The sequence below is a fragment of the Ictalurus furcatus genome, chromosome 9 (genome assembly GCF_023375685.1).
Source record: "Ictalurus furcatus strain D&B chromosome 9, Billie_1.0, whole genome shotgun sequence".
NCBI classification, from domain to species: Eukaryota; Metazoa; Chordata; class Actinopteri; order Siluriformes; family Ictaluridae; genus Ictalurus; species Ictalurus furcatus.
In genome coordinates this window covers 63,928-208,106 of record NC_071263.1, presented here as the reverse complement: position 1 = coordinate 208,106, position 144,179 = coordinate 63,928, and the positions used below count along the sequence as shown (strand labels likewise).

Genomic DNA, 144,179 nt, shown 5'->3' with positions numbered 1-144,179 from the left:
GTGACTCGTTCAGGTGCCACCCCTCTACCATGACGACCACCGCCCTCATTTCCGCCTGCCGGAATGGTTCTAGCCACTCGACTAGACCCAAAGCTACCACCAGCCCTCCGTTCTCCACTCCCTTCCCCTGCTAGGGTTTTTCAACTGCACAGCTGCCTCTGTGTGTCTGCGTTCTGCGCCGTCAATACATCGGGAAGTCCATAAATGGCAACCAATACTATGACTTTACCTTAGAGAAAACTTCACCATATCAACAGTTAGACATTTTTCTTTGGTCTAGAACAACACAATTTTTAATCCATTCATTATTAGTCTTAGATTACGTGGAGTTTTCATACGACATACACTCATACAACACATGTGGAGTGTTCATACGACAACATATAGCTGGTACTATAGGAAGAATAATGAGCACATTAACATAAACCTGTGATTTGAAAATGAAAATTTAAATCAACACCATCTGAATCAGTCAGATTCAAGAAGTCAGCTGTGCTGAGGTACGAGCAGGCTTATCGGGTAAAGTGCTGCTCCAGTAAAATCAGCTTGTCTCCCCAAACCATGACTGAGAGAATGTGAAGGTGAAGTGCTTTAAAAGTGCTCAGAAACTGCTTAAGAACTCTGCTTATCCATGAACCTTAAAAGGTGTTTAATCAGAACAAACATTTGTAATGCAAGAAGTTCAGCTGTATGACGCATTTAGTTTCTGAAGTGTTACAGGAACATGTAAGGGCATGGAGTTTGGAATAAATTATAAAACTTTTGGAAAAGAGCAATCAAAATCAGTCCTCCTTTCACTCACCAAGCATACGGACCACTTTGGTATTTGCAAACAAAAAGAGATGCACGCACACCCTGGTTGCAAAAAGACCCATGTAGCCACAACCTGATGAAGAATCTATCAGTTTTATTTAGGAATCGGACTGACATTCGCTAAAATGTTATCCACTTATCATTACCGCTAAACCCGCTACACTAACACTTTTAAATGGCGTAACTCCAGAAGATCCTTACGGCTTGGTGCCTTGTCAGTGGCTCAGTGATGCTAAGCGGTAACCTAGTCTGCAATGGCTGGATATTTTATGCACATCTCATAGAAACTCTGAGTGTTTATCCAAGAGAGAACCTGATGGCATACTAGTCTCTTCATGCTTACAACTTGTGTTATTTGCGGCCACGTTCAAGACGTACTGCTGTACGCTTACAACATCGTAAATAAAGTTGAACAAAGTTTGCTAGCTAAACAGGTCCATTACAGGCAACCCTCCGTAAGAACCTGACCTAACTATCTAGCCTTAGATAGCTAGTTTCTTGATGTAGATTTTAGGTGAACTACGTAGGCGATATAAATTAAAGTAATGTAAATTGGGCGTGTTAGATATTGTCCTCAGAGAACTGTCACAGATGTAGAAAAAAATCTACTAGACAAGAAAGCTTTCAAGGCTTTCGTATGATTTATCTTTACGAGAACTTGGGAACACTAACCCTGCCCATCACCTTAATCATAACTATTTCTTCAAACAAGCTGTCGTGCAAATCCTTACAAGTCTGCATTCATGTCAGCAAGCTTGGAAAAATGTCAAACTATATCTCATTAAGACATTGAACTGACTATTCTTGCCAGATTCCTTGTCATTCACAGATCCACCATGTTTTTTTCCCCATTAAAGGGTCTGAGTTACAGGCAGCTGTCATGCTTTTGCAGTGAACCAAGACCATATGAGTGACCAGGATTGCTTTAGCTCTGGGTTCTTTTCTGAGCTCTGAGGAATACCTTTTTCACACATAGTAGAAACCCTTGTTCACGATTACTGCAACAAATGAAAGAGGACCTTATGAGGGCTGGAGACCAGTGGTATATAATGAGAGAACATTTGTGTTATGGTAAAATATCCGACAGTGGTGTGGTGTGACGCAGCCCTGTGCGCAGTGGAGTTACTGTTACCACTCTGAAGTTAATTATTTTTCTATAACAGCATGTCACAGAGTGTTCTATCACTCTTATACCATAGCAATATGATATTATTAATTATTATATTAATAATTAACGGTATTGCTTATCTCACGGACCTGTTTCCGGCACACACATTACGATTTTATGACATTGATTTAATACGAACATTACCCTTTTGAAGTTCTTGCTTTACGGTCAGTCTATAGACAGCTTCACCTCAGACAGCACCAGCACATGATAAAGTAGATATGTACCGAGTAGCGGCCGTACACCTGGGCTTTTCTGTGATTACTGTGAGTACAGGTGAGTCACGCAGCACCATCAGCCTATTGTTGTAATTGTTTCGCTGTGAAACGCTCAGAAATTAGATCATCAATTATCCACACGGGCTGCTGTGTATTGTTTTGTTTGTGATACAAACAAATCCACTGACAGATTTTCAGCCTGTTAGAAAGTCCATTAGGAGGCTGAAAAGTGAAAGTTCACCGCTTTCAACTCATTTTTTTCTGGCCATTTAGTCAGAGGCAGAGAACGCTCTAATGGAACTACGGTGCCTCTAGTGTTCCTGCTATCGCTTAGTTATTGTAAAAGCCCTTCACTTTGTTTTATTGCCGTTCTGTGCTGTGATTCTCCTCCTGCTCTATAAATTAGGCTCCAGTTTATCTCTGGAGCAAAACTCGCCCCTGTTGTTTCTCCCAAACAGCTGGTGCAGAAAGAGTAGGGCTTATGACCTTGTATGCAAATTTCTAGCAAATTCAGGGGCTGTATCCAGAGTTGCTGATTTGGGAGTTGGTCCAAAAAAGTCCAAAAGTTACGTCTGTACTTATGCAGGGGAAGTTTTCCGAGTGCGCCACTGATATTACGCGAATTGTACTTCGTGTCTCAGTAGCGTACATTAGTTCTCAGCCTTCTTGACCTCCTCGACCTTTCGGCATCCTTCCAAACATTCAAACACAAGACTTTCCAGTCCACCCTCGTGAGTCATGGGATTCATGGCACAGCATGGCCATGCTTTGCTTCTTACTAGACAGATGGTCATATCAGGTGACATGGAGGGATCAACTTCATCTCCACTGGTGTCCCAAGGTTTAGTGGTGGTTCCTCTTCTGTTCCCCCTCTATATCCTCACTCTCTCATGTGAGGTCATATCCTTACATGAGTTTTCATACCTGTACTATGTCAGTCAACTGATCCTCTCCTCCCTCAGACACTCATGGAGCTCAGCATGTTTGGCAGACATCTCATCAGTGATGGCAGCTCACCAGCTGAAACTAAGTCCCATATATTTCCATATAAATATACATACATACAGAGAGAGAGAGAGAGATGCATCTCTATGTGAAGATCTTGTGATCTGACTTGGCAACATTCAGATCACACCATGTGAAAGTGCATGCAGCCGTGGGGTAGTTCTGGACAACCATTCCTGTCTCACATCACTAACCTCACTCAGACTCTGGTTTCTCCTTTACAACATTGGAAGGACCCGGCCATTTCTATCCACAGGGGCCACTCAGGTGCTTGTTCTGTCCCTTGTCATCTTGAAATTGGACTACTGTAACTTGCTCCTGGCAGGTCTACACTTTCATGTTAAAAGACCCCTGCAACTGATCCACAATGCAGCTGCGACGCTGTTTTCAACCTCCCCAAGTTCTCCAACGTCATTCCATTGCTTCAACATCAAGTCCACTGGCTTCCTGTAGCCAACTGCATCAAATTTAATAAACGGATGCTTACATACAAAGTCAATAATAGGCCTGTGCCCACCTACCTACATACCTACACCTCTGTACAGATATGTACACCTACATATATCACATGTCACTCTGGAGGTGTGACTGGACTCACCATCGCCTCAAGCTTCAAAGAGGAAAGACATCAAGACTCTTCTCTGTCTGAACAGCTGAATCACTGGTGGCCTTCATATGAGGACTAAACACCTACAGTGTCCTCCACTAATATTGGCACCCTTGGTAAATTTGAGCCAAGAAGGCTGTGAAAAACTGTCTTTATTGTTTAACCTTTTGATCTTTTGTTTAAAAAAAAAAATAGAAAAATACTCTGCTCTCATGATTTTCAAACAATTGCAAACAAAACAGGTTTAACAAAAAAAAAACTCTGTTAAATATAGGTGTGCAGCAATTATTTAGTCAGTACTTTGTGCTAGCTCCCTTTGCCAAGATAACAGCTCTGAGTCTTCTCCTATAAGGCCTGATGAGGTTGGAGAATACATGGCGAGGGAGCTGAGACCCTATATTAGTCCAATATTAGTCCAATATTAGTCCAGTATCAGAGGAGGGCACTGTACCTCTTCACTGTACCGCTTCATTTTGTGTGTTTACTTTCATGTTGTTCTAAACTCCTCCAATAAGCTTTTAATTGATGGTATTAATAGTCCCTGACCTAGTAAACTACCATAAGGATATGCTTTGATAGAGACTACAAAGCATTTCTGCAAGTCGCTCTAGATAAAGTCATCTGATAAATGCAGTAAATGTAAATGTCTAGAACACCGCACTTAAACAAAAGTATGCAAATACGATGTATCGTTACGAGGAGACCATTTAAACATGAAAAACAAGAAAGGTGAGATTCTGGAATATTGCTGCCTGAACAGTCCTGATTGTATTCACATTAATTACTGCATATTTGGTTTAACTGAACAATATGCCCTCCACCCCTATTATTCAGAAGTAGTTGAACCAGCACATCCTATATTTTCATATTTTGCACTTAATGAAGCCACAAGATACTAAATCAAGGTCAAGAAATCGTAATGAGCAGGATGTAGGCTATTTTATCACACTTTTAATTCTCTATGTGTTTTTGGTTATACGATGTGCCCTCCTGGTTAGAAAAAATCATTCATAACTTTCATAATTTAAAAAAATGCAAATCTATAGACGCTGTCTCCTCCGATGTCTGCTACGTAATAATAATAATAATAATAATAATAATAATAATAATAATACTTTTCCTGTTAGGCCAGAGAGAAGTCTGCTATCTTTAAGGATGTACCAATTTTTTTTATTTAATACTAAATTCCTGTCCCATCTGAGACCCTGTTCTTATGCATATACACAAATACAAAAAATCTGTCAATGTGATGCTTTAAATATTAGACACACACACACACACACACACACACACACACACACACAGCATATCCTGCGTCTAAGCTTCTGAACACAAGCTTCCCTAAGCTCAACTACACACATGGGCTGATGTGGGAGAGTGTGTATAATTAATTAGATCATTTTTGAGATCATCAGTGTAGTGACTGCATGATACACACACACACACACACACACACACACACACACATACACAGAGCCATGGCACATTAACAAGTCAAAAACACAACCGAACACGAGAAAATACAACAACAAAACAAAAACCGTGAGAGCAAATTCAGGAAAAACGTCAACACGAACTCAAAATAGACTCAAGACTGCACTTTTTCAGCCTTCTAGGAAATGATTTAATGTGAAGTTACTTGTTATTATAGTGATGAGTAATTCTTTCTCCTGAATAACCTGGCTTCCTTCAGGCGCTATTTCTGTGTTCACACATTTATATTAATGCTGTGCATAGGCATATTTTAGACATAACTAAAATAACATCATACAGTGGGGTCCAAACGGCTGAGAGCACTAGTGAATGCTTCCGTTTGGCTCAATTTTCTTTTTCAATTTTCACACTATGTTCTTTTTTTTTTTATTACAAATGATATCATCAGCAACTACATGAAGGAGAAGGAGGATCTCAAAAATATTTACATGAATTTCTGTAGGTACTGCATGAACCTGACATGGAGCAGATTTCTCCAACAGCATATGTTGCCATAGTAACTAGGCGGGGCTTACTGATAGCTTTATTTGTGGAACCTGAAATTGATGGATATTAGTTGAGCTTGTTGAAATAAACCTGGTCTGGTGAGTTAGCTTGCTTTGTGGAATAACTCTCAATCTCCTTTTGTGTTTTTATTTACTGTTGTGTTTAAGATTTGCTGTTGTGCGTTTGATTTTACTGTTTGCACTTATCGTCCACGAGACACACACACACACACACACACACACACACACACGGCCGGCCACCAGTAGTAATAACACTATTAACACATGCTGTTCGTGTTTTTTCCTTCTACTGTTCATTATAATGAACATCCTTAAACATTAAACATACACTAACGGAATATATCACAGCATTTGGGACTCTTTGACAGAAATGGATCCCAAATGCATGGCTTACACACCATCACCATCTTAGAATTGTGTTTGTGTCCATCGGTTCCACTCTGCAGAACGTATGCTAATAAAATTTAAATAGCCTCACTAGCATAACATGCCGTCGGCGCGTGGGTCCCAGTCAGGGCAAGCAACCTATTTATCTTCAGCTCGGTCTATTAGATCTTTCCTCTCTAAAGAACGATTTCTCTCCATCCTCAGATTCACTTATATTCTCTAATCTCCTCAGTCATTACGGGCTTTATGACTGCACATTAAACTCCCTCCACCTAAACTAGAGTCAACTTTCTGGCCTAAAAACCACAGAGCTGTACTGAACAGATCAATGGGAGTGCCACGTTAAACTGACATGCTCTCATATCTATTACGGACTGATCATCTGTCTTCATCAGCAGGAAGTTCAGCACACACACACACACACACACACACACACACTGGTGTAACTCAGTCAGGTTTCGGTCCACAGATTTTCTATGGGATTTGGGTCAGAGCTTTGTGATGGACACTCCAATACTTTCACTTTGTTGTCTTTGAGCCATTTTGTTATAACTCTGAGGTATGTGTAGGATGACTGTCCTTCCAGAATACTGAGTTTTTGACCTTTAGAAAGTTTAAACTTTCTGGCTGATGTCTTGAGATGTTCCATTGGTATTTCTAGATAATCCTCTTTCGTCATGATGCCATCTATCTTCTGAAGTGCACCAATCCTTTTTTTCCCCTGAAAAACTCCCCCACAATACGATGCTGCCACACCCATGCTTCTAAGCAAGGGCCCTTTTATAGCCACGGGTGCACTCCTAATCAACTCCTAATTATGACAATTGGCCAATTTGGGGTTTAAAGAGACCCTTAACTTGGTGTATGTTCACCAAACGTTTCACCCACTGGAATTCTGACAGGGGGAACGGTGTCTTAGTGGTTAGCGCTGTTGCCTCGCACCTCTGGGGTTGAGGGTTTGAATCCTGCCTCCACCCTGTGTGTGCGCGCGGAATTTGCATGTTCTCCCCGTGCTTCAGAGGTTTCCTCCAGGTACTCTGGTTTCCTCCCCCAGTCCAAAGACATGTATTGTAGACTGATTGGCATTTCCAAATTGTCTGTAGTGTGTGAACGTGTGTGTAATTGTGCCCTGCGATCGATTGGCACCCTGATCAGTCCCCTGCCGTGTGCACCAAGTTCCCTGGGTTAGGCTCCAGACTCCCCCTGACCCTGTGTAGGGTAAGCGGTATGGAAAACGGATGGAGTGAATTAAAGCCGAAATAAATCTCTAGTCTCTAGTCGTTTGTTTTAAAATGACCTCTGACGTGAACAAGGTCGGCTAGATGTCCTAACTGACTTGCCAAAAGAAAAGTATAGTGACATGAAATGTGTGGAGTTACCTAAAAGTAAAATTATGGATTTATCAGTAAATTGCAGACACTACACATAACTTAAGACTAATAATAAATTTTGCAAGGGAAAATATGTTATTTGATAAACAACAACAACAACAACAGTGATGTATAATCACTGTGGAGCTTTCTGTTGTTGACGATGTGTATTTAATATTTACGGAAGGAGGATTATGGAGAAATTACTTTCTCAGTAACACAACAAGCTGCATTTTTTATATCTTCTTAACTGCAGTGAGAGAAAAATGGGAGGCTGGTGAAGGAATGACAAACATACCACAGAATTAAATATAACCGATAGACGGTTAAAAATGTATAAATTCAAAATGTCGAATCTTTATGGCTGTGGTATATGAGAAATAAAACACTTTATGTGCTGTTATTGGAAAACAATCAAATAATCAACAAGCACCGCCACACTTTAATTTCCATAACTATTACAGTATTATTTACCTGACCTCCAAAAATAAACACACCTCTATTAGAGCTCACAATAGATGTCTATCAATGTACACTATTCAGTACCCTAGTTTTTTCCCCTTGCAAGTATAAATCACTGCTGAGAGAACATTTTTGAGGAATGAGGAAATGTTTCTAGGAGGTCGCAGGGGGATTATTTGAGTTTTGGCGTGTTTTCATCCTAATGAAGACCTGGCAACCCTGACACATGAACACACTTACAATAAGAAATGTGATTTGAAATAGTTCATTTGTGTCTTATAACAGTCATGTAACAGGAAGTGACTTGTTATAATATAATATAATATAATATAATATAATATAATATAATATAACATAATATAATACTGTTACTTTTAAGTATATCGCCACTGGACAATGTTACACTTACTGGACTTTAAAAGCACTGTATGCATGTGTGTTTGTTTGTTTGTTTGTTTGTTTTGTTTTTGTTTGTCTTTGTTTTTAAAGCAGAAAACACGAAGGTCACAACTAAATAACTTTACATCGCTACATTAAAGACTTTTTTTTTTTTTTTGCCGTATTTTAGTCTGTAATATAACGCGCGTGGTTTTTAAGGTCTGTGTTTGGTCTGATTTTAGTGAGTCTGATATTAGTGAGATCTGATTTTAGTGAGATCTGATATTAGTGAGGTCTGATTTTAGTGAGATCTGATATTAGTGAGATCTGACATTAGTGAGGTCTGATTTTAGTGAGGTCTGATATTAGTGAGCTAATCAGCAGCTAGCATGGAGAGGAACTTACCACATAGTTCTTCATAGTTGACTTCACAGTAAATCCTTCCGTCTTCACCTTTATTTTAGTTCCATCAAAACCTCTCATGTTTGTTCGCGATTGCAGAGCAAAACCCGCTATAATGAAACTTATATCAGTGTCTGGGCAATAAATGCTCTTCTCTAAACACCGCGGAAGCTCCTGTCTGGGTTGCTAAGGACACACTGCCGTTGCTATGCAACAGTCACAAACGTTCGATATTCGCGGAAATGCGGAAATTAAGGGACCGTCTCTAAAGTTACATACCACATCGTTAAACACGTTTCCAACTTCAATAGCATTTGAAGGGAATGACTTACAGTCATATAACCCTCTGTAAAGTGTTCGAATAGGTGTCGGGTATGATGCACACCTTTTAGATTTTGATATTTAACCCCACGGTGCATGAACCAAAAAAACCTTCACGAATGCATAAAGGGGGTCAAAATGACCCGAACTGGATCGAATGGTTTTCTTAAAAAAATAGATGTCCTATTAATGAAATAATTAGAAGAACTGATGATACACGAATGTTTTAATATTTCAAACATTTTTATTTGTTTTCTTTTAATTTATTTATGTACATGTTTTACATATGATTCAATAGTTTATTGTATTAAATATCAAAATCTAAAAGGTGTGCATCATACCTGACACCTATTCGAACACTTTACAGTCGGGTTTGTGACTGTACATCTTTCCCTTCAAATGCTATTGAGCTTTAAATTATGGTATATTTTGTGTATGAGCCCATTCTGTAATGAAATTCATATAAAATTTACATATGATTTAATAGCTTATTTTGTTAAATATCAGAAACCTAAAAGGTGTGTGTCATACCTGACACCTAGATGAACATTTTAGAGTTGGTTATATGACTGTAAGTCATTCCCTTCAAATACTATTGAAGTTTAACTATGTCGTATGTAACTTTAGAGACGGTCCCTTACTTTCCCTTATCTGTGAATATGAAACGTCCAATGTCAAACCAACTTTCTTCCAGTCAGTCACAATAACTCTACAGCAGCTAAATCCGAACCGGAAGTCGATAATAATTCAATTCATTTAAATTCTGTCAAGAGATTTAAAGGGCTGTTGAAATTCTTGTGCCCGATTGTGTTGATGAATTTTCTATAATGATATTATATTGAAGTTACATTAGTTAGCATTCCTTTCTTACTGGTGTTTTGAGTCCATTTGTCGTCTTTTGCATTTTTCTTTGTGCATTTTTTGCATATTTATTTTAAAAGTCCAGAGTCTGTGGCCCCGAATCGCACCACGCACAGCAAGAACCAGGTCTGTCTCTGACAGTAATTCTGCAGTAAACCACACATTTGTATGAAAACATTTGAATTCATTCATGTTTTTGCTGTAGTAACTACTTACACAGGGACTTGTGTATGGTAGACAGTCCACATAAATGGATAAAAACTGTGTAAGTTTTCCGTGAGGAGGTTTATTTCGCATTTTTGGAAGCAGTCCCCAGTGTTGGTGCTTTGTAACAGACACAAATAAAGCTGTTCCATTAAGTTTTTTGACACGGGAAAGCCTTCAGCTGCATTTTTATTTATTTTTGCGTTATTAATTTCAATAGATGGGTAACAGAGACACTGCTGAGGGAACAACTGTTTAGAGTCGTCACAGTGAAAGTGATAACAGGGACAATTTCATGGAAGGAATTGCTGTTATTGGGAAATATCACATTTTCACTAGGCTACCTGTGCGTAATGTTTAGCAGACAGTTGGCATTTTACAATGGGTTGGATGCTATGAGCAGTGTCCCTTACGCCCCACATTGAAATGAAACGTGTGCCTCTGGGTGCAACTACTGAGCTCATATTGAAAGTAGGTATACAGTTATTGGCTTTCATCTGCCTTCAGTGAAAAGTGACCGCTGACCTGATATGTGAATTGATCATTAACAGTGATGCTGATAAACTGATAAACCTGTACAAGCAACACACACACTCCTTCATCAGTGTAATTGCTGTGCTGAAAATGATTGATGTACCATTCCCATATTGAGTTGGTGTTGATGTGTTTCCTAATGAACTGTTTATTGTTGTTTTTGTTTTTGTTGTTGCATTTTCTGGTTTTTGGTTTTGAATTTTTAATTCTTGCGTTTCCAGATGTGCTGTTGTGATTTAGGTTCTTTTGTCACATTTCCTGGTTTGGTCTTCTGTTGCGTGTTCTGGTTCCTGTTGTCTTGTTTTGTTTTGCTGTTTTTGTTGTTGCTCTTGTTGTTGTATTTTAGGCCTGTAAATGTGTTTTGGGCTTATAGGCCACTATACAGTGTGCTTGCAGATTGTGCATACAGTAGCAACAGATGGGCTACTGTCACTTCATTAGGGTGTAATTCTTGTTATTTTTATGTCATATTTGTTTAATTTCTTTTGCAGAATAATCAGGTCATTGCTCTTTTCAGCGTTGTTTGCTGGGTGAGTTTGCCAACATTATGTACTTAATCCAAGTTGGCATCCCTGGCAGGCCTAGCGTTTGTCTGCTAAGCCTGGTGAGAATACCATGGCACGTTATCATTCCAGTTTAACAGTGTGGTGATTGTAGCCTGCAGCATCCCCTCACCTCAAATACCTCTCTCTCTTTTCTCCTTCTCTTTCTGTCTCCTTCTCTCTCTCTCTCTCTCCCTCTCTCTCTCTCTCTCTGTCTCTTTCTCTCTCTCTGTCTGTCTCTCTCTCTCTCTCTCTCTCTATGTCTCTGTCTGGCTTTAGGCCACGGTTATCAATCTTCAGAACTTAAGCAATTTCTCTAAAGCCCCTTGTTTTTTTATGGCTCCAGAGAGTGTACGTCCAGTGGGTTAGGTGGATGTAAAAAGGAGAAGCCACATGAACAAAGAAATGAAAAAACAAACCAAAAAAAATGCTGCTGCTCCCTATTATTGTGACAAAACCATTTACAAGAACAAACCAACACGATCACAAGGTGGCTGTATGGGTAGCCTTGCTATTTTTAATAACTCTTATCCTATTCTCTGTGCACAGCATGGATCTCATTTATATCATCTGTATAATAATAAAGCTGCTTTCCAGAGTGTTCCTCCAGTAGCTTTATGATCATCATCCTCTTCTTCATCATCATTTTGATCTCAGGCCTGGACCTCATGTTTCTCGTCTTGTCAATCTTCCCTGAGAGTTCACACACACACACACACACACACACACACACACACACACACACACCGAGGAAGAAATTAGATGGCGATTAATGGAGTACAATGTGTTTGGACATCATCAGCACACACACACACACACACAAACACACACACACACAAACACACACAGACACACACACACATATACACACCTATAGCCAGACAGAAAGCCAGAGCAGGATGTGGACATACACAGTGGGAGTTAGAGCACACGCCTCCATGTGTCTGCCAATTACCAGGCCCCAAATGGCCCATTAGGATGGAGTGTGAGCGTGGCCCTGCTGGTGTGACATGCTGCACTGCTTCAGACACACACACACACACACACATACATACACACACACACACACACACACACACACACACACACACACACACACACACAGTCCTGCCGTCACACTGAATGCAGAATGGCTGGGGTTTTGAAGAGAAGGTGACAGCTCATTGCAACAACATTAAGGTAAGGCCACTGTTTATAGTCATTGCTGAGCTCATGTTAGTGAAAACAACATGGAGAAACTTTTAACCAATCACATTTTTGGTCTCTGATGCTTTCTGAGCTCCGCCTCTCAAGACCTTGAGAATTGTAAGTGAAACACACACACACACACACACATATATAGATATATAAAATTGTAAAAACAAAATAAAAATAAATAAAAATAAAAAAATAAAAATAAAAAAATAAAAATTTTGCAGAAAAAAACTTTTGGCCAAACTGCTTGCAAGAATTAGGCCCCCGGTTTTTCTAGAGAGCCGCACATTTTATTTGGGTGGTGGACCCTACTGAATAGTTCAGCAACACTAACACAAGCAACACTAACACAAGCAGTGTCTGTGGTGCAGATATGAGTGTCACTGCTGGTCCACCACCATAAATATCCAGCCCACAACTAGAGGGAAAAAGAATGATTAACACAAATTGTGCATAGAAAAAGATGAGCTCTCTCACTGTACACCTAGAAAGTGAAGCAACCACGTAGGTGGGTAGGATAAAGTAATAATACACCTATGTATGGACCAGGGAAATGTCATGAAATGACATGAATTCTAGGACTGTGCCCAATTTTGTGTGTGTGTGTGTGTATATATATATATTTATATATATATATATATATATATATATATATATATATATATATATAAGTAAATAAAGCTGCATTAATAACTGTTACATCATAGCATGGCTGGTTTCTGGTTGAGTAACTTTCTAAAGAGACGTCTATTGAAGTCTTATTTGTAACAATCGGTATTAAGTTTTCCACCATTTGAAAGGTGACTTTTGTGCTTTCTGTTTTATCTGAAAACCCGAGTCTTATAAACTTCAAGAGAGAGAAACTAGAGAGGCTTTTGTAGACGTTTCACAACATTAGGTACAGCTACAATATGTAATATAAAAAGACAAAATGTACAATGTGACATTATTTAATTAATATATTTTAAAAATGTAATTATTGGAAGGTTGCTATTAGATGAGAGAAATATAATGTTTTGTTTTTTTACAATGTGCTGTTATAGGAAAATAGAAAAATAATTCACTTTGGGGTGTTGACAGTAGTATCACACCACCTCATCATTGATTCTTTTCCTAAAACCGTATGCTAAGTGTTTTGTTTCTTTCATACAGAATTGTGTGATCAACAAACATGCTAAAGACTTGGAAATAATACATTAAAATTACATGATGAAACATTTAGTCCTTTTCCCTCTCACTGCAGTAACCCTTCTCTCTGATCACACTCTAATTACTGTGTTTATTTAAAGGGCAGAGACTAACAACATTGCACACTTCCAGCCCAGTCAACTGTGCAGTCTCAGGAGATCATCCAGATGGACCCAAAACAGCACAGAAGAGTTCCAGAAAGTAATTAGTAACCATGAAATCCAAACACTTTTAGACACCTTTCTGAAAAGTGCATACACTCACAGTAGGCAGGAAGGAATATAGACAGAAAATAAAAACAAATCAAACACATAGTCAGTTGACCCAGACTGAAAAAGGCTTTGGTCACTATTAAATCCAAAACGTGGTCCAAATAATGTACACATAGCCCTCCTTTGCTGTGAAACACTGAGGCGATATTCATTAAATGTAGACCCAAAAATTTAGCTATCATTTGCTATCCAGTGATGATTCGAGTGGATGGCTACCAATATTTTTGTACTGATGACACAACCCCTTACTTTTCATCAAAAAAGGGAAATTTACCTGACTTGGTCAGGTGCAGGTCTCTCTTTTACATCAGTAGGTTCCAGACAGAGACATTTCGAGACCGGGAGTGCACTCAGGGGCTTGTTCAGTCCTTTCTCAGCTCAGGATTGGACTACTGCAACTTGAGTGTCTTCCCTTGAGTACATCTGCAGACCTTGTTTTCTGCCTAAAGTTCTTCGATATCACCCCACTGCTGCATTCCCTCCACTGGTCAACCTCACCCCTAGCAGGGGCATGGGTGCTCAGGCATTTGTCAAACTCTTGGTGTACTATGTTTGCTCCAAATTCCAAGTCCGACTTGACCCACCAGTCCTCAAGACTTAAGAAAGGCATGCGTCAAGGCTCTTCGCTGTCCTCGCACCCCAGTGTTGGAATGAACTACCCCTGGCTGTCTGAACACCTGAGTCACTTTAAACAAAGCCTAATGACTCATCTTTCACCAGTTAGGCATAGCAATGTAACTTTATTTTGACAGGACGACCCCTTTTTTCAGAAATATTGTCAACTTCTGTGGCCCATCCAGAGAGACTGTACAGTGCAGCTGTATTGCACAATACAAGGTACCGTGGCACAGGGTGAAACACTGACATTCCACTGATGACCTCCTGGTATTGGTTGGCAGCTATCTGATTCATATCCTAGCCTGTAGCTCTACATGCACACACAGTACTAAATGAACTTTATCAATAATATATTAGAAGCTTTGAATCATTGACTAATTTCTGAACAAGCCAGACCTCTTGCAGTGGCTGGTCTGGTTTCATTTGGCCAGATGTGCTGCTATAAAACTCCTTAATTGAACCTCAGTGTGGTTGAGCTATAAATATCTTCTATCACAAGCTGTAGGTGAATAACCAGTCTAGTTATAGCAAGTAAATAACCTAAATGTACTGTTCATTTGCCTTCAATAAATGCAGTGTCTGAGAGATTTAGAGCACGTATAAACTAGATTAGCTTTCTCTAACATTTTAATAGAAGAATTCTTAGTAGGGTAAGTTCTAACAAATGAAAATAAAGTGAGATTTTACACACGTACAGCTGTAAATCAACTTGCTGCATTTTCTCTCTGCAGATAGTAAGGACACTCAAAAACAATGAGTATTGTCACTCAACTCAAGGATGCAGGGCAGGTTTAGCTAGGTTAAGCTGAAGTTCAGTGGACTGGATGTTGTAATATTGCTGCTGTGCTTAGCTCGATTGCTGGGTGGGCGGTCTCAAACGCATAGACAAGGTGTAACCTCTAATGACTGTCTGCTATGCAAATTTCAACTCCACCCACATCTTTTTTACTGAATATAGTAAGTCAAACAAGCAATTCACTTCGAACATCTTATGCAAATTCTTGTTATAGGATGATATTAATCCATGGTGGATGAGGCAATTGACACATATGGATAGAACAGCTAGAACAGACAGTCATGCATCATTTGCATCACTTTAAACACAGAGTACAGCATAGTGAACTTCATCTTTATCATTTGACAGATTTAGAATGTTTTGGCGTTTTATTGACAGTATTGAGATCTTCTTCTGTCTTGCAGTGTACTGTACTAATCAATTTTTAGTGTCAAAGATACTGATACTGATACTTTGATACTTTTGAAATTTGTAAGCAAACTAGATTTCTTAACTGCTTTATGCTGCTTTATCCCTATTCCACTTGTCCTTGCAAAAATGCTCCAGATCTGTCAAATTGTGAGAACATCCCCTGTGTACACCCCTCTTCAAATCATTCTGTAGGTTTTCAACAAGATTTAGATCTAACTGGGCCTTTCCAAAACATTGATCTTTTTCTTCATCTTCAGCTGTCTAACAGAGGCCTGCAGGTTTTATGTCAAAATAGATAGCCTCCTAGCATGATGCTGCCACCACCATGTTTCACCATGGGTACGGTGTTCTTTGAGTAATAAGCTGTTTTGTTTTTGCTCCAAACATTTTAGAAATATGCCCAAAAAGTTCTACCTTGGTGTCATCAGACCATAACACATTTTGGCATATGATTTGGGGTCAGGCTTGGATTTTTATTTATTTATTTATTTATTTATTTTTTGTTGGGGGGGGGGGGTTCGTGAGAAAGGGCTTCCATCTAGCCACCCTACCCCATAGCCTAGACGTGAAGAATAAGAGATATTGTTGTCACATACAAGGAGAACCCGTTCTTGATAGATATTCCTGCACCTCTTCTATTGTTGCCATAGGTTTCATAGCATCCTTCCAGATAAGTTTTCCTCTTGCCCTTTCACCAAAGTTGAGGGACGTCCTGTTCTTTGTAATGTCACCGCGGTGCCCCATTTTCTCCTGTTGGTAATGGTGGTCTTCACGGTGCTCCATGGTACATGTCTTGGAAATTCTTTTGTACTCCTTTCCTGATCGATACCTTTCGACAATACATGTTTTGTAAGCTCTTTGCAGACCATGGATTCAGCAGTCGGATGAAACCAAGAAGATCCTACAGAAACAGCTGATTAATTGATGACGTGTGTATAACAATTACCATGGAACTTGAGTTTGAATGTGATTGGTTAATTCTGAGCGCACTCACATGCCCCATTATAAAAGAGTGAGCACACTTGCACAACCAGGTTATTGTAAGGTTTTCCTTTTTTCTCCTAAAACATTTCTATTTGTTGTGTTTCTATATGTCACATTAAAGGTAGAAAAAGATCTGACATGGTTTATCTTGGTTTAATTAATTTTTTTTTTACATCTCAAAAAAACTTCTATTTTTACAAGGGTGTGTAGACTTTTTATATCCACTGTATGTGACCATTGTCCTGCAGTTATCTCTCTATACAGTCCATGTGTAATTAGCGTAGCATCTTTCAAAGTATACCCATTTCCAGAACAGTACCAGATGGCTTTTATTATAATCACCACACCTTCTTGCTCCCTCGTCTAGATGAGAGACTTGATGAACATCATATCACAAACCCCACGGATTGAAGCTTCTCTGTGAGAGATGGCACAAAATATATATGTATATATATATATATATATATATATATATATATATATATATATATATATATATATATTGCAACCTTTATTCATTTTCCTTTCATTCAGTCTCTTAGCTCTCATTGTGCTTTCTTTCTGATTTCTCGCTTGATTGATGCGCCGATGTCTGAGCTACCCAGGCATGTAGGGAAAAAGTCTGTCTGGTGTTCCGATGCTTGTCAGAAACAAACTGTCATCCTGCATGCTTTAGAGAAGTCACCCTTGTGTCTGCTCCCTGCTTCAATAATACTCCAGACACCACATGGCTGGAAAGATAATCTAATCTCTGGGTCATTCCGTGTGTGACTGGGTGAAAATGGCAGCCATGGCTTATTCCTCTGAGAGCTCACTTCTGTTATTGGGTATGGAAAGATTTGCATCTTTCAAACAACAGGTGGTAATTGATTGATGTTGAAATTTTCAGTGCATTAGTGTATAAATATAGCTTGAGTGGAGGATGTATAAGTAAAGAACGGCAGCATGTGGTAATTACAAGTGGCTGCATGTGTGCATGTGACCTGCTGAGGAAGTACTATAAATTTCCATAGTAATCTGTGATATATATATATATATATATATATATATATATATATACATAAAATGGTTAACTACTTAAGCCTGGATTACATCTTTTTAAAGTGCTTGTTGCTAGGGTTGTCAGTAGGATGTGAAGGCAGCCTTAAGGTTTAGCTCAGAGCAACATATGGAACATACGGAATTATCCTACTCTAGGATCATTTTATTTCCAAAATTGACTATTAAATAGCGAAAATTAAACTTTTATCTCAAATCAACCCTTCATTTAGATTCATCATTTCATTATGAACAACATTTTATCTAAACTCAGCACATTGTTTCAACATTCGCAGCAGCATTTCCTGCATCCTAAAAGAGATTGAGTGCAAAAAGTAATACGACTGAAGGGTAGGTATTACATTTGCATAAGATTTCACTATTTGAATTCAAAATAAAACCATTATTTTAGCTATATTCTATTAAAACATGTCTCAGTATCACACCGCAAGTGGCGGTGAAAAACAGTATTTTAAGATAATTTGGCGATGTACTTCACTCATAATTACTTATGCTGTATTTAGTATGTCTCAAGTTTCAGATCTGAGCTCTTCAATTTATCAGCTTGCACACGCGATTACAGCAGCACTCTTAGTAAATTTCTTTTGTGTGAATTGATTTGAGTTTAGCATGACTCATTTCAGCACCGGCCATAGAAGTGACTCAGAAATGTTCAATATGTAATAGAGCAATAAGAATTGCTTCAGTGACACAAACACTTGAACATGTGTTATTTATTATTATTATTATTATTATTATTATTATTATTTATGGTGATGCAGTTTACCTTTACATCCTGTATGCTGTGCTCTGAATGTCTCTGACATGCAGGTCATAAGTGCTTCATTAAACAGAGTGTTATATTTGTACAGGCAGTGTTCAGGTGTTTGTGTGTATGTATGTATTTTGGTGTGTAAGTGTGTATGTATGTTGGTGTATTTATCCCTTGTCTCAGCGTGCTCGGTCATGTCTGGGTTTTCCTCTGGGCCTATCTGCTGTCCATCCCCTATTATTAACTCGTATCTGGAACTCATCTCTGCAGGCCACACACACACCCACACACACACCCACACACACACACATACACACACACACACACACACACACACCTGCTCCTCCATCTAGCTGAGCAAGAAACACATTGCACTGTCCCCGTCTGCACCAAGGCTGGTTGTTCTAAGGGATTGAGGGATTAAAATGAATTTGCTAATTAATTTTTACGATGTTTGTTAACAGAAGAGCTGGCCATTTGGTTTCAGCTCCTGATGCAGAGAGGGCAGATGTTGTAGGAATCAGGCTTAATCGTTAATTAGTGCGGCTAGCAGACTGCAGGCGCTCAATCATCTGCTTCTAAATGCCAACATCGACATACTGCGTGCATGTAAGGCTGGCTTGCCTTCCCTCTATGTATTTTAATGCTAAGATAAGACCACACTCTGAGTACTAGGACAAAGATATACGTGATATGTGTATAATGTGAGCAGGATTGTATATAGTGGGGAAATTGTGGGGATTTGGCTTTAACAGTAACTGAGATTTCTACATGTCTGAAAGATAGCTGTTATTGCCCACCTACTGACAATAAATAGCATCCGTTAGTCCCCTGCTTTACACTGAGATATTCAGTATGCCTCTGGTACACGTTGTTTTGAGCGCTACCCAGGATGCTCTGTGGTTGCTGATAGCCACTGTCCTCCTCCATGGTAGCTCTAACACGTGCTAGAAAAGGTCACTTGACTAATTTATTCGTATGTATTCGTCCTGCTCATTTGCATATCAAAACTTGTTACATTTTCTGAGTTTTATCACAATAATAATAAAAAAAAATTATATAACACTTCTAATGGAAAGAAATCATCCTTAGGCATGGCACTTCAAATTATTTATGTATTTTCAAAATAGATTCAAACCAACTATTTATTCTTCATTCCCTCATTCATCTTGAAGAGGAGCTGTCTGCTGGGCCACCGATGTTGCCCCCAAATATTTATATATTTACATAATATTATAAGTTCTATCAAGAAAAGAAGAAGTGGTAGTGAGTAGCTGGGAAATGTGTGCGTGTACCAAGATGTATTCCTGTCTTGCACCCGGAATAGGATCTGAAATCACCTGAAATGACCCTGGCCAGGATGGAGCCATTTTTGAAGATGGATGAATTTTATCTTCTGGTGTATAAGGCAGTTCTTCCGTTGCTTTTTCAAAGTACGTTTTTCATACTCATGCTTTTTTAAAATAGAGCTGTGGCTTACGCACTCGGTTTCCATGACTGTACCATTAACACAGTCTGTTATTTTCAGTTGCTGTAGCCACCTATATACCTGTCATAACGCTATGATACTGTCTGATTTGAAACCTGCAGACTTTAAAATTGCTGTGTGAAGGTCAAGCTGTAAGTGAAGAGGGACTGTCCTTCAATGTAGCCAAACAGTAACAGTAAAAGAAGTCTCGTAGAATAACTGGAGAAATTGCGACGGTAGGAATTGTCTAGCAAATGCTGCAAAGCTGGGGAGAGGCACAAATGGCACTCCTGGTGTCAATAAGTGCACAACGAGGTGAGACGGGGCAGCTTTCACAGGCACTCAGCAGCCATTACGGAGCTGTGTGGAACAAACCCATTTTTCTGCCAAAATACAGGCAAAGAGCTGTTCAGGTGGATGGATTGTCTCGTCTTGCTTGGCATAAGATTGCTCGCCTGAAGTGCACTACAAATATCTCATTTTTATCACTCAGTCCTTTTAAAAGCCTTTTAAAAGATCACACCAGTGCACAGACGCTTGTGTTCACTTCATGTTTGCATATTAAAAGATAGAACTCCATATGACCTTAGATGTCACTCAACACAGTCTGGCAAGTACAGCTTGCACAGACCAACTATTTAATAAATTAGGATCGCAGTTCTACAGTAAAATCTGTTTTTTGTGAGGGGAAGATGGAAACATTCGTTTATTCCTCCGTTCATGCATTCATCGTCAGTAATCCTGGTTGATGTCATCCCTGGATCTGGATCCTATCCCAGGAATATTGAGTGTGAGGTGGGAATACACCCTGCATGAGAATTATTCACGCCTGGCAGCAATTTAGGGTAATTGTTTCACCCCAGTTTATAATTGGAATGAAATCTGAACATGTAATGGGAAATGTAGATGGATTAAAACACTATCCATCCGTTCATTTTCCGTACCACAGGGTCGTAGGGGAGCCTGGAGCCTATCCCAGGAACTCAGGGTACAAGGCAGGAGACACCCTGGATGGGGTGCCAACCCATTGCAGGGCACAAACACACACTTTACACACAATTTGGAAACGTCAATCAGCCTACAACGCATGTCTTTGGACTGGGGGAGGAGAGCGGAGTACCGGTAGGAAACCCCTGAAGCACAGGGAAAACATGCAAACCCAGAGCGCACAGGGTGGAGGCGGGATCCAAACCCCCAACCCCAGAGGTGCGAGGCAAATGTGCTAACCAGATTCAGATTTTGATAAGGGTTAGGTTTTTGAGATTACTTCGATGCATCTTTATTATTCAATATCAGTGTCGATACACTGAGACATTTACAGTTTACTATTTATATCAGTGCTGTTTACACACCGTCATCAGTAATCATCAGATTAGTATCAGAATGAGTCCATGGGCTCTGGTACGCTTCTATTTTTAACCACTACATTAGTGTCAGTGGAATTACAGTATACTCCGATCAGCCATAACATTAAAACCACCTGCGTAATATTGTGTAGGTTCTCCTTGTGCTGTCAAAACAGCTCTGACCCGTCGAGGCCTGGACTCCACAAGACCTCTGAAGGTGTGCTGTGGTATCTGGCACCAAGACGTTAGCAGCAGATCCTTTAAGTGCTGTAAGTTGTGAGGTCGGCCTCCATGGATCAGACTTGTTTGTCCAGAACATTGCATAGATTCTCTATTGGATTTAGATTTGGGGAATTTGAAGGCCAATTCAACTTCTTGAAAACGTTGTCTTGTTCCTCAAACTGTTCTTGAACAATTTTTGCAGTGTGGCAGTGCACATTGCCTTGCTGAGAGAGGCCACTGATATTAGGGAATACCGCATCATGAAGGGTTGTACAGTACTTGGTCTGCAACAATGTTTAGTTACAGTAGGTGTCCACATGATGCTCAAAGCCTTACTCTTTCCCATTTTTCCTGCTTCCAACACATCATCTTTGATAACTGGCTGTACACTTGCTGCCTAGGGGTGGGATATACTTTATGACAGGTGCTATTGTAACAAGATAATCAAGATAATGTTATTCACTTCACCTGTCAGTGGTTTTAATTTTATGGCTGATTGGTGTATTTATTGGCAAACATGCCATAAGCATTTTTGAATGTGAAGGGGGAAAAAATGATGTTCATAAACAATAGATGTGGCATGATGACCCAGCAGGAAGCTTGACCACCTCGTGGCTCCAGGGTTCTTGGTCTAATCCTGAGTTTCACATTTACTGCCTGTGTTCACACAGATTTCATCAAGGTTCTCTGGTTTCCTCACAGTGTCCAGAAAACATGTAAGTAGGTGGAATGGAATAGGAATGAGTGTGTGTAAATGGTGTCCTGCACCGGATTGAATCCTAAAAAGTGCCTTTGTTCTCAGAGGAAGGCTTTTGGTTCCCATGACAGTGTCGAAGCCATACGTCGCGTTGCCATCCTACCAACGTAAGCATAGTATATGATCGTTCATAATTTTACTGCTTCACTTTTCAAGATTCTCCCATAACTGCCATATATCTCATAGGAGTCTACTTAGAAATATAAGGACTTTTTCCCAGGATCTTTTCAGAGTTTTGATAATGTCCCCTATTTTAACCTGTAATTCATTCAATACATGCAGGTCAAAATTGACCCCAAACTGAACTTTTGGGGGGTCTTCAAGTCAAAAAGAAAAACTATTTATACTGGTTTCAATGCTTTTGAATGTCACAACTGGTCAAATTTAACACAGTGTGCTTCCATGGTGAGTGTTTTGAAATCTTCACTTCTCAGTTTCCTTCCATATCCCATGCTGGTATATGGATTGACTACTAAATTTCCCCCTATCCACCACATCCATGGTGTATTCTTCCACCATGACTAGGATAAAGCAGCTTATTAAAGATGAATTAATGAATGAATGATGACATTGTATTTCTAATCAAATCTACACTCAGACTGTTTGCTCTTTCAGCACTACATGTTTCACATCATATTGAACCATGTCTGACTGTTTTAATATGCTCCTAGCTCTGTCTCTCAGCATGGGCTGCTGGGTAAAGTGCATTTCTACCTTATTAGAAGATTTCCCCGGAGGGAGGAGGTGTCACTGAACATCATAGGAATCTACTTAAAGCTCATGTTGCTACTCATTTGCTGAAATAACTCCAGCTGCAGCGAGTTTTAACTACAGTGTCTCTCATTAAAAAAAAACTACACTCTCAGATGATGATTTAAAGGGTTGCCTGTGTACAAACATGAGCAAACTGATTTACTAACGGGATCTACTGAGAAGTGCGTCTTTCAACAATGGGTTTATCCAGTTTCCAACTGGAGGGCAAGTATAAAATTTGCATAAATCATCCCAAAAATGATCCCAATTATCAAATGAGGGGTTTTTTTAGTTGTTGATGGTAATGATGATGCAATAAAAGTAAGTCATACATTTGCACGTATGAAGCCAACAGCATTAAAAGCTAACTAGTTTTCTTTGCTGTATGAACCAAACACTCATTTACACTCATTTTCACTTCAGATATTTTGAGCAGGTTCTTGATTCATCTACCTGATTTACATGACACATAATTACACATATTTTATGTGTAAGGCCACGGTCTCCTCCCTCTCATGTTGTTCTGTCTTTCTCTAGGACTATAAACCAATGTGTTCATCTCAACACCTTTACCTTGTCTGTGTCAGTACTGTGTAGCTCCCCAACAAGCTTGGAGATGTTATAGTGTGCAGACAACAAATGAGTTTTCTAGAGTATTTAAAATTTTTTTTTTTTTGCTGTATCAGTATAACACAATGTGCTGTTATAGGAAAATAATCAACATCAGGGTGGCGTGATGTGACCTGATTTGAAATTATGAAATGGTTTATTATGGTCTTTTACCACAGGAATTTGGCAGTGGTAAAATATATTTATTTATTTTAAACAAAGAACATATGGTGCGTCTGATCTGTTTATAGTTACATTTAATGCTGTGGAACATCCACAATCCATTAACACTTACATTAAAGCAGCTATAAGCAGCTTGTCATGCTACCAAGAAACCCAAAGATTTTCCCATGGCAGAAAACTTACAGCTTTTCCTCTGACTGTTACAAAGCTCTGACACTGGAGACTCCTTCCATCATCCCTAAATAAACATCTCTTCACAGAAAACTTTTGCATAAACCTGTTTAAGTGTACCATAGACCATGGAAGTCCCTGTATAAGCTTTTACTATACAAACTATAATGTATTAGTATGAGCATGTTAATATTGTATAAACCTGACCTGTCCTTCTGACCAATCACAATCGAGAATTCAACAACACTATATATGATATATTATGGTTTATGAGTAAGTACAAGAACTTTCAGCTTTATACCTCAACCATAAAAAATTAAAAGGTACAGTATTTGCAGGACATTTGGTATGATCTAGAGCGAACATTACTTCCCTCTATGAATATTTCCTCTGGATGTAGAAAATATCCTAGATCATTTTCATAATTTAGACCTGCCTCGTTTGTTTTTGTTTTTTTACTCCACCCATATATCTTGTTCTTTGTTTGTTTTGTTAAATGCATTTTTATCAGCATGACTGACTTGCAATATTAAAGCAATATAAAACAATTACACAATAACCTGTAACAATACTACTACTCATAAAACTAACCGTGTCCTTATAAATAAATAACAACACTTTTGTGCATTATGCATATGTACCAATGCACATTCATATACAGCACAATGAAAACAAATCTACAGGCACTAGCCTCAACTGTGTGACAATTAAAATGCACAGGGGCAAAGATATTGGGATATTGGGTTAGAGTCTTTTTTACATGTTTATTCAAAACTATTTTTGCATTTCCACAGTATTTGACTGCTTAGATTTTTTTGTCTTGCTTAATACTTTATGCATTACTGGCTTTTGTGGTTTCATGTTCCCAGGCAAGGGCGACTCTAGGATCCAACCTTCACCTGTCCTAAATGAGAATTTATGATGTGTTTACAATGAGGAAATAGGAATCCACAGTGTGTAAAACACTGTCAGTGTCTGTGTGTGTGCATGCAGTACACCACCAGTTTCAATGACTGTATATTCATCAATTAACACTGATTAATCAATTAATGAATTAGTGCTCCCCAAAACAAAAACACCACTAGGGAGGTGAACTACGAATACTGACAATGAGGCAGGGAGTTTGTTCATGAGGATGAGAAATAAAGATAGTCTTCATGGACAAAACAGCTTCTAAATGTGAAATGAACAACAAGATTGAAGAAAATACAATCAAAGTGTAATCAGGAAAAAGAATATGTGACAGTCACTGCAATCAGTGTGGTTATTTGTTGGTGCCTAGAAAATATTTCATTTCATTTCATTTCCGCTTTTTTGTTCAGTATGTTAAATAAAAAAAGGTGTGACTGGAATGAAACTGACTTTTCTCATCGTCTGTTTCACGTACCTGGTATTTTCACTGAAGCTAGCCACCATTCACCTTGTACTGTAAAGCTTACTACTGAAGGATCTGGAGATTTACTGTGAACTAAAACACACACTACAGTCATGTTGCCTGCATCAATCATGTCACTTCTTTGGCCTGTCCTCTCTTAAATGTCCCCATCACTATTTTGGGGTCAAATGACTGTTCATTTTTATTAAATGAACATCCATCCATCTTTCATCCTGGAGCCTATCCCAGGGAACTTTGTGCACAAGGCGGGGGACACCCTGGACGGGGTGCCAACCAATCGCAGGCCACAATAGCACACACATTCACACACTATGGACAATTTGGAAATGTCAATCAGACTACAACGCATGTCTTTGGACTAGTGGAGGAAACTGGAGTACCTGGAGGAAAGCACCAATTCATGGGGAGCACATGCAGGCTCCACACACACAGGGTGGAGGCAGGATTCGAACCCCCAACTCCAGAGGCGTGAGGCAAAAAGCTAACCATTAAGCCACCGTGCCCCTCACTAGTCGAGCAGTAAAATAAAATAAAAAATTTCCCATCGCTAAAGAAAAAACTGATTCAGGATATCGCTATTTTATTAATGCAGTTAAATGTTGATAGAAATCAGCAAGTAATGCATCAAACTGCACTACAGCTAACAGGCTACATTTCCAACTATTAATGATAAATAAATCAATACGATGCAATAAATCTGTCTAAATCATATTACACTATTTAAAGATGTATTTTAATGCAATAATGGATGACTTAAAATTATTTGATCTGGAACTGAAAGTGCACTGCATGGAAGCTCATGCCCATCAACAGAGTCCTCATTATAGCGCAATGAACACCCTTCCTTAGATGGAGGATCTACAATAACATCTGGTAGGTCTTTCCAGGCTGATAATGACCTTGGAGATGAACTGCCATCTTAATTTCTGGCCTCGACAGCATCCAAAAACGAGTGTGGATCGACCTTCGTGAGTTGAGTGGGATTTGATAATGATGTTTACCCTATAGCAACAGTTCATGAGTTCATGGGGAACAACAACAAGTGAAAAACTCTATTTGCTTTGAGAATTCGCTTAAGGTGATGCTGATTAATGCTATACCCCAGAGTCCATCGTGTCTTTATGCGTTATTCCATCTTCCAAAATTGTAGCAATGTGTAATATTATCAGTCTTCTCAGTGCTGAGGTTCCTGTAGCCACAAATGTCTAATATACGACAGTTACAGCAAATTAAATATCTCGTAGCCTTATTATATTAACTCAGAATTTGTGTGGGGTTTTGCTTAGGGGCAGCTACAGTGTTCGCTGCCCGTGTCTTTCACCTCAGTGCTGTCAACCTTAACAACCAAGATCAATAATGTTTCTGAACTATACAATGCTTCCATAAATAGGGTCCACAATTGTTCCCTAGCTCAGTCATATCAAGCCAGCTTCCTGTAAAATGCACATCACTTGTTATTTTCAAAAGGCCCTTTTGGAGAGGTTGAATTGACTCAGTTGTGTTTGGAAAGGGTCTATAAAATGCCATCTTCCCTGCTGAGGGAGTCATAACCTGGTCTGGAGCTCACTGTTGGAACACTGCCCGACTGTTGTGTTGAGTAAAGGTCAAGCTGGTAATGCTCTAAATAAATCAGTTCATCTCCTTGAAGCTTTCCACACCATTGTCTCTTTATTGCTCATTTGTGATAAGACTCTTGACTATAATCAAATGTGGTATACAGTAGAGTTAATAGGACAGTCTTTAATTCAGACTATAAACTGTAAAGAGTGTGTAAAAGTGGCAGGCAGTTGTGTGGTCTGTCCTAAAGTCTTGGCCCCCTATTCATTTAGGCAAGCTAGTGAGGTATTCCAGCTAAATATGTATTCCAGCTACCAAACTAGTGGGTTTTCAAAATTCATGCAAGTTCATAATAATATACACATGACAACTTATCTATCAACCTGAATACAAATTTGAATAACGATGATGTCATTTAATTATCGTGAATTATATGAAGTGGTAAGAAATGTTCAATAAATGCAATCCTTCATATTTAACCAGTGTATTTTTTTCATATAATTTAAATCATAGGAGTTACAAATCTCTAAGCATGACGGCATTTTCAAATCAATGGTTACAGATGGTTAATTTTTTGATAGACATGGTTAATATTATAAGTATATTCTAATCTAAGTGTTCCTGTAAATGAACTTCAGCATTATGTTTTGTTGTTTTTTTAAATTATTATTATTATAATTATTTCCGGGCCATAGTACAGTCAAGAGCATGAAGTACAAAGGAAGGAATTCATTTTGCTCTTCCTTATAATCACTCATGGACACACTGATTCTCGCCTCTCATCCTGATTGCTCTTATTATTTACTACACAGCTTAAAATATTCAGTAATGTTTGCATAAGAACCTATACGGAGATTCAGAGTGATTTCTTAGTAATAATTAGATTATTGTGAACAGATTGTTTGCTTGGAAAAATGAATACAGTGCAAGATTTGAAATGTTGATGTGTTGAAGTGCTTTGTAGACATTATTCAGCCATGACAGTAAGCATGTCTGTAAAGAAATACAGATAGTACCAGCTTAATTTTTCTTATGCGTTTATATATATATATATATATATATATATATATATATATATATATATATATATATATATATATATATTTTAAATAGGAAATGGTGCAAATCGGATCAAAATAGGAAATTATATTCCATCTTGAAGCAGTGTCCTAAACTGACCGTGTAATCATTCTGTAATCCATGGATGGTAAGTTTGGTTAAACAATAAATCACAAGCTGGAAAATACAAATACTACCACAGTGCTCTCCAGAATTGTTAATGAAAATGAGCAAAAAATCATATATATATATATACAAAATGAACACATGCAATAAGTGATATTATATTCAGGTAAAATTACCTGCACCCTTACAATGGATATTTTGCAGAGTGAATAACATCGCTTATTATAATCTCGGTTATATGTCCACAGCATTAACAGAATATGTTTAAACACGAAGCTCTGAGATGCACGCCAGCTCCAGCTTTATTAGAAATGAAAGAAATAATGAGAACAGAACAAATACCAGCTAAAAAGATGGAAATTTATTCTAAAGCACACACACACGCACACACACACACACACACACACACACACACACACACACACACACTGGTTTGTTCAAAAGCTTTATGTATTTACCATTGCTCTGAGGCGAGTGTTTGAGGGTGATTATGTATTTTATTAGCTCAGTAGATGATTGCCCAGCCGGAAATATCCTGTTCGCGTTTGTGATAATGGCAGTTTAAATATTCAACACCACACCCTCATAAAATAAACCGGAATAAATTCTAATAAGCATTTTGCTAGCCCCTGGCACTATGCTTAAATGCATGAGCACAGTGCACACACACACACCCACAATCCCATACACTAGTGTTACACATCTATAAAAGCATGTGTTGTACTATATGTTATACTAGCCCATTCTGTCTTTCATACACTCTAGGTGTTGCACAACAACTAATTTTTACTAGTCAACCACTAAGCTAAAAAAAATCAAGTTAAAGCAAAAACTATTTCAGGACACTTCATTGTTTTTTTCAAGCTGCACAACAATGAAACAATGAAAGTAAATAAATTGGTGCACTAAATGTGCAAATTAATAAATCCATGTGTCGTATTATACTATTCAAGGACAATTCATAAAATGCACTCGTCTGGTCAAGCTTGCAGCTCAGCTGAAATAATACATTCTGAAACTGAGAGCACGCAGCATGGAAGCGTCTTACAGATTAATGATGGATGGAGAATGCAATATCTATAGTATAGCAGAGTCTGGCTCAAACCAACGGAGTAGTAACATCCGAAATTATTTCTGGGTCGGTCTTTTTGAGCTGCCGTGCACCGCTGTTCTGAGTCTAAAGTAGCTGAGTGGGATTAAATAGTGATGTGCAACCCGCGGCTCTGGTAACAATGGAATTCACTGTGCACTATACATTTTATTTAGCTTTAAAGGACAACAGAAATAACTGTGGGAGGAATTCCTTCAGAACAACCAGGCAGGATTGGAATTCATTTATGTGATTAATAGAAAATGACAGTTTCACAAATTTCATCAGTGTTCCTCCCCAGAGCCTGACAAAGGCTTTAACATAGCCTTATGTTCTACATTAATACTTCCATATTTCTAATGTAGCCTTCAGTTATAACTTAAGGATATGATAAAACTATGTAAGTGGGGCAGCTGTTCATTTTTAGTAGTACATAAACTGGGCTATAACAGAGCTTACATTCTATTGGTTCATCCAGCTGTTTTTATTCTCTAACAAAAATGAACAGCTGCACCAACTAACATAGTTTTAACCCTTTCTAGCAGTACACTGGCGTTCCATTCCATGGAAATCGACTTAGCGGACATTTCTAATTGGTATAAACAAATGAATTATTTTATTGATGCAAGTCTGTTATAATATTAATCAGGACACTGTTGGGTTTCTGTATGAAGAGTAACGTAACCCTGTGTTTAGCTGCTGGTGAGCAGGGCGATGGGAAAGGGGAGGAGTGTGAGCCCCCTGCTGGGCACACAATTCACACCTCTACAAAATAACAGAGGTACAGAGATCAAACAGACAGCACAACTAAAGCTTTGTTTGATAGTAAAACACAATGCACAACTGCCACAATAAAATTATGACATTTAAACCTAGCCTACTAGCCTACCTAACCTAGCGTAGTAGGTTTAAAAAAAACAAATACTTAGGAAAAACTGCAATTTCTTAAAGCCCGGAGTGTCTGCTTTCAAATGAGCCATTAAGCACTACTGGGGAGTGTGACACAAGTAAATTCAATGCTCAAAACAGGCGCCCACAAAACAGGTGCAAATTCCAGTTTGTGGCCTCTGTTAAGTTATAACTTAAAGCTACATTAAAATGACATACATTTTAAGTTATGACTTAAGGCTACGTTACAACTAAGGTACTTGGGGCAGCTGTTAATTTTTAGTAGTCTGTAAACTGGACTGTAACAGAGCTTAAGTTCTACTAATTCATGCAGTTGTTTTTATTCCCTACAACTCCACTTGACAAATACACATGGTCTTTTTTTGAATTTCATACTCATGTGTGTGTGTGTGCTGGAGCGATATGATCAGCACTTCACAGCTCAGTGCCTGATTAATAGACTGCTGCCTCTGTCTCACTCTCTTTGTCGCTCACTCTTTGCAAATCTTTTTCTTTTTGCACTCTTTTTTCTGACTTCGCCTTTCTCTCTTCCCCCATCTGTTTCCTCTCTATCTCTCAAAAGCCTCTTTTGTTTTTTCTTCTCGCTCCTCTCTCTCTCATACGCCTTCATTTTTCCTGTCGGCTATTTTTCTCATGTCATTGGTCTCGTATGACTCGGGCTAAATCTCTCCACGAATCCGAGACTGCAGCAGCCTCTCTCCTTTTTCTGTCTCTGCTGTGTGTATCCCTTCTCTCTGTATAACTAGACACAGCTGCATGAAAACCTTGGTAAACCCTTCGGAATTAGCTAGAATTACACAAATGGTTGTGCGCTTCATGCTTGTACTGATGAAATATTCACTGACGAGCTATTCACAGCCCAGGCTGGAAAAAGTATGTGAAGCTTTGCATTTAATAACTGGTAGAAACTGGTGGAGGTTATTAGCATCGATATGTACAGTACAGTTGTGTATACTATGAAATATTATATACAGTACCTATAGATGTTTTATAGCACAGTGCTGTTGAATTCTGATCGGTCTGATCTTTTAGTTCCAGCTGCGATGTTTATATTAATGTGCTTGTTTATATTAATGCGATATTCTATAGAATCTACTTACTCGTAGACTTATAAGGCAGACGTGCCACATAAATGGATTAAAACAAGTTTAACCAGTGATATGGTGTGTGTGTGTGTGTGGTTTTTTTTTTTTATGAGGAGATGTTTATTTAGCACTTTTGGAAGGAGTCTCCAGTGCCAGCCCTTTGTAACAGTCGGAGGTAAAGCTATAACTTTAAGTTTTGACTCATAGAGAAGTCAGTAGCCTGGCAATCTGTTTTTTTTTTTGTCTTATTAACTTCTTATTAATGTCATACCTTGTTTCGCAGGCTTTCCACAACATTAAATGCAACTATTACATGGCTTTACGGTTTGCCTCTGGGGTTGGGGGTTCGAAACCCACCGCCACCCTGTGTGTGTAGAGCTTGTGTGTTCTCCCCATGCTTCGGGGGTTTCCTCCGGGTTCCTCCCCCAGTCCGAAGACGTATTGTAGTCTGAATGGCATTTCCAATGTCCATAGTGTGTGAATGCGTGTGCGGTTGTGCCCTGAGATGGGTTGGCACCCCGTCCAGGGTGTTCCCTGCCTTGTGCCCCAAGTTCCCTGGGATAGGCTCCAGGCTCCACGCGACCCTGTGTAGGATAAGTGGTATGGAAAATGGATGGATGGATAATACTCATTAATAATTGGCAATTTACTGTGGCACTTCAGGGCATGCTCTTGTTTAAAAATAATCAACTTGATGGTGGTAGCAGTAACTCCGCTTTGCATTGCTTGGCATCACACCAGCCTGTTGTTGATTATTTTCCCATGACCGCACTCCCTGAAGGGTTTTAATCCTTACATATCAAACCTTTTACTTTGTTTGCGTTTAGCCAGAATTCTCCTCTGTGTAATGAACTTCCTTCCTCTCATAAGCAATTGATGATGTAGGAAAACTCTCTCTCTCTCTCTCTCTCATTTCCTCTTTTAGGCAAATGGGTTCCTTACCATTTCACAGCATTTAATTAGTTTCCCATAGTGGCAAACAGCAAATTTACATTTTTATAGATTTCCACATTAATTAGCTTGCTCACTCACCCAGATGCATTCGTTCTTTATTGGGCTCATCTTATCACATCTGGTTTGCCATTCTTTTGTTGCCACATTGGCTAGAAGCTCCCCTTAGTTATGATTTTGCTCGAAATGTTCTCACACCCGTAAAATTAAAGCATCAAACACGGACGCTAATTTATTATTTACCAAATCATCAACCCTTTGATCCTCTTCTCTGTCTCCTGGCCTGGGTCCTCATTTTGCTGCTTGGGACCATGTTTGGTTTTTGTTGATACATATGTTTTCCTGTGTCTCACAAGAGTCTGTTATGAGCCGGAAAGGCTACAGCACAAGTGTTTGTCCAGATCATGCATCCAATTTGGTGGGGGATTGGGGCGATAAATAAATAAATAAATAGAAATTTGAAATATGCATAAGCAGACCAAATGTGTGTCTCTATTGAGACTTGTCCATTCCTGACCACTTGTACCACATTACCACATGCAGTTTTACACTCAGGTCTCCTTTAGTGAACAGTGGACTAGTTCAACAAAGACTTCATGTAAAAACCATAATGAACTTTCTTTTACTTTCACACTATCCGTTGTGACGCAGATGAGGACGGGTTCCCTTCTGAGTTCCTCTGGTTCCTCTCAATGTTTCTTCCTCATTTCATCTTAGGGAGTTTTCCCTCACCACCGTCACCACCGGCTTGCTCAATAGGGATAAATTCACACACTTAAAATCTCTATCCTGTGTTTATATGTTTCTGTAAAGCTGCTTTGAGACACAATGTCCGTTGTTAAAAGCGCTACACAAATAAAAGTGAATTGAATTGAGTTCTATATTGCACCATCAGCATGTCTTTTCTGCTACTGTTAGCTTGAGTGAAAGTTCAACATTTCTCTCTGCGTGGTGAAAAGACAGAAAATCAATAGTGCTGCTTAATTCTAGCAAAACCTGATGTTTTGTCTATCCCAAATAAGGGGCTACCATTCTGATTTGATTGTTTTAACAAAAAAAAGGATTGTATGATTGACCAGTTATTGGACTAGCTTTCCAAAACATGATTGTGTAATATTGTCACATGCACTAAAAGCTACCTTTAAACTTCAACTTTGGTAACTTTAAAAAGTTACCAAAAGGATAATCTACACCTCTGAATAACTATGGGCTAATAATATTACTCTATTAATAGCAGCTTTAAAATGTTTTAAGAATATTGCTTGTTGTAGCTTTAAAACCAAACAATGGGTCTCATTGATCGCAAATTATTTGCAGGAGCATTCACATAAGAAAGTCATGAAAATCCAGTACATTTGGGAAAACGTTTGCATCCTACAAAAACACCTACGTTGTATAAATCTGTCACGTCACGGCAAACCAGCAACTCCATTTCCCAGAATGCCCTACGAACTACAAACATGGCCAACAACTACAACTCCTAATTGAAAACACAGAGGTCACCTTCTCCTGAGGACTAATCACACACACCTGTTCTCAATCACACTGGCACTCACAAACCACTACTTAAGAGACTGCTCATGCACAAGCTCTTCGCAGTTGATCTTTACCCTGTTGTGTGCCAAGCCTTAATCTAGTGTTTGATCTCTTATTTATTTATTTTTTTCTTCTTCTTATAAATAAATGTTGTTTACTCCTTTGGCCTTGATTTCTGCATTACCTGCTCTAGCCTGTTTGCTTGACCACTGCCTGTCTTTGTTTATGTTTTTGGCCTTGCCCTCTTGATATTATAATCTTCATTAATGTTCTTAACTGCGATTGCGTCTGTCCTAACCTCTGTTACGTGAGAAAATGTACATATAAGAAGATTCGTTTATGTGAACCTCAATTGATCAGGTTCATATCATAAAATTGGAGATATTTTAATGTCAATTGCTTAAATCACTTATTTACTTCCATTTTGCATGAACTTGGTGAACATTTTGTCAAATACAGTCGTTTCTTTGATTCAAAGCAAATCTATAAAGGAAGACTATGAAATGTGTGTTAGTGTGTGTCGGAGGAGCTGAGACGCTACAAGTGCTGAGCTACATTACGAGAAGATTTAGCACATGCGCTCTTTCCACTGTTTAGGTGTCATTTTGTCATGTTCAGCTCTGTGAACACTGCCTTTTATGGAGTTTTGTGGGCGTTTAATTTACACAACATTTAAATGAGCTGTGCCGTGAATGTCTTTGGTAATTTATGAGTGTTTGGCATTTATCAACATGTGCACTGGAGCATAAATGAAATCAGCGTTGAGGAAACTTTCACCCTGCCTCACTTATGTGCTTTAGTTGATCATTGTGTGTGTGTGACTTTGTGAACTTTCTCCATTTTAAAGATTCTTCTTTGCACCACCCCTGCTGGGAGATTGAGCTGAAAATAAAGGGTGTTTTGTGATAGAAAAAGTACATTCTATTCCGACTTGCATGCCTAATTACATTATAAATGGGACGCCATCGGTTAAGTGGATTGCTCTTCATGCTTCCAGATGCTCAGAGAACACACTTTCCATTCTTGTTGTTACACGTCAGTCAAACACACAGTCCCTCTGCCATTTTCCAGGATTTGCTCGGAGGAGTGGTGTGTCTCCGGCCGGCTGCAGCCCCCACGTCCTAAATTAGAGCTATTCACTAGCCAGATGTTTATAATTAAATTTATACGGCACGGCGCATAGCCAAATAAAAAGAACAGATACGGCAGCTCGTGTTTCAGTAACAAGGGGAAAAGACACTCGACAGTGTGAAAAAGCTCATTAAGGAGAACAATAAAGTGAGAGCAAGTGGGAGAAAAAGAGAGAGGAAAAGCCCTCAGCGATCCTGACGTCTTGTGAGCAGGCCTGTCAGCTTTTTCCGCCTTTTCTTTTTTTGTGTGTGTGTGTTAAGAAAACCAGCTTGCGCTCTATCCTCCTCTGTGCTTATCTTTCCCTCTCTTTTTATTTCTTTTCTTTTCAGTGTTGCGCTCAGCCCCGCTTTCTTTTTCTGTCTCGCAGTAGGGTAGGTGATCATGCTGATGGGATATCTCCAGGACAGGAAGAGGCGCAGATGGAACAAGCTCATCTCCAGTAGTGTGTTGGCCCTCTGCCTTCTTTATCCATTCAAGCAGCTGCAGAGAGAGAAGTCGAGAGGACTAGTCAGCACAAAACAGCGGCCAGTAGCACGAGAAGAGTGCAAGAAGGCTTTGGAAGGATAGTAGATGTTAATTAGCACTCAGAGCCATTTTAAAGGCCCTCATCAAGGATAAACATGTGGCAGCTCGTTAGCAGGGAGCTATTTGGCAAGTGTTTGTAATGTAGTCTGTGAGGCCATGGCAGGACGTGAGGTGTACTGTCTTTTGTGATAACTGGAAGTCTGACTTTAAGACAATTGAACCTGTGAAATTATGTGGATGTGCTTCCTTCAAATGCTAAGACAAATGACTTTTTGCACGCACATGAGAAAGCAGCCAATAAACGAAAGCAACCCAGGAAGTAATTAATCTTTCAGCTGGAATTATATTCGCTAAGGAATATATATATATACATAGGACTACATAATGTATATAATTCAATACAGAGACATATAAAAACACCTGTTCAACCTGCTACACGTGTTTTTATGCATTGTTGATGGAGTTGGAATAAATACAAAAATAAAGAACTTGTTTAATATCTGCAGTAATGGCTGGTCGTGGTATTAGATGGTAGAAATCATGAATGCAGGTAGGTAGGTAGGTAGCCGCATTCATGATTTCTAAAATGTCCGTAATGCTCTATCAGGTTCATAATTGTCCATTTCTTTTTTATATATTGTGAACGTGTGCAAGTTATGAATGGAAGATATCCAAAAATCTTCAAACGAACAATTGGACTGCATGCACTAATGGAATGGGAAAACGTTGGGCTTTCATGAGTCAGTCAGTGATACAACAAGTAGTGCAACAATTAGTTTAATTCCTGTACATTTTCTAGTAGCATCAATTACTAGGCTAAATTCCAAGTGTCTGTATTGGACTTTGTATTGATTTGCTGTTGTGTCTCTTCCCTCTAAGCAAAATGAATGCCCCTACAGCAGAACAGAGCCAGCAGTTCTTCCTTTAGCTTGTCAACCATCTGTACGTTTGTTTGCCTACAGAAGACATCATGGTATTCAACGTAAATAATATGAAAGTAAGATTTGGGTCTGAATTAGTCTCTTTCTCCTCAAGGTCTCAACTCGAGAACAAGGGAAGGAGAAAACGTAAGAATATTGAGATGAGATGAGATGAGATGAGATGAGATGAGATGGGACATTGAAATGGCATCATTATCCCCGTCCCTCTTTACAGCAGCGATTTTTGGCATGACTGCCATTTGTTTCAGTGCCATAAAAATATGGTGCAGTTAAATATAAAGCACCTCACAGGAGTCTGACCTCCACAGCACCACTTAAAACTCCAGTACCAGAGTTCTCTTTCTTTAAAAGTAGAAATAAATGACAAGGACACGAGGGTCACCAGGAACTTTAGGAAAGCATGAGTGCAGTGGTATGATGAAGACAAATGGCAGAATTATTCTAACTTCAGTATATACTCCCAGCACATGACAGTAGATTTTTTCATGCTATAGTTGGTGAAGATGAAAGCTTGTGCAGTTTCTTCTTTTCCAATGCAAAAAGTGCATTAACATACGGACTATCTCTGTGCATAGAAGATACAAATATTTGCATAATGCATACTTTTTTTGGCATATAGCATGACGAGCGTAGAGTTCACACAAAGAAAGACGAAACACAATTCCTTATTATTAGTGTAACGCCAGTGCGTTAGAGGTATGTGTTTTATTAGAGCAAATCCAACTAGCATGATTCTCCATAGCAGGGGTCAAAACACAGACAGGCATGTCTGAGTCAAAAAATGTCAAACAAAGATAAGTGAGGGTCAAAACCAGGACGTACAAAGACCCAGAAAAAAGCTCTTTCAGTGCCAAATTAACAACAAACTAGTTGTTAAAAAAAGTTTCAATATAAACATAATCATGTTGGTTGTATTGTTCTTTAACAACAATAAATACAATAAAGACTTCTGCCATGAACAATGACACAACAGGGTATACACTGACGAACTAATCAATGACTAACACAAAACAGGTGAACACAATCAGGTAACAAATCAAAGACAGGATGGGGTGGAGACAGGTCTACCACAACAATTAGTTTGAATCATGCTTAGGTGTCTGTGATTATTACTGTAGGGATAAAATATTAAGAGTTAATTACTCAGCCCACTGCTCTCCTATAACCAAAGACAGAAATAGGTGCAGCCGAAGGTTGAATGGGTGTTTTAATTCATGATTTATTTATCTGACTCCATTTAATTAATTATCTGACTTCAATTAATAATAACCGTTGACTCCAAAGAATAATCCTCTAGTTAGTGCTATAAGTATAATACCTCAGTGTTCTGATTATACATGTATTCAGTCTAAAACAGTTTCACACTAAGCTTTCTTTATAAAAAGACGTTCCTACGTCAGTGGCTTGTCTATAGCTTATAATAAACAATTCTTTTTGTTAGCTAGGAGGTTTATATCGAGGTGCATGCCTACGCCTTTTCTATTTACTTGTCAGAGGTTTCATTTAAACTTGCAAGTATTATCCGTTTATATTAGCTTGTCAAAGGTCAATTTTAACATGTTTAACATGCTACAACTTTAGCTTTGGAAACTATTTCTAATAAACATATAAATATGGTCATGCACTTTTAATGCAACATACTTTCTTACGGAAGAACCACAGAGTATTTGGAGATAAAGTAATGAATGGGTTTATTGTAGAAACACAAATGAATGATGTACAGAAAACAGAAACAAAGAGAACTTACAAAATGTTGATCTGCGTCACGGACATGGGACGCGTAATGTTAAAGCATCTCTGATGGTAAAAAGCCTTTTCTGATACCAGCCCACTGATGTTATGAGCCACTTTGGATTATTCCGAGCATACTCCCTTATACCTCTGAGCCTCTTTGAAATGTAAGTGACCAAGATATCAGGTGGGACTGAAACAACGGGTTTTATGGCAGGATGGACCCCCAGCTAATTAGCTCACAGTACGGAACTGTATGCTGATTAAATTCCTGAGGATGAGTCGGTGGGATCAAAGGGGAAAAAATGTCTGCTATGCAAACCAGGGGGTGTGTGTTTGTGTGTGTGTGTGTGTGTTTGTGAGTGTGTGTGTGTGTGTGTGTGTGTGTGTGGAGAAATAGCACATATTGCAACATATATTGTAAATGTTGTTTCCTAAGCCTATATGACGTTTATGCTATCACCACATCGTTCATGGATAAAAATGATACCAAACCTGCCCTGAGGAATACCGTTATTAATCACAGTTTAGATGATCAGGTTTAGTTCACATGGAATCTGTGAAACACATTCCTGATCATTTTAACCTTCATCAAATTACTACCACAAGTTATAAATCTTCTACATACAGAAGAGCTCAGGATGGCCGGTGGTAGCTAAATAATATTACACCTACATCAATTCTAACCTAAGCGTCATTATTATAAATAGTAGTAGAAGTATAGAAGTATTCAATTTCAGTAACACTCAAGCAAAGTATAAAATACTCCAAAATGATACTTAGGGATGGTAATGAAGGACTCAGGCATTTTCCTCCCCTGCAAGAACATATGTCCAAACACACACACTTTACATTTAAGGGGAAAAAAGGCAATGGAGGACTTCTGTAGGACATACGCAGTCGCTTATTCAATTAAGCATACAAATCAGCTGGACTTAAACTCAGCCAAGAGTTATCTGTGCCAAAATTTAAAAAAAAATAAAATGAAAAACCAGCACACAAGAAAATTAAACAATGCATCCTTTGTTGCATGAAGAAACTATTGATTTTTATCTGCCACAATCAATCCAACTGGCACCACAGGGAGACGCATTAGCTCTTTTCCTGTAAAACACAGACATGCATTTACCATAATTACTAAATCAGTGGAATATTCCCTGTAGAGCCGTTAGAGCATCATAAATCCAGACATTGAATATTCTCTCTTATTAACATCTCCCTCCCCGACACAGCAACACAAATGGAAGCGCTTTAATTAAAGTGATTGCGGTATTAACCATTACTTATGGGCCTGTCAAATGAAACTGACATTTCTGAATGGTAATGCAGGCTAAATAACACACACACACACACACACACACTGTAGAATTACAGACCTCATGAAGCCATTTAAGCATCAATATTCCCTCCCTTCCCTACTTGTCCATAACTCTTCATTGCATCGTGCCTTCAATCTTCATCGTGTCATGCATTCAAACCTATAGATTCTTTTCTATCAACCGTTTGTCCCTTCTCTCCTGTCTCACATGCAATCATACAAACACACACACAGCCACACACACCATGTATATATCGTACATTACCTTTCGTGGCAGTTTGGCAACCTTATTTCCTGTATGCCCCGACAACCGTCCCCCACCCTACCCCTGACACCCCTCCCCCTCCCCCCCGACCCCCCCCAACAATGCACACACATCTATTCTAACACACAAATACACACTTAGACACATACACAGCTCATTACCATGCCGTCTCAGGTGGTACTAGTCTGGCTGTAAAATTCAAAGCGATAACAGGAGTGAGTTATTTCGGGCCGTTCAGGGGTTGAGGGAGGTGGAGATTTATCCGCATGCCGGCATTTTCATTTGGGGGTGAATAATAAAGCCTCTGATATGAGAGTTAATCACAAGCCCTCGACACTGCCTGTGTGACTGAGCTTTTTCACTTGCCCGCTTCTTGATCCCTATCTCTCATTTTCTTTCTTTTTTCTTGTTTTACTTTTTTCTGTCTGTCTTTCTATCACTTCTGTCTGTATAAACTTTTCATAAATCAGGAACACTCTGCTGTCCCTCTGAAACTAATTAAAGGCAGGGAAAATATTTTCCTTCCTAATTGAAATGAGAGATGACTAGATGGAGACTGACATTATTCTATCAGAGCTGACCGGGTGATATTGGAGCATTAAAAAGAGAGAGAGAGAGAGAGAGAGAGAGAGAGAGAGAGAGAGAGAGAGAGGACACTGGGAAAATGCTTACTAAGATAGTATGGTATGGTTACTAATCTATATGCAGGATTATCCATACTTTGGTTCAGTGCCTGTATCTGTATCTGTTAGATAAATATATGAGAGTTCTCTCGAGGTCACGTGATCACTAGTGACGGAAACAATTAGTTAGATACTACTTAAAGTTTATGAATTGATTTTCCTTGGCACAAAATTATAGAAACAAAGTAAAACCAACATGTACAAACTTCTTCTGTGTTGCAATGTGCATGCTACACCCCAAAGAAAGGCAAGGATGCCAATACTTTAATCTTAGTCAAAATAAAAAACAATGATGGGCACAAACCTTGTCAGATGAAATGAAATACAACAAAAATACAGTATTATTCTCTGGCAGATATCAAATTTCATATACGGTCCTATTGTTATTGCATAGGCATACTGTACATTCTTGTCAGGGTACAGTAAGTATACACAAGAAAATATGCTGGGTGAATAAATCGAGCTAATCAAAAACAATCAATTGTATCAGAAATCACTGTATCATTGTGATCTGGTTGCTTAAAACAGATATCTGAAAAAAGAAAGAAACGGTTTCCTGATCCTGTCTGTTATGATTGTGGATCACCTTGGTTTGGTGTCTGTCTGTGCTCTGACCCCCTCAGTGGGCTTTGACTACGATTTCCCATGATAAAAAAAACCACTTCACTTGCGTCCCAGCCATCTCTATCACATGTTTCGAGTTTATTTTTGTTTTGCTCCCATGAAGGAACTCTTTAAGCGTCTATGTACAGTATAAGAGTCCCAAGTAAAACCACTGTAGAGGTGAACCCTTACGCTCTGGTTATTACCTACAATGTTTTGTTCCACTTTATAGATATACACTTGTAATATTAATCTTAACATTTTCTCTGAATGGCAGGTGAGAATAGAAATAAGGCATAGGAAGCATATAGTAAGATTACCTTTTAGGTACTCATCTTACCACTCCAGGGAGAAAAACTTCTTAGTAATATAAATATGACTGAAACATTTTTATGTAATACTATTTTTATGTTGAGACGAGCACATACAATCATAAAAAGGAAAATCCTTTCAGCATTGTTAAAATATGAAATTATTTTTGACCTGAACAGACTTAATACCAAAATTGTGCATATAAGTATTCATACGTAACTAAGTGCTACTTAGGAAGATAGACTGGGGATCTCTCTTGCTCGATATCAACTTGAGTGAAGAACAGTATTAAGACCAGCGACATTGTCCTCAGATTGATGCAACCACAATATATTGTGCTGAAATTATATTTCAGGAATTCAGGAATGATATATACAATGATGGAAGACCATTTGAGGCCAATATTAACTACATAAATTGTGGACTTTAAAGTCTGCGATTTTTCCCCCACACAGAGGACATCGGAGGAAACAGCATCTTAATTCAAGACATTTCTTATCTCGAGGACTGATTATTTAATGGATGAGATTATGAATTAACTTAAAGTGAGCTGTAAAGCATAGCAGATGAGTGCTCGGTCAGCTTATCCTTCAAACCGCTGGCTTTGAATTCACAAAAACATCGGCTTTATTTTGTTAGTTCAACAATCCAAAATATCCCTCACACACATTACATTAGGGGGGTATGGTGGCTTACAGGTTAGCGCATTTGCCTCACACATATCCAGGGTTGAGGATTCGATTCCCACCGTGGCCCTGTGTGTGTGAAGTTTGCATGTTCTCCGCATGCTTCAGGGTTTCCTCTGGGTCCTCCGGTTTCCTCCCCCAGTCCAAAGACATGCATCCGTAGGCTGTTTGGCATTTCCACAGTGTCCGTAGTGAATGTGTGTGTGATTGTTCCCTGTAATGGATTGGCACCCAGCAAGGATAAGTGGTACAGAAAGTGGATGGATGGACACATTACATTAAATTCTATGATCTCAATTTAGTATCTCGTATAGCTACATTAAGTTAACTACGTTAAAATTAGCTGTCGGTACACGATATAACAAAAAAAAACAAATACCAAATAATATGGTGTGCTGGATCAAGTACTATTCTACAAGTTTGTGAATAATAAAGGTGGAATCCATACTGTTAAAATGTTAAAACCAAATTTGAAGTGATTAATGTGATACTTACAACCAGGACTATTCATGCAGTAATACTATATATTTGTAAATATAATATACTTCTATTAGATTGATGTAAGGTGTCTTACAGGACATTGGGTGCTTAAAGTAATTTGAAATGAAACATAAATATTTGGAGAAAAAATACAAATCAAATGAAATCGGTGAGAAGAGAGACAGAGAAGAGCAAGTGAGATCATGGTAATATTTACGCATGAATTATGAAAGACTGTTGTGATGCTGTTCACAGGTACCTTTATACCAAGAGATGCTTTTTAAATGAAGAAAGTACCACGTCCAATTTGCACAAACAGGAAGTCTTCAGCTTCACAGATAACAACTGTGTTGACTAGCAGGGCTTCATCCTGTGATTGGAAATGAAGTATTGAATGCTAAGAATGAGAGATTTGTAAAGCAGGCTAATGTTGGTTACTGACTATAGACCTTGTGTGGTTTTCTTTTCACAAGTTTCTATTACCTAGTGAACACAATTAGTAACTCTAAATTAAAAATTCATTACCCAACCCTCATTTCCACTGACTTAACATGTTTCGTGCTGCCAAATGCCATAACAGAAAAGCATTCACCCTATCTTAATGAGGCCATTAACAATATGTGGCCGCAAGTCCAAGAGAGCAAAACTGCCCGTGCTATCTGGATGGATAGTATAGTATTACTCCCCTGTGGGACACTTAGCGTGACGCTATACAATTGTGGATGTGTGTGGCTTACACTATATGGCCAAATGTAAATGGATACCTGACAATCACACCCATATGTTGAGATAAAGTTGAAAGGACATACTGTATGTGCCTAGAATGTCTTTGTGTGTAAGATTTTCCTTCACTGGGACCAAGGTATTCCAGCGTAACAATGATCTTGTCCACAAAGCAAGGTCCATAAAGACATGGTTTGCAAGGTTGGAGTGGAAGAACTTGAGTGGCACTTATAGAACCTTAACCTCAATCCCACATGAACACCTTTGGGATGTTCAGGGATGACGTCTGACATTCCATAATGCTCTTGGTGCTCCACAGACATGTTCCAAAACATAGTAGAAAGCCTTCCCAGTAGAGTGGATAAGGGGGAAACACCTCCATATTAATGCCCATGGTTTTGGAATGGCACATATGGTGTGATGGTCAGGTGTCCACATACTTTTGGACATACAGTGTAGCATGAGTAGCAGTTCCAAAAAAACGTGGTGTCCGGCTTCATGTGTCTCAGAGGAAGCACGCGTCAGCTCTGACTCTCCCCGGTTAAGGGGAGAACTAGCTAGAGTGTGGGAATTGTCAGTAATTACACATTACCTAATTTAGCATCCATATCATCATACAAGTTCACTTTTCCTGTAACTTCAGATGTGAGGAAATGTATTAAATGGACTAGTTTAACACAGACAACACAACATAAATGTTATTTCATGTAGTGCTGTCAATGTGTTTGGAATATTTTAACAATTTCCTTCTTTATTGCACATTGCAGACAGGAAAACATGGCCGTGGTGATTTAGTCAATAAGCTGGAATTGGTGGTGTTATTACTGGTGCATCTCTGGAATTTTGCAACTGAAAACCTTCAATCTTTTACCTATTTATAAAAAGGACCTGCAGGAATACCTCCAGGTAATATTATATCCTGTTTGGATCGATATGAATGTAGTTTAAAACGCAGAACAATAAAACCAACACAACATTTAGAAGAAAAGCTAGCTTGTCAGAAAAGTGTTTTATTTGAAAACATCCACATGGAAAAATCCATTTTTTCTGTAACAAAGTTGTATCTCAAAGCCAGCATCACAGAACTGGCATCAGTGAGTTAGCACACAGCTAGCATTACAAAATAGCTAAGTGCATGCTAGTTTCATTGAAGTAGCCTGTTGATAGTGCAACAGTCCATCACATTGAGTGAAAGTAGAAGGACAAAATCAGGTTGAATGCGTGTGGGTGTTAGTATGTGTGAATTTGTACAGACATCCATCAAGGAAATCATTTAAACCATGAATGATCCAAACATGGTGGAGTTGTCAGTGGCCATCCATCAGATACTCTAGCACAAACTTGGACACAAGGATAGATTATACAGCAAACAGAGAGAGCGAGAGAGAGAGAGAGAGAGAGAGAGAGAGAGAGAGAGATGGAGTGAAGCTGAAGCACAGAATAACCCTTCAGTCTTAGAGTTTGGAAACATCATCATGGGAGTTCACTAATAGAAATAAGACAGAGGGTTTTTTTTTTTTTTTTTAGCCCTTATCTACCCTCAACTACATTGTTAATTTTGTATGATCCATTTTGATACAGCAAGAAAAGCAGTGAAGAAAAGTACAGTAGTGATTAGGGTTTCAGGGAATGCTGGGGGAACGACTGGCCTTCAGAGACCAAGGCACAATCCTTATTCAGAGTCTTTGTATACTCAGTCAGATTAATACAGGGGTAAATTTTAATGCTTACATCAGTATTTACATGGGGAAAGTTCCGCATATTCAGAGTAGGGTTACGCAGCTGCTTAACCCGTTTGTCCAGAGAGCAAAATAGGGTCATTTCCTGGAATTTTTTTTACTTATTTAATTTAACTTTTACTGTCCCAATGACTACTCACTTATACCAAAATACTAGATTGTGGATTAAAAATGTTCCATTTGACTAAATAAACTACGATATAACCATCGTTTCTCCCCTTTAGCTGTATTTCATTATTGCCTCGTTGGAACACGATTTTTTGATGGTAAAAGTATGTGCTTTGTGATGTCCCAAATACTTGGCCACATTAAGTTGGGAGTTCTGGCAAGCTGTAAGTCCCAAGGCGACACATGAGTTCAGTTCTTTCACGCGCCGCATAATGTGGAGATTTACCAATGTCACATCGAACGTTTGGGAGAACATGGCTGTAAAAGAATGATGATGTAGTAATGCAAAGTCATGCACAGAAACACAGCGTTCAGCTTTTTAATTACTGAGATAACAGTAGACAAAAGTCATTTGCCTCGTTCAGTTTGTGTGTGAGAGAATTTCCTCCATCTCTTCTCCTAATAGTGTGTCTTAAGGTTTAAATGATACAAATGGTTGCCATCATCTCTTGTTCTCCCAGATGAGATTTCCCCACAGATGAGCTGTGAGTGTGTGTGTGCGTGTGTGTGCGCGTGTGTGCGTGTGTGTGTGTGCGTGTGTGTGTGTGCGTGTGTGTGGTAATAAGCCCAAAGAGAGCTGAGGAGACAGAGTCTCCCTGCTCGTCATTATGAAGGCAGCGATTACTTTCATATGATAACACGAGCATTGCTTAATCTACCTTTTACACATCACACATCAGTTCAATTTAGCTGGATTGAATATGACATTTGTTGTTAAATTGCAGACACTAAACCTTAATGCATGTAGCTTACATCCACATCTGGTGAAACCTGTAGGAGTTACAGTATAGCTAGTATATATAGTATAGTTACATTTTTTTTTTTTTTTTTTGCATAGACAAGTAATTTCTTGCCACGTGACTATGCATTGTTGGCATCATAGGCAGGATGGATTAGCGAATCAGTCTACTGACCACATGACCAAGGGCACTGGTCACTAGGAGGCCCTTGAGGAGCATAGATTTGAAGTTAATAATTAGGCCGTACAACCTAGAACACGAGCCAATGAATGTAAAATAATAAAATTAAATAATTTCACAAGATACATTTGAAAATATTGTTCGTATGTGGGTCTGAATGTGTAACCAATGAGCGGTCAGTGTCCAAAGGGTTTTTAACTGGAGCTAAATAAGCATATGAAAAACACTTGGATAGTTAGAAACCCACACTAGCTGTGTCAATGAAAAGAAAATGCAAAAAGGAATGACAAGCTAGAGAACTTTCATCTTCTCTATTGAGTTGGATTAAAAACAAACTCAAATGTGCCAAAGAAGACTCAACATGCTGTCACTGCTGGCCAGCGAGTCGGAGCTTGTTAAAGAGCTGGACTTTGACAATTCACTGGAAGAGTTTGAGGAGAAAAGCAAGAAAGAATCATTGTGTGTAGTGTTGGCATTGCTTTTAAAATCTGCACTGGGTTCAGACTTGCTTTGTCTAAACGCTGAGCTTTTTTAATCTTTGAAATGGAAATGTTGGAGAAAGGTTTTAAAGCTTTGCACATGCGTGTTTATGGCTTTCTAATCTCGGAGCTCTGACTCACGATCTCACACACCATCAACCGTGCTGCATCCGTAATGATCTCATTTAGAGCTCTAATAAATAGTACTGAATCAGAGGGAAGGCCAGTGGACACACACTGCATCAAATACACACGCACACACACACACACACACACACACACACACACATCTTATTAACTTTAAGAGAGAGAACAAAATGAGAAGCTAGTGAGGGAACCACTGTTTACAGCTGCTATAACGTAAGTGAAAACAGGAACGCACTTGTTTTGTATAAACGCATGAAACATATAACATACTGTATTGTTCCTTGATAACTTAAAATATTGGTCACGTTGAAAAAGCTTCAGGTTATTGCATTATAGAAAACATAATCAACTTTGCTGTGACATCACAGCATCTTTGGTGAATTTTCTATAATAGCACATCACTTTTTTCTTGCTTTCTGTCCTCTCTTCTCCTCTTCATCCCCATTTCACACTTCTCTCCTCATTTTCTCCTGTCCTGTCCTCTTTTATTCTCTTCTTGTCCTATCCTCCCCTCTCATTCTTATCCTCCAGGCCTCTATATCTGTATTCTGTATCTAGCTTGAGCTGCTTTAAGCTCTCCTCAGGGTGTCGTCTCTGTTGGCCGCTCCTTCTAATTAAGACATATCTGCCTTGCTCTTGAGCTCATCACGGCCCTGCTGCGTCTCAGGACCCAGCCAAAGCTGCTTTCTTCTCGGGCACCCGCATGGTCCTAATCGCGCCATCGCCAGTCATACTGATGTTGTCAGGGCTACGTTCTGATCCAGGCTACTTCCTCCTCATTAAGCTCGCAGAAGGGCCCATTAGTGTACAAGTGCAGTTGTTGACACCTTGGAGAATAAGTATTGCCAAATAAACATGGAGCTAACTAGTACTGCACATGGTTTCTGGTTGAAGAATCTACAATTTGAGCTACAAAATACAACTTTTGTTTTCATTTAACGGTATTTTTTATTGAAGCCTTATAACAACAAGGCTTAGATTCTACAGCAATTTACTCAAAGTCATCAGTTTTGTTTGATTAACAAGCTCAAAAGTTTCATCCATGTTGCTCTAGTTAATTTCTTCGAGTGAGCCTCATTAAGGTGTCTAATGACATAAAGCAGTCAACACATGTTTATTCATATTTAAAGCATGAAAAATTTAAACAGGCTCAAACTGTCAAGCGGTTGATGTGATGTGATGTGAGTTAAAGAGTCAACAGGAATCAGGAAAACAGCTTTCACAGACCTAAACCCGGAAATATTTACCTTCCATCAAGCTGGAGAAAGGAATAAAAAGAAAGTTGTTAGAGACAACAGGAAAAAAGACATGAACAAAAGGCCAAAAAAAGAAAGAAAGAAAGGAACTACAATTATCATCGATATTTACGTGTTACATTCAGAAATATTGTCTTTTTTGTATTGTATTCGTTTCTATACTGTATAAAGTAGCAGAAATGCAGCCATTTTGAATGACTTGAATACCTGCAGTTACAACATCGAATTAATTCACTATTCACATTTCCAGTTCTGCTAAATGCAACGTTAATATGATTCTGCTGACAAATTAGCAAAGCTGTCACCCATCATGATTTTTAAACTCAAAGTAAAAACCGAAATAGCCAGATGTCTGGTGTGAAGCGTCCATCAGTTGGTGTTTTACGTAATGACAGTTTATCCAGGCCCTTTGAAATATTTGTATTTGAGCCCTTCAATTTGGACAGATCTGTTCATATTCTCCCCTCAACATGCTCCACTTTTTTAGTTTGCACTGCACTATTAGCACTTTTGCCTTCTCTGTTAATTATTATGCTGTAATATAATTCAAGGCACTGCCTTAGCATGAATATGGGAGCTTATGTGATAAGAGACAGCAGAGAAAAGGAGAGAGGGAGAGAGAGAGAGGGAGGGAGGGAGGGAGGGAGGGAGAGAGATAGAGAGAGAGAGAGGGAGGGAGAGAGAGGGAGGGAGGGAGGGAGACCGATAGAGAGAGAGAGAGGGGGAGAATGAGTAAGGCCAGGTTCACATGTAGTCTGTTTGCGGTGTGTTTTTTTTTCCGTGCCCATATTAACAGGTTAGAGCGTTCACACTGCACACGGATGCGGAGCGGATAGCGTATAGATCTCGATCAGACTGAACACAGATTGACACGAAAATGTAGTAATTCCATTATATGTAAAGTATATTTTTTAATGTGAAATACACAGCTTGTTATATTGTGTGTGTGTGTGTGTGTGTGTGTGTGTGTGTGTGTGTGTATAAAGATTTAAATGCAAAAGAAAATACATGGGAGGCCGTTTCCTCGGCTGTTTGTGTATGGTAAGTTTTCATTTATGTTTGTGATGCTACCTTTTCACATAAGAGAAGTACCATGTTTAAATGTTTTGCCACTTGCTTGAGCAACACACACACACACACACACACACACACACACACACACACACGCATAAGTAATGAATGGAATATTACATTGTTTATATTTATTGTGTTTAAACATGAATATGTCTCTGAAAGATTGTGTTACCGTACTGTGTTGCTCTAAACTTCATTCATAGTCCTGTCACCTCCACCTTCGTGTCCTCTGAATGTTCCTCTGCGGATCATCAGCTGCGCTGCGAACGCGTCTTATATGAAAACGCAATGGAGCGTCCTGCAAAACGCACCACATACCTGCTGCAAACTGAGTGTGTCTATGACAAGTGTAGCGGTCCAGCTGACACGTGAGGTTAAAAGAAAGGTGTGTTGTGAAAAGATGCAGAGAAAGTTTCTTTGAAAAATATAATCCCAAATTTTGCTGATTTTAGATGAAGTAAATAAATCGACTGAATACACACAGTGCTGTGGGTGCGCTCTCGCGCTCTCTCTCTCTCTCTCACACACACACACACACACACACACACACACACACACAGAAAGTGTTCACAGCTACACCTAATCCAAACCTTAAAAAACCAAACATACATCAGTTGGCTCTGAACTAAATCTGTCATGTATTTCTATTATCATGGGACATTTGGTCCACACAAAAAGAAAACAGCTAGCAGTCTAAATAAATAAGTAAACAACTGAATGAATAAATACACAAATAACTAAATGCATGGACAACAACAATAATAATAGTTATTATTATTATTATTACTATTATTATTATATACTATAACAACATAAAACACAAAGATGTGAAAAATAAACAACAACAACAACAACAATAATAATAATAATAATAATAATAGGAAGGAGAAGAAGAAGAATATTGCTAGTGTAATCTACACTACAAACAAATAAACAACAACAACAACAACAACAACAATAATAATAATAATAATAATAATAATAATAATAATAATGGAAGTGTAATCTATACTAAGAATGCACATTTTTACATAACTTAAAAGTCTATAAACTTAAACATTAACTAGAAACTTTGATGAAACTACTGAAATGTTGAACTGTAAACTTTTTCTGCAGTGTTTTCAAAGAGCTGCGGCCCTGAAACTCGATAATAAGCTCCACTGTCAGCCTATTTTTAAGCTCTCTGCAGCTAATTTCCCATAAACGCTGCAATTAACGGCTGTTTTGACGGCAATGGTGTGAAGAGACACTCGGAAAACGGGATGAAGGCGAGCTAAAGAACATGGCCGCGTCTCTGGAGGTTAATATTTCATTTTCAGCCTCATTTGCGCCTCATCAGAAAAAAAGTGAGCACGATTCTCTGAGCTCTGACCGAGTCTTAGTGCACAACTTGTACCGCAACAAAATCACATTTGTTGTCTATTTGTCTGGAAAATGATGGTAGCCACCTCAGACATCAGTGTGTGTGTGTGTGTGTGTGTGTGTGTGTGTGTGGATGGAGTGGAAAAGCAGTGAAGTGTGAAACTGCATGCTTTGTTGAGTGCATTTGTCTGATTTAGCTCAGATGAGCAGTCAGATATGTGTGATGCCTTTGTCCGGAGGACCGGCATCATTTGTAACTTGGCTCAGTTGTTAAGTCTCAATTTGATCCAATCAGAAAGGACTGAGCAGTGCAAGCCCGAGTGCCACCGCCTGAGTGACAAAATAGCACACAAATGTAATATAGAGACAGCGCTCAAACAAGCACCACATGTAGCTTTGTCATAATTATGTATGATATCTGTCATATAAACAGCTCCAGGGTGTCTGCTTCCATCTTAGGCTCGGATTACTGTCTGTGCTGAGTTTCCTATGTGCACGCTGGGTTTCCTCCAGGTTCTCCGGTTTCCTCCGATCACCCTCAAACATGCCAGTGGATAGATTGGCAATAATCTAACATAACTAAAAATGGATAAACCATAGTACCTGACATTCTTTAATATATAAAAGAAAATTGTTAGCTGTGGCAAACTGCTGCGGTATAATTGAAATAAAACACTTTAGGACATGGTATTATAAAGAAATGATCTATATGGTAACAGTAACTCAACAGCTTCATCAGACCACCCCATCACTGATTATTTTCCCATAACAGTATGTCCAGCCATCTTATTCTCTCTTATTTATCCCACCTCTAAGCTCCTAAATGTCCAAGAAAATTGATTTTAAAGTAATGCTGCTTGTCTATAAATCACTCAGTTGCTAAGGACCAGAATATATCCTGAAATTACTTGACGACTACAAACCTACCAGGTGTCTGAGTTCACTAGGAACCAGTGAGACCTAGCTCACAGTGCCTAAAGTTAGGACCCAGCATGATGAGGCAGCATTTAGCTTTGACGCTTCCTGGAAGTGGCTGCTAAATCTCAGAAATGACCCAAATCTATTTTGTCTTTTTATTTGTCCTCTTTATTTTTTATGTATCAAACACTTGTGTATGAAGTGTGCTATATAAATGAACCTTGCCTTGGAGCACAAGTTGCAGTTCCCATAACATCAAGTGCTTTTGTTTATATTTCTATGTACCTTTGTTTCCGTTCTAGTCCTCTAGTCCCCTCCACCCCAATCCAGTCATTGGTTTGTTACCTGATTGGGTGCACCTGTATTGTATTAGCTCATTGATTATTTTGTCTATTTATACCCTGCTATTTCTTTATCGCTTTGCAAAGTTTTATCAAACTATTTGTCTGAGACTTGCACGCTGTTTCTAGTGCCTGGTTTTGATTCCTTGTTTAACCCAGTCTGCCTGCCTGTTTGACCCTCACTTGGATTTCTGGCATTTCCTATGTAAGGTATTAAACATGCTTCAAAAATGCTATGTTGTCAAGAGTCAGAAACAGCATAATTGGCCCTGCTCTTCAGTGACTGATGGCATTTCTCTGTCTCTCTTGTCAGTCAGATCAATTCTAGCCAATAGCATTTGAAATGTCAAGTAGGGGTGTGGCAACATGGGTGGTACAGGGTGGCAGCTGCTACCCTTTAAAATAAGCCTGGACACACCAGTTCCTTAGGGGTTTATGACTTACTATGCAATACATATGAATATTATTGAATTATATCTAGCTCATTTTGGTTGAAATCATCATTGTAGTGTTCAAATTCATTGAGTATTAAGAGCAACTGTGAAGCCAGCACAGATGCTGCACCAGATATTCTGCAACCACACACCTTCACAATCCCATATTTAAAAACAAGTGTGTCAGTGATTAAAAGTCACCTGTAAATGAATCAGAGACAAGCGATGATAGCTCCAAAATATGTGAATGTAGCTGAGGCTGTGTTTTGGAAGTGAAATTCTGTGACAGTTGTGGAGGACGATATCTCAGCAGGCTCTAATACAATTCATTCAATTCATAAAAGATTTGGAAATTAGGTGAGGAGTTGTTTCAGGTGTGTTAATGCCTGGAGAATTCTAAATAAAATGTGTCCCACCGTGTTTTGGTGCATTCAACCTACGAGAATGCGCTTTGAGAGTGTGTTCATGGCAGCCTGTCTTGACTGCTGAAACAATCACTGACTCCTGGACTAAGAGCACCCCCAAGAGGAGGTTGTTCCAGAGAGTGTGTGTGTGTGTGTGCGTGTGTGTGGGTGTGTGTGTGTGTGTGTGTGTGTGTGTGTATGCGTGTATGCCCTGGAAGCAGATTAAGACTCTGAGGTTTCAAGCTCTGTATCTGGATTAAATCAAATAAATAAACTATGCAGTGTATATGAGAGATACGAGAAAGAGACAAAGGCGTGTAGTAGTAGTAGTCATAGTAGTAGTAATAGTTTTGCAAGGATTATTCATCCATTCATTAATTTTCCTCCTGCTCTTCCTGATGCAGGTTGCAATGTCAGCAGGCTGAGAAAGTCATCCCAGATTTCTCCATCCCAGGCCACAGAGTCCAGCTCCTCCAGAGGGGAACCCCCAGTCTTTCCCAAGTCAACTGGTAGGGCAATTGGAGCTCAGTGGTTAGAACGTTGGTCTACTGATTGGAAGGTTGTGAGTTCAAATCTCAGCATTGCCACGTTGCTGGGCCCTTGAGCCAGCAAGCCCTTAACCCTCAACTGCTCAGTTGTATAAATGAGATAAACGTAAGTTGCTGTGGATAAGGGTGTCTGCCAAATGCCATAAATGTAAATGTGAGATATATTTATCTATCTCTACATTATCTGTCCTGGGATCTCCATTCAGTGGGTCTCTACTGGGAGCCGACCCGCTAAGGTACCTCAATTGGTTCATCCAGTTGCGAACTCCTGGTCAAGCCGAGCAACCTGTAGGAATCTCATTTCCTTCACCCGTACTCACAGTGTTATTCTTTCCATCTCTAGTAAACTCCACCACCACAGACAAGGACAACGAGTCTAACACAGTGCCGCTGACGACCCGTCTGTCAGTCACACAGTTACTCAAGAATCTAATTCCAAGATGATTGGATTGTTGCTCAGGATTTCTGTTTGTAAAATTATATCACCAATACAGTCCTGTTCTCTGGAAAGCAGAAAAAGAACTGTTTATAACCTTTTATGTTTTGTTCTCCTATTTTATTTCTCCAGTAGAAAGCCTGAATGTTTTGTTTAATCACTGTGTCATTCAGCAATGGAAATTAGAGTCAGCCTTTATCCAGCTACAGCTTAAACAGCCCTTTAGAAATGCTGTTTTGACAGTGTTTGTGCATGTTTGTGTGGGAGTGGAAGTGAATTTCTGGGATGTGAGTTTCTTTCGTTATGCTTTAGCCCATCAATGAGCCCTTTTCACAAACACTGCAAGTAAAATCTGTCCCTGTTAGCCTTACAGCTGATTGTTTACCACAGACACACCAGCATTATTATTACTCTCGCTCACAGTGGAAAGATTCTTTACCTCATCTTTGTCAACACTGCCAAGACTTAAACTTGTTTCTAGAATTGTTAAACACCCAGCAAAGAAGGATTCTAAGCTGAGTAAAGGGTATAAATTGAAAAAAAGTGGAAGAAGCCATTCAGATATCATGGTATGGTAATGTTAACTAATGTTAGCATTAATAATAAACATAGCTAGATATCTCCTTAATTTATGTAGTAGTAATGCTGTGTGTTTCCATGGATCACTTTCTAAAATGTTTATGAATTGAGAGCTTAGTTAACAGTTGTAGTGAGAATGATGTTGTGCGTTAAATATAGTCGGCAGTGGCAGTGAGGTAGACAGAGGTAGATGCTACAGGTCAAAGATGAGGAATGAAGAGCCACACCTGATTTGACTCAATGGTTTATTATTGAGTTAAATCATTACAAGGCTTATTTGCTCCATCCTAATGGTGCAAAAGCATAATAAGTGGTGTGTGTGTGTGTGTGTGTGTGTGTGTGTGTGTGAGTACAAAATTTGTAATGTAATAATGTCTGGATTGGCAGAAGGATATTAAGAATGACATAGCTTCACCAGTGTGCAGGAAGAGGGAATATCAATAAACAGGGTTGAAGGTTGCAGCAAAATGTCCAGTCCAACTACATATCAAAAGCCACACAAAGGATCTGAAACTAGTCCAAAAAGGAGATGCCATTTTTCTTCTTTTTCTCAGCCTTTGCATGGGAAACAAGGACACCGTGGTGCACACGCTTTTCTGATGTACGGACGTTATCCACTCAAGAATCCCTTTTTTCTTCTTCAAATCTTTGCAATATATCCTACAATAGAAATGGTTCTGTACATCATGAACACACTGTCTATATTTAGACAAATTTATTTTATTTAATTGTTTGCTGTAAAACAAGGTCTTAGCATCCATGGAATATTTTTAAACATTTAAAATCTATGACAAACTGGCAACCCTCTTATTAACTGTCCCATCTATTGCTCCTTGTCTGTTGAAAATGTACATAGAGTGAGCATGGGGCAGCAGGATTCCCGCCCCAAAGGGCCTCTATTAGCATTTGTTGCAGTTCTCATCTTTGACCAGTAGGTGCAGTAATAATGATAAGTCTAAGTGGGACAGTGAGCACAATGGAATATCACCTTATATCTGTAATCTGTAACATTTTTTAATCTTTGGTCACTCAAAAGAGGTTATTGGTATTTCAACGAACTTTTAAATGTATGAAGATGTTAATAAGAAATTGAGAAATGAAGATCAACATTGGACATTTTAACAGTTAAATCTACCATATTGCCCATATTAACCCTGTCCATCAATGGAATAGGACTACTATACTATATATCACCAACCGGCACATATTATTTGGGCTGAAAACCTATTTTCCTAGAGTTGGCAGTGGAACGACGCCTTCCAGTTGTAGAAAGTGGTGTGTATGTATATCACAAGATTCCTTGTAGGGAGAAAACCACAGGTAGTCCGCCCTCTTCATCTAAGAGCTAATTAGCAGTAATAGTGGTACTCATTTAAAAAAGGTATCACACAGATAAGGCCAGATGTGGTGCAAAATGGAGAATCTGATCTTTTCTAATCAGACTTGAGCCACATTACAATATGGTCTGAGATCAGACACGTATTTGATATGTGTGATTGTGATTTGTGTCACATTTGTGGTTATTTTTTCACACTACACATATCAGTGTGTCATCATCATCCTGTGGCAGCATGCCAGCAGCGGCTAATATGAAAATAAAAATCGAGAACTGCCAGCAATCCTGTAAAAGCACTTCTTGCTCTAATCATGAACGTACACGCTGTTCGTTCATGACAACCTCCAAAGCAAAGAAGGCTTGTACTGCTATTTTGTTCATTTCACTACTTCAACAATCGATTATCTTGGGGGGAAAAATTATCTTGAACTAACACTCCCACGCGTCTCTGCACAAGGATGCACGGATATACATGCTTTAACATGAACTCAAAATACATTTGAGAACAGAAGAAGCTTTCTCGGTTTCTCGGTAACATGACATGCAGTGTTTTTTGTCTTCAAGAGAGCTGCTAGGAACTTATAGGGAATTAAAATGTAACCATAAGCAGATAAAAAGTGTGAGGTGTCACTCATTAATAAATAAAAATGGTCATGTTTTTTATTTCTCTTGTAAATTTCTGTACTTTTTCCACCCATGGTCTTTTCTTGGAATGCGGCTGAACCTTTGAAGTATCACAGTAGCAAGCAACATCTGCTACTTGGAGGTGTAGCTACAGGATCGCCAAAACAGGCAGTTGCATGGGCCCCTCTGAAGGTCTACATTAAATCCATGAAAATGTCAGTATACCAGGTTCAGGGTCTACTCGCCTATGTCCTCCACAGTCCCTAGAATCGCCTCAGAGGCTAATGCAGGATCTCCTGTTTTCCTATATCAGTGATCTGATCATGCTGAAATGGTGGATAAAACCGAGCTAAATCTGAATGATCGAAAAACAAATGTGACTGTTGGTTGTTTTGCTTTAGGTGAAGGATTAGTATTCCAGCAGTTTGGGATTTGCAAAAAAAAATCATAATTGATTTTCTGTCCAAACACAGCTCATTGTAATAGGGCCGTTCCTCTCTTTCCTAATGTCAGTTTGACCCTGTGTGAACATGCATATGTGCACGCGCACACACACACACACACACACACACACACACACACACACACCTGCAGCTTGCTGTATTGATCAGCCTGCTTATTGTTAGTCCAAATGACTAGAGTTATAAATCTTCAGCTACAAATCTATAATGTTTCTACGTCCATATACTAAATAGTACATAGTAAAAATATACATAGTGAAAAAATGTCAAAACAATCAAATGTATATACATTCAGCTTGAACAAGTATACACACAGGAAAAAAAGAACATTTACCTCCATTTTACAATTTATTTACAAACAAACACGTGGGTGTATCCTCCAACAAGGCAACAAAAGCCCAAATCTAATCAGAATCATCCGAAAACCCTAAGAAAAGAACCAAAAGGAAGGTCTTGTGTTGCGATGAAATCATTTACTCTATGCTATCCATTTCTTCAATTCATATTTCAACATACACTGTTTGACCGTTTTTATAAAGTGGAATAATGTGTTAATCGCATCATGTAGTTTCTGAAATTAATACTTATAGTATTCTTACTGTATTGTTTCATTACAATAATGATATCTTCTACTGTTTTATTATGAAACACAAAAGATTATATAATATGAAACCGCTAAAATGAAAGATTACACAATAAGCAGCTGTTTTAGTGGTATCATATAATCTTGCATTTTAGAAGTTTTTATTGTATAATCTTTCGTTTAAGCTAGTTTTACCTCTGGTTTAAACGTGTCTCACTTATCCTGCTTTACTAAAATAATTGCTACAGTACACTTCTTTCTTTTAGCAAAAGTTAGGATGCTAATATATTAGAAGAATTGACAAATGAGAAATTATTACTATGAATATTTTTTTGCAGAATATCAGACATGCTTCTGTATTATACTGTAAACCACGTTTCAAGTACTGGACTGAACACAGTATTTTATTATAGAAATCACAGAAATTTTTCACTCTCTGTGTGTGTGTGTGTGTGTGTGTGTGTGTGTGTATGTGTTGTGCTCTAATGCCTCAGTTTATTTGTGTGTCAGCCTTATTAAAAATGGTGCCATTGCAGTGTGATGTATTTGGCCACTATTTCTCTCTTGGGCCCTGCACACACACACACACACACACACACACACACACACACACACACACTTCCTGCCTTCTGATGATGTTTTGCGTGAAGCTAATGTGTAAGGTGGCAGGTGCTCAAACCTACGATGAGAGAGGAAGAGACGAAAAGAGAGGGGAATCGAGAATAAGGAAGAGAGAGATAGACATAAGGGAAAGGAGGAGAGACAACAGGTGTTGGGAAAGAGAGAGAGAGAGAGAGAGAGAAAGAGAGGGGGGCAAAAAGAGGAAAAGAGAGACAGAGAACAGAGAGAGACAGAAAGAGAGCAAGAGGGATAGACAGAGAGACAGGTACAGAAAACAAAGACAGCTAGAGTGAGAGAGACAGACCTAGACAGACAGAGAATGACAGAGAGAGACAGAAACAGTGCCAGAGACAGACAGAAAAGAGAGAGAGACACACACTGAGAGAGAGTGAGAGATGGAGAAAGAGAGACACAGAGAGAAAGACAGGAAGACAGCAAGAGAAAGACAGATGGATAGAAGAAGAGAGACAGAAAGGCAAAAGAAACATAGCAAGAAAAGAGACAGAGGGAGAGATAGATAGATAAGCCAAATATATAACAAGTAGAGATGGAAAGACAGAACAGGGAGAAAGAGAGACAAAGTGAGAGACAGACAGACACTGAGAGAGTGAAAAAGAGAGAGAGAAACAGAGAACATAGAGACAGAAAGAGAGCAAGAGAGAGAGAGAGAGAGAGAGAGAGAGAGAGAGGGATGATGCCAGACTGCTCTGTGACAGCTGGCCAGTGGGAGGAACAGAGGTATGATGGAAGCATGAGGCAATAGTGTGACATTCTCCAATGGGGAATTAGATAGAAAACGTTCATGTGTTTTCTCTTCATCTCTTTACTGTTTGTTTGATTTCCTGCACTCCTTTTCATGACAGCTTGTTTTCTCTTGTTGGAGCCAACATCCTGACTCGAGAGGCTATATCAGACGTGCTGGATAATTGGATTAAAATGGCCCAAAATGGAAGACATGTTATGTTTGTCTGTATAATGCTGTTTCGGTGGAGAATGAACGTCCCCATGACAATAGAAAAACATGTCTGGCACAGGCAGCTAGAACAGCTAATAGCTCAGACAATATGTGGAGAGGAGCACAGTGGTGAAGAATATGGAGACAGACTAAAATACAACCTGTTTCTGGAATGAAATGAACAATTAAAAAATGACAAAACAAAACAACAGGAGGAAAGTAGCATGCGTTACCACGACAACATAAACCAACCTCTTGTGCTCACATGAACAGGATGATGAGTGGAAACTGTTATTACTTTGTCTTCTGGGAAACATGTAAATATCTAATGTAGCGTCTGGAGGGCAGTATTAAATAATAAAAAAAAAAGACCTTTAAACAATATAATAACAATTTACCCCAATCATCCTGTTCAAAAGTTTACACCCCCGTGGCTCTTAATGTCGCCTTCTTGAGCATCAGTGAATGTTTGAACCTTTTGTAATAGTCATGTACGTGTCCCTCAGTTGGAAAGGGGTGAAAAATGCAGAAGATACTGGAAAAGTAAACTATGTGCAGGACCTGGAGGATTTTCCTGAAGAACAGTGGGTGGTTTAACTGCTCAGGACAAACAAGGGACTCGTGATCGACTCTCACAACACATAAACACACTCGTAGATCCTCCAGGTAACAAAATACGGTATTAAGAGTCAGTATGCGTGTGTAAACATTTGAACTGGTTCATGTGTGTAAATTCAGTTATTATTGTGTCTTGTGGACTATAATTCTTCCTCCTTCAGGTAAACCATCAATACTGTAGAGATAGTGTTATAAAATGCTTGAAAACTGCATTGAAATATACAATGACCAATGTGCTATATGCGTTTATACCTTCTGATGGTCTTGTTGGTAGGACAATATAAGGACATTTACATGTTGAATCAAAATTATTTTATTACCAATATTCACATCTTGCAGTATAACTAAAAAAAAACAACAACTTGACTATTATTGGAACATTGACCAGTACACAGTGTGACATCTCACTAGAACTGCTGCTGCATTCAATCAAGATACAAAAGCAGTTCTTCTTGCTGTCAAAGGCTTGCAAATTATTGTACATTAAACTCATTAAACGTGGCACTAAACTGAACCTTTATTTGTCATAGGGGTTCAATTCATTTCAATTTTATTTGTGTAGCAATTTTAACAACAGACCTTGTCATGTTGGAGTGACTTTACAGAAATCCAGATGTAGATATAGATCTCTAATGAACAAGCCAGAGGTGGTAGCGGCAGGAAAACTCTGAGATGACGTGAAACGGGAGCTCATCCTTTTCTGGGTGACACCAGATAGTGGGATTATAAATCATTACAGTATACAGGTGTAGAGGAGTAAAGGGAAACTGTACTAAGTGTGTTGAAATGATGTTCAGTATGAGCAGATTCCTGGGATGAGCATAGCAAACAGTCTTTGTTGATTACAGTTAGTTCCGGTCCACTAATTTGATTGGCTGAGCAGTGTTCCAAAACGTGCCTATATTTCCTATAAACACACTGGGACGTTTCACTGTGTGTATCACTCCGCTCATCTGTGTCCGCCATGGAAAACTCCACTTCCTAATCGTAAACGGTTTCTACAGTAGAGTTAGTAGCATCATGAGCAGACATAATCAGCAGCAAACAATGCTTTTCAGTAATACAACTTTTACCTTAAAATATGAACGCTTGTCAGATGAAGATGAAAAGGAGGAAGGGTTGCCAATTTCACTGCAAGCACCTTTAATGGAAAAGTACAAATGAATGTGAGCTACCTAGCCAGCTAGCCAACAGGTTATAAAGTGAGTGTGGCTTCTTCGGGATCTACAGTATTTCCAAAACATTTGGCCATATTGTGTCCGAAATGTCAGTTACTCAATATTAATTTCTTGTTTCTAGAACTCTTGTATAAAAGCAATATCGCACTCTCAATCGTGCGGTTATACTGAATATTGGCGAGGCTGTGATTCACTGTACGCACAAGCCCACAGGACTATATGGCCACAATTGCGAATACGATATTGCTTAATTATCCATTGAAGCAAGGATGAGACTTCTTTTGGGATTTGCAGATGTTTAGGTATCCATGTGGGACCAACCACAGCAGCAGAAGGTGAGTCAGAAGCGCAGAAATCTGCAAGTACAAGTAAAATATAAGTATCTGGCACCAGCATCATCAGGCTTCATCAGGAGTGCACGTGCTGTATGTCTTTCCACTGAGAAAGTAAATTCACTGTGATGGTCTCATTCCTGGATGAAAGATCCTCACAATTGTTGGAATATATATATATATATATATATATATATATATATATATATATATATATATATATATATATATATTCTTTTAGGAAGTTAAAGTATCAATGGCAGGAAGACAGTAATTCGGCCGAACATTGTTGTGCCCCGTTACGTGAGAATTTCTCAAAGTTCAACTCTTGGAGTCTTCCGTGTTTAAATGCATCTTTAATTTTTTTTTTTTTACTCTGAAACAGTGATTAAATGTAATGAAGGTTAATGTTTTATTTTTTATTTAAACTCAAGTAAAAGTACTATGATTTAACTATACTCAGAAAGTACCATTACATTGAACCATGCACTCAGGTTCTCAGGGACTGGAGGAGGAAGTGGATGCAAGTGCAGATAATTTATTGTATAAAGTAAATTTTAATTAGATGAATAAATACAGAAACGGAGACTTAGCTAGATTCGCTAGTCTTATATAGCATGAGAATACTCACCCTCAAAGTTGTCGATGTAACTTGAAATATATAACTTGAAGCCCTTCTCCTTCTTGCAGCTGACTGCCTCACAATATGATTAACATCATTTACGGTAATCTGGGGAAGCTCTTGTAAACAGCGAGTCTAATATGTCATAGTCTCACGCGCCATCTTTACACAGTTATCACCAACAGCGAAAACGGCTTCCGGCGCAGCACCGGATGTAACTAAGCTGGCTGAGACAAAACGCGGAAGCGATCGTGCATAGAGTCCATTCGGTACTCACACGATGAGGCGTCTTTCTGTGCGTGCTTTTTTAAAAATCATTAAACACTTAAAAGTCGTTAGACTCAAACAATCCCTATATAGAACGTCAAATGAAGTTAAAAATCGCTTATGTAAGTAATCATTCGAGAGCTACGACAACAATAACAAGCTACTTACGTTTGTAGCCGGAAGTTGGCTGAGAGTTTGTCCCCCATCTTTGTAGAGCTGCGAGGTTTCAGAAAACATGACATCATTACCAGTAAGGCAGCATAGTGAGCATCAATGCTGGTTTTGCGGTGCATTGTGGGATTTTTTAGGGCGCGTACTTTCCAGTGTGCTGCCCTTAAAATGGCCGACTCCCTTGATCAGTGCTCTGACAACTGAACTAGAGAGCTGTTTGAGACATACCCCTTATTTCAGGGCTGGGAAACAACGTCCATCATTTTACTGCAATGACCTAAGTTCTGATTAGACATTTCTCCACCTGGACCTCGTTGGGTAAAAGTGCAGCCAGCAACATTTTGTGTGACTGGAATGCCAGTCCACAATTAATACAAGTAAAGTCAAAATCTTCTTTCCTTCTGTCCTTCTGTTCTCTTCACGTATCTTCATACAGCATTACTGAGACATCATTTGGTCCAATAGACTCATGGAGCGTGGCTGCCATCCAGTGACAGCCAGAATGAACAGCAGCACTGACCTTTTGGACAGTTTCTACCTGATCAAGCTTGCTTTAATATGTCTGTAAAACACAGGGTCTTGAATCAAAGATCATTATGATATCACTAACAAAAACGTTAGATATTATTAATTTCTTATGGCTAGATGGAGATCAGTGTCAGATGCTCTGGCCAGGGATATCGTTCGTGCACTTTTCTGGCTACAAGTTGCAATTCTATCTGCCATTTCTTGGTAATCTTATTATTGCATTAATATATGAATCCACATGAAAGGATTTAAAGATCCTTTACAATGAGTCATCCAGGAGAGATTATGAAAAAATGTGAAATGTTAAACTTTTGGAATATTTCACAAGTCACATGTTCAACAAGAAATTTCATCACCAGACTTTCCCAAAGACTTCCCCCCGAAGAAGAAAAGTACGTTTTCATTTTTGTTCTTGATTTTAATATTGACTGATGAGTTCTCTTTGAAAGTACAACCCTGTTAACCAAGTTATAGATTAAAAGTAGAAAGAACTGTTGTAAAGAACTGTGCAAAGAACTGTGCAAAGAACTGTTGTAAAATATGAGATATTGTCACCTGAGATGGGTTAATATTTAAAAAAATCTGAATTGTTAAATGTGTAAATTCTTAGATATTCAGGATATTATTTCTTAGATAATATCCTGATATTCAAAAAGAACTATGTTGTAGTCTGTGCTGTTTCAGTAATATTTTAATATGAGAGAGGGATGTACACCACAAAAGAAAACTATTGGTATTGGTCCAAGAAAGGAATAAGAAAAAAAATATTATTAAAATTAGTAAGAATTATTCACATATTATTTTGAAACTTGATCTTAAATGTAAACTCTTTAGACAACTAAAATTCAACTAAAAGAAGGTCCAGTTACATTAAATTCCTTACTTACAACTAACATGACTGAATGGTGATAAGAGTTAGCCTGTAATGATTTGTTCATCACAAACAGCTGAAAGTCTGTACATTTTTACAATAAACCTGATTTGCGGGGGTGGGGGGGTGAATAGAGTGTAAGGTGTAAGCTCTGGGTTAAAGACTTAAGACAGGCCATGAGTAAACGCTGGCAGGAGATTACTACACAGGACTATGTCTCACATTCTCATTTTGAGTTTTTTTTGTTGTTGTTGTTGTTTGTTGTTGTTTTATAATTAAACTCAAGACTCTTTTCAGTTCTCTTCATCAGCACAGGAACTGACTGAACTCAAGTTTAAAAAAAAAATCAGCAGGAAATATGTGGCTCAAGAGGGGTCTTACTCAATCTGTCTTCTTTTAACACAGCAAAGGCAACTTTTACCCTTCCTCTTTCTGCGTTTTGAAACATTAGAATAGAAAAGAGTCCAAGCAGCATCTTTTTCTAGATAGCTAACCATGTAGGCAGAAACATGTGTGAAGTAAAATGAGCTAGCTAATTTAAAAAAATAATAATTTTTTTAAATAGCAAGCTACTGAAACCCCGGCAGTATTTGGCTAAGTTGGCTAGCCAGTTATCTCACTAGTCAACTAGTCACTTTCTTTATATTCTGTTGATATAATTGATAAATGTGTCAAATGGAGACAGTACTTTTTTTTTGTTTGTTTCAAATGACATATTTCCTCTTACCCAAATTCTTCCCTCTATTACTCAAGTGAATTATTGCTACAACAGTAGCATTTGTACTCAAGTCAGTGTGTTTTGTGCTTTTTATGGTACATGCGTGGTACAGCATGAACATTTTCTTCCTTTTATTTAATGTGCAAACATTTTCCTTTCATTTTTTTCTTTTTTCACTTTCCTTTTATTTGGACTTTAAACAAAAAAGTGTACATTTATGATGTGCATACACTGAAATCTTTTAATGTACTTACAATTATAATTTTGATAATCATTTCATTTTTTAAAAAAAATAGTAGATTTATTAGGGAAAAAAATTCAAACAATTAAAAAAATATATTGAGGGTATTTTAAATGTAATTTCATGGGTTTGACTGGGGGACGTGCAAAGCTCAACAAATAAGAGCGTATATATAAACCCATTATTGTATCACATTATTCAAATTATTATACAAAATATTGCCAATTTGTCTGTGCTTAACTTTTATGTTTTAATTTATGCAATAAAAAATGTATTGAGGGAGTAAAGTGCTTTGCAACACTTTTTATGACCCACATGCAAGCTAGGACTGAATGTCATGATGGCATAGTTTCAACATTGTTAATAACATCTGATACATAGAAAGAACAAATAGGCCAAACTAAACTGGTTTAGACTGTTTATCTAACAGTTAAGTGCATTGAGACTTTATTAAGAAAAATATGCAAAAATCTGCAGACACATAAAATTCATATACACTGCAAATAAAAAAAACAACAATAAAGCTTCAGCAAATATCCATCCATCCATCTTCTACACCACTTGTCCTACAGGGTCACGGGGAACCTGGAGCCTATCCCAGGGAGCATGGGGCACAAGGCGGGGTACACCCTGGACAGGGTGCCAACCCATCGCAGGGCACACTCACATACACACTCACACACCCATTCATACACTACAGACACGCCAATCAGCCTACCATGCATGTGTTTGGACTGGGGGAGGAAACCGGAGTACCCGGAGGAAACCCCCGCAGCACGGGGAGAACATGCAAACTCCACACACACACACAGGGCCACGGTGGGAATCGAACCCCCAACCCTGGAGGTGTGAGGCGAACATGCTAACCACTAAGCCACTGTGTGCCCCTTAAGCAAATATATTAAAATATATTTTTTAAATATTCTATATATATATATTTTTTTGTTTGTTTGTTTGTTTGTTTTTGTTAAATATATGTGGGCCACAATTAATGGCACCCTTTTAGTCAGTACTTTGTGCTACCTCCCTTTGCCAAGATAACAGCTCTGAGTCTTCTCCTATAACGCCTGATGAGGTTGGAGAATACATGGCGAGGGATCTGAGACCGTTCCTCCATACAGAACCTCTCCAGATCCTTCACATTTCGAGGTCCACGCTGGTGGACTCTCCTCTTCAGTTCACCCCACAGGTTTTCTATGGGGTTCAGGTCAGGGGACTGGGATGGACATGGAAGGACCTTGATTTTGTGGTCAGTAAACCATTTTTGTGTTGATTGTGATGTATGTTTTGGATCATTGTCCTGCTGGAAGATCCAACCACGGCAAACCCTGTGACAAACCCACAAACATGCATGATCCATAATGATTCCCAGTCCCCACCCTGAACTGCTCTCTTTACAAGTTACTGCTTTCACTGGAGTAAAATCTACCTGATTAAAGAGTAAAGGTCTTTAAATTTAGCTGATGAATTAATTCAGAATAAAAATGCAAACATGGGAGAGCACTGGTGATGTGAACCACAGAACACAAGACCCTGTATTTCCTCTCTTTTAAGGAACACAAAACTTGCCCAAGAAATCAACATTATGAAATTCAGAGTACATGGGAAGTCCAGAACAAGCTACAATGACTGATAATTACATGCTGAAATAATGATGAGTCCAAACACCATTTCCAGGTCTAGGAAATCCTGCAATTTCTTTTGGACAGTGCACAGATAATTATGAAATTACCCATCAGTCACTTAAAAACATGAAAGTAAAAATTCACCCTGAGTCTTTATAATTAACATGTTATCTTCAATAATGTCCTAGACATAGTTTGTACAGAAATACTGAGTTGTCTTTTTCAATTTAAACTTCTTTCATGAACATGCTTTTTTTTCACCTTGTTTAACAGTTTGTTACAATACCCACAATGCCGTTCGACTACCTGCTGATAATGATGCCAGTGGGAATTCGTTTCTACCTTCTGGATAAAAATGTGAAATTCCTTCTGTCCCAGATGCAGGCTCATTTTTACACCTCATCTGAAAATGCCAAGTCTTTGCTAGATGTCCCAGACCGTAAATACAGCTTGCCGTGAAAGTTTGTTTGAGGTCTTTCAAATCTCTGCTAGTCCTTCTCTTCAAAGACACTCAGTTCTTCACATTGATTCCTGATTTTCACAGACAAACCCGTGGTGCTGGTGTGGTTGGAGCAGTTTTTGCCTTGCTTCACTCTCTTCAGGTGACCCTGGATGTACATGCGAAACTTTCTGGTGGAAAAGCAGTATACAATTGGGTCCAGGATGCAGTTCAACCCCATGAGGAGCAGTGTGACTTGGTGGGCGTCATTCAGAAACTGCCGGGTTTCCTCACTCCAGTTGGTCAACTTCAATACGGCCAGTGTCCAGGGTCCCTGGACCACATGATGAGGAACAAAACAAACAACAAACACACCTACAACAGCGCACAGCATCCGCAAGGCACGTCGTTTGGTACCTTGGGGCCGTCTTCCTGTACTGGGTCGTGGCTGACTAATGGGCTGTGCTAGGAGGGTGTAAGCGATGCGCACATTGCACAGCACCACAAGGAGGAAGACTGTAAAGAACAGGCCAATGATGATGAAGTGGATAACAACAACAGGGTGCTTAGATTCGGCGTCATTGTTTTGGTAGCCCTCGAAGCATCGTGAGATGGTGCCACCGACTGCGTTCTTGTCTTCCTGGATGCCGGGTGTAGCAAGCTGACAGGCTGCCGCCGCCAGGGTAACGGCCCAGACAATCACTGAGATAATGACGCCACGCTTCCAGCAGTCAGTGGAAGCGGCCACCAGTGGCTGAGTCACAGCCCAGTAACGATTGACGCTGATGACAGTGAGGAAGAGGACAGAGCAGTAGGTGTTGACAAAGAACAGCGAGCCACTAATGCTGCACAGAGTGTCTGAGTAGATCCAGTTGCCATTCTGACAATAATAGCTAATCCAGAAGGGAAGCACACAGACGAAAAGCAGGTCAGCTACAGTCAGGTTGGTCATGTAGATGCGCATCTCATTCATGGCTCTGGAATCTCGCATGTGATGCAGGACATAGAGGACATACGCATTGGCTACCAGCCCGATTACAAACACCACGCCGTAGAAAGCGGGGAAGAGTCTGTAGCGGAATTCTGAGTCCAGGAAAGTGTTGTTTTGGGAGTTGTTGTAGCTGGGGTTCTCTGAAGCGAACACACTGACAGGAGGCTCTGTTGAAAGCATCTGAAAAAGACATTACATTCCGCATGTGATCTTTGAAGTATATAAGAAGTCACACAAGACAGAAAATAAGAAGTTCTCTCTTTCGTGCTCTCACTTCTATTTTCTGTTTTGTTTTTTTTCTTTATCACTACAAATTGGCAAGAATCAAGACAGACAGTGATTTCTCAAATACAGTCCATTCTTTACAGAGAGAAGTCTTTATAGTTCTGTTCCCATGCTATTTAAGGTGCAGGATATGTGATGAGATGGATTTTCTAGCTTCAAAATTCAAATTCTCTCTCTCTCCTATTTTTATAACTCGATAAACTCCAGTGGTCAAGACCTGTTACCACACTTTTGGAAGGGAAAAAAATGGTTCCTCAACAGTTCTTGAGTATGTAAATTTCTTAACTACGTACTTGTTTCTTGGTTTCTACTTTGAACCATCTCCAAATGTGAAAAGCAGATTGAAATTCCTAAGCGTGAACAGCAGTGGTCAATATCCCTCTTCCTTGAGATCTACCTTCCTGCAGGTTTCATCTCCAACCAAAATCTAACACAACTGTTTTAGTTTATCAAGAACTTCTTAAGGCAATGATTAGATAGTCAGGTGGGCACGATTATGGTTGAAGCTAGAGTCTTCAGGATGGTAGATCTCCAGGAACAGGGTTGGTGACCACTGGTGTACAGGATACAAGTCTTCCTGGGTCACAGTGAGTCTGAAGCCTATCCCGAGAACACCCTGAATTACATCCTGATTGGGACACCAGTCCATTGTAAACCGCAATGAACATACACATTTTTGGGAGGTGGGAAGAAACTGGAAATCCCTGAGGAACCCACAGAAACATGGGAAGAACATGCACAGAAAATGTACACAGACAGCAACTCGAGCTCAAGATCAAACCAGCAACAGTACCTGCTGGTTGTAAGACATATACAGTATGTCATTGTTCCTTGGGTCCTGGTTCAGCTACTCTTACATAATAATTGGCAAAATGATTGAATAATTTAAAATAAACATTACATGCAGATTTCTACTCGAACAATATAAGAACCTACATATCTACTCATCACTCCCATGAGCATGTTCTCTCAAAAACATGTGTTGTGGTGACGCAAGACTATTTAAAAATAAATGCAAACAAATGTCCGGCCTTGGCCTGAGTCCTCTAAGTCCTGAGTTTGACTTTTTCATGTTTTCTTGGGATATTCATTTTCTAAATATACTGTAACATATACCAACACCATTTGTGAAGAACTACAGAGCAACCCAATATGTTCAGGCCCAAAATATTCATCACAGTATGTCTTCATTTTAAAAAAGAATTGTTGCAATTTTTTATGAAGCGTGCTAGAAATGTTGGATTTGAATGTGAGTAATATTTGATTACATGTGAAATATGTTTGAAAGTGCATTTCAATATGTTATGTGAGTTTTCTGTAAGAGTATTTATTCTTTAACATTCCGTTTACAAGGCGACGAGTAACACAAGCCAAATAAATGTCTGTTCAGTTTATTCTTTTAAAAACTGCAAAAGTTGTAAAAGGGTGGATTGCGCAATACAGGATGGAGCGCATCAGTCCTCTGGCCACTGAGCTGGAGTTTCCCATGATTACTTAATTCTGTGAGCCATCAGAGGCTTCCACACCTCAGTTCACATTACATTTTTACTGACTGCTGCAATCTCAACACAGGCATAATTCTCTGAATGGAAAGTGCCATGGATTTTGCATTCAGGTGTATTATAAATCCTACACACCCTAACTACCCTCTTAGAGAAAAAACAGTGCTTCCAGGGTTCTTTAAAGGTTTATTGGATGGTTAAGGCTTCTTAGCCACCTAAAAAGAGTTCTACTTGGACACCCTAGCTCTCAAGGAAACACTATGAAGCAGGGTTCTACATCGAAACTTTAAGGGTTCTCCTAGTGCAGGCAAACGAAGAATGCTTAAGAGTTCTAACATTTGTGTGCAGTGCCCGAAATAATCTAAATCAAAAATGCACACAAGAAACTTTTACCTCTATAACACTTACTGTCACTTAATAATAATAGATAATAATAGATTTTCTGTCATAGATTATATATTGGCACTATAAATTACTGTGATCTTCATTTTAGAAATATAAACATTATCATAACTTAACATATCACGTCATTTTTACAGGTTTACAGTAGTCTCAAAACAAAAGTAAAACGAGTTGCATCACATGCTCACAAGATAATGATTAGTTATAGCTGCTGATAAAAAGGAAACATGAGATCAGGAAGCTTTCCAGTCATCATGAAAAATTCCAGAGCACAGCGCCCAGAGGTGTGGCACATTTCTGGGTAATTCACACATTACACAATGCGTCACCAGTTGATTCAGATCATTAGCAGGTGTTGCTACACGCTACACAAAAAATGTTCCTCAAGGGATCGTATGTAGTGCTTAAAGCGATCGTCTCAGTTGTATTTGGTCTATAAAGAACCGGGTATACAATTACCGAAGAGCCCATCTGCTGTTATGTCTAATCTGTCAGCCTGCCATCCACAGAAAAACAGGTTCTTCAAAACTTCTGTGAATGCTTAATAGTTTTAGCGTTATTTTTCTGTTCTGTCATGAAAGAGAAACCCTATAGTGCAGGGTTCAGTGCCCGAGATCAGGATCAGGGCCCTGGAGCTGTGATATAGCTATATATAACACTACCTTCTGTGCCACTTTACCACCCTAAACTCTTTATGAATATGAATTTTCTTAACTAATGTTTGTCATTAATGTTTTGTCTATTAAGTTTAACAGTGTAGAAGTGGATGGGATGTTTGCTCCGAATAATATTAAAGCAGGTTAAGATCATCGCAACTGAGATAATACAGAGAATAAAATGGGTTATGATGTAATATAATGACTAATAATCTAAAAATGTTGTTTGCCCTTTTAATAGATATACAGTATGTGTGCGTGTACAGGTGCATCTATTGTGGAAAAGTAAAAATATTCCGTAATTTAATTCAAAAAGTGGAACTTTCATATGTTCTAGATTCATTACACATAAATTAAATATTTCAAGCCTTTTTTTGTGTTAATGATTACGGCGTACAGCTCATGGATATCAAAAATCCAGTTCCTCAAAATATTAGAATAAAGAATTTATAATACAGAAATGTCGACCTTATGAAAAATATGTTCATTTACTTGGTCGGGGTTCCGCTTGCACGAATTACTGCATCAATGCGGCGTGGCATGGACATATAGAAAATATGAAAGCTCCACTTTTTGAACTAAATTATGGAAAAAATTTACTTTTCCACAATATTCAAATTTTTGAGATGTACCTGTATGTGTGTGTGTGTATATATATATATATATATATATACACACACACACACACACACACACACACACACACACACACTACCGGACAAAAGTTTAGACACACTCATTCTTTATTTTTAATTTCCACATTTTAGAATGTCATTTTAGAAGTCATCAAAACTCTGGAATAACACAAATGGAACTATGTGAATTATGTTATTTTATATATATATATATCATATACAAAATCCAAAATAAATCAAAATAATTTAGTATTTTATCATCTTCAGAGCAGACACGCTTTTCCCCTAGAATTTCAGAAATGTATTCTTGACGTTTTCTCACCCGATTTCTTGAGGAATTTCCCCGAGATGATTTTTAAACCGTATTAAAGGAGTTCACACCGACGCTGCACACTCATCTCCTGCTTTTCTGAATATTTCGCTCCGAGTTGTCCGTTTAAAAAAATATTTTTTGTAAATAAAATGTTAGTTTTCTAATGAAAGAAATGAATGTTATTGCACAATTATATTTTTGTCTACAGCACTGATTCCACACGTATAATCATACACCTTCAGATGAAAAGATTCTTAAGATCATGAGAAACATTTCAGTCAAACGTCTCCAAAGTTTTGACCTGTAGTGTGTGTGTGTGTGTGTGTGTGTGTGTGTGTGTGTGTGTGTGTTTGTGTGTGTGTGTGTATATATATATATATATATATATATATATATATATATATATATATATATTACATGTGTGTGTGTAGTTTGGCTCACCTTAAGTGGATCTTGCTGCTGCACTGGTTTGGAGAGCTGACTGTAAAAGCAAATGTTCTCTTCTATAAAAAAAAACAAAAATCACAGTTCCACAGGTACCTGCAGGTTCTTCTTCCAAAAGAACACTTTACACACAATGACTGTTAGTATGTTTAAATGGTCAACCCAAGGTGCACTATATACCTCCAGTATATTCTCTGCATATGTGAAAGTTTACCATCTAACAAGCAGTGCATTAAAGTGGACCAGTGTCTTGTGTTGACAGCTGCTTCTGTGTGGAACATGTGGAAATGGAGCAATTTATATTTCACATGTAGATTTCGCAATGCAGCAGCACTGCGACTCCTCCCCCTCATACAACCTCTTTCAATCAACCCGATCTCTTTCTGTACTGATCAAATGATTTCACTTATCTATTTCCTTTCCACTATTGCACTCGTACAGTCCAGTTCCTGTCATGTTCTACAGTAGAACTTCTCATTATCTGCAAGCACATATTACATTTACATATTAGAAGAACACTAAAGACACTTACAGGTTATGACTTACCAAGATCTTCAGACTGATATACTGATCCACAGTGTCTCACTGTGGTTTCTTTTCACAGGTACTACTACAGCAAATATCAGAGAGGTGAGAGCACTATGAGCAGAGACACTGGTAATGGGAAAGTGTCATATATAATAGTGAACACAGGGAGGCGATGCAAGCCCAGGTTTTTAGTCTTTGCCACTTCGATTGTAATGTGATGAGTTCATGTCAATCAAATGCTACAGGATGCATTAACCATAGGACAGATCTCGCCCATCCCATTCTGCTGTGATAGTACTGGTTACTTATTTACACTGGGAAAATACCACTGAGTCAAAGCCTCATTTTCCAATATAATATACACTCAGTGCATGCTGATACAGGTCAAGTGAACGGGTAGACTGGTTCAAACTGACAGTAACTCTGATAGTCACGCTTTACAACCGTGATGAGCATAAAAGCTTCCCAGCACACACAGCACGCTGAACCTTGAGGCAGATGGGCTACAACAGCACAAAATCAGAAGGCCACATCAGGTTCCTCTCTTGTCAGCCAAGAACAGGAAGCTGAGACTTCAGACTCACCCAAACTAATCAGCTGAAGATTAGACTGTCTGTTGAATTCACAAATCTGTTTAATCAGAAGGTGATAATTGATTATCTGTAACAGCACAACTCTGACAATAGTGCTGACTATAACTCAGTGGAGAGGTTCATATTAACGCTTCTATTCTAATATGTTAGAATTTCTATAGTAACTGTACATCTATAGTAGATACAACAAACTTATTATTATTATTATTATAAAGAGAAAGGAAAATTAGAGGCTGGTAAGAGAATGACTGTATGACTGTATATAACTGCTATAACACAAGTGATAATAGAACACTAACTTGTCTCAGAGATGTTCCTCAACATTAAAAGTAACTTTAAATGGATAAAAAAGTGTGGTGTTATTTTTTATTACATATAAAATTGTAATTGTTATCAACACTATGGGACATTCTGCTGTAGGAAAATAACCACACCACCCTATTGCTGACAGCAAACCATGTTGTCTTTTATTCCTTCCATAAAAAAATTAATAGAAAGTTGGAAGTAAAGATTAAAGTTGTACTTTTCATGAGACGTATACACTATATGATCAAAAGTGTGTGGTTCCATGCTGGAACAGGTTTGGGCCTCTTAGTTCCAGTGAAGGGAAATTGTAACACTACAACATACAAAGACATCCTATACAATTCTGTGCTTCCAACTATGTGGCCACAGATAGGGGGAAGACCCACAAATGGGTGTGATGGTCAGGTGTCCACAAACTTTTGGCCATATAATGTACAATGTTGTTTGGCACGTAAGTCTAACTATTTAAATCACCATTTTTACTAGGTCTTTTTTTATTATTTGTTATTTTCACCATCCTATGAGTAGAGACTAGTTTTGGTGTTAAACTGAGCACCAGTCATGAAACAAATTTCTGTGTGAGATTAGCCTGAGCCACATCACTCAGAACAAACCTTGTTTTAATATGCGTGTGGCGAGACAACAACTGAACAAAAACACACATAAAGCCACAGCCACACACATGCACACACAGAAGTCACCACAGTTTAAATCCTGGATTAAGGTTAACGAAATTGTGTGACCAGATTGTGGTTCTGATGCTAAACGTTCTCTAGATGAAAGCAAGGCGATGTTATAAAAGTAGATTCCTTCAGTTTTATTACAGTGACTGCTCTTTCCATGTGGGTACCTTTTGCAGCAGTGCTAATATAGGCAGCATTGGGATTTTGGAATGAGTCGGTGTCCTCTAGAAGTGTACGCATGTATATATGTATGTATGTGTTGCTATCTGCTGTTAACAACCCTGTGTGGTGGGGCGCTATAAATATCTCCAGGATGCATGTCTCTGGAGTTTGGATTTCTCTTGCTGACCTGGATGTGACACAGAATTTCCTCAGATAACGTTTTTAATGCACGCTCTAAAAAAGAACAGCTAATCCTGGACCACTTCTCAGTCCATAGAAGTGCTGTAAATAGAGCCTGAAAAAAAAAGCGATGGTGTGATTTCACCCAGGTGTGTTTTAGGGAATGTTGGCTGCAACCCAACGGGCTTATGGGATAGCACAAAGTTGGAGTCACATTCCACGGTTGCTAAAACATCGCCTGGTGAACACACTTTTATCCTTCTCTCTTATACAGGACTACTCTGAGAGAAGTAAGAACTTAAAAGTCCTTATACTACATAAACCTAAACCTACACTCAGACAAACATGTTAACACTGCTAATACAGACTTATAACCAAAGTACTGTATGTTTCTCTCTAGAGTTCATTTATTGATTGCCACTAACATTTTAGGAAATCTATGTCTAAACTGCATTAAAACACTTTGGAATCATGCTGTTATAGCAAACTAAACAATAATGGGGTGGTGCGATGCAAATTGGGGTTACTGCTAATTATTTTCCAATAACAGTACATCCTGAAGTGTTTTATTCCTCTAATACTACAGCAATCTGGCTTACCTTTCTCGTGTTGGAAAAGTTTTACGACTGTTACTGACACTGGAGACTCCTTCCAAAAAAAGAAAGGCTGGTGAGAGAGCCACTGTTTATAACATTCAGTAAGTGATACCAGGAACTAACTTGATTAAACATGGATAAAAAAGTTTGATGTGTCATTCTTTAAGAAATGAAAAGAAAAAAAACATTGTTAGCGAGAGGAATAAGACATTTCAGGATGTGATATAAGAAAATAAATAACTTCAGAGAACTTTAAGTAACTCCACTTCACGTCAGGCCGCATCACAGCACACCGGCATTGATTATTTTCCCTATAACCGCGTGTCTTGTCATGTTTTATTCCTTAATACGTAGCTCTGCTTCTTACTGTGACCTCAGATCCTGGACATGCTCCAACATTCCCCTTTTTCATGTGGATGTTTATAAGACACATTCACATGACATAACCTTCATTCCTCCTCTGCCGCATATGACACCTAATCAAACTACTAGTAATTCTTCTTCTTCTTCCTATTATTATTATTATTATTATTATTATTATTATATTTGATCATTCTAGTTATTGTAATGGTTAGTTATTATTAGAATACTAGTCAGGGTCACAGTGTTTAACCAGAATCAAACATCTGCACTCATAAACTGCGACAAAACCTAATAGTTCTATTGTAACTATTACAAAATCTTTATGAAATCGATTTGTTTTTTAATCAGCTGTTGATATTTTGATAAAGAATCGGTCTGGGATCCGTAATCCACAAGAGCAGCAACATTTCTAGGTAACATATTTATTTCTGAGCACATGGATATGTGTGATGAGAACTGGTACACTATATTTGAATATTCTGCAGGTTTATTATGACTACTGTTCTCTAGCTGATGTATTATTCCTGCCTCCTCTGTAGTGCGTGGGTATTTTATATAATCTCCAATCTGCTGCTGGTCCTGTTCAGGCACGTATAGTAATGTTGCTCTGCCTCTGCACGCATGTGGCCTTTTATCGACTGAAGGACTTCATTATGCAAGAGGACAACCTATGTGGGAAAAGGAGAGCCATCCAACCATTTCTACTAACAGGGAACACAAAAACAATGTCAGCTTTTTCAGATCAGTGTCGATAATTGTTCTACATTTATGTAAACGTGAATGCAGAAGTATAATCAATCCTTTAGTTAAACATACTGTATGAAGCTTTATTTCAACTGGATGAGGAGGCGAAGGAATGTGACAAAACAGTTGTTTTGTATCTCTGAGATTTTCATCCCATACAAATTAGTCATGTTAGGAATTTAATGGACTGCTTGTACAGGATATGACATAACAAACATTTTTTTTATTTGTAAATTCTCAGTTTTAGTAAGAAGCAGTTAGCATCCCATAACTCTAAAACAACAATCATTAAAAAACAAATCAAGATATAGCTACAGAGAGAACTTATTCCATGATTCATGGTGCAGTTTGTTTTAGGAAACATCTAACTAGCTTACAGTAATCCATTTAACACTGAATTAAATAACTATGTTTGGGAGTCTGCTGTTATTTCATATTGTCTGATGCTAGCCATAAGGCTAAATCATGTGGGGTTTAGGTTATCTGAACCCCACATGGTTTAGCCTGTGTGGGGTTTGGGTAGCTTTATATATATAACTATGTGTTTCCTTAAACTGGTGTTTAAGGTTTTGCATGCCGACCATATTCTAGCTGAGGTGCACATACTTATGTGCTTTCTGCACTAATTACAACTATTGAACTTGGTTCTGGGCGAATTTTTTCATTTGTAAATTTGCGGTTTGATTTATTCAAACTGGTAAGATAAAAAGGGAAAATGCAGTGTAACGTTTTTTGGGGGTTTTTTTATTCGTAATACTCTACTATTTGGTGAAAAAGGTCGTTTGTTACTGGAACTATTTTGAAAATAGCTCAGCTACAGCCACACTACTATAAATGTAGTTAAGCTAGAAGTGTTGCTAATTGAAGATGACTACTCCACAACACTGTTATAGTCATGTGACCTACTTATCATCGATTGCAATACTTATTCAAAATGATCAGTTTGCACTACATACAGTATATAAAGTATATTTTTTACTGGAACTTTTGTTGTGCCAACCATGTGGACATCATGAAAACACTCCCATCTCTCTAAGTCCTCACATGAATGTTTCATATAATGCTAATAAGAATGTTTAGAAAAGGCATTAAAAAAAAAAATCATTCTATGAGTGTACATCCTTTGCCTTCATACAGTATGTATGTAATGAACTGCCCTAATATGGTCTCCCAACTGTGTTTAGTTTTCCTTCTAGCTTTCCATATTACTTCAGTGGTATGGAATCCAACTAAATTGTCACAGTTGAGTCATCCTGGTTACGTCGCTTGAACAAACAGGAAGTGGTAACTGCTAGTATTTGGACTACATTTACAGCAGTCAGGAGTGGAAAAGTACTGAGAAATTATACTTTAGTGAAAACATACATAAAGTGTCAAAATCCTACTTAATTAAAAGTGGAAGTATCCAGCCAAAAATGTACTCAAGTGAAAGTTGCTACTTTTAAATGTACTCAAGCATTAAAAAGTAAGTGTTTTCAACTGATGAAACGAAGTAATGTCATGTTTTCATGTGAAAAGAAATTTATTACTTATATGACTTGATCTAAAGCGTAAATTATTATAAGCAACTATGCTGTTTTGCCTGAAAACGTTCTCTCTTTTTGTTTGCTGGTCATATACATGGCTGATGATCATGAATTCATCAGAAGTGAAAAATAAAAATAAAAAAAATCATGTAAATAACCTATATTTACCATTAGCTAGAATTTCACATGCTACAATTTATATTAGCTTCTACAATCAATGTTAATCTAATCAGGCATAAGCAAAGAAAACAGGCCAACTGTTAAATATAGCCTCTTATTATTAGAAAATTAGTGAAACTTACCTCAACCTGTTTTTTCAAATAAGACTGGATTCAGAAGATCCCTCATTTTATACTTGTATTTGCTTACTCCAGCATATTGAAACATTTTACTGAGGTAGGGCCGGAGGTACTCGTGCTCAGGTTCCACATTACGGTCTTGTTTCTTATCCATCAAATGCACATGGATAACTATAGCGTTAAATACATTGTTCATCATGAGAATGTCACAGACACTTTCTCCAGTTACTCCAGTTTCCTCCTCCAGTCCAAAGACATGCATTGGCTGATTGGCATTTCCAAACTGTCCATAGTATGTGAAGGTGTGTGCGATTGTGCCCTGCGAAGGGTTGGCACCCCATCCAGGGTGTCCCTACCTTGTGCCCCGAGTTCCCTGGATAGGTTCCAGGCTCCCCTGTGTAGGACAGTTAAGGAACCCTTAACTGTACTATGTAGATTCCCGAAATAGTGCGTTTCCCTTTTTGACAGGCAGTTTCAAGTAGAACCCCTTCAGGATACCCCTTTAAGACCCTTAACTGTCCAAAGAAGCCTTGAGGAACTTTTTAAAATAAGAAAACAGAGGCACTTCATTGGAAGCGAACAGCTACAGAGCAGTGGGTTGAAACATGCTGACTCCGTACATTTCCAACCAGATGTTTTGCAGATTTTAAGCAAATTTCTGAAAATAGTGGTCCAAATTGTTCCAAATGCACAACAACTGTTATGTGAACATTCTACAAATGACTAACAAGATAATTTAATCCAATCATTACCCAGACATGTTCATGTCTTCATTTATTTGAAAAACTCCACTAACTTGAGTAAACTTTATATAAACACAGGTGGATAGAAGTCCTGCCATTTCATTTTACAGTCTAAAATCACAGTCCCTGGCAGCTCAACTGCATCAAGCACAGTCTAAAATCATAGACACGGTCGGCATGCAGAAGAGTCAGAACTAAGAATGGAACTTGGCCTCCACTCCTCTGCCCACAACTACAAATTGTTGTATCCATGAATAAATGCCTTCTTTTCTTTTTTCAGACAGAAAATTGAAGAGTATGCTTTCATGAACGATATAAATGTCTTGTGTATATTTATAAGCGCACAGAGATTACCCATCTGCTGCAGTCATGGAAGATTCCCAATGAAGACCATAAACTCTTAATAAAAGGTTCCTTGGCAGGGATAGGACTATGACACTTTCAATCATTTTATTGCTCTTTTGTTACCATGATTTATGAGCCTTAGGATGCTTTTGTCACCACATCCAGAAAACACCAGTTGAACTGAATAAGCGTTTAGCTTTTTTTTGTTTTTTGATTTTTAAAAAAAAACATTTCATGATGTCATTGGAAAACAATCAGTTGTGTTTTGTTCCTTATTTATAAAGTACATTTAGGGAAGGGGATGACTGTAACAGTTTTTACATTGTGTTTACTTACCCTAGTTTTTCAATTCAATATTGTAAACAGCAAACAGTGTGTGATTGATTTGTCTCTCTGTTAGAATCCCAGTTGAGACATGCACAATAGCTCTTCTGCCACTAAATTAGAGGAAAACTGTGCACACACCACATGAGTTTTCCTTATATGGGTCACGTTAATCCATTAACTTAATGTGCTTAGTTTTCTGCAGGGTTTTGTCTTCCCTTGTAGAAGCATGTAAAGATTTTGCTACATCTGACAATAAACCTATCACCCATTAGACAATCTACCCTTGTTTAACGCTTATCAATGATTACTAGACATATCAAAACTGTTTCTGTTTTATCTGATAAGAGGTTAACCTTTGGTAATATATCACAGGAACAATAATAATAAAGCAAGTATAAAACTATACTTTCTGAACTGAAAGAATAGGTATAAAATCTAAACGGTCTCTTGTAGAAATAGTTTAATGCTAAATTAAAACTGGACAGGGAGGCACAGTGAAGCAGAGGGTCGCATTGCTGCCTCACAGCTCCAGGATCCCCGGGCCGAACCCCATGGTGCCCTGTGGTGGACTAGTGTGCCATCCAGGGTGTATTCCCATCTCATGTTCAATATTCCTGAGATAGGCTTTGTATACAATGGAACCCTGACCACCATAAAGTCCGTACTGAACTTGAATGAATGGAAATAACCAATTGTGTAAAGACAAGCCAATTACAAATGTAGTTATGTTCATTTTACACCAAAAGGATGTTAGAAATTTGTTATTTTAGAGGTTTAAATGCCTATGTTGACTATAGTCTACATATTGATCTACATACCCTGCTGAAAAAACAACAGAAACACTCATAGAATTTGCAATGTTTTAATGATTATAATGTGAATTGTATTGGTTTTAATGGAAACTAATGGTCCCTGTGGGTCTCTACTGGTAATTTGTTGCGTTCTATTGGTGGCATGTTACGTCTAGTAGATACCATCAAGGACTAATAATAGCAATGGTTTTAATGGTTAGCTGATTATTTGTAATGGTATTTGTAGTGGAAACCATTAGAATTTCTGTGATCTATTGTTATTTTTAGCAGGGTAAATATGAGCCACTCTACACTTAGGCCTACTACATGCAAGACTGAAAAATCCTTCCAATTCCTTCTATAACTTATTTGTCCAGAAAATGTCCAGCAACATTTCAAAGGAATCCTGCTCGTTTAATCTGTTAAACTAGAAGTTAGGAGAGGGAGCCAAGACCAAAGAGAGTCGATTCTTTCAGTCGGGGCATAGGAAAATGAGAATCGATTCCAAAGATTCTGAATCAATTTTATTCGACTCACAGAGAACAGAGGAGAAAAAAAAAGTATGAGAATTAGCTATCTCTATTAAACATATATTAGTGGTTTGACATCTAGTAGCTAATGCTATTCTACTTTGCAAAACAAAGGAAAATGGCAGATATAGGCCTAGGCTAAAATACCTGACTGTTTTACAATTTAAAGAAATGTCGCTAATACTAATCCTTCTGAGAGTCAAGTACAGGTTTAACCCTGATTAGCCGGATTAGCTAGCGTTTGCATTCCAAATTTCGTTGCTAAATAAAATGGCGGTTTTTCACTCATGTACTTGTACAAATGTTTTTATAAGAAAAAATAAGGAGTCAATATTTTTTTAAAAATGTATGGGAATTGAAAAAAGTGTATGAAATGGACGTACTTAAAGAAAACTGTATGAAATCGACTCCCAACACCTGGAATTGGAGCTGGAGTCGATTCCGAAGCAGAAGAACCGAACAGCAATGTTAGACGTTAGCCCGGCTTTGCTGCGTTTCTCCATGGCGGAGGCGGGCCTGTTTTAGCCGGGGAAGGGCGTTTGTTTTCGGCGGTGTAACGCGGTTAGGGGTGGGCCTTTTTTTTTTTGCCCTTCGAGCCGAAGAAAGCCCACCTTTTCTTTCTCATTGTCTAGAGCTGTGAGGAATGTGCCGGTCTGATCCCACAGAGAGAGAGAGAGAGAGAGAGAGCGAGAGCGAGAGAGATACACACACACACACACAGAGAGACAGACAGAGAGGGACACACCAGCGTGCTGGAGCTGTTCGCCGCAGAGCTACCTCACTTTCATCCAGCTTTTTTTTTCATGGGAATTATCATCGTCCACGTGTCGAGGTGAGTGGAAAGGATTTGTGTTTTTCTTTCTTTTTTTCTCGTTTGCGCGGTGATCCTGGGGTCTAAAACAGACCTTTCCCACGGTTCTCAACTCCACAACTGCGGTAAGTTTAGTTTCTCCTCCGCCTTTCTGCTGCAGCCGGACGGAAACCTGGACGAAACCGGAACGCGCCGCTGTGTGTGTGTGTGTGTGTGTGTGTGTTTGTTTGTTTGTTTGTTTGTTTGTTTTGTTGTTTTTATATCTACACAATCTCCCAGCACGTCTGAAAAGTATTTTGCTCGAATTGCTCGTGAACAGTTTTGGCTGATGTGTGCACTTTCAGCACTCTCCTGTGAATCCTACGTCAGCAGCCTTCAGCTAGTTTTACTAACACTCTAATCTATTTCAACCATTTTTTCAGTCCGTTCAAATGTTCCCATCATCCAGAACAATCATCTGAAAGATTTGAGCTTCAGTAAACCAACTTCCGAGACCGTTGTATGTTTTATCTCCTCCATTTCATTCCTGCTCCAGTAACATTAACATTCTCTCACAGGAACATTAACAGCGTTTATTCCGCTCAACCAAAGTCACTGCAGTCTCCCACTGCTGCTGACCGTGTGTGTGTGTGTGTGTGTGTGTGTGTGTGTGTGTGTGTGTGTGTGTGTGTGTGTGTGTGTGTGTGTGTGTGTGTGTGTGTGTGTGGAGTTGGCAGAGGCCTGGCCGCTGGAGTTCTGCTAAATGGAAATGACATTGCAGGACTAGTTGTAGTTATAAGAAGTGATTGGATATGTGAGGACTTTGGCAACTGATAAAGGCTCTTGAATTTTTTTTTAAATCGAAGCCCTATTATCCTGTGTGTGTGTGTGTGTGTGTGTGTGTATATGTATATGTATATGTGTTAATCTAGAAAGGATATGTGTTGGGTTTTTTTAATGCTGCAACACTGCAGCTTGTTTGGTTTATTGAGTGACCGGAATAAACACACCGTCCCAGAGAGTAACTGCTGAGATGGGGGGGCTTTACAGTCTTGTTCAGTGGGAAACAGTTCTTGTGAGGACATTTGGCTAGTCCCAGCAAGGCTGCAGTAATAGTTAATCCAACGGAAAACCCTCACAAGGATAGTGAGATGTGTCTCTGTGTGTGTGTGTATGTATGTATGTGTATATATATATATATCTCTTGGTGGTTTTTGTGGGGACATTTGGCTAGTCCCCACAAGGCTGAATTAATAATTAATCCAATGGAAGGTCCTCATAAGGATAGTGATACATGTGTGTGTGTGGTCATGTTTATATCTTGGTTATCATGATGGAGACCACAAGGATAGGAATATCTGACAGTGTTTGTGGGGACATTTGGCTGGTCCCAACAAGGCTGGATTAATAATTATTCCGATGGAAAGTTCTCACAAGGGTAGTGAAGCATGAGTTTGTGTGTTTATATATTGGTTGTTGTTGTGTGGACATTTGGCTAGTTCCCACAAGCCTGCATTAATAATTGTTAGTGGAAAGTCTTCACAAGGATAATGAGGGAAGTGTGTGTATGTTGATAAGGATTTCCTAGATGTGTCTGACTGAGACAGAGCCTGGAGGAAGTATGTACTGCTCTAGTCAATATATACAGTAAGTGACCATCTGTCACAGATGACATATTTTGTCATTTTTTCCCCTGCCAAGTCACTCCTAGCCGAGCTGAATATGGTTACACCTTTTGTGATATAGCCACGTAGCTAGCAACAGAGCTATATATGTTAACACATTCTGTGTAGGAGCTGCTCATTTTAACATGCTCATATGGGTTAGTACACGAAAATGCACCAAAAAGCAGTCTCCTTCCCCCCCGCAGCAAAAACCACAGATGAGCCAATTGCCATACATTTCACTTCACCTTCCCTACATCTCACTTTAGTAATGTTTTGGCTGGTGCTCTTGTCTCGACTTGATTCTCCTGCTTGAAAGATGCACAGACACTTCGTTCCTGTTTCTAGCAAGGTCAACACAGAATGTTTTGAGTTTATTAATGTGAAGCATGTATTACTCTCTGTTTGACTTAGCTAACATTAGAGAAGTATTTAGTTAACATCATTTAATTACTTTTATTAGGGATGAACCTGACTAAAATCGGCACCTTGTGTTTTCAGCCAGAAGAACTGACTGGGGGGAAAAAAGGTTAGTCCTGCAATAAAGTGTCAAATATAACAACTTATGAATAAATTTAATGGTAAGAATTATAAGATTGATTAAAATGCAGTTTGTTTTTTTTTTTTGCTCTTTTCTGCACCGCAGCAGATGAACAGTGAAAATGTCGGTTCGATTTGAGTAATTAATGCTTGAAACTTTTAGCGACGTGACGAGTCTCACCAGCTGGTTCAATAATTGTGTGTAGGAGTGAGTATTTGGAATGAGATAATATGAGAAAAAAACACGGATAATAATTTTACTGGTTGCTTCACTTCATGTCGCTGGCGGTGTTCCAAACCAAATAACAGTGTGTTAAATAGCATGTCAAAAATGTACACTACTTTAGGTTGCCTTTTAACATAGAGGGCATAATATAATATTTCACTCTACCATTACGTACACTATGCAGGTTGGTGCACAACTTTTAAACTGCTAGCGGTCTTCTGGCTGCTTCGTAGTTTTGCATCACTGTTGGTGTGATGGATCTCACAACAACGAGAGAGGACTTATCTTTAGCTCTTGTTGTCCTCTAGACTGATCAATGTTTTATTAAAGGAACACTACAGGGCTGTGAAATGTGTAGCATATGTATGACTACCACAAAATTATTTGGCTATTATTACTATTTCTAAATATACAATGGATCTGTAACTGAATGTTTGGGTCCCCAGGTGGCATTAAAACAAATTGGATTAGATGATTGGGAAATATTTAGTGGAAACCGTTATGCCAAATCCCATTAGGAAGGGAAACAAGATTCTATTTTGTTCCAGTAGTGATGGGCTACCTGAACAAGGATCTGACCCCGGTTAACTCGAGCATAACTCCGGCACAGGCCTTCATCAAATTCTAACACAGGAAATGTGTGTGTTGGTTATTTTTGGACAGTTTATTACTAACAGACCGCTGTTTAGAATTCCAATGATGAAGACATAGGTAATGTCAGGTTCTGGGGAAGTGAGCGGTCCTTAAGTTGCAGCAGTAGCTTCAAACACCACTACATCAGGCTAATCAGCCAGCTGGGACTCATAAAACAGGGAGGGAGCGAGTGAGCGAGGGAGAAAAGAAAAGAAAGAAAGCAGGAGACCTGCCTTGACCTGTTCCAGACATGAAGGTTGAACAACTGATGGTTTTCCAGTTAGACTCTCAAGTTAGCAGCCCCAGTGCATGTGCATGCATGTTTAAGCTACACACTGGACCTAGCTGACTGAACACACGCACTTATCCACACTTTCAGAGATAAGAAAAACTGAGAATAGGGCTTGATGTGACCGCATGCAGTCTGCTTACACCACAGCAATATACCAATGCTAATAAGTTTTTATTTGCATATTGTATTTAGATAACACGTTGTACTTTTTATTAGTTTATAGTTACTTTTGATGTTGTGGAATGTCCATCAAATACATGAGTTCCCATTATCACTTACGTTATAGCAGCTGTAAACAGTCGTAACAATCACTTTCCCTTAAAGATAATAAAACAAAACAAAAAAATACAGATTCTTACTAAGACACCACAAAGTGTAATCTCCTCCTTACTGTGATGCAAAACTTAAAGGAAAAGCTTTACATCTGACCGTTACAAAGCTAGGACACTGGAGACACTTTGTCATCTGTTTGTCATTACATTTGGATTGTGTGTATCATCCACCATACTATAGAAATGATAAAGTAACATATAAACTTGTAATTTGCCTTGCACCAGGACCTCCTGTCTAGGTTGCTCTTATAGAAAATTAATCAACACCTTCTGACCAATCAGAATCGAGTTTTGCAGCAGTTCTCAGACTTTTTGTAGCCAGGGACCCGTTTGACTGTGAAATAAATTCCACGGACCTCCTCAGTACAGATTTATCTTCTAAGCATTGTTTAAATATATCTTAAATTAATATATTGTATTATTTATTTATTTATTTATTTATTTTATAGAGCTATAGGGCTTTCGATTCCTGAACTTTCCACCAGAACAAGTTAGGTCCGAGTTGACATCGTTTATAGGCCGACTTGCGACCAGCCAATACGGCTTCAGTGATGGTGGATTGAGATTTTTCACGGCTGGAACAAATCACGGACCCCTGGCTGTGCTTCAAGGACCCCAGTTTGAGCACCACTACTTTATTCAATGTTATGATAGTCAACATGCATGAATCGTCACCATTTTTTTTTTCTCACTTCTAGTCGAATTCTAGCACTTGTCACATAAATCTCTGTGTGATTGGTGCTGCAGGTTGTTGGCTGTACGCTAACATCACGCTTGATTTGGCACTGATCTATCAGTTCAAACTGTGCTATAAGCGTTAACCATTAATTAGAAAACCGGTTTGAGCATGTACTTGGCCTTGACTATTACTATGTATTTAAGAGTGTGTTGGTTCAAGTAGCTCTGCGTAGTTGGATCAGACGTGTCCGAGTGTTCTGATCACTGCTTTTATGTGCTTAGTGTCTGTCTGTTTGTTCGTCGTCATTGTCTCGAAAGCCCTTATCATTCATCTGCGTCAACACTGCTACTGTCATAATCTCACACCGAGGTCAAATTTCACTACCCGAACAATGATTATTGTTGGTTCTACGGCTGGTGGCGGTGACCTTTGTGTGCTTCAACAGGATGTGTGTGACTAGGCATGTGTGCACAAGTGAGAGTATGTGGGAGGAAGAACACTTCAAGGTTTGTGCTTCTTTTCCTTGTTTTCCCTCCAAGTAACCGATTTGTGTCTGCTCTATACACACACTTCAGCGTCTTCTCCCACTGTGCCTGTTTCTGAGCAGCCATGGTACTGATTACTTTTCCACACAGCGTCGGCTTTCAGCGTGCCGCTGTCCGTCGTTCCTGGCTAAAACTTTGCTAAATGTTTCCAGCCTCAGGAGCAGATATGAGGATGAACAAACGGTTAATACTGGAAAAAATACCACTTTAATCTGTCTCCCAGGTGCTTTTTTTAGTTACAGTGCATCATACCTGCTGGTCCAGACTTGTCTTAACGCTTCACACAGTGTATATTTTTATGTCTCTGTCGGTGGGACGCTATTGCATTTCACTTGTGAGGATATCGGATCAGCGCTGAGGAATGGAATTCCACCTGAGAGTGCTTGCTAATGAAGTTCTCCTTCTGATCCTGGTGTCCCTTAAAAGAAGCTAACCTCTGCATAGTCCGCATTCAGAGCCAGTCTGTAGTTTTTGAGCACATTATAATTTCAGCATTTTTGTTTAAATGACCTTAAATACGTGAACACTTGAAAATGTTACCCAGGAATAGTATATGTGAATCAAAAAATGTTACATGTTTAATGAATTGAGAAATGTTAGTTAGAAATGACAAGTTTATTGGAACAGTCTAGTTCTAATGTAAATGGAAAGGCCAAAATCTTTATAACTTTAATTAAGCACTTCTAGTACATCACATTTATGTTCCATAGTTAATACTAGCTTTAATTTTCTATTCTGGATAGGGGGAAAATCACGGGGTGGTTTGGCAAGAAGCAGAGTTACTGTTACATCCAGTTGATTATTTTCAAATAGGTGATCAGGTGATCCTATGCAGACCGCCGAGAGAGAGCCTTTCACACCTTGAACGTGTCTTCAGTGACCAGTTGTTATTGTTTTTTCATGATTAGACGGGTGTAAGAGCTGCTAAAAAAACAACCCAGTTTCACTTCTCAAAACTCAAACCTGGCCTAATTCAAACTCCAATGAAGCAGAGGACGTGAGCCGGCATGTCCTTATGAATCTGTCGGGTGCTCAGATCAGTCACTTGCTGAATTTTTGTTGAAAAAGTGACCTTGACTGTTGTCGGTTCCAGTCTTTCCAGCTTCACTAAGCCAGTGCTCAATGTGGCCTCAGATTCCTGTTTTTTGATGTACTGCTTCAAAGTGTTCTGCATTTTGAGACGCTTTTCTACTCACGATGGTTGTAAAAAGTGTTTTATTTGTGTTACTGTAGACTTTGTCAGCTCAAACCAGTCTGGCCATTCTCCTGACCTCTCTCATCAGCAAAGCGTTTCCTCACGCAGAATAGCCGCTCGCTGGATGTTTTTTGTTTTTTTGCACCGTTCTGTGTGAGTAGACGTTGTTGTGAATGACGATCCGAAAAGAACAGCAGTTTCAGATAAACAATGATGCCACCTATTAAAGTAGCCAGTGATGGTCATAAATAAAGAGCAGCTATGAGAATGAGTTCACTGGCACAAACATATGTGTAGTTTAATGTATAGATTTAATTAATATATGTATGCAGAGTGTCCAAGCAAAGGAAAAATGCAACTTGTGTATCAGACACAACGTGGCAGAAACTTAATCCAGGATGAAAACCGCAAACGTGGCAACACTGGTGTTTAGACCGTCTTTTGTCTTTTGATGTTGTCTGGATGCGTTGCCGTTCACACTACAAATGCAACATGGCCACGTGCAGCCCCGACCACGTCCGAATGTCATCCGAGTGATCGCATTACAACTTGACCCGTGTTCAGCCTCGGCCTTTTGAAGCAGCACTTGAGTGCATTTAATAAATCAACAGTGGCCTTGACTCTGTGATCTGCTTCAAGTTCCACTGCTAAATTGACTTTCGGATTATTTACAAACCTTAAATCTAAAATGCCTCGAGAACATATTGGAGACGTTCGAGCCGAGTAGGGTGTTGGACAGAAGTTTGTCAGACGAGCTGTTTTTGAGATGCACAGAGTCTCCGCAGCAGCTGCAGTGCTGACGCACCTGAACAAGCTCCTGCATGCTCACCAGAAACCACTCGCGCATGTGTGAGGGCGAATCATTAGCCGCCGCTCCACGTCAGCAGCTACTGCTCAGGCCAAACTGACATACTCAACATCACCTAAAAACAAGAAAACACACCACACACCCCTCTTTCATAATGGGAAAGAAATCATACAGAGAGAATATGACAGACATGTGACACTGCGTCAACTTCCTTTTAGCTCTTGAGAAAATTGCTAATATACATCTCCACCCTTATGCTCTTAGCTGCTAGAAACCTGTTTGTGTGTAGTCACTTGGTGACTTCTTATAGTTCTTCCTGTGAAAGAAGGAAGTGAAATAGGTGACTTGTAATCCCTGGTTATATCTTGTATCGTCCTAAGGACAGCAGCGTTGCCTACACGTACACTGTGATGCTATAGTGGTTTTGTATCCTGGACAGAGCTCGCTTTCTTTTTCCAGACACACAAAACGTTTGTGTGAGGAGGTGTCGGTACATTCAGTTAAGTCAAACTTCGGAACGAGAAGAGATCGTATAAAGATCATTCATTCATTCACTATGGATCCGGAGCTGATCCCAGGAACACTGAGCACAAGGTAGGATGGTATGCCGGTCCTATGCACACACTCATACCCACCTTGGGCAGTTTAGCATAGACAATCTACCAACTGGTACATGTTTAGGGCCCCGGAGAACCTTGAGGAAACCCATAAGTGCACACAGAGAACCTGTGAAACTCCACAAAGACAGTACCCCAAGCTCAGGATTGAATCAGAGATCCTGGAGCTCGTATTGATCCCCCATGTTTTGACTTTTGGAGGAGTATTGACTGCCCTAATACCAGAGACAGAAGAGAGACTGGAACCCCTGTGAAGGCTTTGTGGTCGGAAAATAGATACGGATACAAAGCATGACACCCCACAGCTCACTCCTGCCTCTGAGTAGTGTACTTTTCAGCTCTGTCACGGTTTCTACATTTTATTCCATTACTGTGTTTTAATGAAATTCTTATTTGACTTGTGAGGACCATCCACTGACAGAATTATTAAAGCAGGTTATTAATGCCTACGGTGCCTACACCTAAATCAGCGACCAAAATGAAACCTTTTGGCTATTTTATTTATTTTAAAAAATAACGCTACAAAAAAGTGCTTTTCCTAGTGGGGACCAGCCAAGTGTCCCCACAAGCTCTAAACTGTTGACCCTTACTAGGACATTTGGCCCCTGAAAAGAGATCAGCACACACCAAACAAGAGAAATCCCAAAGGCCAAGTGTGTTGTGCAGGACATTACAGTCCAGCTGACATTATCTCCTCCTGTGACCTGTGAACACTTTGTAAAAATACTCAGAGCAGCTTGAGGAGAAGTTGTTTCTTCCTTATCGCTCTCACTCGCTCTCTCTCTCTCTCTCACACTCACACACACACACACACACACACACACACACACACACACACACACGGAGCATGATGGCACTAGGACGCTGAAGCCTAATCATTTCCTCCACATGCTGCAGAACGGCTTTTTCAGGGCAGCTGTATCCAATACTGCTTCTAAAAGTCCGTTTCTAATTACAGTCAGTAGTTTTCAGAGGAGGCTACACTAACAGCGGGTGCGTATTTCTGGAATAAATGCAACAGCAGTGATTAGCAATCCTCCTGGAGATTGTCTTTCTGTCCGGTTCGGGGTTCCAACCCAAATGTTCTAAAACCTAATCCAGATAATCAAGGCCTTCTTCTCGACAAAAATTTGAGTTGGAACCCGACAGTGGAGGAAGGTAGAAATCCAGGAAGAGTTTTTTCTTCTTCTTCTTTTTTTCTAACCACAGCTACAGTCAGAAACTATTACAGCTAGACCATGACTAAGTTTGGCACGTATTAGAAATACACTACAACAACTGCAGTCTGTAGGTCTTTGGACTGTGCTGGATTATTTTTCTGGGAAGCTCAAATTAGCCATGCATATTTTTTTTCTCTCTGTCTTTTCAGAGAAAGTGGAAAATCTCCAGTAGGTGAAATTTCAAAGTAGCAAAACGGTTCTCAAGCTCTTTTTGTCCAAACCACTGATGATCAGATAGTCTGTGAAGCTTAAAAAAAAAAGGGTTGAAAAACCTGTGTGTGCGCTGTTTTGTTCCCTGTAGGGAGGGTACATCCACAGCTGGAGCGAGACTGGGAGAATGTTAAACTCTTAAACATGTTTAACACACAGCCGAGTGCCAGGAGGAGCGTGTAGAAAGGAACGTGTAGAACAAAGAGAGAGAGAGAGAAATGAAAAAAGTATCAATTTACAGATTTCTTTTTTTAATTATCATCACGTTACTTTGGTGTCTTCAAACCTCTGGATGAGTCAGTATTTCTGATTTGTTTATCTTTCCCACTTCGTCCTCCTCTTTGTGTCCTCGGAGGTATTTTTGGAACCCAATGAAGAAAGGAATCTGAACTGTTTGCCCTTAAAAGGGATGTCTGGGTCAGCTGGGTGGAAACTTGCCTGTTATTAATGTCTTTAATGTTTCGTTCTCTCTCTCTCCCCTTTCCTGCCTCCCTCCGTAGTGTGTGTTTTCTTAAGTGGGGCTCGGAACACGGGAATGTCACGGGTTCGACTCCGTCTTCGCAGGGCATTTTTGGCATTTTTTAGGATCTGGTCCAGTTTGCTTCAAGATGCTTTTTTTTTCTTTCTTTCTTTCTTTTCTTTCTCTCTCTCTCGCGTGGGAAATGACGTTAGCGGTAGAGTATGCGCACTGCAGGTCAGCGTGAGTCTCTGGAGGTCATGCCTTAAAGCAGTGAGTAAACTTGAAAGCAGCTTGAGGACTGGATCCGAGCACAGCGTCAGAGTTTCCGCTCCGTACGCAGTGATGGAGATCGTCAGTTTGGGTTGTGGTCATTTAAGAAGGCATGATGTGTCTGTTCCCTGTGAACGTTGTGTATATTCAAGACGTTTTCATCCTCATTGTTATTAGAGACAGTGAGAGTCACAGACAGGTGAAAAGGAAGTCAAGGGGATGTGTAAGGAGATGACATCACGCTCTTCCTGACCCCTCGGCATTTCAGGCTTTCATTGTACAACAATTACCTCAGTTCCGCCGTTCAGCTCCCGATGCGGCGCGACACGTTTTTAGGGATTAGCATTGCAAGAAATGGTTTTAGGGCTAAAGGTCTTGGATGTTGATTTGGATTAGTCTCTTCAGTCTACACTCGAGTGCAAAAGTTTTCACACCCAATGGTGAACACACATTTAATTTATAGCATCATGACATTTCCCGATTTGAATGTGTTGGGGTTTTTTTTTCAAAAAGAAAAGAAAGTGTGGCAGAAAACATGACCAGGTGTGCTGTTATAGGAAAGTAATCCAGGACAGGGTGGTGCAATGCGGCCCGGCTACTGTTACCACCCTGACGACGATTATTTTACAATTACAGCATGTCCTGTACTGTTTTAGTCCTCTTGTACCACATATTATTTATTGTATTATTCCGCCGCTTACCATTTTTCATTTTTTTAAAGTGCAGCACATCATGCGTTTACGTTTTACGTTTATGGCATTTGGCAGAAGCCTTTATCATACTTTTTAACCATTTGCAGCTACGTTTAATGTTGTGAACCATCTGCAAAACAAATTAATGGCTATACAGTCATTCCCTCACCAGCCTCTATTTTTTTCCTCAGTTAATAAACTTTTAGTTTATAAGGGAAAAAAAAATTCAGTTGGGAAACGTTACCAAGGAGCCACGAAGCTCTGTCATGAGGACGTCCTAGTATAAAAGGATTTAACTCCACAGCAAACTTCACCGTTTTAGCAATTACACTTATTCTTTTTTTCATATCAGTCCCTCCAGGATTTTTCGATCACAGAAATGATTCGGGTCGAGACGTGTCATGTGACGTCATCACGACGCGTTCAGCCGAAGCCCACTCCGATTCACCTGCGTCAAACATGAGTGCAGATAAAAGGTCTCATTTACCAACAAACAAACACTGCGAAAGAGCGTACAAAACACTTCCGTGCGATTTCGCCAATTCAAGTAGTTTGATTTAAAAAAGTACAAAACACTCAAGTTGAATCGCAAATTTTGAAAAAGCCGCAGCAAAATCAAACGGTTTTGGCCTCGACGATCATAAAAAAAAAAAATTTGTGAAATCCTGTATGGACTGTAATATAAATACATCTAGGGTGTGTGTGTGTGTGTGCGCGCGTGTGTTTCTACCACAAGAATGTTTACACACACACAGACACAATGTTTCCTTCTGAGTGAATTAATGTAAACATCATGGCCAGAGTTACCATCAACACCCTCCAAATTTGACCAATCAGAATTGAGAATTCAAGAGCGCTAAGGTTTAAATCTCCCTAAAAACTCCTCCCACTGTATATTATGACCACTTTTTAGATCCTTTCAGTCTGATCCTGTCGGTCTGCACAGGACTTCGTGGAGTGTTTTTGTGATTGTTACGGGAGAAAATGCTTGATTTTGCTGCGGGTTTTTTTTTTGTGTGGAAAACTACCCGAATTGGCGAAATTGCGATTGCATGAAATTGTCTTTCGCAGTGATGTTTGTTGGTAAATGAGACCTTTTAGCTGTACACATGTTCGACGCACGTGAATCGAAGAGGGCTTTGACTGAAATGAGCGCTGTGATGTCACATGACGCGTCTCGATCCAAATCTGCGTTAGTTTTGAAACGTTGCAAGCTCCTCCGAATATTGCGGCGTTTGTTTGATTTGCGGTCATTTCTGCGACCGCAAGATTGTGGAATCCTGGAAGGACTTTTCAGTTGTAATATATTATACTTCATGCAGATTTTTCACTGTTTGAAAAATAAAATGCACAACTGTAACTTGATGGGAAATGGTTTGCCACCAGCTTACCGGGAAGGATAGTGTCCTAAAATAGTTCATGCTCACAGAAGCACTAATCCTCATGGGAGACGAAACTATGCAAGGGCAGCTCCTAAACCTCACATAATCTGTTTATTTCATCTCTGCCATTTCTAGCAGCTCCTTCATCTGCGTAATCTTATCCACAATATATTCAGCAGGATAGAGAAGTGAAAGTCAAAAGTGAGATGAATGCTGGAACTGTGAGTTGCAGGAATGGGTTTATGCCTCCTGATAATAACAGAAATATTTTGCAGCTTGATAAACACCAGATACACTTCAAGGGCTATGATTATCCACAGGAAATGATCCTGTGTCTGTGTGTATGTTTTTAAGAAGAAGGCAAGCTTTTTGTCCCAGGCGCGCTCTCCTCTTTCACACTCTCTCCCTCTCTCTTTTTTTCTTCTTACCCTCAGCTTTGGAGCGTGTCTAATCTGCTGTCAGAAATATGGGAGACCTGCCATAAAAGCAAACAGAGAGGAAAAATGCCCTCTTGGTGATGTCACGGCTGTCGTACTGTGGCTCATGGAGTCAGTCTAGGCCTCAAGTCTGTGAAGAGGAGGGTGCGCTTAAATTTTGTTGGCTTCTATTAGCTGCTCTTCTGTGTTTTCTGTGACCTTACTTGGGGTTCTTGGGTATTTTTGGAGGAGGAGTGGTGATTTATTAAATAGGGTTTTTTTTTTCCTGATGAAAGAAAGGGAAACAAGAACCTAAAAGGACTGAGTTGGAATGAGGACGTTGCCCAGGCACCTGAATCAACATCACCAACCTGGCTTTTATAACTCCACTTCCTTAGTTAGCCAACCTCATGTTCAGTGTGGCTCGAGGGCAGAGCGCCACACGTAAACACTTAAGGAAACAGGATACGGTGTAGGACCAGTGCCTACCAAAACTCCACACAAAAGCGTGTCCTTGCTCTGTATTGCCAGATGACTCTGCTCATGGTTTCCACACTGGAATACAGAGGTACATCACCTTACCACTGTACATACAGTCCTCTGGGAGTTTCATATGATCGCCGGCTTATGGTTGAAGATTTATGTGAATGTGAGGACACACTCATCCACCGTACGAGTCCTAGTCCTGAAGGCTCCTGTTAAGAGTACGTGCAGTTCATTTTACAATTAACGCATCCAATCAGAGTTTTAATTACTACATTTTTCTAAATACAAAAAGTGAAAGCTAGCCGTGTTTTTTATATACATAATATATTTTGCAGCAGTACATTTGTGTATAGTTTGGATAAAATATTGTCACTCATTAAAACGTTTCATTGCTTATACTAAATTTAATTTAAACAAGTTTCTAATTACTAGACTAGTATTAAACGTAAACCAAAAACATAATGAAATCCAGCGAGGATGTTTACACTGATGTCCTCGTCAGTATATAGTCCTCATCCTCGTCGAGTCGCGCGTTCAGCCAAAGTCCTCTTTGATTCATGTGCGTTGAACACGAGTACAGCTAAAAGGTCTCATTTACCAACGAACATCACTGTGAAAGAGCGTGCACAACACTTTCTTGCAATTTCACTATTTAAGTAGTTTTCTGCAAAAAAAAACAAAAAAAACCCCAAAATAAATCTGCACCAAAATCAAACATTTTTGGCCGCAAGAGTCACGCCAAATGTGAGATCCTGTGCAGACTGATGAACGCCAGAGATGCCAGAGATTTTGTAGCCTCCAGAGAGCAGAAGGTTCATCATTTTTGCATTAGTTATTGGGACAGTGAGCAAAAAAAAAATCCAACATTTTCCATGACAAAATAGTTATATTCTTTAATAGTTTACTTCCACCTCCTTTTCCTCATTCGGTCTCGCTCCACAGGCTGCTGTGTCCATGCTGTAAGCTGCGCATATGTATAACGACAGTTACATTTCTGATTTGCTCAGGATGCCTCTTTAAAGGGATTCGATAGCCATAGTGTGTAAATAACGTGCAATAAATCCACATCGCTTGTCTTTTCGAGCCATTTTCATATCAGCTTATCTTTATGTGCGAGTTCTTGGATACACTCATTCAGGACAATAGTCTTGCCACTTTCTAGGCCCCTCCCAATTCCTTCCACTTGTCTCTGAATGTTGTATTGTGGGTAGAAAGTACTTTTCATTGTAAGAAATTTCCGGGTCTTGATATTGGCTGCTTCCACTTCCTGTCTTGGCGGGTTTATATTCCGGGCAGGTATTTGATGACCTGCAGGACTGTCACTGTATTCTTCTCACTGAGCCTCTTCAGGATCTATTTTTTAACTCCGTAGAGATGCTTGAAATTTTTGTTTCCTCATATATTTATTTATATATATATATATATATATATATATATATATATATATATATATAATATATACATACATATATATATGTGTGTGTGTGTGTGTGTGTGAGATTAAATGATTTTTGTAGGTATTCCCACTATTCAAAAGAACATTAAAAAGAGACCATGCATAAACCTATAAGTAAGCTTTTCTAGACAATTCCATGAATACCGTGGGCCAATAATGTGGCGAGAACTATATCATCTAGATTGTTGATTGGTTGTCAGTATCATGCAGCCCTGTTGGTATTGCGTTCTCTCTGGAAGGTCACATGACCAGATAAAAACGCCGTCTCATTGACGCTAAGCTTGTGCAAGCAGCAGGACAGTTTGTATGTCGGTTGGATCAGAACCTCGTTACTTCGCAGTAAGTACAGGATTTCGTGGAGTTTAGTTTTGTGATTATTTCATAACGCCAAACTCTCACATCATCACTATAGCTCAACAACTGTCTCTGTTCTGGCCGTTAGCTCTCATCACTCTGTCACTTTAATAATAGGTTACTGCCGGATCAGTCCTTTATTCACTGTTCTCATCTTTTCTGGAATTCTTGGAGAGAGGAGAGATTTAGGTTCCCAACACTAAGTCAGTGGTGGGTTTTGAGCGAAATACATATGAACGTTTTTTTGTCAACAGGACACCACACAGAGCACCAGAGTTTTGAAAGTGAGAATGAAAGCACAAGAAATAGGAATACTAAAACAAAGCAGCTCCAATAACACTGATGGTGCCAGTGACCCCATCGAGAGGAACAAACTCGTACTAAGAAATCTACTTGAAGAATGTGGTAAGGGAGTGCTCATAGGAACACGCTTCTCTCAACTAAACAACGTTGATACACCTCACAACTTTTTCTTTGGACTGGAAGGACATAACTTCCAGATGGCAGGGAAACAAATAAGCAGCATAAAATCTGGACATTTGCTATTTCTTTCTATGAGAAACTTTTGCAGTCAGAGACCTGCGACTCAGAAGCAGTTAAAGAAGTCCTCCATGACTTACCATAGCTCTTAGAGAGAGAGAACGAGAACGAACAGCTGAAGCTAGAAACCTCCTTGGCGTTCCCTGAGCTGACGAGGTCTGTCCAGGAATCAAACCGTGGAAGATCACCTGGGATGGATGCTCTGTCAGCTGAATTTTATTAAAGCTTCTGGAGCATACTTGGTGTGGCTCCATACAATATACTGCTAGAGTGCATTTGTCATGGACCACTTCCCTTGAACTGGCCCAGGGCAGAACTGGTGATTTTACCCAAAAAAGGAGAAATTGATAGCCTACAGATCTGGAGCATAGTGTCAGCACTCTGCATGGATTTTTAAGATATTTTCAAATGCATTAACCAATAAACAATGACCTCAATCATATTATATCCCGAAACTGACCATTTTTGATTAGAAGAGACATAATCGCAGTAGTAAAAAGACAAAATAAACATTTGACTTTCTATCTCTGAATCAGGTAGTAGTTTTCACCAGCACAGACCACGTGTATCAGTTCAAAACTCTGGAGGCCTTGGGTTTGTGTCCTTCATTAAACTCTTTTACCACAACATAGAGTATGCTCAAAATCAACGGGTCTTGGCAAGATCAGGACTATTGTATGCCATTTGTCTGGACTTTCCAGGGGTGATGCTTGTAAAGTTAAGTCAATCTTCTGACAATGTAACTGTTCTTCTCAGAAACACAGAAAACAGTGCAAAGGTGGCATCTTGTTTGAACACTTTCCAAGAAGCAACACCTGCCAAGACACCTGGGAAAGAAGCATGTTTTCTAATGGCAAGATGAAGGCCCACCCAGAGTCCCCCACCAGTGTACAGTACAGTAGGTGCTTGGATTTATTTATTTTTTCTCAGCACAGACCAGTACATGGAGAAGAACTTGGATAGACTGGTGGAGAGCCTGAAAAGGAGACCATTGAAGAGGTGGATTCTCCCTCAACTGTCCTACAGAGCAAGGACTCTAGTGATCAACATTCTGGCAGCATCAATGATGGCACATGCGTACAGTCTTGAATCGTCCTGATAATGGTTCAGAAAGACTTTATGGGACGGTCGTGGAGGTGACTCCATAGTGCAGTGCCCACAAACAGCTTGCTGTACAAAATTGAGGACAGGAATTAAATTTGGTAGCATTGGTGGAATCCTGGGTTATTACCGAACACTTGCATTACCAGCTCACAGGAAGCATAACACTTCAGTCTATCTGTTGGGGTGTGACGACAGATGATTCTAGAAAATTTAACAGATAATGTGTCCGTTTTCTGTACCGCTTATCCTGTACAGTGCAGTGTCACGGGGAGCCTGGAGCCTATCCCAGGACACTTGGGGCACAAGGTGGGGGACATCCCGGACAGGGTGGCAACCCATTGCAGGTCATAATCGCGCACACACTCGCACACATTCATTTCGACTGGGGGAGGAAACCAGAGTACCCCGAGGAAACATGCAAACTGTGCGCACACAGGGCAGATGTGGGGTTCGAACCCCCAACCCTGGAGGTGTGAGGAAAATGTGCTAACCACCATAAAAATAAAAATATATTAAAAATATCTGTCTCTCTTCCACCCTTTTTTTCTCTCATTCTCTGGGAGCTCAGTGTCTTCTGGATTCCTCCAGTGGATTATTTTCTTTGTGATCACTGAAAATATACATAGTAAGAGGCAGTGGAATGCACACAGGCCTGTTCTCCCTCTCCTCCTGTCCTCCACCCTTTCTCCATCCACCAGCACGATTAAGCTATGGTTTAGCTATGGAGATTTTCAGCACCGTACACACACATTCCCGAAGTTCCTATCTTTCTTCTTCTCATGTGCTCTTCCACCTCGCCTTCCCCCCACACATGCGCACACACACACACACACACACACACACACACACACGTTCACTCCTGTAATGTACAGTTATTGTTTGAGGCAGATCCGAGAGGACGTAAGAATTTCAGTGAGAAGAGAACAGGAATGTTTGGTAAACCGCACACGTTTAGCGAAGGGACTGGATTTTTCCCCTTGCTCGTTTTCCTTAGTTGATTATACTTCTGAGTTTTGTTTGTGTGTTTCAGACAGAGGAACTGGTATTAGAATATATACCAGTATACTTGTATATAGAAACTGGTAAATATATAACTGGTGTATGTGCCTGTCTTTCTCTGTGTCTGTGTTTGTGTGTTTCTCTCTCTCTCTCTCTCTCTCTCTCTCTCTCTCTCTCTCTATGTCAGTGCGTCATTGTGTGTGCATTTGTACAAGAATTTGTGTGCGCACACCTCCTTTCTCCTGAAACATGCTCGCTCTCTCACTCACACACACACACAGATCCTGTATGTAATTTCGATTTCAGTTTGTATCAGTGTCAGATCTTAAACATGTGCGTATTAAACGGATGTAACTGAATCCATATGCTGTAGTGAGTCACTTTTTCTACATCGTTCACCGTCTCTGATCGTTTTCATGTTCATCGTTCAACACATGGCTTATTCATGTGTATTACGATGCGTAATAATGTCATGTTGCATGTCATGTACGAGTTCCTCGGGTCACACTCGGGACAGCGCTCTCCTTTTGGGTTGTATTACTACTGTAGAATCCGAATAGCAGTACGAGGTCAGGCATGTCCACCTCCGACTGAACCCGAGCATCTTTACTAAACGCTAATCATGTGACACTTCTGCACAAACGCACCTGACTTGACTGCTCAGTTAATTAGCTGCGAGTGAACCAGAAAAGCAGCCAGTGTGCCCATGGACGAAGTTTGTACCAAGCAACTGAAAGTGAAATTTTCAGCACAAACTTTCCACATTTATCGTAAATCTTTTGTGATGCTTGCGTTACCATTTTAACGATCAAACTTTGTACTGCGTTGTTTTTGGAGAAACTCCGCCCTGATGAGTCCGTGTGAATATGGGTTCTACCTCTCCCTTTCTCAAGTAGAATAGAGCGAAATGTTTTTGACCACAGAGGTAGAGCACGTTCTCATAAAGGTGAGTGATATGCCAGTTATTATTATAATAATATCTTCTCATGACTCTTTCTATGAAACACTCTATGTATCCTTGTACAGGTGACTTTGGCATTGTTGTTGGTGCCAGATGGTTGGTTTTATTATTTCAGCTGATCATCTGGGATTTCTCACACAGACCAGGTCACACCAGGGAAACAACAACTCTTAACAAATGTGGTGAGCAGAAAAGCATCTCAGAAAAAGCTCATCTGCCCAGTTTTTGGGGAGTCTACACCCACTGTAGTGCCAGATTTCTGTTCTTTGCTAATAGGAATGGAACCCAACATGGGCTCTTGCTGTTGTGCCTCGAGGTTCGATGTGTTGTACATTCTGAGATGCTTTTCAGTTACCGTAGTCTGCCAGCCTGAATCAGTCTGACCATTCTCCTCTGACCTCTCTAATGAGTAAGATGTCTTCACACCCAGAACTGCTTCTCTCTAGATGTTTTGCTTTTTTTTGTTTGTTTGTTTTTCTCACCACTCTAGAGACCATCATGTCTGAAAAGCCCAGGAGAGCAACAGTTTCTGAAATCCTCAATTAGTCCGTCTGGCACCAACAAACCTGCCAAAGTCAGAGAGATGTTTGATGTGAACATTAACTGAAGCTCTGGACCCGACATGCACTTTTCCGTGATTCTCTTTTTCGATTTACTTTGTTCTACCTCTTTTTTCCTTTGTTTTATTTCTCCTGACCTCTTTGTCTCTTGAAGACCCTCGCTGTACATGACCCCAACATGCCGTGTGTGTGTTCAAGTGAAGTTTTATCTGCTCTGCCGTATCTGTGGCTCCACTTGGCTATTTGTTCTCAACTCATGCCAACCAGATGGATTTAAGAGAACAAGCTCTTCTGTTTTTGGCCATATAAGGACTCAAGACAGACAGATCTCAGTTTTAGGGCTGGCACGTGCAGCCTTGCCCGCTCCTGAATCTTCCCTCCGCCTTCTCTTTCTTTCTCTCTACAGCTGTGTGCGCGCACACGTTCTCAAATGTTGGCGTCTCTATCCAGCATTGCTGTGTTCTTCAGCACATCGCATGCACTCCACTTATATTAATCACGTAATCAGGTTTGACATTTGTAGGTATTTGATGACGATGAATTCCTGTTGCTATGATGACCGTTTGGGTGCAGGGCAGGTAACAGGCGTGACATTATGATGATCTGCATGCCATGGTAAAGTATTTCGGTAAGGGCAGGTCTTTCCAGAGGGGCTAAATGAGATTGTATTATTCAGCGTTTCTGCAGGTCCTGTCTCTCAAGGCATTTTTTTTTGTTTGTTTAGTTCATAGCTTACTCACACCTTTTGTTTTCTTCTTCTTTCCTTGTTTCTTATGGGCCCTTGTTTGTTTCCTTATGTCTCTGCATCATGTGTGGAATTAATTTGGGCGTTCCTCTACGTCCTTGACAGCTCGAACAGCGCTGAAGACCTACCGTGGAGCCAGCGCCCCCTTCAGCTAATGAGTCACAGGAAATGAGCTACATGCAAAATACCACAGCGGAGAAAACAAAACCGTCTGAGTAAGGAGTAGAAGATGCTGAGAATACTTGACTGGAACACATCCTTCAATCCTCTGTCATTGTCTTAAAGCCCTATTCAGGTGGTATTTTTTCCCCCACACTGGGTAGGGTAATTGTCACCAGAGTGTCCGGTATCCAGCGGGGTAATTTTAGTCCGATCCGTCTCTATTAGGGATGTAACGATGGACAAACTTCAAAACTCAGTTCGGTATGGTGGGGTTTTGATGCAGTTTTATTCAATCCAACAGAAATAATCATTGCCTGAATATGTGCCATAGGTTTCCGTTTTCAGTGTATTGATGTAGTCAACATTATAACAGTACACAAGTATAGTTTTTGGAATTTTTCCCATTCTCTCCCCAATTTGGTCAATTTTGCCAACTCCCACCCGCTATCACATGACAACCATCAACCAGGAAGGGGTGGGCCAAACCTCCGACACGTGAAGCCATCCTCCGTATCTCTTCTAACAGCTGCTCATGCTGGATCACATGGCTTTGTAACATACTCAGAGGAAATTGCTGTCCTCCTTACACGTACGTGAGCTCTCAGACGTCTGTAATTGGTTAGGGTTTCTTTGATTGACACGGAAGACAGTGTATGCTGTCCATCCAACCCAGATAGCACAGACAGTTTTGCCCTCTTTGGTCCTGTCCACGGATGGACTGTGGCATCATCAGGATTCAAACTTGCAATCCCAGCGATAGGGTGAACGCTTTTGGTTTGCAGCCATCATCTGCAGCTTTTCGGTTCACCGTTTGATGGTCAGCTTCATAATCTACCAGGAAATCACACCCATATTCCAACAAGAGTTGTACGTATGTTTTTTCAGCGCTACACACACCAGAGTTGTTTTGCTTTTTGATTAATTTAGTTACGTGACATGTGAAATCAAAGCAGCTGGCAAACGAATGGCAGAAGTATACGTTTTTCGCAGATTCAGACTTGAGCTAGGGCTGGGCGATACTGTTATATAAATATCTTGATAAATTACATCACAAAGCACGCTCTCAATATTCATAAAACGTCTTTTTAATCAATTTAATTAATTGTTTTTTGTACTTTAAAAATATTAAATGTTGAAAAAGTTGCAGATTTAAATTTGTTTCTCCTTTTCATTTTTTTAAATTCATTATTTTTATTTATAAGAATGAGTCTTTATTGGCCACAGTGAAATTGTTTTCTTCGCATACCCCAGCCTGTCAGGAAGTTGGGGTCAGAGCACCGGGTCAGCCATGATACAGCGCCCCCTGGAGCAGAGAGGGTTAAGGGCCTTGCTCAAGGGCACAACAGTGGCAGCTTGGCAGTGCTGGGGCTTGAACCCCCGACCTTCCGATCAGTAACCCAGAGCCTTAACCGCTAATTTTCTACCGCAGGATTTTTTAATGATGCACTACTACACTCCAGTCCTACAAATGTCTTTGAAAGTTGTGAGATATTTTTGTCACCTTGCCCACCCCTATGGCAAGCAGACTGACGCGTGTAGAAAAACAATGCCCCGAAGCTACGTTTACACTTTAAACCTCATTGCTCAAATTGCACTTCCCATTATGCATTGCTATACAGGGTTGCTTCGTTGATCTGTTGCGAACCGCTCCAGAGTCCGTCTGCACTCGGGTCTCAGGCCGATTGTTTTGGTGCGGATCCGAGCGCGATTGCATGTTCGAGTACATCCAAATGAACCGAACCAAGGGAGAAAACGTGACTGGTTCTGAAACAAGCGCTCCAAAGGAGCCAATTGTGAAAACACCCTTAATGTCGAATCCGTCTATCTGATTAAATATCAACACTGAGGATCCAGCAGGACTGAGTTTGTTTCCATGGCAACGGTTAGGCCTTACAGCCAATGCTACATCAGTTAACCAAATTAACTTCAGAGCTGACTTTTTATTTATTTAAATGTCATTCCTAGAACCTGAATTGCTATACACATCACAAATATTTCTTTCGTTTTTCTAATGACCTATAAGTATGAAAGAAGCCCAAACGCAGACTACGAGGAACTTTTAAATGCGTTTCAGTACTTCATCCTCTGAACAGCCACATGCTCAATCGTGTGAGTGTTTCTGAGATGAAGAAGAGAATGAATGTTCACGCTGTCCGACTCGGAGGTCGAGAGCGTCTGAGAGTCTGTGTGTGGATGACTAAGGAGGCATGGCGTGACTCTTAAGGATGTTTATTCTGAAGAGGTCTGGTAAAAATCACAGAATGAAATCCCTGTCTATCTATTTATTTTTTCCAGCTGGGTTCATTTAATTCAGCCAATTATAACAACAATTCAGTCAAATTTATTTCTTTTTGAATGAAAAACAGATAGTTACGAAGCCACATTAGAGAGTTCTGGGACTGCGGCGGTCATTCTGGTCTTGGTACATGTACACGCATGATGGACAGAGTTCAAAAAGTGTAATGTACTAAAGATTCAAAATACTCAAATCCAACCTTCTGTTTTTCTTTTTCAGTTCATGATGGAGAGATTGGCACTGATGGAGATCAATCTGTCACTTTGTTTGCTCGTCTGAAAGAATGCATCCTTCCATAGTAGGTTTCGATTTAATACTTAATATTGTTATTAATAACAACACTCATTAAGCAATATCGCGCAAGAAAGGGTGCGGATGTACTGAATATCAGCACGACTGTGATTCGGAAGTAGGCACGAGCTGGCTGTGTAATCGCAGTTGTGCTAATACTCAGTAGAACTGCACAACTGACGAGTGCGATATTTCAGACACAATATGACCAAACGTTCAGTTTATTTTTGCTCCGCTAACGGAAATAGATCCGGAAGAAGCCACACTCACTTTATACCTCGCTGGTTAGCTAGCTCACACCGAGTTGTACATTCCCATTGAAAGTGCTTTTGTCCTTTCTTCCTTTTCATCTTCATCTGACAAGCGTTCATATTTTAAATCAAAATTATATTCCTGAAAAGTATCGTTTGCGGTGTCCGCTGATGTCGCTAACTCTACTGTAGTAACCGTTTTGAATTAAGAAGTGGAATTTTGCGTGGTGAACACAGGTGAGCGGAGTGATGCATACAGTGAAACGTCCCAGTGCGGTTATAGGAAATATAAGCACACTTGGAGCACTGTTCGACCAATCAATTAGTGGTCTAGAGTGAACTGTTGTATAAGAATGTGTGGGCGTTATGCTTGCACAATATTGATTTTTCCCTGATGGCGATTTTTCGTTTGAAAATATTGCAATAAACTATTTGATTGTCTTGAACTGTAAAACAGGAAGTGAGCATTTCCACTATCCTGGGTTTGAGGAGATTAGAGAAGGGCGTAACAGCAGTATCAGCTGTGCAGTCTGAAACTGTGGCCATTGCGAAAACTCTGCTGAGATGGAGGGGAAGGGGGCGGGGCTTCTCTGTCTGTTAATATTAAAGAGTTAAAAGCACATATGCAGATCATTCCAGATTGGCTCATTTCCCGATTTAAAGGGGTGAAAAAGCCTGCTCTTTTGGCGTATTGAGTGATAAGCCCACTCTGATGTTTTTGCAGAGTTCCAGCGCGAAATACACAACAGTAGACAGGTGTGTTAATGTAATGTAATTGATGATAAATGTCACTGGATATCCTGGCAGTGAGTTATTGTGTATCGCACAAGCCTATTTTCACCATAGAAATTTCTGACAGTTTTAACCTTGTCTTTTTTTCTTTCTTCCTTTTCTGTTTTTCGTAGCTTTTAAGTTTTGTTTTGGTTCTTTAAGTTAAGGATTTGGGTTTATAGCATTAATAATGATGTCAATGGAAGGTCCTCACAAGGATAGTAAGAAAATCATATGTGAGTTACTGTGTGTGAGAGGGAGAGAGAGAGAGGAAGGAAATACCGTGTGAGTTTAAGGCTTGCTGTCTGAACCTTTTGTGAGTTCACTTCCTGTGTACACTAAACCCGGAGCCACGGTTCCTTTGCTAACCCTCCCAGTTTTACACACACACACACAATCACCTTAATGCCTTAATGTCTGTCTTGTGGGCTGTCACTGTTTTGAGGGAGCTGTAGGTGTTAGAACAGTTTTTTTTTAGATTTTTTAGAACCCCACCCAAAAAACAAACAAAAAAACAGAATAAAGTCGTATTCGGATGGGATTAGTTTTCAGGACATAAGCTGAAAAGTAATTGTTACTACGGACATCTGTCAATTCGCACAGGATAGTGTTTTCTGTAGAAATTGGCAATATGGGCGCGTCTTTGTCGTAGACATGCTGATAACCAATCACAGCAACCCCGTGCATCATACGTGAAATGGTGCTGCACCGACGAAGTAAAACAAAGCCGCAACTGGACAAGAGCTGAAACTTTGTTTAGTTTTAGTTCCGGCTGAACGACGTGATCAAACGCTGTTTGTACATGATCATTTTGTTGGGAGGAAAGTCTGCAATAAAAGTGCCGTTTGGTGACTGGGCTAAATGTTAAGAACGAATCGACTACATAAAAAAAAAAAAGATACCACACCATGGATGGGGTTTAAAATGAAAGAAAACCACATCCTCTAGTGCCCCAATACTTACAAGACCTGGGGTTATTTTTACAGGCCGTTTTACAGGCCGTTTTTAGACAATAAAAGATGCCGTAATCTTTACCGGCATGGGCACGCACAGTCCGGGGGAAAAGTCCCGAAAAATAACTGACATGACCAGTTCGCACGGGATTAAAATCACAGAGAAGCTCTGCTAATTATTACATTACCCCACCTCCCCATATAAAACCTGTCCTGTCCGAAAGGCTTTTAAGTGAAATGAATGAGCGTATGATGATTATCCTCTCCTAACAAAGTATATGATCATGTTTGCATCGGTGGGAATGAAGTCAGCAACTCCCTGCCAATGTTGCGTGTCTAGCTAGCGGTTTGTTTAACCGCAATCTGACTGCGTTGCAAGTTATTGGACAGCTTTGCACTGTACGCGATTCTGCTAAGTTTTGTCAGTTGCGTCGTTTCACCATGAAGCACGTCAAACATGTGCACCAAATGGAAGCTTTTGTTTTGTGAAAGTAAATGAGTAGAGTTGTTTTTTCTTTTTCTATTTGTTGAACCTTCCCAACATGGGATCTGATTGTCCATTGATTTGTTAGTCAATTGTGCACCTGTTTTCCCTCTATAAGTTGTACTTTTGTATGTGTGTGAGTGTACATGGACACATTGGGGTTGATGATCCATCACTGTTGGCCTGTACATGTATAACTACATGCATGGATGGATGAACCAAGGACTTTGACTTTGGTCCTTCAGTATCAGGTATACCCAGCGCTCTGTAAGGTTGAAGGTCATGTTTAGGAGGTCTATAGTGTTCTGCTCTTGATGTGGGTGGGCGTTTTTGTTGTCCCCTTGTGGAGCTAAGGGTTATGTTGAGTCATACATGTTCTATATGCCTGTCCCTGTTTTTTAAGTTGGTTTGATCAGATTTTGTCCTTCGACAATTCAGGAAATACAGTCTATCTCCAAGAAAGAGATGGAGAGAGATTTTCTTATTCCTTTTTTTTTTTTTCTCTCTCTCTCTCTACCCCACTACCCCCCCCCCAGTGGAAGTTGTATTCTGTTGATGATAAGGTTGCATTCCTGCCCATGTGGGTCATGTGTCTGTTTGGCGATGAGATCATCTGTAGAACCTTACCTCATTTAAAACAGAATACACACACTGCACGCACATTCATTCCTCAAAAGACACTGCACCTCTCAAAGTTTCCAGGTTTGCCATTATTACTGTGCACCTATTCAAAAAGAGCAGTCTTTAGCTATAACACACACACACACACACACACACACACACACAGGAATGTGACGCACAGAAAACCATTCATTTTGTATTTAAGTCTGCGAGCCGGATCCATGATTCCAATGTTAGCAACAAATGACAGTCATGTGAAAAAATAAATACACCCCATGGAAATTGTTGGCTTTTTTGACGTATATGGACAAGCAAACATTTGATCATCTTTGATACAGTACCTAGTAATAAAGTTGATGCGCTCTATCAAATGATGCATAAAATTGACATTTTGTAGTAATTTTCATAATTTTAAATGAACAAAAATCAGGTCAGGCAAATGGAAAAAGTAAGTACACCCCTACATTTAGCACACCTTCAAATCCATAAAATTAGAATCAGGTGTTCAAGATTCGGTGTGAGGGAATAGAACCTGCTCAGGGAGTTCAGGTGGATCCTGTCTTATTTATACCCCTCTCATATCTAGTGTCTGGTGTTCCCTTTGTTTTTGAGGTGTGTGGTGTCATCATGACAAGATCTAAAGAGTTCTGTAAGGCCTTCAGAAAAAGGTTGTGGATGCCTACGAGTCTGGCAAGGGATTTCCACTGTAATCTACAAATGGCGCAGATTTCAAACGACTGCCAATTAGTCCAGCATTTGCTGTCCCAGCAAATTCATCCCAAGAGCAGACCGTGAGGCAAAAAGAAGTCTCCAAGAACCCCAAAATTTCATCACAGGATCTGCTAGTAAGTCTTGTAACTGTTGGGGGTCAAAGTGCATGCTTCTACAATCAGAAAGAGATGCATGGGAGGCGTGTCAGGAAAAAGCCTTCGCAAGACTACAGTTTGCCAATTAGCATATAGGCAAAGACCAGGCCTTTTGGAATAATGTGCTCTGGACAGACGAATCAAAGGTAGAGTTGTGTGGCCACAGTAACAGCGGAGATGTTTGGTGTAAACCAAAGACAGCTTTTCAGGCGAAGCACCTCATACCAACTGTGAAGCACGGTGGTGGAAAGTTGGCAGTACTAGCTTCTGAGGGTGTACTTACTTTTTCCACAGAAGAACATAACATCTATTGATATTTCTGTTGAGTAAATGATTGAAAAAGTATTTTCCTTGTGGGTTTGTTCAAGTACATCAACTTTATCAATAGGCACTGTTTCAGAAATGATAATGTTTGCTTGTCCAAATATGTGAAAAAAAAAAAAAAAAAAAAAAAGCCAAAGATTTCCATGGGGTGTACTTATTTTTTCACATGACTGTATAAGCTTTTCTTAACTTTATATGAATTTATAGTGATTCAATAAAGTGACGAAAGCCACAAAACACGATTGTTTAGAGCAATTTACTGAAGTTTTATGGTGTGTGTTTACCAGTATCGCAGAAAATACAAGCACACAGCCGTGCAGTTCTCCGTCGTGTGTGTGTGGAGTTTGCATGTTCTTGTGCTTCAGAGGTTCCTCCCCCAGTCCAAAGACGTGCGTTGTAGGCTGATTGGCATTTCCATATTGTCCGTAGTGTGTGAATGTGCATGTGATTGTTTCCTGACATTTGTTGGCACCCTGTCCAGGGTGTCCCCTGCCTGGTACCCCAAGATCCCTGGGACAGGCTCCAGGCTTCCCCACGACTCTGTGTAGGATATGCAGTATGGAAAATGGATGGATGTATTAATTATGCTTAAATTAAAAAAAATCAATCCTTCAACAGTACTTACAATTCTAAATAAGGGGTTTTTAAATTCTCATTTCTTAACCATTGTTTAATTACAATCCATTATCAGCATTTTATTGGTCAAAGACCTCGGTGCACTCCAAAATATCAGTACTGGGACTGTCCCCTAAAAACCGTTTCCGTTGACCACTAATTTGAACAGAGCACTTCTGATGTGCACGGGTGGTTTCGTCTGTCTTGGAAAAATGGGGAAAAGTTGCAACTTAAGCATCAAGAGCTTTCTGCCAGGACCCTGCGGGTTCTGAGAAGGTCTCTCTGTCTCTCTCCCTCTCTCTGTCTCTCTCTCTCTCTCTCCCTCTCTCCCTGTCTCTCCCCCTTTCTCTCCCTGTCTCTCCCTCTCTCTCTCTCTCCCTCTGTCTCTCTCTCCCTCTCGCTCTCACTCTCTCTCTCTCTTTCTCTCTCTCTTTGTGTCTGTCTGTCTCTGTCTTTCTGCCTCTCTTCCACCTCTGAGGGCGTGTAGAATGTGATTGGCCTCATTCTGATTGGCTGCTACCATGCGTTTGCTTGAAACCTCGCTGAAGGTTTTATAGAGTAGCATTTATGGATAACAGAGCCTCAAAAATATATGCTCAAACTGATGTCAAGTGCAGAAGAAAGTGTGTGCACGCTTGTTCCTCTGTTCTGAAGGGACAGAATGTTCAGAATGCCAGAGCCAGGATGAGTGTGGTAACGCTGTAATGATATGCTTTCTGATTGGGAATTTTTTGCCCAGAGAGTGGAAAAAGTAGGAATGAAGCAGTGAAGAACGAGAAATTTCTCTTCAAGATTTCGTGTCAGTGGTGTGTTTCATTTCCTCCTTCTCTAATTCATTACCGCTACTTCACTGGTGTTCTGCACACCGTGCAACAAGTGCATTTATTTTCTGTTCTATTCCTCTCTTGCATTCTGATTCTTCACTGTTCTGGCTTTTCTCACTCGAACCGTGCTCCGTGAAAGACCGTGGAAAACAATTACGTGCCATTACAATTTCACGCAAATGGCATCGCAAATTTTGAGGAAAAAAAACAGCATTTTTTTTTTTTTGGCAAAGATACGTTTCCAACCTTTGTGGCATGCATTCCACAAGAGAATTGAAGCTGTTTTGAGAGCAAAGGGAGGGCCTATCCAGTATTTGTGTAGTGTTCCTTATAAATTGACCATGAGTGTATGCAGCAATCCTATGATGCTGGATCTATGGGAAACCCTGTATGAAGTCTAGTATGAAGAGTAGTAAGCAATGAAAAGTAAAGCAATGTATTAAAACATATTTTTGGACAAATATATTGGCTAGACCAGTTGAGTGTAAAGGTGTAGGCTGGTAAGTGTGCTATGAGCATGTTAGAAACTAGATAAAGGTATCTAGCAGATTTGAAGATGGACAAACGGAAACCGGCACCTTCCTCTTTGAAAGCGAGTGTTTTTTTTTTGTTTGTTTGTTTTTGTTTAAGTGCGTTTTATGAACTGTAAAGAATGATGGGAATAGAACGACCATGAGAAATCGAACATTTCAATCTGGAGTTGGAGGAAAAATGGTCTTCTGGTCTACCAGTTAAACAGAGAGCCCTCAAGCAAGTGGCGTACATAATTCAGAAAGGGCAAAGTAAATTACCAGGTCAAGTTTCATTGCAAAAGATTTACGCCACTAGGTCATTTGTGGAAAAACTTGGATTTTGCTCACAGTGGAGCATTTTACATGCATAAAATTATGATGCACCAAGAATCATTTTATGATCCTATCGTTGCATGCCGAAACTGAAATCGCGTCCATCTGTAGTGGTCTAAGGCATCACTCCCCTAATAAGTTCTCTTGGGTGCACTGTGGTGGAGTTTTATAACGAAACGGGCTGCTAGATTGGTCCAAGTGTTCTGGAGAACTCAGCACGTACCCAAGCTTGTTCTCACATCATGTTCCGCTGTGGAAAATACAAAGGCAGTGCATTCACATTTCCCTTTCTTTTGTAAGATCTGATATGATGTCTGTTTAGTCCATTTCTATATTCTGGGTGTCTTGTACGTTAGTTCATTTAAAATTGTATGCTTTAGAAGAAAAATGACCTCTTTTGAGCTTATTTTAAGACATTTAGAAATATTATTTTAGTGACCATTACGTATAAATTCTCCACGAAAGAGACATCCATTGATTTTAATTTCTATAATGGCAACCCATGTAGTAGTGCAGCTGAAAGTCTGTATTAACGCGATGTTTCTTACGTCTCTGTTTCTGTAGTAACAACTTACACAGGACTTTATTGCAAACACTTCATTAACGGATACAAACTTTTTTTCTTTTTTTTATTGTTATGGTGAAGCTTTTTGTGAGGGAATGTTTTTCGCAGTTTTTGGAAGGAGTCTCCAGTCTCAGCTCTTCGTAACTTTTACGTTTTTAACACACCAAGGGGATTTGCTGTTTCACAGTAATATAATGAGGGTTTCTTGGTCTTATGAACATTTAAGGGCATTTTCAGACCTGTAGATCTGTGCTTTGTTCTGAAACGGGGACTTAAAGTGCTAAAACGCTGCATTTTCTCCTTTCAGCTCTGTTCACTTTCACAAGGAAACATTTCAAAGCACATTGATTGGTCAGATGTTTCAGTCCGTCGTGATTGGCAAGCAGACAATGAAAACAAGAGGCGGGGCTTTTTGTTATGTAGGTTAGTACAGGAAGTGAGTCTGGAATCACTAATGACTCGTTTCAGCTGTTCAGAATCGGTTCCTTCTTTTGGGAGTCAATAACTCGGTTTGTCCTGCGCTTTGATTTTGAGGCTTTGCAGACATTTTACATTCACAAACAGCTACGTATATAACACACTACATGAAAGGGAATATTTGAAAAACCATAATAGGTGCACTTTAAATCTCCTTGAGACGCTCACTGACCACCTTGTAAACTTCTGTGTTTTTCTGCATTTTTGAAAGTTGTTAGTAATCTGTTCTTCAGACCAAATTTCAATGAGGCATTTTACTTTGTCTTTGGTCCAAGTTAAACCGCGTTTCATGTTCCGAGCTGTTAGCAAAACAAGCACGCTTTTACGTAACGCACTTCCCATCATGCATTGCTATACAGGTCGGTTCGTTGGGCCATCGGGTCGGATTGCTTTGTCACCACAAGCAAACCGTTCCGGAGTTCGTTTGCAGTCAGGCCGAGACCATCTCCTTCAGGGTAAAAGTAACTTGGCTTCATGTTGTTCATCACAGCAACCCTTAGTGTTTCATCAAATGAATAATTACCATGAAGCCGTGATATTTTCTGCCACTGTTAGTGTACCGTAAAAATCTCATACCACTGCAACCCCTTGTGGTGACTAAATTAAAATAATAATAATAATAATTTGTACCTGTAAATGCACTCCTTTGCATCCTTCTGTCTCGTTAAGTAAAGTTACAAAGTTTTACAGGTCTGAATTTGTGCATGCTTTCTTGACTTCTTGTTTGCAGGCTCGTATGCCTCGGTTACTTTGTTTGCACACGTCAGTAACTGAGCCGAAGAAGGAACAGGGAGTTTGATGTTTTGTGTAACGTAATATGTTCTTGCGTATGATTGTTTAGCACAGCGCTAAGTGATGTGATGGGGAAACACCAGAAACGCTTCCTAGAACACAGGTTTTTCGCCAGTCGCACTTTCTATTACTGGAAGCACACCTGTTGTGAGATGATGGCTAGAGGGAGTGTGTGTGTGTGTGTGTGTGTGTGTGTGTGTGTGTGTGTGTGTGGGTGGATATGCGAGTGTATACAGAACTGAGAGTCTGGAAAGCCCTTTTTTTGTGCGTGTGTGTATTTTTCTACTAACAAGCAGTGTAGCTTAACTCAGAAATGTGACTGCACCAGTGACCACTACGACCTCCATCACTCACTGTTACTGTAACTTTTGCAAAAAATAAATAAATAGAAATAATACTCTGAGTATTTCCACCTCACTTACCCTAACCCTCACAACAACACTAGTAATTATGTTAGTGGAAGGTACGAGAGGAAGAATGATGGAGATAGTGTATTGAGTATTTGGTGAAGTGTGTGTGTGTGTGTGTGTGTGTGTGTGTGTGTTAAAGAGAGAACATTGGGCTATGTAACTGCTCATTGTGAAGGAGCAGCCATGTGTGCAAATTGTCCATTTCGTCCTTCATTCCTGCCTAATGAAGAGCTTAAATACAAGCAGGCATGCTGATCTCCTAGGCACCCACCACACTGCTACTTGCAAGTGTTTGTGTGTGTGCGTGGAAATGTTTGAGAGTCTGGGGGGTGTTTGGGTGGGGGGGGTGGTATGGCCCACTTTGCCAGATCTGCTTTAGCATGCTTGGCTAACTATGTGAGGCCAATACCTGCTTTCTCTGGAATTTTAGTAATGCTTTCAGACCAACAGCTCTGCAGCTTCCTCTCTCATGTCTTTTGTGTGTGTGTGTGTGTGTGTGTGTGTGTGTGTGTTGGAGCTTTTCCCATAGGCATAGCCTAACTATAGATAATGTGCAGACAGAGAAAAACAGATTAGGACCCCACAGCAGACGACCCTGACAGACATCTGAAGATGGCAGTGTGTTTCTGTGAATGTTCAAGATGTTAAGGCATTTTGGGGGGGGGGGGGCATTATGTTTTCGGGTTGTCCATCCATGTGTCTGTCAGAGATTCTCATTAGCGCGATATCTCTAGAACAAGTGGCTGAATGTTTTGTGGGTATTATGGAATGATCATTGTAACCAGCAGATGAACTGATTTAGATTTTGGACTTGTCTAAACAGGATCAAGGTCACAGCAAGGTCAGATGTCTGTCTGAAATTGTTTTTCTTCAATAGCTTCCTTCATGTTTGAAGTATATTTGAAGGTATTTCTGGCAAACAAATTATTCCAAGAAAGATTAGATTTCTTGTCTAGGTGCCGGAGGAATTCCCATTGCCGTCATCGGCGTCTAGTTCTAGGGCTGGGCGATATGACACAAATACCATATCACGATACTTGAGGACATTTCTACGATACACGATGCTGTATATTCGTTTTTGTATGTCAAACTATGTAAATAGCTTTTGTTTGCCTGTTTATTCCCACTATGATGATGCTGTTTGTTTGTTTTTTGCTAGAACTCCTTGTTAAACTTGTGACAAGCTTAAGTGGCAGAAATATGTCGCCTGAAACATATACAGTGCCATCCAGAACTATTGGCCCCCTTAATGTATTAATGTATTTCATAAAATAAACCTTACAGACAATAATTTACACTCTAACAACAGGAGAAATTATTTATCTTTGTCCTAACAAAATCATTCTCTGTAGAAGTAAAGAAGGAAAAAAAAGTAAAAATTCATAACATTTGCTCTCAGCTCCCAAGAAACTCTCTAGTTACTTCTCAAAATATCCTGTTTCCCTGAGGTATATATGAGGTTGCACACACCTGAAATCCCTATATTATTCATTATCATGGGGGGGTGGGACAAACAAAGAAGCTTCAACACAAAAGAAACACAAGTTTGTTGACCTGCACAAATCAGGTAATGGATATAAAATACTTGAGCACTCAAAAATCCCATTAAGCACAATAAGCATGTCGGGATTAGTACTGTATCATATTAGTGTAGTGACTTTGTCATGAACGAATAACAGATCAGATTTACACGTAGTGCTTCGGCCCTGTCGTCGTCTTTCAAGGCCACAAGGACAGATTGAGGGGATGGTTGGAAAGTGAGACAGAAGAAAAGTGGTAAAGAAATGATGAGTAGTAATTCCTCAACTCCACATCGACACTGTTCATTCACCCCTGCATTTACTGAACATGACACGTCGTCAGTTTGTAACCTCTAAAAGACCCTGGAAGCCTCGCCATCTTCTGTTTCACTAACCAAAATAAAATATCAACAGATCAAACTGCTTGTGTATTTCAGGCTGTCCGATTTAGAGTCAAAAGCATACCCATGCAGTGTTAAATAGCATTATTTCCAGTGTTCTATGTATAGCAGTGTGTTTCTGTGGCCACGCATGGGTTCAGTGATATTCTAATTCTGCTCATGATTTGCACTGATGCTACACGAAAGCCTCAGTCTTGCCCTCTGCTTGCTGTAGACGCAGCCGTGAGGGAGAAGGCCGGTGTCACTGAGATGTGCTGATGTCGGTGAAATTGCAAGCAGGAAATCAATGCTGCTTTATTGCAGGGCCGGCCGTGGGCCTCTGTGTGCACTTACCCTTCTCTTTCAGTCCCCTGTGATTCAAAACAAATATTTGAGGTGGATCTGTGTTATGATGGTGGGTTGATGTAGAGCCGTATTAGAAATTCTTTAGAATTTAATTTAAGTCTATGAAATGTTGCCGACCTTTTGATTTTGCAATTATGTCCAATCTTTTATTTTATTTTTTATTGTATTTTTTTTTTAAACGAATTGGACAGATCTATAAGATGCACTGGTTAAGGAACTTCTAATGTAGTATACAGATATTTGTTAGCTTCGTAATAGGCTGTAGATGTGAAGTACCACTTAATATTCCTACTAATTATTATTATTATTTTATTTATTGATTTATTTATTTTTTTAAACATAACATTGCTTTAAAGGCTGTCTATTACCATTATTATTACTACTACTACTACTACTAATAATAATAATTTTGACTTCTAGAAATTCTGTATTTATCAGTACATTCAGTCATGGAGACTTCACGCTCACAAATTTTCATTCATTCACCTTAAATAACCGCTTTATCCTGCTCAGGGGTGCAGCGGATCCAGAATCTATCCTTGGAACACTGGGTGAAAGCCAGAAATACACCCTGTATGGGACTGCAGTCCATCACAGGGCACCGTGCGCGCGCGCGCGCGCACACACACACACACACACACACACACACACACACAGACAGACAGACAGACCTGTGAGCAATTTAGCATAGCCAATCCACACTGTCATGTTTTTGGGAAGTGGGAGGAAACTTGAAGGAAACCCACGCAGACATGGGGAGAACGTGTGAATCATTACCCTAATCATCACCCTATGAGATTTTATCTGGAGTTTAAATGTGAATCTCTAGCACCACATGTATTATCATGTTGTGAAGAGCGAGGGTGTGGGATAAAGCACTGACATACTCCTCAACAAGCACAATTATATAAGGACCCAAATATTTTGCACAACTGCAGATGAATCCTGCTGTTGGGATAGTAGGAAGGTGTAAGTGATGGGGATGAAGTCCTTTACCTCGCTGGTATTGCATATGATTGTTCTTCAGGTGAATGCCTGAATGTAACCTAGTGAATATGACTACATATGGAAATCTCAAGTTCATACCAAAGTGATGATTGAGACGAAATACAATGTGATTTAACAAAAGGATAGCTATTGCTCATCCTCCTTGAGCTACATTCTTTTGCAGTTTTTCTGGTGTGGAGTGTTTTTCATTCCTGAGAATCTTATTGCCTGGTCCGTCGAACATTTTTCAGTACTAGAGGGTGACCCTGTGACCCCAGGTATTCTGGAGTACTGTGTTGTTGCACTAGGCAGATCTCATGCGTCATACCTAGTCTATACGAACAGCATTCTATGGTCTTAAATAGCCTAGGTTATGTGAGCATAAAAAATAAATGTCAGTTGGCATTTACGTAGTATCTTAAATAAAGAGTGTGCCTGTTATTACTGACTGTTTCATGAGGACTGTGTTTGATTTGTGTTTGTAGCCCACCTGATCTCCTGGTTTGTGTAAGAACCACGTGTTCCACAGGTGTTAACTACATTTATTTTTCTTTTTTGTCTTGTAGGTAATAATTTCCCCAGCACACTTGCGAGAATCAAGCAGCAGGGAAGTTGGACTAACCAGAATATCAAGTAGCAGTGAGGTTAAGGTGTGAACTCCCCAGAGTTTGAGGACAATTTCCCATCCTTCCTCTGTAGGCGTTCAAGACCAATAAAACACGACTACACAAATGTGCACCCTTCCACAAAGGCAGCATATAAATCTTACAGTAGCTTAGTATCGGATATCAGTATGACTGAGTTCAAAGACACAACCAGCCGCCATCTCAGGCACAAGCTTCAAAGTCTGGGCCGGCGTCTGGATGAGCTTGAGGAGGCTACAAGTAAGCTCCACAAGGCTGAGGATGAGCTTCTGGACCTCCAAGACAAAATCATCCAAGCCGAGGGAAGTAACTCCTCCTTGCTTGTTGATGTTGAAGCACTTCGAAAAAGAGTTCTTAAAATTGAGGGGAAGGATGAGGAGGTGAGAAAAGCAGAAGACCTTTGCCGATTGATAAAGGAGAAGCTAGAAGAAGAAGAGAATCTAACTAAGGAGCTTAAAGCAGAGATTGAGCGTCTTCAGCTCAGAATGACCGAACTGGAGAAGCTAGAGGATGCATTTGGGAAGAGCAAATCAGACTGCACACAGCTTTGCCTGAGCCTTAATGAGGAAAAGAATCTTACTAAGAAACTCTCAGCTGAGCTAGAGGCCCTGAAGGCCAGAGTAAAGGAAGTGGACTCCTCTGAGGCATCTCTGAACCGGGCAGAGCAGGCCCTCACCACAGAGATGGAGAAACTAAAAAGCCTCACGCAGACGTTTGTTCTGGAGCGCAAAAAGCTCCTGGAAAAACAGAGAGAAGATGAGAAAATCATTCTCAAATTAACTGAAAAGCTTGAACACCAGAAGAGCAAGGTAGGTTCATTAGACCATAGCTTTAATGAAGCCCACGACCTTATTATTGAGGATGACATCTCGGCAGGTCTTGGTAGCAAACTGGCAAGAAAGAAGAAGCTCTCGCATGATGGCTTGAGAAACAAATCGGAAAATGAGAAAAACAGCCTAGAAGAGCAGGAGGACAACAAGATCAAAGACCTTACACAAGAAGTAGAGAATCTAAAGTGCCGTCTGAAGCAGCTGGAGATGGTAGAAGAGGACCTGAAAAACACAGAGTCAAAGCATGCTGAGCTAGAAGACAAGTTTCTGCAAGAGAGGCGCCACAACCAAGTGCTGAGTGACCAACTCGAGCAGCTGAAGATTCAGCTTTTTAACAGTAGTAGTAATGGAAACCTGGTTGTTTCCAGTACAACAAATGTCCTTGAAAATGGCAAAGCTGAAACTGAGGAGATAAACATGCGGGGAGGCTTCAGGCAGGAGAAGAAGGGTAAGATTTTGCCTGCCACTGAGGCAGTTAACCCAAAGTATAAAAAAAGAGACAATTCACCGCAGCAGCTGAAACTTAAGAGTAAAGAGCTCAGCCAGTCAACAGAGAAATCCCCAGCAAGGAGGACCCTAAGTCCTGCCCATAGGCCTAAGAAAACTGGGTTGAAAACTGGGTCTTCAAATACTGCTGACAGTGGGCTAAAAGATGGCATTGAGGAGAAACTTGGAAGTGCCTTTCAGGCCACATCCATTGCATCAAGTGATAAAAAAGTTTCTGTACTTAGCCGTTACCCTCCTGCTGCCAGTGACCAAAAGCCTGGGAAGGTATCGGTTAAGCCAGGTAACACTGAAAGCAAGAAAGCAAGTAGAGTTTTGTCTCCACCAGAAAAAGACAGATTAACTGAACCAGAGTCTTCAGGTCCTCCACAGGAGGTAACTACAGTGTTGAGTCTTTCCCAGGCAAATGGGTCTTACACTGCGTACAAATCCCATGTAAGGTCATCTGGTTTAATTGATCATGGATCTGAAGGACACTCGTCAGCCTCTGAAACCGAATCCGTTGGATCAAAGCGCTCAGTGGGTGAGCAAGACACTGCTCCTGTAATATCTGTTTTAAGTGGCAGAACAACAGATTCTAAGTATCCAAGGTATGCACGATTGCATGATTCTCACTCGGGTGGATCTTCAACAAGGAGCTCTTATGATGAGGAACAGCACAAGGCCCTAATGATGGAAGGTGGCTCTCAGGAACCTTTTCAAACATCCACAGGAATTGAAATCCAACGTGTGTGCAGCCCACGTGAGGCTCTATGCTCTAAGGTACTCATCAAGCCAGCCATCATAGAGTATGACAGGAAGGAAATTATGTCAGGAGGGAGCATAGAATCAACACATACCAATGAAAAACCGAAAATAGCCACCAAGCCTAACAAGATGACCAGCAGCATTACTTTCTATCCCAATGACCCCAGCTCTTCTAGAACCAGCAGTCGAAGCAGCAGTGTTTCAAGTGAACCTCCATCCAAGGAGCGACACACTTCCACCAGCAACATTGTCATTGGGCCAAACACTGAGCTCAGAGGCAGCATCACCATTCCCTATGAAATATCCATTCCCAAAAGCGAGATCACGCTAAGGCCTGGTGATGGTGATAATGACAACTCTGATCTTCCCAATGTCCTAGAGACAGCTCGTATAGAAACGACCATTATGTCCCGAAGCAGTTTGAACTTTCAGTCCCCGGAAATAGGCTCTGAGCTGAACAACAGCGAGTCTGGCTTTGAGAGCAGTGGAAGTATTACGACTACTACGGTCACCAGCCGGCGAAGCCACAACAATGACCACAGCTCATCCCAGGATGATAATGTGCCAGAGATGAGGAATGTGACTGTTAGAAGTGCATGGAGGAATCGAGGGGCAGTGTCTGTGGACCAACTTGGTCAGGGACCAAGGCATGATGGTTTGGAGGATGAAATGGAACCCGCCACAACATGGAGAGCATACAGAGCTACCACTGTCCTGGACACGGAGGAGAATTTAACATCTCCCAATGTCACCACACGAACTGGAAAGCCAAGCCCAGCAGAGAGGTACATGCGGAGGATCAGTAGTGGAAATATTGGTAGAGAATCTCTGGAGTCCTCACGCAGGAACAAGAGCATGTCCCCAATTGATAGCAGTCTTCAAAGGATCATCTCTCACGAGCCTGTCTGTGCCCAGCAACTGCAACCAAGGATGCGAAAAGAACCTCCTGTAAGTATACCTTTTGCTTTTTTCTAAAACTAAGGCTTAGAGTGCTTGGACTCAGACATTTACTGGAAAAAGTTTTTGGAGATTTGCATCTAATTAAACCATGTTTTTGTGGTGTATAAATGGATTTATCTACCCTAGAGATGGTGTTTATAGTCTTTCCTCAAAGACTTGCTCCATCTGGCTCTGACAAATGGCTTTAATTGTGTCATATGCTAAAAATCAAAATTAAAATATATCGCCCAGTACAGATGTGCCTTCTGCTTAATTTTAATAATTGGATATCCATAAGAGTTGAATGGATATTTGGTTATTTGCTGAAAGAGGTAGAAAAGTATTTTAATCATTCTTCTACGGCAATGAAACTTTCCCTTTTGTCAGATGCACATGCACATATGTGTTTGATAGATGCTGTATAAGCAAATAATGAACTGAAATATTAAACACAGAAAAATAAACTTTACTGAATGTGGACCTCACTGAATATCAGCTCTGGGTTTACTGAGCTACAGAGGCTGAGGTTCAGCCTGTATCTGTAGAAGCATCAGGTAGAATTCAGACATTGTCTTGTGAATGTGAAGAGTCTTATAGGCTACAACCACATTGATTTGTGGGCAGGATGGTTGTGATCACAGTGGTAATGCATGTTTATGTAATAATCTGATGGTCAGTACAGATATTTGTACGTTTATATTTATTAAACCAGTGTATGTAGAATATACAATAAGAGGCTTAATCTGTATTTTGATTTGTATGCATTATAGTTTTAATCAAGTTGCACTGGACTTGTTAACGTTTCTGACTTGCTTCATGTTTGATTACCTGCCCAGCTCCTCTCCAGTGACTTCTCTAGTCCTACTCTGTAGAATGAGACCGTGGGACAGTGAACAAACAACGCATGCATCGAATCCGCCAAAATAAACACCCAAATATTAAGTAGCTGATGATAGCTGTGCTTGGTTGTTTACATGAGTTTGTTTTTGTTATATGGTCCTGCTCTAATGTCACCTGTGCAAAACCATACACAACTTTAGTTGTGCATTTCTGTAGGTCTTAATACTTTACCATTTTTAATATAACGGGGAAAATGTGTTTGAGGAAGGGTTGGGGCCACACTAAAGAATCTGAAGAATTCCAATAAGATCTCACCTATTGGCCATTTAATGCTCCAGTGTATATGTGTAGATTATAATTGCAAATAAAGCTTATAGAAATGTTTCATTCGGCTCCTTACTTGATACTACTGTACTAGAATTGGTCGTCAGTATGCCATTGTGTTTTTGCTATTTAGGTTTACTACTTAGTGAGCATTATACATTTATTATAATAAATAATAAAAAAAATAGTGTCATATAAGCATTTAGAATATCTCTGTTTTCCCCTACTTTGAAACAAGTTTCATATTTGGTACTTGCAGAAGGCAGAAATAGTGCTGCCAAATTTGGAATGTTCTGGCACTGTGACGAGCGCACGCAAAACAGGAAAAAAAAGACAGTTTTAAAAAATTTCAGGGGGAGTGAAAAATTTTAGAAAAAAATCCCAAGAGGAACTACAGATCCAGCTTTGTGCTCCTGTCGAAGCTTAAGGAGAAAATACAGCCTGCCAAAGTGCTATGCTTCTTCAGATACGGGGTAATTGTAGACCAACAGTGTTCAGTTTAAACTAAATGGAGCCAGACATTTGTGTTCTTCATCAAGCATAAAAAATTTGAGGGTTTTTTTTTTTTTTTTTCCTTCTTTGTATGGCAAGCTTTCACTTGTAAAAAGTTGAATGTTAAACTGTACTAAGAGCTAAGGTGATGTTTAAGCCTCTCATTATCGAAATCCGGGGGCCACAGTGGCTTAGTGGTTAGCACGTTTGCTTCGCACTTCCGGGGTTAGGGGTTCGAGTCTCGTCTCCGCCCTGAGTGCATGGACTTTGTATCTTCTCTCCATGCTTCAGGGATTTCCTCCCCCAGTACAAGAACATGTAGGCTGATTGGCGTTTCCAAATTGTCCGACGTGTGTGAATGTACCCTACGATGGGTTGGCACTTCGTCCAGGGTGTCCGCCTTGTGCCCCGCGTCCCCTGGGATGGGCTCCAGGCTCAACGCAGTACAGAAAATGGATGTAAGGATGGATGGATTGAGATGCAACTGACTGTATTATGTGACGTGCAGCAGTGTATGAAATTTTATTCAGTTCGGTTTTATTTCTAAAGCACTTTAGACAATATACATTTTTACAAAGCAACTTTACAGAAATCTGGAATTGGATTTGTATTAGGTTCCTAATGAGCAAACCAGAGGGTGACCGCATCAAAATAAAACTCCCCGAGATGACACGCAGAAGAAACATTGAGAGGAAACGGACTCATCTTCTGGGAGACACTGTATTGAGGGATGCATCGATACTATTTTTTCCAGACAGAGTACTCTTTTAAACTGCTACTGAAATGAGTAACCTACTCAGTATTTAGCAATTAGAAGCTTAATAATGTTTATAGTTTGCTTTGATTGGCATTGTTGTTCTTTTATGTCATGTATATAGTAGCATGACAACGTATGGTATTGTGGTATCAGATCTTAATAATATTATTATTATTATCATTATTATTATTATTATTAACTGATACCAGTGTTGATACATTTATATCCTACACTGGATAGTGAGATAAATCAATACAGTATACAGTTCTATAAAAGTTAAGACAATACTAAATGTGTTGAAAAGATGTTCAATATGAGGATATTGAATTAGAGTCCTGGGATGAGCAATCTTTAAATTTCTACCCAAGACAGGGTTTCTGCATGTCCTTAAAAAGTCTAAAATCCAATAATCCAAATTTTAGGCTTTGAAATGTCTTGCATATGATTTTGACAGGTCTTAAAAATTGTTGGATTATGAAGTAATCCAATAATAATCATTTCAAATTGTTTCTGTTAACATTACATTTGATCTAAGATGGGTAAATGCGAGTTCAACGAGATCTGGCTCGAGAACAGTGCATTTAGTGCTTGTTTGAAGCCTGTTTGAAAATAACAAATTTGAAGCCCTCTGCTCATTGTTTGGATCTAGGTCGTGAAATGGGTCTTAAATTGCATTCATAATAGTCTTAAAAAGGTCTATAAATTTAACTTGTTGAAACCTGCAAGAGCAACTGCTATCATCATACAGCATCCATACAGCTGAAATTATGTATTGAAGAAAGCGTGAAACTTGGGTAGTCTCTATCGTATACATGTGAGATTATTCAGAAGCCTCCAGATCAAGAAGCAGGAGAAACCAAGCAGGCTGTGTATGGCTGCTGTGTGTGTCAGTCACCACTATTACACCAATACGGGTGCTGTATTTGAGTACATGGTTTTCTTCCTGCTGAGCTCAAATCAGTTTCAGCACTCAGGAATCTGATTTACTTTCAGTACCGTTTCCCCGTATGTAAGAGATTGGGTTGTCTGGAAAAGTAATTTCCGCTCCTTTTGGAACAAAGACTAGACTTGGAGAATGCCAATGGCATCTGTTTTAAAAGCCATAATGACAAAGGAAGTAGCGGTAGTGATGGATTGTGGTATGCATGGTGTGGCAGTCGAAAACAAATGTACACCCAGCTCATTATGCCATTGGTTTGTGTTTATTTGAGGACATGACGTATTTTTGTTCAAATAGGCATTCTCTCAAATAAGTATCTGCTATGTAACTTTAAAAAAAAAAATAATAATAATAATAATTTGAGTACAGGCTGTTGTTTCTGTCATTGTGGTTGGCTTTTAATATTAGTTTACGTTGTAAGGGTGAACGTGGCGTTCGTTTGCTACCAGTTAGGAAATGAATATGAAACATTAGTGCGTTTTTAAAACTGTAGTGTAATATTTACCTCATGGCTGTTAAATAAAACTTGACAGGGTATTCTTGTATAGCAGCAATCTGGCAACAATCACATATACAGCGTCCTCCACTAATATTGGCACCCTTGGTAAATATGAGCAAAGAAGGGTGTGAAAATTTGTCTTTATTTTAACCTTTTGATCCCTTGTTAACTGCTGTCATGGATATCAAACAATTGCAAAACAACACAGGTTTATCAAAAAAAAATTTTGTTAAATATAGGTATGCAACAATTATTGGCACCCCTATGAATTCATATGAGGAAAAATATATTTGAAGTATATTCCCATTGATATTTTTACATTTTCTTTCGTACACCTGGGTGACCAGGAACAGGAAATTGTTCAACCATGACTTCCTGTTTCACAGGGGTATAAATATGAGGTAACACATAATTCCCTTAGCCATTCATAACAACGGGTAAGAGCGAGGAATATAGCTGTGATGTTCAGCAAAAGGTTCTTGAGCTTCACACAATGGGGCGTGTCTATAAGAAAATAGCACAAGCATTGAAAATGTCCATTTCCACCATCAGGGCAATAATGAAGAAGTTCCAGTCAACTGGAAATGTTATGAATGGACCTGGAATTGGACGTGTGTCTATATCGTCTCAACGCACTGTGAAGAGGACGGTTCGAGTGGATAAAACATCTCCAAGGATCACAGCTGGAGAACTGCAGATGTTAGTTGTGTCTTGGGGTCAGAAAGTCTCCAAAACTACAATCTGAAGTCACCTACATCACCACAAGTTGTTTGGAAGGGTTTGAAGAAAAAAGCCTCTACTCTCATCCAAAAACAAACTCGAGCGTCTTCAGTGTGCAGACACTACTGGAACTTCAAATGGGATCGGGTTCTATGGTCAGATGAAACCAGAATAGAGCTTTTCGGTAATAAACACCAGAGGTGGTTTTGGAGCACACAGAGAGGTAGCCGTATGGAAAAGTCCCTCATGCCCACGGTTAAATATGGAGGTGGATCTTTAATGTTTTGGGGCTGTTTTTCTGCCAGAGGACCTGGACATTTTGTTAGGATACATGGCATCATGGACTCTATCGAATATCAACAGAGATTAAATGAAAACCTGACTGCCTCTGCCAGAAAGCTTCAAATGGGCCGTGGTTGGATCTTCCAGCAGGACAATGATCCAAAACATCATCAACATCAACACAGAAACGGTTTACTGACCACAAAATCAAGGTCCTGCCCTGACCATCCCAGTCCCCTGACCTGAACCCCATAGAAAACCTGTGGGGTGAACTGAAGAGGAGAGTCCACCAGCGTGGACCTCAAAATTCAAAGGATCTGGAGAGATTCAGTATGGAGATCCATGTATTCTCCAACCTCATCAGGCATTATATCTTGGCAAAGGGAGGTAGCACAAAGTATTGAATAAAAGGGTGCCAATAATTGTTGCACACCTATATTTAACAAAGGGTTGTTTTTTAATAAACTTGTTGTTTGCAATTGTTTGATATTCAGAGTAATTTTGTGAATTTTGTTTAACAAAATATCAAAAGGTTAAACAATAAAGACAATTTTTCACAGCCTTCTTTGCTCATATTTAACAAGGGTGCCAATATTAGTGGAGGATGCTGTAGTTGTGACCATTTTCCCGTTGTGTAAGTTCAGTTGCCATTCAGCAGTAAATGACACTGTGACATGTTGACGAGCAATATTTGAATGAAGATTTTAATTAACATTATTTAACATGATGTGGTGAACTAACAACTCCTAATTATTGACTCTGGACCATATGGCTTGTGATGTACATTGTTCGACAAGTTTTTACATTTTAACCAAAACACATTGTTTAATGTAAGGTTTGGCTTATTTTAATTCATATTTGGACATATTGGGTATTTATAGTTTCATTTTTTATTTTTCATTATTCTAAAATTCTTGAAATCATTTTACCTTTCTTTGTAATATAAATTCTGTACTTGTATTTATTTTATTTTCACTTCATCTTTTCTTTGTATTCTATTACATTACTTTTATTACATTACTTTGTATGATTCATTTAATTTTAATTGCTTGAGTGATAACAGTATGAGTAACAGCATGCACATGAACACAGTACGCTGTGAATAATCAGAGAATTCTTTTATTGCTTCAAAATCAGGAACCAAATGCTTCCTTCCCTGATGCCAGGTCTCGGCAAAACCCCCACCATAACTACTTATCAAAAACCGCACAAAATGACTTGAAACTAGCTAAAAAGATTGGGTATTGTGTGTGTGTGAGAGGGAGAGAGATATCCTTGTCCTTTGGTTTGCTTGGAAATTAATTTCACAGTGGTGTGCACACGTTTCTGAACCATCACTCCATATAGCCCATGCAAATCTTGCGCTATGCACAGGACAGTGTCTCTCTGCTGGGGTCTCCAAAATAAAATAACCAATTTATGATCAAACCCAAAACTAAAGTAACTCTGATAAAATATTATTCAACGGCTATTGTTGTCAACTATAAGCAACACTTCCCTGATTTGGGAAAAACTTAATCATTCCCATTAGATAAAAAATGTAGAAAGATTGCCAGAAAGTTCCACATGTATCTGCTTTGTTTTGCAAACTGTTATTTGTGATTTTAAAAAAAAAAAAAAAACTGTTTTTTTCCTTTCCCCCCCAGCAGCCCTGATTTATTTATTTTTTTCCCTTTTCTCCTGGGCCTAGTTGTCCACAAACAAACAAAAAAAAACCCCTTCTGGTCTAGAGCACATCTACTTCCAGTTTAAATCCGAATATGAAACGATATGAATAAATAAATGCAGATACCGATAATAGAGAAGCCTTATTCTGGTGATGAGATTCGGACGGTTAGATATGCGATAGTCTGTAACAGAGTTAACACTCAGTTCAGAGGGACGCCAAATGGATTGTACCCAAACAGCACGTCGTCTTTCAGAGCCAGCTTCAGTCATTTCCTGCTCCCAGACCTTCCTGTGTCGGACAGGAAGTTGCCTGGTTGCGCCAGCCCATTTGGCAGCCACTGCATCATAACTGGTTTCCTGTTCCCCATCTCCCCCTCCCATTTTCCCATCGCATTGGTCTCAGGGCCTATTATGTGTGATAATTGTAGATCTGCACCAGACCAAGAGCCACTAGAGAGCCTGGCACACACTGGTTCGAGGGTAAATCATTGGGTTGGCTGTGGATCTTGAGCTAACCCTAACCCCAGCTTATTATTTATATAGTTATTCAGTTTAAAGCATTTTCCAGTGGGTTGTTTAATTACGTGCAGTTTGAACAAACCAGAAGTAAATGGACTAATAGGTGTGAAAGCATCTTTAAAGTACTCAATCCATGCTTCTCATTGGGTTTTAGGAACATGGTCAAGTATGGACTTGTTTTGGGCTTAAGTCCAGATGATGATACCATTTAACCTACCAATTCTTGTTCGTCCCATGTCAGTATTTCTAACTGATTCATTTTAGTGTTGAACAGAATTGCACACATTCATTATGTTTGGGTTTAATGGTTCTGAATTTAACATATCTGCTGTTGGCTGGTTGTTCAGGCTGTTGACGAGAGTGAGCCATCAGTAACTTCATGGAGGGGACAGTCAGCAGGTGACGTGAATTCGTCTGAGCGGCTCCGAGGTCGAGGAGCGTGGACGGGCAAGGCTGGCGTCGGAGACGGGAGTCGCCCCTGGAGCAGCCGTCATGACAACTGACCCTGTGCTCCATTGCTCTTCCACAGGTGTGTATTCGTGACTATTTTTACACAGGGAAATTTCATACTTTGTTCATGTAGCTGCTAAAGTGGCTTTTCTTGTCTTCCTGTTCAGATAAAGCAAATTACCTGTATGTAGGTTGACCAAGACGGGGTTTTTCAATAGCACCTAGAACACGCCTTTAGCACTTGCCATTGAACTAAAGTAAAATCAGGTATAGAAAATAGAGACTGAAGAAGCAAATGTAGTATGATGTAGCGCAAAAGCAAGGGGCAATTTAAATGGAAATTTTAAAACGCTAATCTGGTGATATATTAATAAGATGACAAGCACTTAAATTAAAATCTAATAGGAGACTAACGTATTGTAATGATCACATTAATTGTGCCAAGTTTTTCCCTATAGTCCACATTATTCGGCAGCTTATAAAATAGCACTTGATCCAGCACGTCCTATTATTTTGCATTTTATTTATTTTGTATATTGCACAAAAACAGTTACAATGTAATGAAGCCACAGGGTTAGTAAATCAAGGTCATGGAATCAGAATGCATGTCCTGTAAAGAAAATGTGCAGATGGTTTGAAGGATAAGCTGACCAAGCACGCATCTGCTATACTTGCAGTGAACTTTTAAAGGAGCAATATTATTACTATGATGACATAGTGACACATTTATGATTTATATGTCACGCAAGCGCAGCTCAACTCTGAATACGGCCCCTAGTGTAGTTTAAATTGCTTAAGATTTTAATTGCTTTTGTGTGACTGAATTTTGCACCTTGTTCCACACAGGTCCCATGTGAGAAATCGCTCTCGTGTTTAGTCTCCGCTGCATCTCAATGCTCAGACATCTCCAAGCAGCACTTGAAATCTCCTAGCTCTTCTTACACCTCCCCTCACCTGATCCTGGCCTCTCCCACAGCTGCTCCCGTGTGTGCCCGGGACTGGACGCATGCTTGAAGAGAGGGATGTGGAAACGGAGGAGCAGAGGGAAGTGCTGCCGAGATTTTACATAGTTTAGGGTGGATCCCTGTTATCATCTCTACTCTGGAAGTGATGTTGGACACCTGAGCTTTGGGACTACGTGTTACAGAGAGGAGCATCCTGTATCTCATAGAATCTATGCTTGTGATTTTTTTTTTTTCCTTTTTTTTTTTTCTTGCCCCCTCATGATCAGGAATTTTGTCGTGTTCTTGCACAACCCAGGATCATCATGCGAACGCACAGCTTTGCACACACAAATATCCAGCAGGAAAACAGAAAGAATCCCTATTCGTGCTCACAAAGGATCTTCTAATATCCATGCGTACATGTTTTTGTCTGCATCAACCTTCACAGTGCCATAGTGTCCCTTTTTTAAAAAACATCTTTCTTCATTTTTTGCTCACTTCTGTTTGTCCTCATGCTGTCACTGGTTATGAAATTGCCCATCAGAAAATGGCAGCCAGCACTAAACGCATGACTTTTTTTTTTCTTCTTCTATTTTTCTCGTAGACAAGCTGCTTCTCAAACAGCGCAGGGTTATGGAGCGGGATCACGGTCCAATCAGTCTTGTAGATAAATTTATGTGTAAGAAACTGGATACCTGGGTGGTTTGGTTGCTCAGAGTGGAACTTGTATACACACACACACTTGCACGCTTTGCACAGACAGGAACAAGGCATAAAGAGAAAGTGGAATGGTGGTTTTATTCCCAGTACACAAAGGTTGAAACCAACTGAACCACTTTGCTCCCTCCCATGGTGCATTGCTGCAGGAATGGGACAGCACTTCAGCACTGCAAACGGGAAAAAAAGCAGCATCGCAATCCATCTGCATGTTCACGCGCTACCTGCTGACACGGGTTGCAGTGATGTCACAAGCCCTGAGCTCTGATTGGATAAGAAGGGTGTTCGATATTACAGCAGCTACTGTGATTGGACAGAGCATGTACTCTGAAAATGAGCACTGATCAGGTTCGTCGTTGTCTTCTTCAGCTTCAGATTATTATTATTATTATTATTATTATTATTATTATTTTTGTTTAACATACCGAAATGCTGTTATGAACATGCGTCTTATAACCGAACGCAAAAAATGATTGCAGTTGTGGGTCCACTGTCCTGTAGTCCCTGAAAAGTCGATCCAGATTTCACTGGATTCATGGGATCTGTCTTTCTCTGTCTGTCTGTCTGTCTGTCTGTCTGTCTAACAGATTCTGCTCAAAATGTCGATACCATCCTGCCTTGCTGTGTGTATACCAGTTTTCTTTGTCGTATCTCTTTAAGAGGAACCCAGTTCAAGTCATTATCATTAAGTATCATATCTTGTGCCGTCATGGCCAGTGTTTCCCATTCCAGCACCGTCCGCTTCTGCTGTCACGTAGATGGTCTTCGTCTAGACATTTGAGCGCTTATTGCACTTAAAATAATTAGTCAAGAAAGTTACATTTCCAATTCCCGCACATTGTTAAAAATATGCAGAAATAATCCTTTTTTTTTTTTTTGTTTAAAGATGTCTTGCATAGATCGCATCAACCACAAAAGTTTGTAAGACAAGAAGAGTGTGTGTGTGTGTGTGTGTGTGTGTGTGTGTGTGTGTGTGTGTGTTTGAGAGTGCTGTGTTTGTGGCAGGAGAGATCTCCAGCTTTTAAGATATCGTGCATTATGTTTGACTCAGATGTGATTACAACCCCCCCCCCCCCCACCCAAAAAAAAAGCTTATACCAAACACGTTTTGACACGTTTTCTGAAATTCCACAATGCTGATGGCCTCAACTGACTCCAATTGCTGTGTTGGGGTTTTCTGGTTGCTGCGAGACACTAGCACCCCCCCGCCCCACCAATCCCCCTCCCCAAACAGAAACAACTGTAAATCCACAACAGTGTCCTCGAGATTGTTTTATTGGCTGCTAAAATGACGGTGCAGTTGATGAACAGGTAAACCCACAACAGTGTAGCTGAAGCAATTTCCACAGGTTGACTGCACTGTCATTTGAGCTGTGATAAATATTTTTGGGGGAGGAGGCACCGCTTAGAAAGAGAGAACACTTAGGCTGCATGCAGGGGCTTGTCAGGATGTCATGTTCATTCTGGTCACTGTAGGTTTGGAGCCAGCCAGGATGAAGTGTGTCGGCCAAAGTAGTGTTTTAAAAACAGGAGCTGTATAATGCTGAAGGTGGCTTTAAAATAGTATGTAGGGAACATCATAAGTGCACTGCGCTAATGGTATAAATCTGTCTCGGTGTCATGATTGTTCAGTGCTGTAGTGTTTGTGGTTTGTAATAAAAGGTATTTTTAAAGAGCTGGATTAAAACTGTATCCTAATGCTGTAGCTGATTATCTAGTGTCTTTATACACAGCTGAAAGTGTTGTGCGTTCATTCATTTTTATTTGTATATTTATTACATGTTCAAAATGAACATTGGGGGGCAAGGAAGCAGCTTTTCATTTTATTTTTGCGCTAAAATAAGAAACAGAATATTTCTAATTAACAGTTGCAATTGTTTCTACTAGTTTCACTGCACAAAGTCTAGAAGTCACACATCATTAATCCAGATATGAAAAAAATACAGCGTGAACAGAGGCGTCCTGGAAGTACCAGTAGCACTATTTTACACGCAATTCTCTGGTTATGATGTAATATTATGTAGTAGGTTTTCTGCTTAATATAAAAGATCTGATGATAATGGGAAGAATATATGCAGAAATAAATTTTGGGATGATTAAAATGTTCTTAAATTGCAACACCTGAAAAATGCTGCTTATTTCCCCCCAACCGCCATGTTGGTTTTTTTTTTTTTTTTTTTTTAAGAATGTAGTGATCCATATTAGCAGTACATCAAGAAATCTTGAACTTACCCTTCTTCACGCTACTAGTTTCGCAGTCATTGCTGATCCAAATCTTTAGCCCCATCTGAAATTAAGAAAAATACAAGAGCTATAAGTAATATTTCTTGTTTTAAAGGCAAATAAAGCATTGGCTTCTTTTGTGTCTATTTTGAAACGGGAAAAAGCCCTAATAAACACAACAAACATGGACCAGCATTACTCCTCTCTCCAGTCTTCTCCATTAGACTGTTCTGGAAACTGGAAGTTTTTTTGGTGAAACTAGGACGCTTGGGGGTTATTTTCCCGCTGACTGTCATTCAGCTGCTCTAGTTTTCAAAGCCTGAACCTTGAAAGGCAGCTCCGGTTGTAGCTTGTTGCATTTAATCACATGCATTTATGTAAAGTTGATTCAGCTCATCAGACAAGAGAGGAGCTACAAACCTAGAGACATTTTAGGGTTTTTGCAGATTTTCACAATTTATTTATTTAATTTTATTGACCGTTTCCAGTCTGATCTGATACAGTTTGTTTAGAACAAAATCAAGAAGGAAGAGGACCGAAAAGCATACTTTGATTTTCTTTGCGTCAAGTTCAAAATCTTTAATAGGCAAAAAGTTAATGACGTGAGGTGAAACTGCAAAACAAAACATTAAACACTTGAAATTGTCAGATGTATAGCCATGAACTAATTATTAATGATTGCGATATAAAATGTCGCCATTCGGTCATGTTCATTATCTGGACCTTTCGTACATTTTGGTTGAATAACCCTGCTGTGCTCTCTCTATCTCTCTCTATCGCTCTGTGCTCACTACAAACATCATACACTTCCAGACATTACGTTTTGATGAACATGACTCCAGTCAAGGTCAAAACCCGTCCATGGAAGGATTAAAGAAATGAGCAATAACACATCCAGTTGCAGTCAGCGGCTGTGAAATGGCTGCTGTAGAGATTTTCAATAAAGTAAACTTCATTTTAAGTGTGCAGTGGATCAAAAATGTTCTAGGTCTTTCTTTTTTTGTGGGGGACGAAGATTTAGTGATGTTTAGTGGTGCTTGTGTGATATGAACTTTGTAGACTGTAAAGAGCTGTAAAGGTCATGCTAAAACACTCCGGGGTTTACAAAATTATTATTTTTTAAATCTGCCCTTAACCATGCTCATTGCACTCCACTGGTTCCCTTCTCACTGAAAAAAATTTACACGTATTTGGTTTTCAGCAAATGTACAGACAGAGTGTGTGTGTGTGTGTGTGTGTGTGTGTGTATCTGTACGTATCTGTACATGTTTTTTCTCCACCTCAAAGTGAAGTTAATGAATAAAAGTTCAGCTGTTTGGAAGAGACACAAAACAAACCGCAAACATGCCGAGTATGTACCATTTGCTTTTTGCCTTCATCATTCCAAGGTGTGTTGTTTTCTTCATTTTTAAAACATTGTTTACATTTGGGGGGGGGGGGACCTGAGGTGCGCAGAGCAGGAATTAAAGGGTAAATAGTGAATTCTGAATTTTCCTCTATTTCATGGTCTCCTTCTTTGTCTGTTTTTTGTTTTGTTTTTTAAGGAAAAAGATCCTTATTTTGGATTCTTGTATTGGAAAAACATATTTAAAATATCTTGTAATTTTGTAAAGTTGGCCTGTTGATCTTTTAATTTTATTCCCTTTTAATTTTTTTCACTTTTTTTTTATTATTGTTTGTATCTTTCCATTGTACGCTCCTGGAGAGTTACTTTTATTATTAGTGTCTTTTTTTTTTTTTTTCTTTTCTTTTCTTTTTTAAACATTTTGAATGGTATCACATTGTGGTGTTTATCTATCTATGCCAGTAAGTAGTAATACGAATCCACCATTTTTCATAATTCTGCAATAATAATGTATATACTTTATAAATCATAATGCTTACAAATGTGTAATGTAGGTGGATTGGCTTCAGGTTCATAACTGCTGTTCCTCACTCCGACCTCCATGCTCCCAAACTGCGAGTGTGTTCTTTACATGTTGCCAAAGATAGACAAGCCTAGACAGTCCTGGGCCTTAAACACACACACACACACACACACACACACACACACACACACACACACACACACACACACACACCCCCCTCTTACAAATAATGTGCACGTAGTATTAATCATGAGTACAATCTTACACATGCACAGTTATGGGTCTTTAAAGGGAGGCTTTTATTTTGTATCTTTTGTTAAAACGGTGTTTGAGTGGCTTAGTACTCATTGTCTAAGGTGTGTGAGAGAATGAGTGTGTATGCCAGAAAAAAAAAAGGCTTAAACTCACACAGACAAACACACACACAGGGTAGGGCCTCTGCTGTTCCTAACCTATTTTAGCATCAAACTTTTTGTGCATGTTTAAGCTGAGCGCATTGTGCATGTTGCTAGAGATCTCTCCTCAGGCTGCCGATTATCTCGACAGCAGATTATGTATTCCAGTTAAGTAATAAAACATGTTTGTAACACGATCTGACATCTGGTTTGTGGTTATTTATCTGTTTTTGTATTTGCTTGTCACAGTGTCTGGGCCCCTCAACTCGTTCCACTCCAGTCTTTTCTCCTTAAAGCGTCATGAAACACTAAACTACATTTTCTGAGATTTCTGAGGTGTTCGTACAGCACATCATATAAGACAATCTTAGCATCTGTTAATTTTGAGCTTTTGTCTACTATTTTTGTCTTCCGGGTTTAAAATCGCAGTCACAGGCAGTGACGTGGCAATGTACTATAGTATGACGTGTTGGTGTCTCATAATTATTCATGAGTCTGCGTGTTCCAATCCTATGAGAAGATGCTGTCTCTTTAATTATTCATGACGGCACGTGATGCTTTCCTGCAGATGTAGTAGATGAGCGGTTCTGATGGGTCGCAGGTGTTTGTTTCAGTGGTGTGAGAGTTCGAGTGTGTTTATTCTGGAGCTGAGAATTGGAGAAAGGACTTCAGACTTGCTCATGAAAGCAGTTTGCGTCTACACAGTGATGCGGTACTCAGTCCCGAGGACTTTTCCATCCCTTCAAATGAGGTATGATGAGGTATGTGTCTAATTTTAACCATGACAGTTTTACTTGCCTTTTGAGTTAACTAAACCGCTTACAGCTCCACGGGCCGTCGCGTGCAAAACTATACAACGAGCGTCCGCCTTTTATTCGTGAAAAGCTCGAGCTTATTAGCTAATTAGCATTCTCATATTCCTCTCATATTCCTCTCAAACGCGCTGAATCCGGCTCGAGGAAAACAATATACTAAAATATATTATAAAAACTGTACATACAGTATATAATATTAAAGCTCCGTGGGCCATCGCGAGTACAATTATGCAACGAGAGTCCGTGTTGAAGGGGAGAAACTTTTTATTCGTGAAAAGCTCGAGACGATTCGCTAACTAGCATTCCGACATTTCTCCCGTCCGCGCTGCCTCCGGTTTTATTTGGTGTTTTCCTCCATACTCACACCAGGGGCTAATGGTTTAAATAGACAGGGCAGAGGACCTGCACTGCTATATATTGTGTCTCCGTTTAGCCCTGGGGCTTCAGGAGGAGAGAAGTCCTCTGTCACCTGCAAATTTTCACACTATCCATCTTTACTGTGAGTGTTCTGAAGACTCGCGTCCCGCTTCCTCTCCTGCCTTTCCCTGCCACGCCCACTCCCCTTCCCTTCTTCCCACGGCTAGCCACGCCCACTCATCCTCCCGCCTTCGCACGACTAGCCACGCCCACCCAAGCTGCATTTTTCAAAAACATTTGAGCGGTAGATTTGAGCTGAAAGAGGGAGGTTTCATGACCCTTTAAGACCCATGTTTTAGGGCTCTTACGGAGCTCATTAGACAACACACACCATCATCATCTCGTTGTGGCTGTGTGTGTGTGAGAGAGAGATGTGGTCGAGTGAAAGATTGCATTCCTGAGAGAAATCTTTGAGAGAAAACTCCCTGAAAACAGCATCTTTTCAGAAAGGAATCTGAGGCACATTTGATAAATATATTGAAGTTAATTGTTTAATAACAAAAAAGTGACTGAAACCACAAAATATTAATTCATTCCATCATTCATTCAGTGGAGCACTGAGGAACACTAGGCATGAGGCAGGAATACACCCTGGATCGGTTGACAGTCCATACAGGAATTTTTGTGATGATTGCAGCCAAAATATTTTTGTCCCAAAATTTGCAATGCAACTTGCTTTTTTATGGAAAACTACTTGAAGTGGTGAAATTGCAGTTGCACAAAATTGTTTGCAAAGTCTTTTGCAGTGATGTTTGTTGGTAAACGAGACCTTTTAGCTGTACTCGAATGCATGCTAATCGAAGAGGGCTTTGGCAGAATGCACCTTGTGATGACATCACATGATGCGCCTTTGCCCAAACCTGCGGAAAATCTGCGGTAATTCTGAACAATTGGAAGCTTCACCGAATATTGTGGAGTTTGCTTGATTGTGTGTTAATTTCTGCGATCGCAAAATCCTGGAGAGACTACATCGCTAAGCACCATGCACACTCATTCACACACACATCCACATCTAGGAGCAATTTAGCCTAGCTTAGCACTTACTGGGAGCTGGGAGGAAACCGGAGAACATGGAGGAAACCCTTCCAGATAAAGCAATTATGAAAATGAGCCATCTCCAAACTGATTACACTATGCATAAGAATATATATCTGAAGAGGATTTTCCCTCTGGAAATAAAAATTGGTCTACGGTGGTGCCTACCTGAACTCTACTGCTTGATGTATGGATGTGAATATCAACACACCTAATATTTATCTAACACTAGTTTGCTAACACACTAACAAAAATGAACCTGATGTTATCGAATCAGCAGTTTAATTTTGTCATTGTTTTGTAACTTGCTATTATATTGTGAAACAAAGTTAACTAGCTAATTAGTGTAAATAAACCTGACATTAGTGAACAAGCTAGCTCTTCCTTAAGACCTTTTCTCTTTTTTTAATTGTTGCATTGTTTTGGAGCTCGCTGGTGTCTAGTGATGATGGCTAACATTTCTAGTTATAAGAGCAGATATAATATATTTTCACTAATAGGTAAAGAGTAATAATGCAGTATTCCAAAAAATGAAGACTTGTTCCTAATTCATATACAGCCAACTAAACATAAACCATCACAAACCATTTTGAAACATTTTCTTTAATGGTTACACTTTCATTTATCTATCTTTACATAAGAATGCAATAACTATCAATTAATTTTGTGTTTGTATGACAAATACACAATAACATGATTTGTCACCGCCATTTTCCAGGAGAAAGGGGATTGGTTGAGAGCGACTGATCATAGCCGAGGAAACGTGGGTCTTATTCTCACCCCAAAGTCTTGATTCAAAGTTCAACTTCGTGAGCAGCATGTAGCTGGCATGTGACTGATGTGGCACATGAAGTCCACACTTCATGATTCACTGCTCCGTGCTCAGGAGTAGCTTGTGTGTTCTCCAAATCACAATACCTCATGGCTTCTTTTAATATTACTGTTTACATACCATAAAAACAGTGCTGAAATTATTTAAGTCCCAGACGTTAGCTGATTGGAAATACAAAAAACACCAAATTTTAAATAAGACCAAACCAAAATGTCAGGTCCTCATTTAACATAATTGAACCTTAAATTAGTGGTGGGCTTCTGCACAACCTGTCCCTATGTACGAGCTGTCACTGCTGTTTCTCACATGGACTTCAGCTAGAAACATTTTAATCCCCTTTTATCCAAGGCTCCATTTGTGGCCATTTTTCTTTAAATGATTCATTTCTACTTATGGTTTCTTTTTAAGGGTCTCATTTATTGAAAATGTTTTCTGTGGAGGTGAGATATAGACTGTTAAAAAAAATAAAATTAACGCTACAACACTTACACCTATCAACAATAATATTACCACAAATCCACTGACAGGTGAAGTGAATAACGTTGATTATCTCGTTACAGTGGCACCTGTCAAGGGGTGGGTTTTATTTATTAGGCAGCAAGTGTACAGTCAGTTCTCAAAGTTGATGTGTTGGAAGCAGGAAAAATGGGCAAGTGTAAGGATCCAAGTGACTTTGACAAGGGCTAAATTGTGATGACTAGACGACTGGGTCAGAGTGTCTCCAAAACAGCAGGTCTTGTGGGGTGTTTCTGGTATGCACTGGTTAATGCCTACCAAAAGTAGTCCTTGGAAGGACAACCGGTGAACTGGGGACAGGGTCATGGGCAAACAAGTCTTGTTGATGCTTATGGGGAACGAAGGCTAGCCCGTCTGGTCCGATCCCACAGAAGAGCTTCTGTAGCACGAATTGCTAAAAAAGTTCATGCTGATTCTGATAGAAAGGTATCAGAACACACAGTGCATCGCAGCTTGATAAGTATGGGACCGGTCAGGACTTAAAGGATCTGCTGCGAACATCTTGGTGCTGGATACCACAGCACACCTGCACAGGTCTTTTTGAGTCCAGGGCTCTACAGTGCAACCATTTTACTTGCATTTGCGTCTGAAGTACTTTGTTTGACTGTGAATATTTATTCGCGCCGGTGTGAGTGACCTCTTCGGAGTTGTATAATACAATCGGGATAAAAACTACAGGAAGTCCAAAATGCATCTACACCTCGCAACAGTTACTTTCACACTGCTTTTCATCTCCTCAGTCAACCAAACAAGTGTGTAAATACTGCAGAGATGCCATTATGATGGAGTAACTCTGTACATCATCTGCTTCTCTCAACTTCCCGATCTCACAACCACCATCTTTTATTGATCCCGCAAAATGACCTGAACTTGCACCTGCTCGTTTAGACACAGCATCGGGCGGAGTAAATGAATAATAATGCTAACGCTACAAGGTGGGTTTAATTCAAACTTCTTTATTAAATAATTCCTCACCAATCATAATCAACAGTAGCAACTGTTCAGTCTGTAAACATACAGTACACTGCTGCTCCCCCTTCAGCAGCTCTAACAGACAGCACATTCACTTCATTTAAATTCACGGTTGCCAGATATCACTATAAAATCATTTAATATAAAAAATAGATATTATAATAACTTCATAAAACATAAATAAAATTGAGAAATGAAATGTTTAATTACTATGGGTTGCATTTAATATCAATTTGACATTAAGCTTAGTTCGCTATCTCCTTAGAAAGCTATTAGCCTTTTTCCTAATATGGATCATGTTTGTGTTAGTCTACTTTTAATTAGGACTCTTTATTGTTTAAAATATTTAAAAATAAATATTTTATGCTTGTTTGTTTATCAATTAACCAACAGTATTTCTCATTGCTATTATTTTAATTCCGTTAACAGTGACCATGAGCAGAGAGCTTACATTTAACTGTTTATGACAGACCTCCTGATTTAAAGTTTAAATAAAAAAGATTGGTATCTGGATCGGTATCGGCTGTAAAAATCCTGATCGGAGCGCCCCTAATGAACAGCATTAAACTAAAGCGCTGTGCATCTGACGGGTAAATGAACTCCCCCAATCACATCCTATATGAGATTATTCAGATATCTACACAATACACACAGAGCGGTGCGAGAACTGACTCCAGCCCAGAGAAATGACCTGAAAATATTAGATTTAGTTTATCAGAAGGTAAATTAATGTGTCATGGCTCACACTATGTTCCTAAATTCTGTCATAATTGACCAGCTCAAGTTTTCTCATGCCTACTTGTGTTATATTGTGGCACATTGTTACCATCTCTCAAAAAAAACAAACACCTAAACTTCAACTGGGCTCCTAAATGAAATTGTTACTGTAGAGCCCTGGAGTCCATGCCTCAAGGGGTTAGAGCTGTTTTGTTTGCACATGGGTGACCTGTACGATATTAGGCATGGTTTAAATGTTATGGCTGATATGACACTACAAACATAACACAATGAGGTTATGTTTCACCAATGTTATTTCACCAAACAAAATGACAACAGTACTGTAAAGAAATGAAAACTTTAAAGAAAGCTGTTGCCACTAGGTGTTAACTGTAAGTAAATTGAGCCTTGTCATGTGACATCTGTATAAGAAAGCATCTGTGTATGATTATTTTACGAGCTTCCCATCTGAACGATTTCTCTGATCACATTTAAGGAACCGACGATGGGCTTCATTGTGATCACAGGTCACAGGCTGAAGGCTGTAGGATTGCAGAAACACAGAGGTGTCAATTAGAGTACTTTGAAACACCTTGTGTGATGAAGATAAAGCTTTTCCAATAGGGGAAGTATTGCTGAATGGACCGTCTTGGCTGAGGAAGGAACAGTTTGTGCACGTTTACACGTCCAACTGTAACATCTGTTCCTGCAAGTGTAAGCGCTGCATCATAATCTACAGATGGCGTGCATGAGGTAACGTCTAGGTATGTAGCGTGTCTACGTGTGTTTAGCGTGAGAGTTCTTATGCGTTGACAAACCTGTGTGTGCCTACAGCTGCACGTGTACACACCTTTCAAAACACACAGTGCTTTATAATTAGGGCACCTCCCAGAAACCTTGTAAAGACAGCAGGTGTGGGAAGAGGTGAGTTTAAACTCTGTGTGTGTGTATATAAAATCATAGGTAGCAGCGTTGTGAGAAGGTAGACAATAAGCAATCACATTGCTTCAACCTATATTACTGAACACTTCACACAAGACAAAAATCAATGACTCGGCCTTTCTTTTCTTCATTTAATACCAAATTCTGACAAAATATAAAACCTAGGCTATAATGACAAATATATAAAATAAACAAAACAACAAAAAAAAACTGTTCAAACTAGCTGCTTCAATTTCTTGAAAATCATTAACTTTGCAACAAAAATTTAAAACACTTCAAACAATTTTTTCTCCATTCGAATCTAAACAGTTGACCAAGATCATGAACAGCAGAAGAGGCTTTCACATGAATTTGGACTCGGCATCGAAATAATAAAAATAGAACAAAAGTCAGTGCAAAGGTTTTCCGATTCTGATTCCAGTCCATGTTTGTGTTTCTGAAAATATTCTTTCTCTGAACATATGATACTCTGTTTTAATGCTCTGTCAGACGGTGCTGATGAACTGAACCACATTTTGTATAACTGGATATAATGTTGGTTTGGAGAAACATCTGCAATGAAAGCCAAACTGTGAAGTTCACACGGATCTACTGTGACAACAAGCTTCAGGAATCCCATCAATTCCAACTGGACGTCTTTGCAAAACATTGTTTTTTTGGAGCTGGTTTTAGTTCATGGTGTATCCAGACCGTAAGAAAGTGTGTGTGTGTGCGTGTGTGTGTATTCTGGGTTGAAATCCACTAGCCGTAGTTTGAATCATCAGACAAACAGCTCATGGTGGTGTGTGTGTGTGTGTGTGTGTGTGTGTGTGCAGCATTCAAGCTGCAGCATGTATTTGTGTGCGTTCCAGTCTGTTCTTTGTTGAGGAACGAGCTGCAAAGCACACAAACAAGGTAACAATTATTCCTGAAAATTGTGGTAAATTCCAGGAAATTCTCAGAAGTAAAAAGGGGCTACTCCTCCTGCGATGATGCGTTTCCAATGCTGATCATCAGGAAGAGGTAGAGCTTCCTTTAAACTCCAGCTTCCTTTTGGAGACCAGTAATTAGAGAACACACACACACACACACTTTGAGGGTTCAATATAGACAATAGACATCATATCTTCTCACTCACATTACATCAATATTAGTATACAAGCCTCTCTTTCTGACTGGCTGTGTACTCAAAGACTGTCCACTAGTGTAGGGTGGTTCTGTTCTGGGCTATAGAGTTGTGTGTGTGTGTGTGTGTGGGTGTGGTGTCGGTTTTTCTGTAAACTGGACAAGAGGACGTATACATGTGAGCTCCTACATGCTGGATGAGACTTGTGTGTCTACACACTGGGAGAGGGCTGGGGGTTGGCAGTGGGTGTGTTCTGCCGTGGCACTGTGTACATGGCTCCGAGAAATTGATCAGCGATGCGTCCTGCCTCCCTGAGGCCACTCAGCAGAGCTCCGTGTACCGTCGCTGGATAGTTCCGGATTGTGTGCTCCCCGGCGAAGAAGAGTCGAGGAACGGGCTGTAAAGTACACAAACACGTGTATACTACCATATATAGCCAATACAGCTACTAAGACTGCAGCAAATGCATTCACTCTTTCCTCGTGCCTGGTTACATCATTCTCAAGGACTCCTGAAAACTCACAACCTAAGAATGATAATATTAAGACATTCTGCTGAGGTAAAGGCATACAACAAGTTTTCCATGTTTAATTTCATAACATTCCCAGCAGAAAACCAGCCCAAAACATACCAATTACGTATCCCTTCCAGTCTTAGCATTAGCGTGCACTGAATACATGATTTGAACCAAATTGTTAAGGTGCTGGAAAACCAATCTGGGGGAAAAAAAGAGGAAAAAAAAAAAGAAAAAAACAAAAGCATGCACAGTTACACGTTTGCTCTGCATACTTTTATTGTTTTCTGATGCCTTGCTAAGTTAACTAGAAATGCTCAGTAAAGTTATCTACAACCCCAATTCCAAAAAAAGTTGGGACGCTGTGTAAAATGTAAATAAAAACAATGCAATGATTTGCAAATCTCATAATCCTGTATTTTATTTACAGTAGAAAACATCAAATGTTTAAACTGAGGAAATGAACCATTTTAAGAAAAAAATAAGGTAATTTTGAATTTGATGGCCACAACACATCTCAAAAAAGTTGGTACGGGGCAACAAAAGGCTGGAAAAGTTAGTGTTAGTAAAAAGAAACAGCTGGAGGAACATTTTGTAAGTAATTAGGTTAATTGGAAACAGGTCAATAAGATGATTGGGTATAAAAAGAGGATCTTCGAGAGGCGGAGTCTCTCATAAGTAGAGATGGAATCTGTATGGAAGCAGATGTTGCTCTAAAACCTGTATACACCGTTCAGCATTGATGGGGCCTTTCCAGATGTACAAGCTGCCCATTCCACTGGCACTAATGCCCCCCCGCCCCCCCGTACCATCAGAGACGCAGGCTTTTGAACAGAGCGCTGACAAAAAGCCGGATGGTCCCTCTCCTCTTTAGTCCTCTTTAGTTTAGGAGACGTCAGCATTTCTGGATCATGCCTCTTCTCTGCATGATAGAGCTTTATCCAGCATTTGTGGATGGCACGGCGAACTGTGTTCACAGACAGTAAGTTCTGGAGGTGTTTCTGAGCTCATGCAGTGATTTCCATTACAGAATCCTGCCTTATTCTGAAATTGTTCCACAAATTGTAGACGCAGTTTTTCGCAGATTGATGAACCACTGCCCATCTTTACTTCTGAAAGACTCTGCCTCTCCAAGATGCTCTTTTTATACCCATTCTTCTTACTGACCTGCTGCCAATTAGTTTCTTTTTACTAACACTTACTTGGCTAGAGTCTCTTTTCGGATTTATTTATTTACATACTATATTGTTTTCTCATCATAAGTATTTAGCCGGACTTTACATCACTTACCTGTTATCTACATAAAAGCCGCTAGATTCAGATTAAGCCAGACTCTCTATTTAAAGCATTAACACGCTTGGCTTTGTTTGGGTCACATGCAAAAACAATATAGTTAAATAAGTAATGATTCTATACACTTCAATTCGAATAGGTTCAGTTCGGCACTATATATTAGATTCAGGTCCAATCCAATATGATTCAGTTTAGCATGCTGTGATTTATCCTAGATTTGACTGTAACAAAGTTGCTTTAATGGCTGCATTATAAGAGTATGAGCTGAGAACAGAGCAGTGTGTGTGTGACCATGTCTCACCTGTGAGGCCCCAGGTATTGCAGGTCCAGGCGTGATTGGCTGGGCCATGAGGTCATAGTCATTGCCAGAGGAACCAGCTGCCACATAAGAGTATGAGCCACGAGCCCAGGGGTCTGCACGCCATCGCGTCACCACCGTCTCTTTCGGCTAACCATGGCAATACACAAACCCTCATCAATTACTCTGGTGTTATTGTTGGAATATTGGAATGGAGCCAAAATAGCCGTGTGTGTGTGTGTATATAAATGCTACCCTGAGCCCATTAGGCTGGGTGGACATTTCCTCTCTTTCTGCTATGAGATCAGACTTGAGTGTTAAGGCTACAATAAATCCTGCGAGGATTTAGGATCCATTTTAAGATTCTGTTGTTTGCCTTTAAAACTCTTAATGATCAAGCTCCTTCTTATCTCAAAGATCTTCTTACACCACATTCATCTAGCATATTTTTAAGATCTTCTGATAGGTTTCTTTTGAATGTCCCGATCCCGTTTAAAAACTAAGGGGGATGGAGCTTTTTCAGTTGCTGCCCCTCGTTTATGGAATCAATTGCCACTGGACATCTGCCTTGCACCTTCTATTATCATTTTTAAGAAGAGGATGAAAGCATATCTCTTCTCATTTTAATAAAATTTTTACTATTGTCTATCTCTATTTGGTTTTATTCGATTTTCGATTGACCTTTTTCTTATTCTATTCAGCACTTTGGTCAGCTTTGCTGTGTTTAAATGTGCTATATAAATAAAATTTACTTACTTACTATTATGCTTACACTTGGTAAATGGCGCACTTATATAGCGCTTTTATCCAAAGCGCTTTACACTGTGTCTCATTCACCCATTTTCACACACACACACACCAATGGTAGCAGAGCTGCCATGCAAGGTGCTAACTTGCCATCGGGAGCAACTTGGGGTTCAGTGTCTTGCCCAAGGACACTTCGGTATGTGGAGTCATGTGCAGTCATGCTGAAGTGTTCTTGGGCAAGACACTGAACCCCAAGTTGTATATTGCATACTGAAAAGCTATTAAAAATCCAAATGAACTATAAATCTATGTAAATATCCTGCTTCTACAAATAATGGATGTTTATCATATATTTATATATATATTCAGTACATATATAATAATTTGTCATTTCTAAAGTAGACCACGTCATCGGACGCGAGTTTACGCACCTGAGGAACTGCACTGCTACCGAAGATTCCTTTTAGGATCGCTAGGCAACGTCCCACAATGACATCATCGCTGATGTTCTCCATAATTCCTGCAGCCTCTCCGGCCATTAGCGCCAGCAGAATGGGGGCTAACAAGGACAAACATAGCAACACATCAGTCAGGAAGCATAATCAGAGCAGCCACGAACAATTATATCTGGATGGTTGAAGCAGAACCAGGCATCTCAAATGTGTTAAATTTCACTTTCATTTATTTAAACTGATTGATCATGTAAATTTAATGAGCATTAGTTCATTGAACAGGGACCTTTGTAGAGGTTCCAGAAAAGGAAGAGCTCTCCACGGCTGGCTGTGGTGCTCCCTACGTGACCGAACAGGTTCACGCTCGGGTCCCAAAACACACGGTCGAAACACAGCACCACCTGCAGACAGGAAAGACACCGTGCATTAGTCGAGTGAAGCTGAAATGTACTGTACATAACATTGATATATCAGAGAAAATATAATCTATCCAACATCATGTAGCCCAGTCCAAACAAAAAAAAATCATCTTTAACCCAGAATTCAATATGAGAGTAGACTTCTAAAATCTCCTGGGACCACCTCCCCCATCAGGCCTAGGCCTGCGACAGTTTCCCTGGTTGTACTCCGTAACCACGGGGCATTTGCAAGCCTATACAGGCAGTACAGAAAGCCGGTTATGGTGCAGAACAGCAAAAGTGCACTGCACCCCCTGCTGGTCTCAAGAGGAAACACAGCAGCAGGACGTTGCATAATACTGCAGCATTTCTGTTGCTTGAGGGGGGGGGATGCACTGCAGTGTGTGATAGTACTGTCACACAGGACAGAGGAGGGGGAGTGTTGAGATCAAAACACACACTCACTCTGGTTCAGGCCTGGAGGAATCCAAGGTAATCTTGTTCCAAGAACACGAAACTCCTTTGTGTCGTGTTGTGTAAAAATGCTACATCGAAGCTCAGCAAATGGATTACTGACCTGAGCTGCTCCACCACCAGCGCTGAACTCGAAAACATCGGTTCTGCTTCCGGCACAAACACACTTTTCACTGGTTCTTTACAGAATATGTCAAACATCTGAAGGTGTAAAATATTGTTTTATTGAACTCCACGTGAACAGTCTCCATTCTGAACGAACATACTAGAAGAT

At 39.6% G+C, this 144,179-nt stretch overlaps 4 protein-coding genes across 8 annotated transcripts in view; 1 reads left to right on the top strand and 3 right to left on the bottom strand.

Moving 5' to 3' along the window:
* pacrg (PARK2 co-regulated) overlaps nucleotides 1–9,023 on the bottom strand; it is a 113,992-nt gene extending 104,969 nt beyond the window's left edge. Inside the window, exon 1 of the mRNA XM_053632387.1 lies at nucleotides 8,814–9,023. Within this exon, the coding sequence (XP_053488362.1) occupies nucleotides 8,814–8,891 (78 nt within the window). The 5' untranslated portion in view covers nucleotides 8,892–9,023. The remainder of the gene's footprint in view (nucleotides 1–8,813) is intronic.
* A 55,538-nt stretch (nucleotides 9,024–64,561) lies between these two features.
* On the bottom strand, nucleotides 64,562–72,015 carry ptafr (platelet-activating factor receptor). The gene is made up of 3 exons (XM_053633692.1): nucleotides 71,565–72,015; nucleotides 71,382–71,443; nucleotides 64,562–67,327 (listed from the first exon to the last, which is right to left on the bottom strand). The coding sequence occupies exons 1-3, from the start codon at nucleotides 71,599–71,601 to the stop codon at nucleotides 66,206–66,208; spliced, it is 1,221 nt and encodes a 406-aa protein (XP_053489667.1). The 5' UTR covers nucleotides 71,602–72,015; the 3' UTR covers nucleotides 64,562–66,205.
* An 8,623-nt stretch (nucleotides 72,016–80,638) lies between these two features.
* Nucleotides 80,639–128,967, top strand: luzp1 (leucine zipper protein 1). 3 transcript variants are annotated; one of them, XM_053633478.1, is made up of 6 exons: nucleotides 80,639–80,932; nucleotides 83,056–83,083; nucleotides 102,954–103,032; nucleotides 115,643–118,749; nucleotides 126,129–126,310; nucleotides 127,078–128,967. In XM_053633478.1, exons 4-5 carry the CDS (start codon nucleotides 115,870–115,872, stop codon nucleotides 126,282–126,284), a joined length of 3,036 nt encoding a protein of 1,011 aa, XP_053489453.1. In that variant the 5' UTR covers nucleotides 80,639–80,932; nucleotides 83,056–83,083; nucleotides 102,954–103,032; nucleotides 115,643–115,869; the 3' UTR covers nucleotides 126,285–126,310; nucleotides 127,078–128,967. The 3 variants fall into 3 exon arrangements, with proteins under 3 accessions (XP_053489453.1, XP_053489452.1, XP_053489454.1); XM_053633477.1 differs by lacking the exon at nucleotides 83,056–83,083; XM_053633479.1 differs by lacking the exons at nucleotides 83,056–83,083; nucleotides 102,954–103,032.
* Nucleotides 128,968–134,985: 6,018 nt separating this feature from the next.
* Nucleotides 134,986–144,179, bottom strand: part of kdm1a (lysine (K)-specific demethylase 1a) — a 23,279-nt gene continuing 14,085 nt past the window's right edge. For all 3 annotated transcript variants that reach the window (XM_053633483.1, XM_053633481.1, XM_053633482.1), the window contains exons 18-21: nucleotides 143,320–143,434; nucleotides 143,013–143,140; nucleotides 141,838–141,984; nucleotides 134,986–140,126 (exon numbers count right to left, since the gene is read on the bottom strand). In XM_053633483.1, the coding sequence (XP_053489458.1) occupies nucleotides 139,941–140,126; nucleotides 141,838–141,984; nucleotides 143,013–143,140; nucleotides 143,320–143,434 (576 nt within the window). In that variant the 3' untranslated portion in view covers nucleotides 134,986–139,940. The remainder of the gene's footprint in view (nucleotides 140,127–141,837; nucleotides 141,985–143,012; nucleotides 143,141–143,319; nucleotides 143,435–144,179) is intronic.

Bases quoted from the DNA above. Each gene is read 5' to 3' on its own strand.
- luzp1 (XM_053633479.1), top strand. From the start codon at position 115,870: ATGACTGAGTTCAAAGACACAACCAGCCGCCATCTCAGGCACAAGCTT. The intron at 118,750-126,128 runs GTAAGTATACCT...CTGGTTGTTCAG, and splicing joins GGATGCGAAAAGAACCTCCT to GCTGTTGACGAGAGTGAGCC.
- ptafr (XM_053633692.1), bottom strand. From the start codon at position 71,601: ATGGTAAACTTTCACATATGCAGAGAATATACTGGAG. The intron at 71,444-71,564 runs GTATATAGTGCA...TTTTTTTTATAG, and splicing joins ATGCAGAGAATATACTGGAG to AAGAGAACATTTGCTTTTAC. The intron at 67,328-71,381 runs GTGAGCCAAACT...TGTCTTTTTCAG, and splicing joins AGCAGCAAGATCCACTTAAG to ATGCTTTCAACAGAGCCTCC.